Source organism: Corvus hawaiiensis, chromosome 9, assembly GCF_020740725.1.
Source record: "Corvus hawaiiensis isolate bCorHaw1 chromosome 9, bCorHaw1.pri.cur, whole genome shotgun sequence".
NCBI classification, from domain to species: Eukaryota; Metazoa; Chordata; class Aves; order Passeriformes; family Corvidae; genus Corvus; species Corvus hawaiiensis.
In genome coordinates this window covers 19,457,551-19,601,729 of record NC_063221.1, presented here as the reverse complement: position 1 = coordinate 19,601,729, position 144,179 = coordinate 19,457,551, and positions in this window count along the sequence as shown.

Here is a 144,179-nt window from a genome sequence, read left to right as displayed (position 1 = left end):
CACATCTCTATATATATTTTTGTCCTTGCATAATATTTATAAGATGACTATTACAACATTCTTTAATGATACTGGCAAGTCTCTATCTCAATGGCAGATTGCAGTCCTTTATTTTTCTTTTTTTTTTTTTTTTTGCTTTAATACAAAACCTAATTAAAATGGCAGTATTCCAATGGCTTCTCTACCAGGAAAATAAAATGACATCTGTACGGGATAAATATATTGGAATATACTGGGGTTGGGATTCTTGATATATTTTCTTTTTTTTTTTTCTAGATATGTAAAGAAAATATTCTGTTGTACTTGCCCAACCTAGAGTTTTTGAGTTTCAATTCTAGAATCTCTGTCCCTCACAAGAGGCCTGAGGTTACTTTTGTTAAGAGTGAATCTTGCCTTCAAGAGAACATGAGAAGAGAATTTTCCACAAAGCAGCGAAGGCATTTAGCATGAAGGCACTTTCAGAAGATAAAAAACAGAAACATTCATATTTAAGCTAATTCAGCTTTCTTCTCAGGGAATTTTTAAAGGATTGTGAATAATACAGAAGAGAAAAAGAAAACTATTTTCATGCTTTATTGTGTAGTTGACTGACAAATATGTCACATTTGAGAGTTTACTTCTGATTCAAAAGCGTTAAGGGTGGACAAAACCTGTTGCAGCTTCAAGCAAACATGATGGTTTCATGAAATCTTTGAGCTCCCTCAGACAGCCCATGGACACTGCACTGTTTATCTCAATTCTCTGCTTTTGTACTCCTGTACCTTTGTATAGTGTCTGTGCTTTAAGATCTCACAAAGATTTATTCAATTTTATATCAGAAAAAAATTTAATGTTTTTTGGCAGAAAAATGAGAATAAAGAGTTACTGGGGGAAGGTTCCTAGTTGGCAATACCTCGTTCTAAGAGCTTTTACTCAAAAGGCAGGATCAGAGCTTGTTTCTCTCCAGGTTACAGCTTTCAGCTGTCCCCAAGCACAAAATTAACAGTTAGAAAAACTTGAGAATGGTACTCAAAACAGCACTGGGAAAGGAGCCGTTCTACACTGCATGTACTGGTGCCCTGAGCTAGGTAGATGCCAAACTGACATGCAGCTAATGTCCTTTTATTTAGATAGCTATATTTCTTTTCTTTTGGGTGATGTAGCCCATCTGGAAGCTGTCCCATGAGAATGAGAAACCTTGTAATTCATTCTTTCAATTGTTGAAAGCTGAGCTAATAATCTTAATATATCAATATACTCAACTATCTTTACCTGATACTTAAAGTTACCTGATGGCTTTGAAAGCCTATTTTAATTAAGAAGCAGATGATGCTTTGAAAATTTCAGGTCAAGTCAGTTTCCTGAAAGTAGGTTAAATACCAAGCAGTAGTAATGGAAAAGTACAAATGACAGTGTCAGTAAGTCCTCAGCTTTAGCCTCAACCAGACACAAGCAAACAAGACACCTACAAAATGTAACAGGAGGAAAAAAGTCTTAATGATTCTAAATCATAGTGGGCTGCCTCCAAAGCAAGGGAAATTAGGCAGAAGACAGAGACCCATAAACACATAAGAAACAGAAATGTCTCACTGAAATCAGTGGCAAAACTCCTGGGAATAGCTAGCCAGATCTTATACTTAGCAAGCTGAAGAAGTAGAAAAATTTCATCAGGATAGGAGAACCCAACTGGAGATAGAATTGCTACTGTTTCTTTGTTATGTACTTTTTTTAACATCAAATTTTTGCAGGAAATAAAAACATCAAAAATTCAGCAAATTTTACATGAATGATTACTTTTTTATCTGTGAATATGAAAAGTTTCACAATTTCATGGCAGAATTTGTCATTTCAAGACAAACACAGGTTACTATTTGGTTTAAAGCATTATTATTTCACAGTGTAGTTTCACTCCTTCTTTCCCATCCATCAATAGAGAACTGAAAATCTTATTGATTCATTCTGCATGTATCCATGAATTTAATATTCTTTTGCTCTAGCTTTTAATCAGCGGCAGGAAAGTCTCATCTCTCCCTAGAAAACAAGGCAACATTTTCATCTTCAAAACCCCGGAGAATTTAAATAATTTTTTTTTTATAAAATTGAGAAGTAGAGAGAGATTCTCTCTGGACTGATTCTTTCTCCTATTTTTACACCTGCATTATCCTCCTGGATTATCCTGATGTCAGCTGCTTCTGCACAGAAAACACTGGTATAAGCACACCACTGACAGAACTCTTGTTTTTCAAGCCATGCTCACCCACTTTACAGTTGACGTTGCACCATCAGCAGTAGTTTAGTACAGATATCAGAAAGTACTTCATTATTAGGTTTTTGCAACAAGGGCACCCTTATACTGTGGCAAAAGAGGTGTAGGATAGGAAAAAAAAGAATAAATAGCTGAGTAGTGTAGAGGGAGCAGTGACGACGATTCCTACCACTGTTTGCAGAGAAGTCTGCAGCTGAATGAGTAATGCCAGGGCTCAGAGGCCTCTTGTGGCACCATATTCCTCTTAACATGAGCATGGAACCATTGGAATAGTTAAGCTTTGTTTACCTGGTCAAACCAATGGAATATTTCATCTGTTAGGATTGTTGAGGATTACAGTGAAATTGTCCCTTTAACATGCAGTTGAAAGTCTATTTCAGAACACAGGAAAAAGTCTTCTGTAAGTAGTGTATTATTTGAAAATAATGAGAAGACAGCTGGTGTTTGCAGAGGTCAAAGATATTAATGAAAATACCTAAAATTTTAGCCAAAACACTAGGTATTGCAGCAAGGAGAAACTGTAGAAAAAGGAATAACATGCTGAAAAAAGAGTCCTGTGGGGCACAAATAGAAGATCTGACATTTTCTGACAGTTTAGATAAATCCATTGTAATGAGAAAAGAAAGATTCTGTATGAAATCAATTCTTTTTGCAATGCTTATCCTTGGATGTTCTGAAGAACCATTTCACATCTCAAAGATGACATCCTTTTCTTTAGGGCCTAATCCAAAAACTGTTTAAGTTAGTGGGCTGAAAAAGACTCGGCTCAACTCAGAATGATAACATCTGCCATAAGATTTGTTTCACATCTTTACAGCTTCAAATGCATCACAGACATATCTCCAGGAAGGGAAGAGGGAGGAGGCACATGTCCAACTGCCCCCAAATCTTTGTTCAGCTTTTCCACTGTTTGAAATCTTTTCCATATTTTTTTATGGTGGTAAAAAATGATCCATCCTATCACAGGACTCCACAAAAAAGGAAGAACACATATTGTTTTTGCAATGTGCAGTCTGCATTAGTATATTTACATTATAATTCAAGTTAATTAAAACATTTGATCTAAAGTGTGTAAATAAAATAGAAGATACAATGGAAACACATATAAACATGTCACATTAAAGGGCTTCCTTGAAAACGAATAGACTGGAGAAAAAGGAATCATGATGCATATGGAAAAAGATAAAAAGAGCAGAAAGTAAAAACTAAAATACCCAAGCCAAGACTCCTACACAAACAAATATACTGTGGTGGAAGAGAATGTGAAGTTCTACATTTAGAGCTTTCTGAACCATTTTACTTTGTATATTTAAACAATGAGGAAACAGGAAGCTTCCTCCACAGAACAGTCTGGATGGCAATTTGCTCCACTGAGAGGTAGAAAGAGGGACAGTTGTGACAGTTTTACATATGGTTCTGTTACCAGACTGAAGTCCAACAAATCAGAAGTGCATTTGTGAAAGAACTCATGAAAAGACCCCAGGAAGATTAACCAGGAATTCAGATACTATTAGGAGCAAATGTAGGAAAATAAATTGCTCCTGGTTTTGAGATTTTAATTTAAGTAAAATTCAAAATACCCTCTCCCTTACTCAATGTCAAAACACAGTGCTGAAGCTGGTGCTGATTAAACTGTGGAATCCTTTGCCAAAGCAGTATGTCAGATGTCCCATAGCTTAAGATAACAGAAACTTGGAAAAAAACTCTTAGGGAACTGCTGTAGGAAATAGGCTGGAGGACAGCCAAAATGACCTACAAATCTTTAGTATTACTGATCCAAGGAAGGAAAAGAAAGATAAAGAAGAATAAACAGTGCTCTCCCTTCCTTCTTTCCCTTGGATGGGCAGCAGTATCTGCAATGCTGCAATCACCACGTCTTTCCTCGTCTCACCCTGTTACTGCACCATGTGTGTGCTCCAGTGACCTCCACAGACAAAAGCAAACTTCTCATTTCCTTCAGCTGAGTGGAAATCAGGCCCAAGGGAAAAAGCTGAAGAACAAATCTCAACCCCTATACCTTACTGATTAGGCATGTCTTTGTACACTTCAAATATAGCAGACTCTTCAGAACAGTTTTGCTTTTAAACAGCTGATGGCATGGGAGAGGAGTACATGGTGTAGATCGGGTCTTTACATAACCCTGTGTTCCTTGATTAGTTGTCAAAATTCTTTATATTCTCTGTAAGGAGAGAGGTGGCATGAGCACAACTTTCTTTTGAGAAACTACTGTAGGAAGCAAGTCTGCCTACTACTTTGTGTAATAACTTGGTGATTAAAGTTCTTTCTCAGCAAATTGGAAATCGAGATTCAATTCTTTTTTCTGCTTTACCATATTCAGGATCACACCTTCTATTTCTCAAGTGACATACATTATGACACAGGCTGCTAGATAACAGGGCGTAAGAAATATCTTTTGATAAAGCTGCATCATTGTACTAAGAGAAGAAACTGAGATTATTTGGGTTGTAGATTAAGGATAGAAAGAGGAAGATTTTAAATTCAAACCGGTTAAGACAAATGCTTATATTCAAGTGATGAATGAGAATCCTAATTTCCAACCCTTATATTTAGGACTACTTGTTAATTTGATTCAACAACCAGTTAATCACTGAGATAATAAAAGAAAATTTAGAGAGATACTTGTATTATTTTGCACTATTTTTGTCATGTTTGTTTTCTACCTTTACTAAGTCACTTGCCAATTTTCCTGCATCTGTGGTATTCCACTTTTGTTGTAATGATTCTGAAGTGAAGCAGTAGATGATTTTAAAAGGGCAGAATGTTTAATATCTAAGGCTACTCCTGGAATGCATTTTGTTGGTAGGCAGTGAAGACATACATTCAAACAAGAAAAGCTTCAAAAATCAGCTTTTATTCCTGTCTTTACCTCTGCACTCAGTGAAATGCATACACCATATTGGAAATAAGTACGCATACTCCATTTCCCTTTCTGTTTTCTCTGCTTCTAGTATAAATTATGAATACAACTACCAAAATCACTTTGTTCAGTAACAGTTTGAGGAAAGAATCCATGTTTTGGAATGTTTCTTACATACCCCTCTCTATAACTTGCCTGGTTGACAAAATTCCTCAAGAAAACTCCTTAAGACTATACCAGTGTATGACACTTCAACTTTTTCTTTTCTTCCTTACTTTATGTTCAAGTACAAGTTTGGGTTTTTTGGCTTAAACTGGTTTACATTTCATGGGCATTCATTTTTCTATAAGTGTATGAATGTTTCTTAATAACTAATAGTTTTAAACTAGCTAAAATGCCCAAACATACACAGAATTTACTCATGAAAATTTGATGTCAATTTTTTCATATTTCCTGCAATCTGTACGTATTTTGTCTAATTATATTTGGAAGTACATCTGCTTGGACACCTGCAGAATTACTGCAAGCTGTCATTTTCATTCTTGAAACATTATTTAAATTTTAAATTTGGCATCTGTCAAAAACAAACAAAAAATACTATTGGAAATTATAATACAGCAGCTAAAATTTGCCGAATTTTACTGAATCCCACAGAATGACAGACAATGCCCTCAGACTGGATCTTTATGTCAGCACTATGGAGCAGAATAAAAATCACCATGAAGTGATGCATTTCTAGTAAGATATATTTTATTCTGATTAAGTCCCTACAAAACTGATTGGATGAGATAACTTGAAAGCACTGACAATATGTTTCTTCCCCTCAAAGTAATGTCGAAAACTTTCACGTTGGTCCCAGTAATATGAGTCTCAGTAACAGGCCCTGTTTGACAGACTAGGACACAGAAAGCTGTCAACCTACGAGTAGCCTGAAGATGATTGTTAAGGGGATTTGGTATTTCGTGTATTTTGCCTAATAGGGGAGCCTGTGCTCAGCATTTCCTGAAGCAAAAGAAGACAGATGAAATCTCTGGGCACTTCATTGCTGCTGTCTCTCAAAGATTTCCTGTCAAAATGGGCCTATAAGGGAAGAAAGGTTTTCAATAACATTTTTTTTTTACCTGGCAGGATTTCCAGTCTTGCTATGAAAGAGTTTGAAGGCGCTGTCTTTGTGAAAACATTGCTGCCAAACTACCATATCTAGTTGTGTTTAAAAATAAAAAAGCAGTATGACTCACATTACCATAGTGTGTACTACAAACCCGGGTTTGATTGACATTCTATCCATATTTTATACAGTGCTTTTTTTCTTCCGTCAAATGGAGCAAGTGACCTTGATGTTACTGCGCTTTGCAACTTAAACAGGGAAAGCATATTTGTTGTCAACTTCTTTAGGGATACAATTTTCAACAGAGTACGTAGGGAAAAGGAACATAACTCCTATTATTAATAATAGGAGTTATTCATGTAACTTCTTGTTCATCTCATTGAGACTTCACACTTTTATGTCAGCCTTCTTAGAAGGTTGCTATGTAAATTTTAGCTGCCCAGAATTAAAAGGAACAAAGAAAATTACCATTCTTTTTGGCATCAATTCTAAATAAAAAATGTCGCACATGTCTGAAAATACTAGAATTCCCCAAGGAATTTAATCTTGGGTGTCACAGTGCCACACCCAAGTGAATGAGCTGCAGTAAAAACAGCTACACATACATAGCCACTGCAACCATAAAAACCAAGTGCTTTCCCCTACCTCATCATTAAAAATGAGCAAACAAATACTCATTTTCAAAACTACCTCAAATTCTAGAGATTGTTTTGAGAAAAAGAAGACAATGTCCAAAATTATCAAATCATACAAAACCTGCAGCTTAAGAATAAAAAATACTGCTGTCTACTGAAGGCAAGTAATGTAGCAGGATTGAGACAGGGAACTTCGCTGTTCCTCTGTTGAACAGCCTCACCTCTTTTGAGTTTGTTTTTGTGGTGCTTTTCTTGCAAGGAAGAGGCTACTTAACCTGCTCTCATGTGAGCTTTCCTCTTAGAAGTGGAGCAGGAAATTTGGATTTTGTAGGTCTGAGGTGTTAAATTAACTTGATTTATTACAGACTCGATGGAGGATTTTACTTTGTGGCCCGAGAACCCCCTGCTGTCTGAGAAAACTCAAGTGATGCACATTAACTCTGTCTAAATAGACTGTGGAGGATAATTTAATTTGCTGCAGAATGATTTGCTCCAACAGGGGTCTTGAACAAGGAAAAGGGGATGTGAAGCTTGCTGTCTGTTATTGGTAAAGACAAGTTATGTGATTGGAAAATTGATAAAAAATTACTGTATTTTTTTTTAAAAAAGAGGAAGCATTTGTCAAATGGTGATGATGGATACTTTTTCCAGGAAATGGGATCAGCAGATATTACAGAAAAAAAAGGATGGAGGGGAGAGGATGCAGCACTAAAAGCAAGAGCTGAAACAAAGAAAATGCAGTGGACCTGGGAAGAACAGCCTTTTGAAGCTGATGGCTCTCAGAAGGCTAAGGAAGATTTTCAGGGTCAGACGGGTGTATTTGCATGGTCAGAGTTACAGAGAGAAATGACTTTGAAAGATTGGGGAGGACTCAAGGTCTGCAGCAACAAATGCATGACCAAACTGATCAGCAAACTGAACATGAAACTTCAGCAGAGGTAGGCACACATTACTTAGCACAGGCCTGGCAGACAGTGGTCCTGCAAAGTACATCATGCTACACACTAATGACTGGAAAAAGCAGAGCTGAGAAGATCTGCACAGTTCTGAGTCCAAAAAGGAAATCAACATGCCATCACTACATCAGGAGATGGGATATATTAGATGGAGTAAGTCAGATGTACAGTTGAAGGTATTTATCTCCAGGACACAGCAAAGAAAGCAGATGCTTTTCTGCAGCCTCAGCCAAACACTTAGGCAGATCCCTTAGCATAGTTTATCCATAGCTCAGTGGACCTGTTATTGCAATGCTCTGCCTTGGCAGGAAATCTGGGATTCATATTTCTCAAAGTAAGACTGTTTTGGAGGCTACTGCATGAAGTATGTTTAAATGCACTCTCCAAGCATTCATGTGAGAATATAACCTTTTTATCTAACTACTATATAATATTCCAATAGCCCATTACATTTTGATTGACAGTAGGGCCAGATCTGAGCTGGACAGGTACCCATAGCTGCAAGAGGCCATTGAGCCATACAGGAAATGCGGAAGTACAGGAGGAGCTGTTAGGTCTCCTTCATTTCCCCCACCAATCCATGTTTTGACAGGCATCTGTATTTCTGGGGCCAAGAACTCAGTTACAAGGGGTTTTCTTGCAGTAACTTTTCATCAAGCGAACCTCCTGCAATTAATCTACACATGATCCCAGTCTCGTGGAATAAAAAAAAAAAAAAAAAAAAAAGTGGTTCACCAGGCTGGAAAGACAGAGAAAAGGAAAACATCTCTGGCAGCATGGTTCGGTCTTTACCAATCTTTCAGCTTTGAAACTTAAAAAAAAGATGTAAAATCAGGCTTTTTCTTAACAGACTGCCAGAATTCCACACAATGATACTCTTGAAAGAATTGATGCCCTGGACGTAGACAGGCTTCTCTCACTGTGACTTGGCATAGGCATGGAGTTAAAACTCATTTAGGCCAGAAGAGATTAATTCCACTTACGCTAACTTTGTCCAGATCCCAGTGGTGAGATGCTGAACAGTGTTTGATGAGCTACGGAAGTAGCTGCGAGATCATGTCACAAGGCAGGTTTTGTTTGGTTGGGTTTTTTCTCCTTGCATAACATGATTCAAAGTAAAGCAGAATATTCAAGGAGAGAAAAAAAAAAAAAAAAAAAGATAGTCCCCCCATCCCTCTTCTCCACAGTCCAATTTAGGACTCTGGACTCCCAGAGGACAAGAGTTACCACTGGACCTTCAGCTGAAGACCAGACCCTTCTACAGTATCACCGCTTCAGCAGGACCCCTCCATCTGGACTGCTACCACCTCCCTGACTAACAGGTTGTCAGGTTGTATCCTGACTATGTCAGTGTTCTTGTACCATTGCATTTATTTTAATTTTCCTATTAAATTATAATTCTGACTGGTGATCTCCCACTGGTTTGTTTTCAAACTAGTACAATGCCCCTGTTTAAAAAACAAACAAACAAAGCTAAATGAAAGAAACCATTGCACCTCATAACATTTTTAATACACAATTCTATATGGAAGCACAGGGTCTACTGTGACTCACTTTTAAAAACAATATTAGATTATTTGCCAAATCCAGGTGATGCAGTATAATTCGTTTCTAAAAACATCTCCAGGAAAGACACACACAAGCCTTTTGAGGATTCCCTGCTCCCATTTATCATGAGTAGAAACCTGTGAATCACAACAATAAATTCCACCATCCCAGAAAATGGCATTATCCTATACTACTATCACAATTTAATACTTTTCTCATTACCAGGATTCTTCTTTCAGCAGCTATTCCTAACTCCCTTTATTTTCAATGCAATATAGTTTCACATATAACTCTCTCTTTTCCACATCATCTTGCAATATAGAGCAGCTGACTAGAACCAATCTTATAATTAAAAATTTCCATGCCAGCACCTGCTGAGATCTGCAACACTTGCTAGTGCAGGGAATGGAGAAACAAGCAGCCTATATTTTGTAACATCTGAAGATGTAAGTACATTATTCTTTTCAATTATGTACACTGCTAAAAATTTTCATGTAGAGAGTCATTAAATTTGTATCCATTTAGACACTCCATTAAATTTTCAGACTACTCTTTAGGTTTAAGATTTTACCTTTCTATAAATTACAAGCAAAACAATAACTGGATGGAACATGAATTTCTGAATAGTAAGAGTACAAGATCATCCAGGGCCAAACATCACATCAGATACGTGAACACCGGACAGGAGCTGATCTTCACAGTGGTGTAGAAGCATTTTTGTCAGGTTTTGCAGCCCTCTGATGGGGCCTCATTTAGAGAATAAGGTGTCAGGTAGGATCAGATAAACAACACTTCTATTCAGCATTTAGGAATTTCATGAAAATCTGACTACACACAGGTTTTCAAAAGGACTGTGATATTTTAAGTTTAGAAAGTCCACAGTTCAAACAACTTACTCTCTAAATGCAAGAAAAGATAAAAGAGTAAGACTGTAAATCACAAGGGAACAGTAATGTTCAAATATGCAGAAATCTGTTCTGCATGCAATGACTGCAAATTTGGTCCTTTTCCTAGGGAGCAATATGCCAAACTTTGCAAACATAATACTTTGCCTTCTTTATTTCTGTAGGCTCTTAAGCACTTTGATGGTCTTTCTATATTGTTTTTATATAATTTCCAAGTAGCATTCTTATTCTGGCTTTGTTTTCCTTTCTTCTTTATTTTTGTACTAACATCTCTGAGAATCCATTTGTTGAATTTGTGGTGCTAAAAACACTGAGGCTGCTTTTAGAATAAAGCCAAACTCCAAACAAATAAAGCGGAATGTGGCACTGGCAGCTTTTTAAGCAGAATTTTTAAAAGCTCTAAAAATTTTAAAAAGAAGGAACCAACCAACTACTTCCTCTTAAACAGAAAAAGTGCAATTTCAGAAGATAGGTAGGTCGAAATGCTTAACCCACTCAATTTTCCCCCCATCTTCTCTTTCTACCACATTTATTTTCTCCCACTTGAATCTATGTTTGACTGCTGAGTAAGGCCCAGGTAGTCAAACACAGTTATTAAAGGCCTTTCTAGAAAGAAATAAACAAGCTGTTTTCAGCTTTTACATAAAATATGTTTCTATAAATAGTAAATATCAGGAAGTAGAATCAACAACTACAAAAATATTTGTTTGTCTTCACTATTAAGTCAAACAGCTATTCTTGCTAAGTTCTACGAGAACCATCTCCTCACACTCACAACTTCAGTGTGGTCAGATAACAAAAAAAAAAAATTTTGGGGGCTCACTCCCAGGCCTCACTCTTTAGCCTCTAAAGCCGCCTACTGAATGTAATATTCTCAAAGCACTGCACTCAGTTGATTAAAGGCATGTTTGCTGTGATGTAAACATCACAGCATCACCAAAGTGTCAACATCGTCAAACGTTAATTTTGGAATTATTTTAACACAGTCTGACTACACTACAGTTCATCAGGATATTTGAACTAAAACATCCTTGCTAATTTGTGCATATATACTACAAATTAATGAAGTAATACACTGCAGGATCTGCTGCCCTTTTTTATACCATAAGCATAAACCACACATTGTTTTCCATGTGAAGGTAAGCCATTACTCAATTACACCCAAATTTCAACATCTATTTTTTGAAAAAGTGAAACATCTAAGTCTGTTACAGAAACTAATAAAATGGTCTCACTAAGTTTCTCAAGAAAATAATGAATCATAAGCACCAGATTTCTCAAAGCTTTACTGTGAACAGCATGGGAGACAAACAGGGCCAGACTTATACTTTGACATCAGAGTACAGAACACTAGGGATGACAAGGTGAAGCAACCCTCAGAATGAGCTGGCAGCAATTACAGCCCCATTAGATATCATAAATTTTCCACTCAACTCCAGTACCTTGGTGGAAATTAAAATAAAATCGGAGGGACAATCCCAATTCCAGCACTGCTGGGAGCTACAAAGCCCTACAAAGAGCTATTGGAGTGTAACAGACTTAGGTCTATAGCACACTTTGGGTTGGAAGGGACACTCAAACGTCATCCAACCCCCTGCCCTAAGCAGGGATATATTCAATAAGTTCAGTTGCCCCCAGAGCCCTGTCCAACCTGACCTTGAATGTTTCCAGAGATGTGGTATCCACTGCCTTTCCTGGCAGCCAGTTCCAATGTTTTACCACTCTCATTGTAAAAAACTTCATCCTTATATCTAATCTAAATTGACACTCTTTTAGTTTAAACCATTATCCCCTATCCACAACAGGCCCTCCCATCTTTCTCATAGGGCCCCTTCAAGTACTGAAATGCCACAGTAAGGTCTCCCTGGAGCCTTCTCTTCTCCAGGCTGAATAACCCCATCTCTCAGCCTCGTAGGAGAGGTGCTGCATCCCTTTAATCACCTTTGTGGCTCTCCTCAGGACCTGATCCAACAGGTCACTGCCCTTGCTCTCCTGAAGAACCCAGACCTGGAAGCTGTACTGGCTGTCAATGCTGCTTTTGATGTGGACCAGAATACACATGCAGAGTAAAGGAATGCTCCTCCATTTGCATGATTTTCCTGTCCCCAGTAAATTGTCAGATTTTTTCCTATTTTCCCGTATCGGATGCATATCAATATCTGATGTAGCTATATAGATACTAAGGTTCTTTAAATATTGTATGAATAGACTGATGTTAAAAGAAATTGGAAAAAAAACCAATTAGGACATCTGCTCTGGGAAAGACTGAAATATGAGCTCATCTTTCCATAGACACCAGAGATTACGTGGGACAAAAAGGACATTACACATGCCCTAATTTCAGGGAAATCTTCAGTTTGAGTTGTGCCCTGCAAGTCTTCACAGAATCCCATCACTAGACACAGAGCTACAGCACACCAGGTTTCATTAGTTTCATTGCTTGCAAACTACGTTTTTATTTTAATAAAACACGAACAACTGAAAACAGAAGCCTGCCTACCAGGTGGGATTTTTTGTTCGGTTGGTTGGTTGATTTACTTGAAGTGTTTTAGATAAAGCCATAATATTAAGCAGTAATTTTGCCTGTGTTTTAAATCACACTATCAGCAGTGAAATTACAGATGAGAGAGGTAGCTAAAATCACTGCTGATGCAGAATGAGTTGAGCCTGCTATCCCTACCCAAGCCTGGTGAATGCTGCTGCCACCTTAATCAAATTCTTCAGGTTATTCTGAAGAATTTTCAGGATTCTTACATTCAATACTGCAAAAGTGAGTTTCCTGCTTAATGCTATAAAGCAACACTGAATAAATACAAATAGTTTAATCTTTCTCTGCAGTCATATCCTCCCACAGTGGTAAGTGTAATTAGGAAAATGCTACATTGCATGTCCTGAATAGTGAATGTAGCTGATTGTTAATCATTATATTTACATAGTTTATATGAAAAATATTTAAATTCATGAATGCTCCAACTTTTCTTTGCCATAACATTAATACCTGAACAGCATCTGAATGTATAATAGTGTATTTGTAGGTTATTGATTCTTCCGCAATATCCTTGTAAGAAAACTGTTAGACAACGAACTTCTGGGTGTAGGCAGCATTTGGGATTAAAAAGAGAATATTTTTTGGATAAAAGTCACATATGTGTGGAGGGAGAGAGGGGAAAGATACACATCCCAAGCTGACATGAGAAAGTGCTCACATAAACAAAGGGTAAATTGTAATATATTAAAAGAAAATTTGGGGAAGTGCCTTTTATAAAATCCTTTTTTTTTTGCAGAGGTAATTGTGAATAATCTTTCATCTATGTTTAAGATCCATGAAATAATGATTTCCACTAAACCACAGTGATAAAAAGGTTTATATGAAGCATGCAATTTCATTTTGCCAAGAATAACTGTCTTGTATTTGTTTTACAGAGAATAGACAAAACAAAAACGCATCACATATTTTGAGAACATAAAAAAATAAAAACACTTTTAACAAGTAGCTCTTTAGAAATATGACTAGGAAGCAGTGTATGCTCACTGGCAATACCTCTGATAAGATTTGTAAAATTATAGAATGAATGCACGGAGTATTATTAAAACATATTTTAAAACCTGACCTGGGAGGAAGAGCAACTGTTATTCCATTAAAAAAGTTTTATAAACCAGAGCATTATTTCTGGAAACCCTCAACTTATTTTCTGGGTGCTCAGTCTAGGCCACCATGGACTGAATTTTCAGAAAGTGAGTATTTACACCTTTTAAAATCAAGTTTCACTTAGAAGTCAAAATCTAGAGCATCTCAACTGAAAATACTAGTCTTTTCCTAAATAAAACAGAAAAAAAAAAATAAGTGAGATACAAAAATGGCATTCATATGAATTTATTAGTTTTTCTCTCTTCCTTAATTTTTGTTCACTTTCTGTATTGTCCAACCAAGAGGGAACTTTGTTTTTAAAAGCATCAAAGGAAACCATTACTCACATTACCCTATTACACGTCTTCACATTTAGATCATGTAGGTACAAACCAATGCCCATTTGATTTGTGCATTCAAATTTGGACATGTTCTAAGCGTTCTTATATATACACTTATCCAGTCAAATACATGCAGAAATGAAAGCAACAGTGTCCACTTGTAATACAGTCTTAAGAAGTGCTTCATTCAGGTATACTGCAACTTCATGAACAATAGCTTGAAATAACCTTAGCCTCCCCGCAGGTATAACTATTTGCAGTTTTCTGTAGCTCTTAATCTGTATTCAGTCCATATCCCAAGAAGGATTATCAATAATCTATGATGTACTTTATACACATTTACTTGCTAAATACATTAAATGCATCAATTCATGACCAAGGTACCCATGAAGAGTTATTTCTTGACAAGAAGTAGAATAGTGGTAATGCTTGGGGAGTGATTAGATTATTAGTAAAGTATTTAAAACTCACAAGTGCAGTGAGTGAACTGACCCCTTGAATGATTTAAAAGCTAATTTTTTGATACTTTCAGTACTTAAACAGTGAGGTCACTAGAACTAAAATAGAAGATTTGAAACTACTTCAACATATAGACATGTTGTGCCATAATATTTCCTAGAAGAGCACATGAAAATTCAGTGTCTCAAGCAAAATCAATTACTTTTTAGTTCAAGATCCTCAGTCACTGAAACAGGATATTATTTTGTGTCCTGAACAATATCTTGTTCCAGTTTCTAAGGAAACCAGCAGCAAAAACTAAGTTTACAGTGCTGAATCCTCCAGAAATTGACTACAACGTTACTCTCTAGGGTATTATTACCAAGTGCTATTTGCATTTAAATTTCTATAACCCTTAAGCAACTGGATTGTTTGTTTATATGCACAGTTAGGATCTACCAGGTATCTAGGTGTTATTCTTCACCTCTCTGTATGGGTCAACAACCTATTGGCATTTAATGACTTAAAAAGCTACATTTCAAATAAGGAACACCATTTGGGAACTTTCATTTTAGAAACTTCTTTTTGCCACCCTGAGATGTCTGTCTGAGACTCAGTATGTGCTTCATTAATGGATGTCACTCATTTGGCTTCACACACAGGGAGAACCAGGCAAGGTCGTGCTGCTCCATGCAACAAATAGCCAGAGTCTAGAGGAACAGTGTATTTGTTTTGCACAGAAGGTTTTGGGAACTGGCCTACGGGAACTGGATTACATGTTCCTAGGAGAAGTCAAGGAAAACTCCAGATTTTTCGTGACAGACAATTGCTTCTTTTTCAGAAAAGCCCAACAAGTATTCTGATGAGTTACTGATGCTTTTATAGTTGAAAATTCTCCAGACAAACTACTTAGCTGACCAGAGATGACAAGGCCCTGACATCGAGTTTCTGTCTTCAGAATATACAGAATTGTTATAAAATCTGTTCACAGAGGATGCCAGAAAAAAGATTCAGAGGTTGTATTTTCCCACAAAAATCAACATCAATTTGTCATCTAGTAGAAAATCCCCTTCCTTTCTACTGTGTTTAAAGGCTTTTAATTTTGCAATTATTTTTTCACAAGTAAAAGTCTTCTATAAACTTCTACAAGCTCTATATTTATTCTGCATTTAGTGATAGAACTTAGTGAACAGCATAAAAAAGGGCTTTTCTAAACAAATCTCTTTTATGACTAAGCAATCACACTATATAAAGAAATAGAGATTATGAATATAAGAAGCATTACATTTACAGTCACACTTGAGTCAAATGAGCAATAAATAATAATTATAAAAAAAAATTGAAACCACCAAAAATATTTAAAAGAACATTTTAAATATTTAAATGAACATTTTTTAAAAAAAGGTAATGTCATGTTTCAAGGTGATAAATTCACATTTCTCATTGCTTGGATGCAATACATCTTTAGTTAATTACATAATGTCTACTGTGATGCATTTATTTGATGTTATAGCTTCTTTTTACTGTAAATAATTAGCATAGGATTACTTTCAAGCTGGATTACTATTTGATGACTGTTTAGTTCATTGGGCACTGCTGTTGATTTTGTACACTTACTTAACAGTATAGTAAATCCCTATTATAATCTCAGCCCAAGTAGCACTGAGCACCTCTTAAGACACAATGAGACCTTAAATCAGCCAGTCAGCTAAAGAGAACTTGTGGCTTTGTATCTCCTAAGATCAGTTTTCAGCTAGAAGTGAAAGGCCATGTATTGTACTAAATCATTCTTTGACTTTAATGAGCATCTCTCACACTCAAGTCAAAGGTTGTGTATTGAGGATGATGTTTGGCTACTCTGTACTCTGAAAGCAGAGCAAATGCTGATTCATTTGCCTACCAAGTGAGAACCAAAGGCAGAAGCAAAGGCACACCTTGACAATATTACACTTGTTGGGCCCAGATTCCCAAGGCTGCCTCCAGCACTTAGCCCCAGTAGGGCCAGGCAGCCTCTGCAATGCCACCACTTCAGTCATCCACAGGTAGCAGAAACAGAGAGGGCTTTGTCACCACTAGACATAAGATTGCTTGAAAGGAAACACTACTACAAGGAGAGGATAACTCAAAAAAAAAGAAAGGGAAGGTCATGGATAGAGATGGGAACAAGACTACCCAGGATTTAAAAAGTAAGTCTGTCTTAGACATGTAATGAAATCCCTGAGTAATCAGCCTTATTTCTGTGTCACAGCTGAGCCATCTATAGGAAATATTGTATCACTGGTATATATACAAATAGTAAGGAAGGGAAGAACAGGAATCTTCATTGCAGAATGAAGAGGCTTTTTTTTTTTATTATTCCTCAAGTTTTTTTTATATCCTACCCGTTCGGCAGCTGTTATGGGGTAAGCCCTGCTCCTGGGGCAGGGATATCACCAAAATGCAAAACACTCTTCAGCTACCACATTCCTGTAAAATCTCCTTGTGGGGCTCCTTAAAAATGCCTGGATATTATACGTACTCATGTCAGAGAAAAATTCAAGCTCAGACATAGAAACCAAAATTGTTAAAATGGTTTTTAAGATACTCCCTAAGAAGGAGATAATCATTCATGAAAATTGATGCAATCCTTACAAGGAATAAGCTCTTGCCAAAGACTGAATTAAGAGGGACCGTGTTGAAGCCTGCACCCTGTTAAGAAAATACAAATAGAAAATGTTTCATACATATTTTGCATCCATTTTTCCACAGTCTAATTGGGCTGGAGGAGTGAGATAACTCACAGCCTATTGTTCTGGCAAGCCACAAGTGTAAACAGAGAAGGGAATTGTTAACAAGCTAATATTAGTCCAGTAACATGACTCGTTCATTTCATTTCTATCTGTTGGAGGGATGTCACAAATTCTCATGTAGGAAATTTGCTCTTCCTTTTGCCACAAGGATTAGCCACAACCTCCAATACCACTCCTTTGCTGGAAGGGATAGTAGAGGAACTGCTGTGTTATTATCTGGGATCTATTATGTTTTACATTTTTCAAAAATCTTTAAGCTAGATCTTTGACATTCAACTGCTGGTAAAGATATACGCCACCCGATGAGAAGCTTTGATGTGCATTTTGAGGATTAAATAATCTAGATGGAAGGCAATGTGTTTCCAGCCAAGAAGAAAACTATGGAGGAAATTTTGCCTCCTGCTGTTTAGCACTGCTGGCAGTCAATACCTTTTAGCCTACCCTCTAAATTTGATTTCATACATATTTACAGACTATTTTTCCTCTTACTACTAATTCTTTTGAGACCAAATTAAGAACAAAGATTGCAGGAACAGGCTTCATCAAATAAAAATGTAAATATGCTGCATCTCATTTTTGGATGAAGAGAGTTTATTTAAATATTTTCTCCAATGGAATATCTTTGCAGTATCATTATTGCTTGCAACTGGAAAAGTAATAGCCTTACAAGTCAGAGTAACCCATTGAGGCTTAAGCAAATTTATGCATTAAATAATGGCATTTACTTAAAAAAAAAAAAAAAACAACCAAAACTAGAATTTTCCGCACTTCCAGACAAGGAAAGAATGGTAATGATAAAACAAATAGATACTAAAGAAAATATAATCTTTCTTCCTATATACGACATACATCGTCTCATAACTCAATAGTTTTAGCTTTGAAGGAAACACTGAAGTAATCACAAACCCACAATTTTTTCACATTTTTGAAAGCAACTGAAAAATCTGAAGTTAAAACTGAAAATGATGGTGCTTCTACAAAGAGAGATTAATCCATAACATATTTCCAATTTTCATTTCCTTAAAGTTGCTTTAAAAGCCACAATTTGTTTGGGGTTTTTTTAATTAGCAGCCTACCCTTTCTGTCTGACTTCACAGGTAAACAGGAAAATATGGTAGATGCAGGATACTATCTTGATGAAGCAAATGAAGTTACAGCACTGACTGTGGTGGAGTCATCGTACCAGAGATGTTTGAACTCTTTTATTTCCCAGTTTAAGTTCAATAAGAAAAATTATGATACTTTGTCTGATTGAATGTGCTGATACTTTTTTCCCCTCAGTTATTACCTCTACCCACAGCCCAAGTAAAAGAGTTCTGAAAATAATTATTGCTATAAACAAAAGAAGGCTTTACATTCCATCATCATCCTCATTTTTCAAAAGATATAAGACATAGGTTTGTCCATAATGACAGACTTCATTCAAGGTCAGTACAAAAACTAAAGTTATATACAAAGCAAGAAAAGAGTAACCAGGCATGTTTTTCACATGTTCATCTGGCATGACACCCATCTTATATAATTTTAACATCTATATTTTTCTCAGTTTTAAGGTTCTTGTACCCCATTTTACCCCCCAAAAAAAACCACAGAAGGCTCCATAGGGGTGTTGCAGGACCAAAGTAGCTGAGGAACTTGTGATTCTAGCTTTGAAACAATCTTAATATCTTACAGCGTCAGCTGCTTCCCACATATCCCATCAGGCATTGTCTACATATGCTGTACTTAAAGAGAAATAGTCAGAGCAGGTTTGGTAAGTCTTTAAACACTATTTGTGGGCTGTAAAATGGTGTCCGCAGGCCAATCTCTGATTTGGATCAGACACCTGGGGATGTTCTGGCAAACAGCTTGGCCAGAGAAACGCTCACTGTTTCTGAGGAAGGTGGCGTCCGGAGCGCCATGAAGATGTGCAGGAGAAATGAAAGGTTGCAGCAAGAGGCCCACTGGATTTTCTGGGTTACATCAAACTTTAGCTTTCTCTGCACTCCCCAGCTTCTAAGGAGAGCATGCAAACCAAACTCACTGAGCAAAGATGTCAGTACCTACATGAGAATACGTGTATTATCCTTGCCTGCAGGTATTTCTGCACAGAAGAATATATTAGGGCCTGCTACCATGTATCACTTTCTTTTGAGAAACTGAATCACAGTTCTGCTTCTTCTAAAGTGTCAGATGTTCACAAGCACAATATTAAACTGATATGTGTTTGTTATATAGCATATAGATATCCTTTGTTGATGTCTCATGATACTTCTATATAGGGCACGATAAAATCTACTTGAAAGAAGAGCAAATATGTTAACTGTTTTTCTCAAGAAAACTCATGCAGAGAGGAAGGAGAGATTAATGTCTTTGTAAATGCTGGCAACATTTCAGAAATGTATCTACAAAGAATTGTGACAAGTTTAACATTGACAATATGTAGAATAGTGAGGAAACTAAACACAAACCTAAAGAGCCAAACTTCCCCATTAAGTCCCTGTCTGCATCAATCAGTAAACAGTGTGATGTTTAAACACAACGCCCTAAGCAGGTAGGCATGTTCATTATCTGCAGGCCTGTTTCTCTGAGTCTGCAGTAGGAGTCCCAAAAATTCTTAGTTGATGTTTGTCCCTTACGATTTCACTTAATTTCTCTGTTCTTCAGGAAAAAAATTGCTACTCAGCCGATGACTGTTGTAGCTGCCGTTTGCCCCTACAGGTTGCAGGGCAATGAGAAATGGGCCCTGGGAATGTGTCCCTGGCTTGGCTTTGTTGGCAACTCTCATACAAACAGCTTGGAATTTCTTTATCTGCTGGACTCCAGATGCACAAAAATATTAACTTCACAAATCTGCAGGAAATTTTCAAATTTTTATGATGTCCTGGAGAGTGGGAACACAAATTCTGAAGGTTTTGGTATGATGATAATAATAATAATGAACTAAATCTAGGAAAGGAAAAAATATTATGTTCTGATTGTGAAAAAAAAAGGTGAATAGAAAGATTTAAGATTGAGGTTTAAAAGAAAGTATTTCATGTGAAATACTTTTCTTTAAAGGCCTGGTTGTGATTTCTGCAGGTAAAATAGATTCAATGCCAGTAAGAATTTTCTTAGAATGATATTATATAATTTGTGAGAATAAAAAACCCACAAACTTTTTCTCATCCACAAAATTATATTCGAAAGAGATGTTTAGCAAATTCTCCTTTAAGGACTGCGTGCATCAGGATTATACATATGAATGTTTTCACAATCTCAGAGGCTTCACTACTGTAATTAAAGGCAAATTTTTCACTTTTATTTTGTTATTCTTGTCTCCTGGGCCTGATTTTTAACTTTTGTTATACAATTATATTCATTTATTTCTTTGTACCATGTTGTATGTTATTTCAAAAGTAACATCTAGGGTGTCCTTGCTTTAAAATGTAGATTTAGCCTCTCTGGATGAAACTTGGTAGAACATCTGTGTTTGAAAGTATGAAAAATTACACATTTTCTGAGAGAACCAGGCTGAGTGCTCACATTATACTGTCTCTAAGAGAAAATTAAAGTGCTGCTGATAGCTGAGGGACTGGATGGCTCAAGGGAATCGTAGTGTGACACAGTCTTTCATCCGATGAAAACCAGCATGAATTTAAGCCCATGCTGATAATGACCAAAAGTCATTATCATTTGTTCAGTAATTTATTTAAAATGAGTTAGAGGTCTGGCTCTCGTCTTGGTGGCAAAGAGTCCAAATTAGAACTGAGCAAATAATGAAGAAATGTCTCTGCAAAATTATTTCATACCTTTAAATTAGTATGCTTAAAACTTCTTTCTGTTTATCACCTTCTTAATATTCTAACAAACAAATCTAGGAGATGGATGTTTGTGAATTTAAAAGATGTATCTGCAAATTCTCATGGAAAGCAAATTCTGAATTTATGAAGACAAGTATTTGCACTGGAAAAAAATCTGTTTTTCAGAATTCTGCTTATTCAACTAAATATATTAAAATATATATCTTGTCTCTGTGCCTGGTCAAAACTAAAAAGCATCTTCTATATCATGAATCAGATACTAACAAATGAAGCCCTTGGAAGAAAGCTGTAGAATCACAGGTATTTACAAAAAAAGATAGCAAAGAAAACCATCCTACAAGTTAAATAGAGTTAAGCAGAAAACACGTGATGTCTTATTAACTTAATATTTGGGATAAACTGAGACCTGCTAGAAGTAGGAATAGAGAATTTAAGTCTCTGCAGAACTGAAAAAAGACTGTGTGTGAAGTCTTTCTCACAGTGTGGCCAGAGGATTAAAATAAAATTAAAATTAATAGAGTGGTGTACAAGAAATAACAAAATCTGGCAGAAGTACTTACTGAGTGCACATTCCCCAAAAAAGGCCCTAGGAATAAATATGGATGTCTTGCAAAAGTACCTCTGGTGAAGGTATCTAGTGTGAAGGTGTATGCAAGTACAAAGTATAAGCATTGGGCAGTCTTTCAGTAAGAGGCCAACCTAAAGAAATCCAAACAAACCAACAAAAACCCAAACAAAACTGCAAAGCTACAAAACTCTCAGCACAATGATTAGGAAGAAGGACTATATCACATTTAACATGTCTTTGTAATTTCTAAGCATCTCCATCATCTACAGATGTTTTTGTGACTGAATAAGACTGAGGGCTGAAGACTGCACTGCATGTAGGCAATTTATTCTCATGGTGGGATATTCTTTGAAAGCAAGATTTGAATGTATATTGGTATCTGGTAAGCAGGGGTATCGGTAAGAGTCACAGAATCACTGAGGTGGTCAGAGAACTCTGATCACGTGGTCCAACCCTGCTGCTCAGAGCAGGTTGCTCAGGGCTATCCCCATTCAAGTTTTTAACACTTTCAAGGATGGAGACTCCTACTACCTCTCTGGGCAACCTGCTCCAATGTTTGATAAACCTCACAGTAAGAAAGGTTTTTCTTATGTTTGCATGGAGTTTCCTGTATTTCAGTGTATGCCCATTGCTTCTTGGTTTTCACTAGACACCACTGAGACTGAGTAGAAGGGAAGGATCATCTCCCTTGCAATGAAGCCAGGAGGTTGTTACCCTTCTTTGCCACAAGAGCATGGTGATGCCCAATGGTCAGCTTGGTTCCTTTCCTACAAAGCTCCTTGCCAGCAGGTCAGACCCAGCCTGTATTAAGTCCTGTCATGGACTAATTATTAAATCGTTCCCAGTTTCAGGGCTTTACATTTACCTTTTCTTAAATTTTGTGAGGTTTCTGTTTGTGCATTTCTCAGGCTGTCAAGGTCTCTCTAAATGACACAACCTCCTGCTGTATCAGCTTCTCCTCTCACTTTCATATTGTGTGCAGCACAATTTTGGATTCTCTGCAACAGATTTCCTAAAGAATGTAATCAAACTATGGTGAAACTACAGAAAATGGAGAATCAGCCTCTGAAAGCAGAAGAATTTTGCTGCAAACAGGAAACAAGGAGAACTTTGTGATATGACTACAGAGCTGAGCTGACGGCCTTTACGGGTAAACACATGAAACAGACGCAAATTCCACTCCTTTTTTATTAACAAAGATATTATGACTTATGGACTCAGCCTTTAAAGGCAGGCAAGAAAAAGTTGAAAAGACAATAAACAACAGTGTTTTGTTTCTCTGTGCTCGACACTCTTGGCTGGGGTTCCTGCTTTCATGGGAACATGATGCCACACCAAATACACTCAAACTGTGGCAAAATCAAAGGTAAAGAGAAGCACTTCCAGCAATTATATTTCTATATGACTAGCAATACGGCACAAACCCCACAAAGGTGTCCTCACTGAGAAACACCATAATTAACTGGAATAAATGGTATTACTCGTGATTTACATCAGCAAGTCTGAGAGAAGAAAAACACATGGAAGAGCTCACCATGAGAGGACCCATAAGCTTATTTCTATTGTTGCTACACAGAATGTCAGCAACAACAATCTGTAGTTTGCACTGTTAACTATGTTCATCCTCTTGCCAATGGGGAAAAATGATGCTTAAGGCAGAACAATTACACCACAACTAGCCTTAAGGTAAAATGACATCATAAATAAACAGTGTAAGAAGTCATAATAATGACAGCAACGAAAATAGATCTAAAAACCAAAACCAAAGTAGAACTGTCACAAAATAATATATCTTCAAACTTATAAAACTAGCTAGGACATTTAACAAGCCATTTAGAATAACAAAGAGAAAAATGGCAAATGAAAATCTATTCTAATACTTGAAATTGTCCTTTTAACCTTTATTTAAATTAGCAAAAGTTGCATGTTCATGCCCAATGGCAAAATATAGTTCTTTTCTAGCAAAACATGGACACTTGGTATTAATACAAAGCATATAATATTAAAAAAGTCATCTATTATAAAGTCTAAGTCATGACTATACTGCCAAGTATTGAACTTAGCAAAGAAATATTAACTCTAGCTAAATTGGTCCAAAGCCCAATAAAAATATTCAATGAAAATTTGGGTCAATTGTCCATTTGCAGACCAGTAGCTACAATAAAGGAGACAGTGTCTTCACTTGTTGAAAGTAGTATCCCTGTAAGTTCTGAGCACAAGCATCTTCTAACAACAAACCAAACAAGCTCCCAATACAAAATATGTCTTCCTTCTCTGAAAATCTGTATAGCAAATACAGCCCAAGGGAACTTTTAACAAAATGTTATAAAACTGAAAACTGACATTAATAGGAAGTATTGATATATCTTTAGTGACAATAAGTTCAATTCTCCTGCCACTGCATAACGGAAACACCAATTGGCTCCAATTTGTTTTGATTGGATTTGCTCCGATCAGTGACAGAAGAATGGGGCCCAGTCCTGCTGAGACATCATTATGACAGACAGATTTAGCAGAAAGTATTGGCTACAGCTGAAATATGTGACTCCTTAACACTACTCAGACTTTGGTTGAAATCCTTGGGGGTGGACAGGATGCAGTACAAGTAGTCAATGCACTCCTTAGGGTCAATGACTATAGTTCGTACAATGAGCTCCACCACTGATGTAAAGCACGAGGCTTTTCTACCTTCCCACTGCATCTTGATTCTTCCTCTGTGCAAATTTATCCTGGCCCTTTATTCTAAAAAACTCCTCTAACATCTCCCCAGTTCTTAACTATCGCTGTGACTTTCACAGGTCTTTCATTTCTGTCTGCCTAAATACACTTCATTTTCTCTCACATCTTTGCTTCTTCCTTCACCAATCCCTGTCAGATCTCCTTAGCTTTCTTCACAACAGAGGGGCAAGGTGGGAGAGTTGTCCTGGAACATCTGCCCAAAGCAGCCCAAAGTTCACACTCTGCCAAAAGAATCTGTCCATTCTACTATTATTTCATCTTTTCTACAGCACGCTTGCATTTTGAAGGGAATAAGGAGGTAGTGCAGACCTTCTTGCGAAAGCTAGCAAGGGGAAATGCAATCTGTCCCCTTACAAAGATGTTCTGGCCAAGAACAGACATATGCACCAAGAGAAGGTACAAGAAGGAATTTATACTGCACTAGAAATATGTGATGAATTTTATACTGAATCAGACTTAATGTTACAATTGATTCTTTTTCTTCTACTCAGGATCGAAAGCCTATTATAATACTACTTATCAATAGAGAATGTTAATTCACACTTTGAATTGTCTAAAATGGGAATTTAATTTAGATTTACTAAGATGGCAATTGTATGTTAATTAAATAGCAATTGATTATTAAAATATTTTACTGAGGTTTAACAGCTCTACTGCATAAGAAAATTTGCTAAATTAATGTCCAAATTGTATTTTTAGATGCACTGCAGAGAATTCAGTGAGGTTGCACTGATGCAAATAAAAACAAACTAGTTGTTTTCTCTTGAGTTAGTAACTCATTGAGTCTAAACCAAGTGGTTAACTACAGCTATTTAGGATAGCTAAATTGTTAAGGAATATTATGATGCCATATGTTTTGAAACTGTAAGTGTTCAGTACCATTTATTAATTGCCAAAATAATCTTTAGTTCAGAAATAGATCATAGACTGTTTATGCTACTGTACAAAAGTCTGGCACCAGACATATAAAGTATAAATCCATGTTATAGCTGCAATAGACTTTGGGCAACAACAGCGTGGGAGTGTAACCTGGGAAGTCGTATCTAGAAGATTGAACTGGATTCAATCACCCATCAGCAAAGCATGGAGAAGTAAGAACTCCTACTGTTCCATTGTGCCCAGGCACACAAGCACTAAGAAGGTGCTGTGATTAATTTTTTTTCATTTGATGCTGAAAGCTGGGCTCAAGATGTGCATGAACATAGCCTGGGTTTTCCCTCTGTGGCTGAGGCAGTTCAAAGGGGATGCCATAATTTGCTTGCAGAATATTCATTACCAATTAACACAATCAATGGAGATCTCCTCCATTTAGAAGGGCAAGATAAACCACTATAGTTGCATTAGTAGTGCCCTGTCAGAATCTAATCCTGTATGGGTAGAAGTTTTCTCTGTATTTTTCCACCACTGTTTGAGAGGTTGGCACCTTCAAGGAGGAAAAAACCCCCTTTTTAAAGTCTTAACTGGCCTCACAGTGAGAGCATAACTGTGTTTTTATCACTTTTATATGGTCTTAGATTCTCACCCAGCTCTTCCCCCTTAAGATAGCTCTTCTCTTCAGCAACATAATGTAATCATTTTTCCAGTGGGCATAGGTAGAATTCCCCTTTCTCATGAAGATTCCTTGGACCTTTTTTATAAAAGCTATTCTATCTACTCACATTCAGCTTTCAATTCCTGATTTCAATGTTTTATTACCCCTCTTCATCCCCTGTTTTATATGCTGCCTTTCAGCAGTTCCAATTCTTCCTGGTCTAGAGAGCACCAGCACAAATTTCAGCAATACTGCTCATCACCATTTTTGCTTTCCATCCTTCATAAACCAGAAATATAACCCTTGGACCTATCCCAAGTCTTGTGATATCAGATAAATTTGGTGCAAGGACTTCTATTTCTTATTTGTGTGAAAAATGTAGTTATCAGAATAAGGTCTTTGGCAGTTAAATCCACTAATTTTTTTTTCTCTCCTATACACTCAAATAAAGTTCATGGATTGCAGAGGAGGAGTAATTCTCTGTTTGCCCTATTCCCTCCCATTTAGTAGAAACCCCCGTTACTGGGGGGAGAGGGAAAGCTAAATCCCACTGTCACAACCAAGCCAAAGCTACATTTTAAGTCAATACCCTCTCTTTCATCAAATGCTGTATGTGTGAGACAGACATACCTTTATCCTTTCAATTTCATGGCAAAGTGCCCATGTCCAAGGAACTCAAAACCTTCCTGTCAGCATCAGCTTCTGCCTAAATTTTTATTCACAGCTGAGCTGACTAACAAAAGAACCCCATGATGCCCCCCAGGGCTGGAGATTTCACTCAGGGTCACACCAAACTCTGCCACCAGGCATGCCCAGGCTCTGCTAACTGGGGAGGGGGCAGGTGGGGAGGTTTCTTCAGGGTTTCCTCAGTTACCAGGTCTAGCTCATATTCCTCCTCTTTTTAATGCTATTCCAAGGCAGATCCTCCCTGAAACATAACCCTCTTTCTTCTTTTTTAATCCTCCAACTGAACCTAACAGTGAAGGCGCTCTCCAATGTAAGTTCATGCTCTTAGAATAAATATTACTTTGTAGCCAGTGGCTATATTCCTAAAGAAAAGTAGCAAAATTTTGCCATTATTTTCTTAAAGTGAATTATTCCAGAACGACATTAAACAAAACATATATTTTTCTGCTTCTTCTGAATTTCTTGTGTATTATCACCGAGAAAAGAGGGATTCAATTACTTACTCTCCATACAAGTACTTAATTTACCTTTCTGGAGTGGGGGCAAGGAGACAGCTCAAGTGCAGCTGTACAATACTATGTTGTGATTTTCATTTCTAGTTCTACCTACTGGACACACACTTTTTGGTCTTCCTGGGAAATGCAAATATTCAAAATACAAACCAAATACAAGCTGATGTCACTTTTATGCCTATTTCCCATTCCTCTGCATTCACTTGCGTGACTGATTTGTGTGTGAAATGGTTTCCAAGTTTTCAAGCAAAAAGCAGTTAAGAAACAAAATATTTATACTCTTCTAACTTGCACTTCCTGTCTAGCTAGATCCAATACAGATGCAAAGTCACTGGTCTGCAAGAGCTTTCCACAGATCTATAATAAAATAATTAAATTAGTGAGTTGTGTTTAGATCAGAGATTCTTGGCTGCCAGCTCCTAAGAACTTGGGGAATTCTGAACCACAGAAGGATCATTTGGAGTCCATTTGGCAGAAATGTCAGAAACTTGCTGCTCCTGGGAACATCCTTTTCCAATAACATTTATAGCTCTAGATGGAAGTGAAAAGCACCATATGTTAAGAGTTTCCTGCAAAGCTTCCTGGTAAGAGAGGAAATAAATTCAACTTGTCACATCTGCTTGTGGACCAGTCAAGTAGGATTTTATCACAGTTTTAAGTGGTTTACAAAACTGTCCTGTTATCGACTGAAGGGAGCTTTACTTCTCAAGGCTTTTTTTCAATATGCGTGTTTATATAATCTCAATCAAATTAATTATTTATTTGCCAGTGGAATTCAGTAACATGTATTATTATTTATCTCCAAACAGCAAAGATTACTCAATTTTTCAGCTAAAAGCAACAGTTCAGTTGGAAGCCAATTTGAATGGTTCAGCTGAATAAAACTAAGCAGTCCCATTCTGCCCTTCAATTTTTCTAACCCCAGCTCTGTATATTGTAACAAATTTTCCATTGTGAAATACATTTAATTAGACAAAAGTCAAGTTTCTAACCTATTCAGAAATCTTAGGTCCTAAGCACTGTAAATGCAGTGCATTTACATCCAAACAGCTGGCTTCAAATTCCCAGGGAGTCAAGGATCCCAAAGAAAATATTACGAACCACTACATTTTCTCTCTGTGGTTGCTCAAGAAATCATTACTCCCCTTACAGAAAGCAGCAATTTGTTATGTAAAGTGCAAAGACAGCACAAAACAAGGCAATGATATTCTGTGGCAGGAATTTTTGCAAAATTCACAGCTCTATGAAATTAGGCATAGGCAAGCTCCACAAGTACACACGCTTTTTTTGGCATCTTGTCCTGTTCTCATTGAAGTTGGTGGGAATTTTGCCACTGACTGAACAAAGAGTAGGATTGGGCCCAAAGTATGCAGCTATTTGCCAAAATAATCAAGTTACAGGAAATTACTCCCCAAAAGGTAGATGTGTTTCAAAATTCCAGATGCCTACTTGGAGCTGAACTAATTTACACAGACCGGGCCATATACTCTTCCCTGCCTCTGCACACAGTTCCCTTTGACGTTAATGGGAATCTGATGCTGCTTCAGGGCAATGCAGAACACGTCCCTTGGAGCCCATTCCTTCCCCTCTATCACTAAAGAATAAGCAAAAAAAGAGTGGAAGTAACACATCACATTACATCCAATATTCATGCAATTATTCAAGAGCACTGTATGTATTACATTTGCAAACTGTCCATAATAATTTAATTTTCTCTCCTCAATTTATAATATGTTAATTAGGCATGAAATTAAATGCTTTTTAACATACAACTGATTATGCTATAATGTATCCAACAAAGATTGATTACTGAATGATAAGTCATCATTTGCATAAATATTTATATAATTTATTTTTTTAAATTCCTTAATGCATAAACAGATAAGATGGGAAAACAACAAGTTCTATGACAGAAATTGTACTTTGCTTTTTAGAGAGCTTTTTCCTTCAGACTTGTGAAGACTTCCTCATATATTAGAGAACCAAACAGTACTCTACACCATAAGAAGCATTGCAGTCCTTCTTTACATGTTATCAGAACTTCCTAATAACATAACATCTTATTCTTAATGTGCACCAAAACCCAGAAAACTTTCCAGAAGAGGAAAAAGATACGCTTTAATTACAATGCAACGTTTATTAGCTTTACCCAATACGGAATTTTCATTAAAAACTGATCTTGCATTTGGGATCTGTCCTTGCACTTGCTCATATCAATGACAAAACCTCTTCTTTCTGGCCTGCTATCTATCATTATCATATCTGACACCCAAAACATTTTACTGTAATTATTTCAGTCTAGGTTTCTCTGTGACAAAATTACAGTTGTACTCATTACTTTACCAGGGAGTTAACAGCTGATAGTTTTGTTTACGAGAAATCCAGGATAACTTTCAAATAAGAGCAGAAAGCTAAAGAAACTCCATTAACAGAGGTGCTGAGAACCTGTTCAGCAGATTTCCCGGCAATGCTGGTCCCACTAACTCTGCCTGCCTGATAGCAAGAGTCAGTTTTTTTATGGTTTACGTGTCCTTGAGGAACTTTCCACCAGCAATAGCTCAGATACCTTCTCACTCCTCCACAAAGGGCCTGCACCAAAGCTGACTAAAGTAAATGGAAAGACTCCCCAAGACCTCACAAGCTTTGGAACATGTTCATGTTTTGCACAATATTCTCATAAATGAAAGATCATTCACAGGCAAGTCCAAGTGCTTGACTCTGTTCTGCCCACGCTGTGTGGGAAGGGAGACTCCAAACTGATTTCAGTGGAAAAGACAAACTTCATGTAATTGGATAAGTGCCTCTACATTGGCTAACTTTGTTTATGCTTCTTATTGGCCTATTTAGAAATGTCAAAGGTATTAAAAAAACCCACACCATTATTCAAAAAATGCAATCAAAACAATGGAGTTGCATTTTTTTGGACATACTGAGTTGCTGCTTACAAGCCAGGAGCAAGAAAGAGTTTGGAATAAATTGTACTGGCTAAAGCACAGAATCCTCTTGTAAAAAAAACTGGATTTAAATGCCTGATTTAGGATGACCAATTAAAAATAATTTTCAGTTATTAAAAAAGGAAAAAGTTTAATGAGAAAACTATTATGAGAAAAGAAAACTGCAACTGGGTTTTTTTCTGCACCTGCTTAAAAGTCACCAACTAGCCAGCAGGAAATGCCAAGGAGACATATGCCACGCAGGGAACAAGACTGAAATAGACCCCAGCTTTGGTTCACTGCTGCAAGCTGCTGTGCACCTCTTGAGAAACACTCAGCTCTATACAGAAATCAGTGGGAGATTTAGTAACTCAGACTGTTACAGCATCAAATTTTTGGATATTAATGTGGATTATGTTTAAAAAGTCTGTTTTCCTGCCCAGAAATCCTGTGATGAATTTGCTCTTCAGTAAGTTTTCAGGAAGCACTCATCATTAGTGGAAGGATGTGGTATAGTATAAGCTTCTTTGAAAAGTTCTGAGATTATACTTCTCCTGGCTGCTGCAAATACATCTGAGAAAGGAGGTGGGAGTCCCTGCACAGCTGAGTGCTCCTGGGACAGCAGAGCCTGATGGGCTGCCCAAGAGCTCCTCCTGGGCTCCTCCCAGGGACTGCACAGAAAATGCCATAAAACTGAGCCTTCCAAGCAGTTTCTGCAGAGGCACATTTTTTTCTTTCTCTCTTCTACTCCTTTCCACTTCTCTTTCTCATTCTCAATTACTTTCTCCTTTTTGTTTTCAAGGTACCGTGTAAGAGGATTTTGTTTTAAGAAGTGATGCTCTTTTTGTGAGTATTCTATCACAAATGGAGAGCACCAGACCATCCATGTCTGCTAAACCACAGTCCATTTCTTAATATTGTTGTTCTGTGTTCGGCACCAGCTTCAAACTCCATTTCTTATAAATGCACAGAACTCTGCAAGCTGCAATCCGTCAGTACAAACTGCTAATGCTACTCAGCCCTGAATTCTTAGAGATTTCTTCCATGATCTCAAAATGCTTAGAGATATCAATATTTCTTCTGCACAGAGAAAACCTGGGGCACAAGTACATGAAATTACTTAGAGTGTACACCCAGTCTACAAAGTCACACACTGGTCACATGGCTGACCATCAGCTGGATCTTCTAATATTCCTAAAGCAACCAAATAGGACTTTACTTCCTTACAAAATTTGACTAACCAACTCATTCTTTTTAGTTCTCTCTAAAATTGCTGTATATGTTCCTTTTAAAGATTTTTTTGGAACTCTTGAAAGCTGTTCTCACTGCACTCCCTCTTTCACCCCACCATTTGATCCAGCTGTGCTCCAGCTAGGTGCAAGAAGGACATTGTGCTGCCCTCCGTGCCTCGGCTGCTGTGCTCCACAGTTGTGCTCTTCTGCATCCACTTTTTACTGACATATTTCTTATATGCAGCACACTGTGAAAGGGATACAGGATGTTACATAAGGTGTACTGGAATGCTTTATTATTAAATATTTTAAATTAATCATGTGTGATAGTTAATTATTCATTCAAACAAACCATGAAAAATAGCGACTGCAGCAATTTCCTCTCTCCAGTATCAGATTGCTACTAAATGTATGGCACAATAAAACACTCAAATTAAAACTTCCTGATGTGACACCAAATTACTAAATACCCAAACTGCTGAAAAATTAGAAGTATAACCCTTGCACAACATATTTCTTATATTCATGTCCTACTCAAAAATGCCTCTTATTTGGGAATTGGAAAGGAAGTTTCTTGATTTGCCTGAAACTTTTGAACAGCAACATAAGCAAACCTAAAGGAAGGCACATCATGTGCAAGCAGTTGATGGTGTATGGTGAAATTAAATAATTACATAGCAGAATGTAACCTCTTGAAGTCACAGTCTTTCCCACCTGAACAACTTAATTTTATTATTCCTAATTACTTAGAGTGCCCTTCACCAAGAAGGAGTAAGAACAAAAGTTCACTGCCTCAAAGAACTTGAAAATTAAAATCTTATTCCATCCTACTTGTGACAAGGCCAGTGTTGATGGAATTAGTCTTTGTACTAAATAACATAACGAGATATGAAGAATTTTTAGGAAAGAAACACAGAAGGAAAAAAGGAAAAACAAAACATATAAGAAAGAAATCTCTAAAAGAGATGAAGGTTAAGATAGAAAGAAAAAGTTCAGCCAAATCAAAACACAGTACATGCCCTGTTAACTCTCCAATATTTTTTTTTACCCACTCACATGTCTCAGGGTCAGACTGAGTAGTCTTCTCTTGCCCTTCCCTAACAATCATCAAAGCCATAAAAAAAAGAATCCCAGAAAGATAAAAACAGGATAGAAAAGATGAAAGAACCCATACCCCAATCTTAGTTTTATTTATGATTTTATTGTAATTTTGCAATACATACTCGGCTGTATAAATTTACCTCCTATATAATTCCTAAACCCTGCACAAAATGTAAACTGACTGAACTTAATGATTCTGTTTTGAAATGCCTGGTTTCTGGCAGAGATATCATTACAGGATATATTCCTGAAGACTCAGTGTAACGATCAAAGCACTCTGAAAGTACAGTGATCAATGAAGAGCTGTTTGTCTGTCAATCCTTCAAGAGAAGCAGGAGTGCCCAGCTCAGCAGAACAGCAGGAGAGCACGCTGTCATCTGAGGGAATTGCAGCTTGGTCATGGTCTCTCCAAGGTAATAATATTTTGTCAGTATTATTTCTTTTCTTACTATGAAAAGAGATCTGTCTTCTGTGAACCCATTTGTTAGATTGCAATTTACAGGTTTAACCTTTCATTAGTCTCTATCCACTTTCATTAAAGCCACTAATTTGACAAGTGAATGACTTCTTTTTGAGAGGTTTGTCCTTTCCTTTTCCAAAGAGAGTTTTTTTCACCTTGCCTATCAGCCTGGCCCAGGCACTGAGTGTCATTATTTCCTTCTCTGCTGACAGCAAGAGGATGGAGCAGGAGAGAGCCCAGGCAAAGGTTTGCAGAGGTGCAAAGAGATTACATATATGAATGAATTTTAATACTGGTCACCTCACCTTTTACCATACTCATACTCTGTTCTTCCTTTCTCCCTTTCCCCTCCAGTAAAAGCCCACGTCACCCCTCTCTGGGTTGGTGAGATATTCCTAACAGCATCTTTGAATCGTTTTCCCCTTGCATGTCCTTCTTCTCTACTTCCTTCTGCTTTGATTCTCCTTTGCTTTCTTCTGTTTCATCTTTTCTCTAGTCAAGTCTCCTATTATTTGTTTCATCTTTTGTTGCTCTTTTCCCCCTCTACATTTGCTCTTTTTGTGTGCTGCTGACTTAACTTACTTTCTTCTCCCTTTTTTTTCCTCTTCCCCACCCCAAACAGCTTTTCCAATCTACCTCTAAAGCACAGCAGAACAAGCAAATTAGAGAATCTTGTTAATTATGTTAATCTAGCACCTCCTCAGTGTTGTTCTTTTCTTGATCATTCTGCTCCCTCTTGCTTTTCTACAAGGATAAACAACTTCTAATGATGAAGGGCAGAGAGAGAGGCAAAGATCATGCACATGCTCTTCTGAAGCTCTCATGATCCTTGCTGGAGCCATTGGCTAATTTTTATATCTATTATCTATTTGATTGTTGCATAATAAGAGCCTTCTCCTTTAAGCCTCCAAACAAGCCAGATACAGCCTTTCACTCTTCTCTATCATTTTATGGCTCTTCCATCTTTTTACAGTAAGAAATTGGAAATACATTCTGCACAGTGTTATTTGTAAACTTCTCTCTCTCCTCATCCCTTTCAGTTTTTTAAGTGCTATTTAACTGTCAAAGTTTGGGACATTGTACTTGAAAAATACTACTCTGCATCCCTACACTGGTAGACCTGTGAGAGAAAAGGAAATAAGCCTTCCTGAAAGCGTTTATGTTTCCTGAGTAGCAGCACATGGAATGTCTGAGAGTCATTAGGTTCCTTCAGCTGTTACAATATGGGTGAACATTAGCCAATACATAAGAGCTGTTTGGAAAGAGCCAGCATTAGTGGGGTCAGAGAGGAATGGGTTCCATTCTGTACAGTGAGGTTTGTTCCTATACAGCCTCTGCTTCATAGTGCCAGAATCAATGAGCTGCGACAGGTTGTTTCTTCTCAGGTCAGATTGTGCATGGGGTGAGCAGTGCATGAAGGAAAAATAGTAGGGAGTGCTGAGGTTATTATACAGATGAGGCATAAGCAATTGGAAAAAGGAATGAAATGCAAACTGCCATGACAAAAGGAAAAGGATAGAAAACATAAAATGAGTTCAGGCAATCACCAGGGATGGAGAGAAAAAGAGGGGAGAGGTGGGAAGTGAGATATTGTAGCTCCTATCTACTCAGTAAATTTCCTCAGATTACTCATAATACATGAAATTATACATAACTCTCCCCAAAGCTGTTTATAGTGAAGCTACTTCTACCTCAACAATGTCATTTATTCTTTACAGACAACAAGTAGCAATAATTTTTATTTATGATTCATAAAAACATGGTATGATATATAGGTATCCAACGTTATCCAAAAAAATTAAGCTCTTCCTAAGAACACACACTCAAATCCCTAGACAGTGACAATGTATTTTTTTCCTCTTGTTACATATGTAGGTTCTTCCAACTGAAAGTGTTAAGTCGTAGACAAAGGAGCACAGAAAATCAAAAGCAAAGCTAGGAACAAGCGTCCTGCTTGCAGAGTCTGGCTCTGAGAACCCTTTACCCTTTTTCATAAAGATATTTTGAAGAGAAAACTAAAATTGTAGTGGACATTAACACAACTGGACATCAGGTGGCTCTTGAAATGTACTTGGAATGAGAAACAAGACAAAGAGATAACCTGTTGACATTTAGTTGATAATTTCTGGATATAATTTTTCTCAATACTAAAGTTATAGGGACTTTGAATCTTAAGTATATATTTCTCCACCTAGGAAATTTAAGTGTCCCAAACAGACAAGCCTAATGCAAGCAATCTCAGGCTGTTGAGATACCAGAACAACAGCCAAGAAACAAAACACCACACAGACTCAGGGGAAGAATACAAGGAAGTTGCTTCACTTAATATCTAACAAGCTCCATAGATTTTGGAAATCAATTTTTTAACAATCTAATCTGGAGCCTTCAGTTATTGGCAGATTAGATTAATTTTCTAGATCTACAAACAACCTAAGAAATGGAATATGGTGCTCTGTATTTCAGTAAAGCCAAGATTCCAACCTTGGGCATATAATCCTAAATGATTCAAGAACAGTTAGAACAATCTTCAACTAAATTAGTAAAGGAACTTTATGATTTATGCTGTCACTGCTGTCTTTCTAAGGAGAATAAGGTTTTATCTTTTTTTTTTTTTTTTAAATGATCAATTAAGGAAAAGTTGACTGGTGACAAGAACTCTTCTAATTACTAAGTTTTCACAGTATTAAATACTTAAAGTTAAATCAACCAGCATTTAGCAAACTACTGCTCCCCCCTTCTCCCCCTCCACATACACACTTTTTTCTTTCTAAAAGCCCTCTACTGAATTAGCTGTTAGGTACTAATTGCAAATGATTAAGCACTCACTACTCTTACACTTCTTGCTTTAATATTAATGTGATGTATTAGCACGGAACATGGCTTGTATTAATATTATAAATGGAAGCCTGCATGGATCACTGCCTACTGTTTTGCATTACAAGGAGCATGCAGCTAAAGAAAAAAGTCCAATTTAGACCAGAAAAAGCCTAGCACACAATATATTTCTGTTGGCAACAGAGAAGTAAAAGGACTGAAGAAAATAAAGGTAAATACTATCTATTTATATAAGCAGCATATCATTTTTTCCATAAGTAGCAGCAACAAACATATAAAGAGATAAATTTCTGTCATCCATCTCTGAAATAACAGGAATATATGAAGCTAAAGTTAAACTTAAATTGCTCCATTAAGCAGAGCCATGCCACAGAAAAATATCTTTTCTGCCTTGCTCTACAGAGGTAACAAAGTTGTTTTTTCTGTGTATATCAGGTTCAAGGATTATACTCCATTTAAACATCTTACTTGTGATCTTGTATTCATAGGATGCCAAAGAGTACTTAGTGTGTTTTTAGAGTTTGTATATTTGTAATTATTTATCCTTCCCCCAAGGTAGCTTTCTCATTTCTTCAGCCACCATGGGCACGTAAAACATAGATCTGTTAGCACGTACAGCTTAACTAGCTTGCCTTTTGTTTGTTACAAAAAATAAGCTGTGTGCTAAAATTGAATCCAAGTTTTTAGACATGAAAAACATTGGTTTCATTCTTCATTGCTTTGTGCAACTATAAATGGACATAATATGTTTAGATGATAGGCAAATGAAAGGTCTCTGCACATGAACTCTGTCACTTCTAAATAAAAGCACCTTTACAAATTTATTTTTCTCAGGAACCTAAAGAGTTCCTCCAAGATGAAATTTTTAATGCTAGTTATTGGAGAAGTATGGAAAATATGACATGCACACTTAAAAATAAATGACAGGTTTCCTCATCTGGAAAATACAATACATCTCTTTTTCAGTTTTTCTCTTGAAGTTGGTTATGAGAAAAAGCTAGTGGAAGGAAGAGAAATTATTTATACAGTATTCTTATAAATAAGTTGGAAGGATCAATACAAATGCAACTTTAGAAAGAGAAAGTCTGAGAGCGGAAAAGTGAAACCAGCAGCAGAATCCTGGGATAGCTTTGCCGCTACAATAGGAGCACGAATGCATTGTGACAGCCGAGAAAGGAGTGATGTCAAAGCTCTGACCTATAATGTGCCATAGACACACATGACTGCTATTGACATCAGAGAGGCTTCCACAGACAGCAAAAGGAGAATCTAGTGCAGAGATTGCTCTTAAAGACAGTGAGCAGCTCAGCCACATCCCAGCATGTAACACCCGACACCACCACTTATCATCCAACTCCTGTGGGCAACCGGTGCCCCCACTCATTGAAAACTGCGCCTGGATCGAGGAACATCAACACAGAAACAGCAGAAGTAAAAAAATAGTGTTTGCTAATGCAACAAATAGGCTGTAAAGAGCCAAGGAGCAATGGATGGGAACGACCCTCCCTGGCAAAAGCTCTTTGCGAGCTCCTGTGCACTCCCTTCAGCTGTCACTGCCGGGACCCTTTAATTCTGTGCAGGTCCCACGGCAGAGCCCTGGGCAGGCCAGCAGAGAGGACTGGCTGAGCACAGGAGCAACAGCTGGCAGCAGCTGTGCAAGACTGTGTGTGTGATCATGTATTAGAGTCAAAGACATATTTAGGAAGCATTGTGATTAGAAAAATATTCCTTTTTCAACAATAAAAAGTCGGGTTTATTATTTTTTAATCTCTACTAGATTTAATGGGGGATTATGAAGATGTGCCTCTAATTGATCTAATGAATTTTTTTGTTTTGTTTTCTATAGCATGTCATTATAAAAAAGCAGAAACATTGGCCCACTGTAGCTTTGCCTTTTAATGATTTCTGCTGTCATCATCTTGAAGCACCTTTAGCATAGGGAGACCCTTTTCCCAATTTTTCTTATTCCCTTCCAGCCATCTCAGAAAGAGAAAGGAGCTGACTGAATTACCCACAGCCACAGAGTGATGCTGCAGCAGGTTCAAGAGTCAACCCAGTTCTCTTAAATCCTACTGAGTCAATCTTCTGTCACAGAAGTTGGCATAAACTTGTTCATCTAGGAAGATGGAGACATACCTTAGAGCAGACATCCAGATTTTTCTGAGATGGATGTCAGTGAAAATTCTCCACCTCCCTGTGAAAAGACGAGTAAAGGATTGTTCAGCTTTAGCTTCTTCATTAGTCCAAGAATGCGACATTATTAGAGTTAATTTTATGGAGATATATCTATATAGATAAATAAATATAGAGAGAGAGACATAAATATTCAAAGGATATTTTTATTTGGAAAAATAGCAATCAGATTATTAAAAACACTATCAGATTACATAGATTCTGATAGAAGACTGGTATCAAGTACAGACAGCTCTCTAGACCTTGAATTCTAGCTCTTAAATTATTGAATTTACAACCTTGATAATGCTTGAGATTTTCAATCTATACCTTTGTTATGACTGCTTATACAAAAAACTGTTATAGATATTCAGTGTTTTCCTATATTTATCACACACTGTCACAGAAGTTTCTCAGTCTTCTGGCTTTAGAATTGGAAATAAACCTATTGCTAAGGATATAATTTTCAATAGAAACTACTTCCTTCCAGAATCCTAACACTAGTAATTCCTTGGAGTAAATACTGCCATTTCTGCCATTGAATCAATGAAACTGAGCAGTTGTTTCAAGTCAGATACATATCTGATTATTATTCATCTCAGCTTTAATTTCTAATGCAGGACAGGAAAACACAACAGCAGGTTCCCATCTCCAGTGAGGGCTGTCCTTTGGGAATTATGTGTTTCTCACTAGTGGTGGCTAAATCCTCTTTGAAGCTGCAAGGCAACCACTTATTCCATAGTGTCTAATACAAAAGAGGTGCTGAGCATCACCCAGACATCATCTTACTGGGTGTCACAGCTCACTCATAAAAGAGCCTGCCACAACTCTTCCATTTATGTTATCTGCTGCACCAGAGTGATTTGGGATAATTGGCGATGGAACTCTGCTAACATGAACTTTGGGACTGAATTTTTTTCGATTAGTGAATTTCCTATTGCACATGGGTGACTGCCTGTGCAAACATTCATTCTTCAGAAATGCTACTGAGGTTCTTTCTCTGAAAAAGAACGTTTGGAAAGAATTCAAAACAAAGGAAAAGAACCCAACAATAAGTAGTAAACACAAGAATTCTTGTGGCAGTAAGAGAACCAGAGGAAGCAGTAGGTTGGTATATGGCTACATGCACTACTCTGTTCAAGGATTGTGCTGTTACTTTGTATTAAATTTCAGTTTCTGCTGAACTTTCCCAGGAGTTTTCCACTTCTTTTCCTTTTGGAAAAAATGGGTAAAATTAGCCACTAGAAGAGCTGGATGGTAGAGGAGTTGTACAGTATATGGCCTTACCAACTTGGATTACATCTACACCTATGAATACATCTCCATAGTGTAAGACACTTGCCTGAGTGTACCTCATAATTTGGCAAAAAATCCTGCTGTTGGTATTCTAATCCATGGGATGCCAGACTCATCAAACGAGCTTCAATTTCACTATTCTTCTTTTTACACAGCACTGACTTGATGAAAAGTTAGGGTATTATTCTTGTTACAACAGTTCACTACCAACAGCTGGAGAGGTTTTTATCATTTTCTTTGCAATTGTGCAGTAATGCTGAAATTTATCTCCTCCCTCAGTATATTTCACTCCTTTTTCAGTAAGCAATATTGAAAGGTCTAAAATCCCCTTTTCACAGTGTCAGCTACCTCACCCAAGTGAGCAACAGTCGCTTTAGCCAATGGACGTCACAGAAATCTCAAGATATTTTTATTGAATATTAAAAACAGCCTGACAAATTTCTCATATAAATTACAATTCTTCAATTTTCAATACACAAACCACCTCTCCAGTGCTCACTACTCTACTCTGGATAGCAGGACAGTTGGAAAAGAGATATCAGCCTTCACTACTGATTACACTGCAGTGGAATCGCCCACCCTCTGCTGCCTTAGCCCTGCTGACTTCTGCAAACAGTTGGGGAACTGGGAACAGAGTCTCTGCAAAGTTTTCTGTCTACAAATATTTAGTAACTTGATCTTACACTGATCTGAAACACCAAGTCCCAACTCAGGAAAACATTTCAAACCTTCTTTAGCTTTAATTCAATAAATTACCTAACTGAAGTCCACTCACTGAATTACTTTGGTGCCAAAAGTGCAATAAAGCATTTAAGCATGCACAGAGGCAAACTGCTCTGCACTTCTGAAGCTTGTACTCTTAACTGAACACATCTTAACTGAGTGTCACACTTCAGAGCTGAGGAATGAGACTCTCACCAATTTTACTTCCATTTGTCTGTAGTCCTTAACAAGAAGCATCTTATTCAGTCACCTCTTATTGGATCGTATCAGGTCTGCAAGCACTATAGCTTCAAAGAGGTAAAGTGCTAAAAATGAGACAGGCTGATCATATGGGATCAAAAATATACAAGAATTCAGATAAGGAGGTAGAGAAAAAAAAGGCAAGAGGAATGAAAGCATGTGCTTACAATTCCTGGACAAGAACAGTTCTCTCATAGACAATGTACTGTACATATGTTATTTATATGCCACCATTTTAATGGCCCTTCAATGAAAAACATCTTGTTACCATAGTAACTGCCACATTGCGTGCTGTCTCCGAGACTCCTGCATCATCACACAGGACACGCACAGCGTTTCACACCAATAAGTCATGGGCATGGCTGGTATTTTACGAAAGGAACGACGTGCACATATTTTCTCTACTTTAACCCATTATCTTGCACACACACTATTGATGTGAATTTCTCAAAGAAAAAGGAAATGGAAAAGGAAAATTGTGTTCTTGTTATTTCTCCTAATGTTTTGGCGGAGAGCAACATGTGCTCGTAATGACAACTCACAATAGGAGAAAAAATCCCCTTTATTTTCAACTATTAACTTACCTCTCCATGCATCCCCAAGCTTTTTACAAATTGCAGAAGAACCTGTTGCATTGTTTCATCTCATTTTAAAAGTGCCTATTTAATTCCTTTTGGCATTTCTGTAACACTGATTTTTAAGGATACTTTGCAGGGAGTTATGCACTTTTGCAACATAAATTCCCTGCAAAGACTGTCACTGTGAGGTGCAGGCAGAAGTCTATCTCCACCGTCCACTCCATCATTTATACATGTAAGATTTTGTACATCTTACCTAAGCCATTGCCAAGAAACTTCTGTTGCCCCAATTGCTACCACATTTCTATCCAATGCTATATTTTTGTCAGTCATAACTACCTTAAAGATTTAAAACTACACAAAAAGTGGACTGAATTTTTCCTTTCGGAATGGGCACAATAAAAAATGTTTTTTCATGAGCCTAAGGAAATGTTGGGTGTGTACATAGTCTCCAAAGGTAGAACTTCAGAATAAATTATGCAAGAGTATCTTCACGCTGCATACAACAGCTCCGAATCTTAAGAACCAACATCCATTCAGCAGTACAGATGAAGAAAACACTGGTAAACAGTTTGCTAGTTCTAATTTGATGAGTGTAACATCTCCAGACAGTTTGTTCACTTTAAATGGACAAGTTTATTCATTTTGAACGCATTAACACACAATAACTTTTTTTTAAAGAAAGGATAATTAACCCTAGAGCCTACCTGTGGGAAATAAACTATCAGTATTGGTGGCTATCTTCAAGATACAATTAGCAGAAACATCAGGCTGTTAAATTTATATCGTTACAATACTGTTAAACTTAGTAGCAGATACACAGTGAGCCAGTGCTTGAAGATTTCTTGAGACGGAGGAAGAGTAGGAACCATCATTGCCAGACTTAAGGCTCCTGTTCTACAACCTGGAATAGATACAACCATTTCTCACTGCAAAATCCTCTCTTACAAGAAAACAAGGATGCCAAAATTCAAGCCAGCTTCTTGCCATGCCTCAATGTTAAAAGACCCAGAAGGCTCTAATTTGAGGGTAGATGAAAGTCAGGCAAGTTTACTCTGTAGTCCAGGAAATGACTAGAAGAGGGCTGAGGGGAAATCTCACCATCAGGGGACTGCTGCTAGGTCAGCACCAGGTACTTCTTAGGGCTCTGCCTCATAACACAGGCCCAGCAGAAACACCAAGCTTATAACCACACTAGTTTTCCCTAAGTTTGAGAAAACATATCTAATGTACATTAAAAATGTGACTCTTCTGGGGACATATTTTTCTTTGACTATTGCAGGATATCCTGCATTGTCACTGATAGGGACAAAACTTGTTCAACTTAAAACTTTTTAATTGACTAGAAAGTATGGAAGCCCTGAGGCCACAGATACACATTGCACAACAGACTGTTTCTGCTTTCCCACTAAGAATCAGGAGAAGCCTTGCAGTATTTTCCTCTTACTCATGAAATTTGAAACTGAAAAAAACAACGAATTTCTCACACTGTACGGAAATGAGCTCAGTCCCAAGACAGATACCGTGAGCTTTAAATACTAGCACAGAAGTTATTTCAGACCTGACAAAACATACTTGTTTATAAGATTAAGCATAGGTTCTAATGACAGGAGTCACCATATCTGCACATTCTAGGCCACACTGCTATGCAAAAAATGGAGGTGGTGGGAGGTGGGAGTGGGGTGTTGTTGATACTTTTTTTCTGTCTAGATTGCAAGGAACCTCTTGTTACTTGTATCAGAAAGCCTTTTATTGTCTGTTATTCAGTCAAAAGATAGAGGGCATGAATTTAGAACTTAACAAAGTTAGTGTGCCCATATTTCTGTTACTAGGTTTCAGACGCAGAAAAAAGCCATGTAAAATTCTATATGTACCTGCAAATTTTGCCAGTTTTGAAAAGAACAGGATGAAATAGCATCAGAGATTATAAAGCAGTTCAAACCTTCCTGTGGGCACAGAAGTCAAGAAGAATAAAGCCAAAATTTTTAACTTTTAAAAATCTATATGTACTACATTAATAGAATTTTAAGTTTTTAATTTTTATAGCTTAATAACCTCTCTAAGTTTGGCTGACTGTTTCAGGCTTTGGTTTAATTTCATTAGTTGTGATTTTACTTTGTATTCCTCAAATTCTTAAATATCCTCACACATGAGTCCCTTTTGTAGCTTTCTTCTCAAACCTCCTACTTCCCCTTCTAGTGAATCACTAAGACAACTTTAAATTGTTATTGCACATCTAATAGCACAAGCATCAATTATGTGGTTGTTTGCTACTTAATATCTTTAAATTCTACACTTTAGAGCAAAACAACCCAACAAACCCAAGCCCATTCTGCTTGCTCAGAAATCATAATCTGCACTGTTACTATTAGTATCAGTAAGAGACCACACTCTGAAACAGCAAAACACAGATTTTGTGGCAGAGTTGGAAGAAAGTGAAACAACTGGTTGTCACTTTGGATTTAGTTTCTTTACATTTTCAAATTGTTCTGCATTGTTCAAGAGCAATATGATTTAAAAATAATAAAAAAAGGCAAGTAAGAGACCACTATTTCCTGTATTTTGGTCAATTTAGTACATAGAGTTCTTTTTACCTATAACTTATCAGTGGTGTAAGGGAGAAATAATGGGAATGTGGGAAAGAGATGGGAAAAAGAAATGTACTTAGGTTATTTTAGAAGGTTCTTAATAGCTGCAAGAAAACTATCAGGGGGAAAAAGTGAAGCCGCTCCAAACCTTCATATGTTCTAAAGCGAACGTTTTTTTTTTCTACAGCACTGGAGAGAACAAGTCACTCATTCAGACATCCAAGATCCATACTAGTAAGACCTAATTGTGAACTCTGTTGCCCATCCTCAGCTACCTTTGTGTTTGAAGTTTTTTTCCACATCTCTTTGCATCAAGGAGAGAAAAGTGTAGTATTTATTAAAGTATGCACTCGGGATTCATTTGTGTTTGAGATCTTTCATTACCTAAATTTTAATCCCACCATTGCAGGCATCCCTCCTTATCACCTGAAATTCAGGAACCACAAGCAAAAAAGACTGTCTGAACACACGGTTACAAGAGTGATTTTCCTAGCAAAGACAGACATGTGAAAGCTTTCAGAACTTCTTTTCCAACTCTTGTGAGTTTTTAATGATTTGGATAGCGTGGGTAGTGGAAACAGATGCTATCGTCTCTACACTTTTGGCAGAGGATAAAGCAGCAAAGGCTAACATATTCATGCTGTTTGCAAACTCATGTATACCACAGATCATCTTTCCAAAATACATTTGGGCAGGACAGAAAATTTTCAGCTCTTGATGATATAAAATTGTACTATTAATGTCTAAATATATCATTACTTTTTAAAAGAAAATACCCCCCTGCCACAATGCATAATCTTTGCTGTTCTCAAATGGATAAAGGATACATATCTGGGCAGCCCTCTAGATTCTTTCCCCTCCCATGAAAGAAAAGCATGCTTGCCAAGTGCTTGAGGATCCTCAGATGGAAGACACTTTGTATGAGTAAATTCCTTTGTTTATTGCTACCACGCAGCATTCAGTACATCCATAGCACTTCCTGCAGGCTGAAGACTATATTAAGACTCAGTGCAAGCAGATGTAACTCCACTGACATCAGCAGAGCTGCACTTACTTACATCAGGCCTCAACATGGTCTGAACACTGCTGCCTATGGTCCATACATTGTCTGTTCTTACTAGAGAAGCTTTTGTAATTTAATAATAATAGTCTAGATCTGATCCAAAACTTAGGATACACAGAAAAGGAAACTGATACAAAGCATCTATCTCTGCTTTATCTAAGCTCTCCACTGTCCTAAAAAAGCTTGGTTAAGAGCATTAAAAGAATTTAACCTTTAAGGATCACAAAACAATAAAGCAGTTAAGGATGCAGGAGCGCTGATAAAGGGTTTGAAGCATTTTATCTTTCATACCACACTGCACCAGCAGCCTCTGCAACTCATACATATCCCTGTCCTTTGTGTTATCCCCTCTTAATTAGCTGTAGGCTGTAAAGCTAAGATGCACCTTGCAAAATATTTTAAAAATAGCATTTATCAAGCAATAGCCAGAAAGAATTTAAACTGCATTCAAAGTGATGAAAGAGGAAAGTAATTCCAGAATACAAGCAACATGCTATCATCGGAGATCCTAATTCCGCTTTGCACAGGCTGGACACTATGTAAGTGTAGATCCTCTTTAGAGTCAATGGGACTATACGGATAAGGATGCCCTGAAAGGGGATCTGGTTTCAGAATGAGGTTTTCTAAGCATTCCCATAGCTCTGAGTCTAAGGAGACTATCAAGTAAAAGGCCACTCAGATATTTTGGGTCGACAATTCGTTAAAATTGGCAATAAAATGCAGGATATTTGGGGGGTTTCACAACAGTTAGAAAAGAAACCTCAGCTCAAGATTCACTGCCTGACCTTTGGTCTGACTTTGATCTGTTACTGGAGAGTACTCTGGAAAGCAAGCTTCCTAAAATCAAGCTGATATCACTGACAGCACCATCAGGGATTACAACGAGTAGATCACACTAATGCTTGAACTCTATCCGAAACATGGAAGGGGAGGGTATCAATACGTTTCCCATTGTGAGAACCAGAAAGACACGAAAAAGGGAATGGTGTTATTTTCTGGCTTCTATTAACCATGTCCAGCTACAATTAAAAACCAGACACTTGCTATCATTTCTCTACAGTGTGGTAAAAATACTGTAGTATGTTTTTTATTTTGGCTTTTAAGAGTGAGAACAATTTGATCTTTCTGATTTCTTTATTTTTAGCAAAGTAATGACATAGGCTTTTATACATCATCTTTTGAAAACACTGTTTCATGCTTCGTGCACTCCAGGCAATTTAAAATCAGACTTGCCTCATACCAGATTGATACTTAAAACAGGTGGTGTTAGAAAAAAAACGGAATGAGTAAAAATCAAGCCTCAGTTATATATGGTTTTTTTTAGTTTAAAGCTACCAGAAATCTCCCATCTCTTTTAAACTGTAGGCTATTTCCATATACACAACAAGAACAAGAATTATTAGGATAATCTATCATGGATCTATGATCCTACTCAGTTACACTAAGCATTCTGATTCAGTTCCAATTAATTATACCAATAATTAAAGAAGCTAAAGAAGATAATGTGTTAAGTATACTTTGAATATAAACATAAACATATTATTGTTTTGGGTTTTTTTTAAATACTTGCAGTGAATTGCCAGAAAGAGACAAATATGTATTATAGTGAGGTGTTCAACCCAAAACACTCACCTTTCAGAATAAGCATTATGGCAATATACAGTATTTACAAGTTTGCTTACCACTTTCCAGCCATGGTCGAACAGTCAAGAATCATGGTGGCCACCCTCCAAGTCCTGATTACAGCACTTCTGTGAAAAGCAGTGACTACAGCCCAATGTGGCTGTGTTTTTCTCTTTTAGAAAAGCTGTTTTGGTAAAAGAATGGCTCAAAGTACAGCTGTGATGGAGAAGATGGGGAATAAAAGACAATCACTTTTTGTGAGGATTACTGTGTACCATATCTAATGCTCCTTATTCTATCTGTATGCTTGAGGCAATAAGCCCTACCAGTAAACCTTTCACCTTTCACATTTTCTATTCAAAGACTGTCAAGACAGATGGCAGTAAATGCCATCTTTATTGAATTATGATCCATAGTACTTTACCAGAAATAAGCAAGTATTAATCAAAGTACAAAGGTTTGAAAAAGATAGAGCTGAGAGAACTTTCAGAAGAAAACAGCTTGCCAGGTATGCTCCCATATCGCTCTCAAAAATTAAAATAAACATCCCAAGAGTGAGAAAACTTGCTAGATACCAAGCAGGGTTGTATGAAGCATCTTTCAGACTTCCTATAAATTTTCAGAACATTCTGCCCTTTATTCTGTGCCATGTGTTCTGTGCCTGACATGACTGTTTTCCTGGGTAAAAGCATAATTTTTAAATTTTTATTTCTTTTGTTTTAATTTTAGTGGGCTCACCAAACTTGTTAAATTACATATGGTTTTCTTTGGGCCTCTTATTGGTTTGTGAGGTTTTTTTATGTGTTGTTTTGGTTTGGGGGTTTGGATTTTAGCACTTTTTTAAACGTCTTTGCCTCCTCTTGTGGTCTTACTGGTTTTTGACATCATATCTTCATGCTTCTGCAATTTATCTTGGCCAAAGGACAAAATCAACACTGGTCTCTCTCTGAGCAGTCACATTCTTCACACTTCAGGTTGAAGATGGGACACTGCAGTAAACCTGCACTCATGCTCAGCATAGGGCCAGAAACAGTCTGTGACTTGTTCCCCACTCAGGAGGAGTTGTGAGCTAGCAAATAATCTGGTAAGCCAAAAGCAAGTATTAGAGTTAAAATTATTTAGTACATGACAGCTCTGGAACTGTCAAGCAATTACTTGGAAAAATTATCTTTCTCCTTTTTATCTTTAATGGCAAAAATACTACTATTTTGTAATATAATAGAACCTCTGAGACAAACAGATATATGACGAGGTACACCCACGTGCAACCTAGGTCTAGCCATGACAACCAGGAACATCCCAACAGAGCACTATAGCCCTCTCACTGTTCCCCATAAAGCCAAACCCCAAATACAGCCCCAGCCATCCCATACAACAGCTTCTGTTAGAACCACAGAAGCAAAATGAAAGACCTGGCTATAGACATGTGCATACATTAGAAGAAGTACCCGTGGATGGATGACCTTTTCTCATATTAACTTTATTTTATGAGTGTGATTTAAATACTAACCAGCAGGTAATTTGTTCATGCACATGCATGCTGAATACCTAGAATCGAAGACATCGGTTAAATCATACCAGGCTTTGAGGAAGAAACTCAGACTTAAAAATTCTGTTTGGTTCAAGCTGGAGCCAAAAAACTGTAAACATCTACTGCAGATGAAAGAGTTTTCTCTGGCGAAATCCCACTAGGTGTTTTTCCAATAGCAATTCTCATTTAACAAGTGCACTCTGCCATGCAGGTGGGACCTGTTACAAGCAACAGCACATTGGAACACAAGCCTTGCATAATTAATATTTATTACTTACGAATATTCGTTTTATTTATGTCTTTATTGCCAGCCTCATGCTCTACTAACCGTAGCAGGAAAGCAGTAAAAGTTTCCACTAGTTATATACACCTTCCACTTTCTAAAAATATCCCTAAACACCTAAAACATACATTTATTATGAGATTATTTTAAATAGAAAAAAATGGACTGATTTATCACTTTTCATAAAAGAAAACAAAACAGTGAGTGACTCCAGATGATGAATACACAAAGATGTCAACATGAGGCAAATTACAGTCTGAAGGAGCAGCTCACAGACCTGATTTGCCTATGTAGCTGATATTACTCCCCAGTAAATTTGATGTGAGCCTGCTTACCTGCTAATGAAAGGAAAGCGAGTTGCCCTGTGAACACAGGTGGGCAAAATTACACACAGCTTATCCACCTCGGTCAGAGCAGCTGGCAGGCTGCTAATTACTCACCAAGTTACCCCAAAGTAACCTGGCAATGTGTTTGCCTTCTGGACTCTGAAGCATGAGCAGCTGAAGGCACCACAAAGCCTCTCCACTTATTAACAGCAAGGAATGGATTGTAACACAGGGTGGTGATTTACAGCTCAGGCTGGTTCTTCTAATAGGGAGCTACTACAAGACCTGAAGACATTGTCATTTTATATGACCTGGAGTTTTGAACCTAATTTAAATATCTAAATAGCCCCTTAACCCTTTTTGTATCCTTACTGTACTACAATAATTGTTATTCTTCTCTTTTCCTATGCAATACACCAAGATATTTTTCATAAATAAAAATAATGAGTATGTGTGTGTGGTTCACTGTTTGTTGTTACTGGTAACTTCCCTTCCCTGATAGCATTTTTGGTGACATTTGTCTGGTTGTTGGCATTTAAAGAAACTATGGTTGGGCTCTGTAAAGCACTTAACTACCTAAATTTGATTCTGCTGTAATCAGTGAAGCATGGTGTTTGTACAAATGCTTTGCTGAACTAAGGCATAATTAATATAATGAATTCTGAGCCCCCAAATTTCTACTTCCACTCCAAAAGCACACTCACTCTCTGAAAGGCCAAAATAAATCTGAGGTATGTCCTACTCCAGTGGATGACAAATATTTTTACTTTTTCTCATCTATAATAAATAAAAGTATATAAAATAACAAGCAAATAAAATAAAAGCAAATTTAAATAAATAAAAGTATATAAATAAATACTGATATTTAAGAACCAATGTTGTCATAAAACATGCAGTATTTGTTCTCCCACTTGCTCAGCTATTTTTATTTTAATACAGTTTTTGAGGATATAGAAAAAGCTCTAAAAATTAACACTACCAAATTTTATTTATCAATATTTCTTCTATATTTTAATAAGGACTGTAAATACAACTTGGGCTTTAGAGCAATTTTGGATATCAAATCACCCAGAGAATTTCTGTATGCTTCTGTGTCAGATGGCAAGTTCTACCACATTACTACCAGTTTTAAATTGTGAAAAATTTCTATCAGCTGTCCATATTTCTATGATTATTCCTGGTTGACTTTCGCCAGGCCTGTGCTAAGTATAGAGGAAATTAAAATTTGCTTTATATTCAAGCTATGCTTCTGCAGTTTTTAAGAAAAATATTGCTTTCAGAAATTAGATAACACCATTCTATTAGCAAGATTTGGGAAACTGTGATATGGTATAGCACTACACATGTAAATCTGTTCCATAAGGTTTTAGAATCTGTCATCATCCTTGGGTTTTTTCCCCAGGACATTTTTATCTGTTGGAGGACAATGGGTCAAGTAGCAAAAACTAAGCAGTTACTCCAATATATACTTCTCAGTTATTTGCCTTCTGCATTTATTTGCATTCAAGGCTAGGAGCAAGGAAGATTAGAATCTAGTACATGGATAGCTTACGAAATAACTTACTTGGGAAATCTCACATCAGGACTGCAGAAATGAAAATTGTGGGGAAAAAACCCAACAATAAGAACCTGAACAAAATAGTTTGAAATGTATATTTTCCCCCTTTCTCCTCCTATTTCTGTCCCATGTTATTTATTACTAAATATGGAGCACAAGAAACCTGATGCACAGTAATGTAAATTCAACTTTAATGGTACACTGAAAAACGTCTTATTTTTACCACAATTGGCATCTTTCTGGATATAAGAGAATTAACAGAGCACTGAAATAAAGCCTTAAATCCATAATACTTTTCCTACGTAAAGTAAAGGCTGATTGCTAAGGACAACAGAAACAGTATTTTGGTGAACTACAGACCCCACTTGTCATTAGTGGTCAGAAACCAAATTAGATCTCCCAATATATTTTTTCTGTATGTATCCTAAACAATCTTCCTGCTATTTGACCCATGTAATTTGAGAAAATAAGCTGAACACTGGTAAGTTTGACAAAGCTGCAGTAAATCAGACTGCCCTACAGCTTTGTTTCTGATATATTCCTAGATTAAAATAGCTGATAATTTACGTCCAAAGATGCAAAATAAACAACTCGTGAGGCATTCAAGTTGGAAGCACAACTCCTCTGCAAACCTATGAATAACTTATTCACTAGCATCAACAGTAATTTCATCTAGATTGCAGTCTTTACATTGTAGGCACTGAAGGGATATTAAATACAACAATATTAACTTCAGCCTTTGTCATCAAGCAATACCTCTTACTCTTCGAAATTGAAAACAACAGCACAAAAATAAAAGTAAAGAAAGGACAACATGACCAAAATTAATTCTGAAAATCCAGAGGATATGGGTAAATGTTTGTGAGCCTACTGAAATGCTTAAATGAAAACCACTGTAAGCCTTAAAAATACAGCTAGATTGTAGCCCTACTTATAAAGAAAGAATGACATTTCTGATGCAAAATGTTAAAGCATGCTGAGTGAAATATATTACACTTGTTCCAGGCTGGAAATCCATAAAGACTGTTTATTCTTTACTTAGCTTAGATAGTTTTGAGAACTCTAAAAAAAGGGGGGAAATAGAGAAAGAGACAAACATCACGTATTCAGTATTTTACTATCAGCTCCTTGGTTTCATTTAGTGTTAACGCATATGTGCCTTGGTGCTTACAAAGAGTTCAAGGAACATTGGGTGTTATTAGATTGATAACCAACTCATATCCCCAGCAGGTGGCTCATAAATACTTAAACATATGCAAATTAGTTGGGAGAAGGTAGTCTTTATTTGTGGGTTTTAGGTCATACTAATGAGATTTTCTCTTTCAAACAGAACTAAACAGATGTGTCAGAAGGGGTAAAATTCTTAATGGAAGAGAACACAAATAGTTTCTAACCTGCTGGTAAGGTCAGAAATGTCACGGGTCATTGTCATTACCATGGAACAGAGAGTTCTTCATCATTTCAAATACCTTTTCATATCCACAGGTAGTCAGATAAGTGACCATTACCACGTATAGCAAAAGGACAAACAGATGAGATTGAGTTCATTCATTTTTGCCTCTTTTGTACAGTTCTATGGTTTTCTAAGTTTGCAGTGGCCTATTGACTACATGGCAAGAGTGGTTCCCTCTTTTCTTCTCTGAAAACTATATATATAAACCAGAAAGTATCACGTCTTGGAAGGCTACTTTCTCCAATTTTAAATGTTCTCATACTTTGAGACAGTCTGTGCTCGGCACACTACTGATAAGGGCACAGCTCTGTCAGAGACTGAAGGCAGAATCAAAAGGAAGATTTAAAAAAAAAAAATTGATGCTGTTTCTCTACATTATTATTTTTAAGCAAGACAAGAAATAGAATGAAATTAAAATTTAATAAGCAAAACAGTGACATAACCAGCTAATTTATAACACTGGCAGATCATAGCAGAATGTCAAATATGAGTCATGATATGATCAGGGCGACTGACCTGATGTATCATTCAAAATATTTTTAAGGAAACTTATCACATTCAGTAAATCACAGCTATTAAAAATAATTCCTAGCAAAATAATATTCTATTGGATATGATTTTAGTCAATTCTTGCATTCCATTTATTCAATATGCCTCATATATACATAAATAGCTATATATCTTGATTGGTTAAACTTCAATGACCTTTATTGTGTCCAACATAAGACTGCAAACACATCTGCTTACAAAATTATAGAGCAGGGAAGTCAGTGGTGTGCACAGTTCATACCTAGGGTTGTTGCTGCCTAAGGACAGACAAAAACATCTCTAACCAGACAACTGGGTTCCTTTAGGCATTAGCAGCATGTCTTCATTTAGTTTGATTTCAGTAACTGAGCTTTCAACAGTGAGTGCAGTGCAAGGTCGTAATTACGCCTCAGGAGTGAAAAAGCACCAAAGCTCAGGCTCTGCAAAGCTTTAGAGCTGTGCTTCACTTTCTGTGCTGTAAGGAAGCCCATTCATCTCCAGGAAAACACTGCTCCCTGTGCACACAAATACATTTGTAAGCCCTTTCTGGAATGGGGTGCAGGCTGGAATTATATTTCTGTTGTTTAACTGTGCACACTTGCCAATTTTGATCAAGTTTTATCAGTTCAGTAAAAATGAAAACTTTTTGTCACTCCTGGCTGAGACTAATGCAATGAACCCCTGACTTTTCTTGGTCTGGCAATAATTCTAGCCCAGAATGACAGTTTTCATACCACTCAAATGACAGGTCAATGGAGTAATATTTACATTGGCACAGATGGCCAGAGAAAGGCCTAGTGCACTGTACTTACTGGGCACTGAGGTTTGATATGATCAGCTGTTACCAAGAGCTCACACTGAAGAATATGGAGTGATGGGCACAGAATAACCATTCTGTGAGACCTGCACTGACTGACAGAAGGAGCAGGGGAGTGACTGCATAAAGGGACATGCATGCGAAGTCATATAGGATTCATCATTCCTAACCCAATTAGATGAATGACAGTGTTCCACTAACGGTGGCAAAGCAGCTTATCTTTCAAGCAAAACAGCAGATTTTTAGGCTAGGGGGTTACCAGGGAGGTAGACTGGCAACAGTTCTATTTTGTCTGTGCCAGAACCCTGTTGCTGTTGTGACATATGGAGAAGCAGTAACATTCAGGAGCCAGAAGTAATCACATCAGCCCCTTCCTGTATCCATCGGGCAATACTGCAAATCTATCTCTTCAGATTTATTCCTTTATTCCAAATGGCCTTTCCTCCTTTATTCCAAATGGCCTTTCCACCCCAAATTTCTTGTTGTTCCCTTTTCTCTAGAAAAATGGTGCCACAGGAAGTACCTGGGAGGCTCCCATGCATGGAGAATAAAGGGAGAATCTTCTGCATCAAAACATTTACTGAGAGAAGTAAAAAACTACAGTATGTTGCTTATGACTGTAGAGTATGATACTTGCATAAACTCAAAGAAGTGGTCACATTTCAAATAAAATTAGATCTGCCTGCCAGTCATGTTGATTCTCACTGCTGAGCTTCTCCTTAGTCCTTTCCTTACGCACATGCTGCACGTCTGCACAAGCACCACACACATACTCTAAACTTCCCATGAAGGCAAGTCACTCCATTATTCTGTGAGGATGTGAAATTCTATACCTAGGTTTTAGGAGCTTTCTTTATGTCTGGAGTGCCCAGTGGCCTGGATTCCTCAATACCATTACTATATACTGGGGAGTAAATGGGAAAAAAATATGGAACTTGACATTTTCCCCAGAGCAACAGCTGATTTCTACCTTCACACACAGATGTCTCTTAGTATGTAATGCCCAGGAGTTACACTGAAAGCTCTGGTTTGTAGGCAAGTCTGACACTGAAAGAAATCAAATATAACATCATAGCCACATTTAAGTAAATACACTACTAACCAAGTATTTCACTGAACATAGAAACAGAATGAGAAATACAAGATCTTTTTAACTGATTGTGTAGTTTTTAAAAATATCCTTGTTTTGAAATGGGAATTGCCTAGCAGGGGTGCTTAAGTTGCAGCCAGGCCAACTATCATATACAATGTATTACTGGAATACAGCAGTGTAAATCTAAATTGGAATTATTATTCCAGCTTTCATGGCGGACAAAAATATCACTACAGTCACATATGGAGTTTCCTTTAAAAGTTCTCTTTTCACCCATGATAATTTGCTGGGGAAGATTATATAAGGGGTAGGGGAAGAGTAGAGACAGGGAGGGTGATGAAATTTTGATGCTTTTCCTGTAAGTAAATTACTTAAATTTTTTGGTCTGAAATACCTATCTTACAACTGCTTGATTTATAATTGCCCAAGAAAAAGATAATTGCTCCTACCACACCATCCTCCATTATACACACTACTCTTTTAATTTTCTACTTACAGAGAGAACTAAAGAAAATTTATATAATAAAATAACAAAAATAGAAAGTAAGGTAGCTGCAAAATGCAAGCAATATAGGGGACAGGTATTGCACTATTACACTGTACCAAACTGTGTGATGAGTGCAATGGGAATTTAATATTCACACAAAGAAACCAATGAAAGTAAAAGTTTAATGTAAAAATCTTAGCAGACCCTCATCTGTAGTTACTAGTAGATTGTCTTTACACACACATTCCCCTTTAATATAGCTCTCTCCTTTTTTTTTTCTTCTGAAATGATATCACATCATCCAGGCTATAAGGAATAGAGCTGAAGCTCTGCTAAAACATTCTAATGGCTTGTAAGATGTTGTCCTTTTCTGTTTTACCTATCACCACTTAAAAGTAAAAATTTATTTTATGCTGGTCATGTAGAACACATCTCTATTGCACATTTCCTCCTTTTCTTTTTCTAGCTAATAACTTGGAGTACGGATTTAAGTTAAATGGTTCTACACCTTGACCTCCATCTTGATGTGAACCATAGGTGGCAGAGACTGTATTACAGTTGTCTCGGGGGTGTTATGCAAAAGACTTCAGTGCTTATATAGTAAAGAAAATTGTGCTTTAGTGTTAGCCTGCTGAGTATGCATTATAATTCTCTAACTATTTTCAGCTAGGTATTTTATGGGATTCAGTGATTTCCAATGCCATATATTTGGTACGAGGTGGCATTAAATTTTTCATGTAGAGTTCATTAGCAAGGCATACATGTTAAATTTCAATTTTTTCTTGTTCTTTGCACACAGAAGTATGCCAAGTGGCTGACCAAAAATCTAAATCTTAGATCCTGAAACTAAATTCTTCTGGGTTTTTTTTAAAGAAATTGTGTAAACAGTGTGATTCATTATAGATGTGCTTGGAAAAATATACCATAGGGAAAATATTGCCTGTTATAAACATACAGACTGTACAAAGCCAGGAAAATCTGCTAAAACCATTTCTGTTTTACTCAAGATCAGTTTTACAATATTGCTCCAGACGGTTATAGAGCAAAGACCTCACTTTAACATAATGGATTATGGGACTGGAGTTACTCTTTATAAAAGAGAAACCCTTTTTGAGAGCTTAAACTTGTCGTGAGAGACAGAACTCCTCATGTCCAACATTACCTCATCAGAACTTCTTTTAGTCACACCCAGGGGAATAAAGGCAGCCCTTTCCTTCTAGTACTTTACCCTCAATCTGTCATTACATTGCATAATGCAGATGCTTTCTAGAGCTGTCTGTGTAGACATACACAATCTCCTGTCCTGTGGTCTGTGTGCATATAGGTATATATATACATGCAAACACACACAGAGATATCCAGCCAAGTACACAAATGTACTTGGAATTCCATCAAACAGCAATTCAAAATCATGATTGATTATGAACCATTATCGAGAGGACTTCAAATTTGCCAAGACACTTTTCCTGAATATGATTTTGTGTTTCTTTGGGTCTTTTAGCCCTCAGCTGTTAATGTACTGATGAAAGCCCAAAACTTCATGTACACCATCCATTCAGCAGAGCTGTTAGTGCTCTGTCAAGGAGCAAGCACCCCTACTCTGCTTGCTGTGGCATTCATAAATTTTGTGGCTACTTTTGATTCTCAAACCTCTTACGGAAAAATGCAGAAAAAGAAAATCAGTTTAAAATCACCTTAAGTTAATCTTGATCTTATCCAGCTATGAGCATGGTAGTATCAGGTCAAAGGCTGGACTTGATCTTGCAGGTCTTTTCTAACCTTAATGATTCCATAATTCTGCTAAGCTAGTTCAAGAGAAGAAATGAAGAATGATCCTATTTCTTTTGGAAGCCAAAATCAGATCATTTTACCATCCAGAAATATTAATGCTTTTTTTAAAATTTTAGATAAAGCATTATTAAAATGAATTGTACATATAATTCCTTTTAATATTCCATTAGGCAACTGGGCTAAATGCAATTTTATTTGCACGTACTATTAACAACCTACATGTACCAATGTCCTCCGGGGTTCATTTAACACACATTTAGATAGGAGGGAAGAAACATTACAACTACAACAAGGTGGTGTATTTGGAGAGCATAACCAAACTACCCAGAACAAGTGTTGAAGTCTATCCCAAAGTGGTTTAAGCTAAGAATTTAATAGAAGGAAAAAGACTCAGGGGTGAATAAAAAAAAGTTGTCTTAGACATCGATGCTATATTTGTTCAACTGAAGTATTGTATTTTCATTTTGCCTTTGGTACAATGACTCCCGTCATACATTACCCTACCAATCTGACATAATGAAGTAGGATTATGAATAATTCCTAGGGAATTCTAGATAGTCATCACCACCGTTGGCCATACATACCACAAAAAGAGCTTGGTTCAGATGTTAATTCTTCTTGTATCCATACAATTCTTCTTTCCAAGGAACATTACACCTACATTCCTAATCTTCTCTCTTCATCAATGTTATTTTCCACCTCTTGGTCATCATTGTTTCCCCAGCCTTTCCCTGCTTTGTCCTGTGTGTCTGGTGTGTTCTTTCAACTATTCTTTTTCAAACATGATTGCTAGTCCAGAACATTTGAGTGTTTTATATCTAGCTCAGACACTTCCCGGCACATGCATTTCAGAATTTCACTGTGTGATTTTTAACCTTTGTTCAGCTTTTACTGCCAGGACATAAGTCTCAATATGTATCAGGTATTTTATGCGCCATTAAAATACCATACTATCATATTAACTTTCTCTGAGTGTACCAGTGTTTTAAACGACATTCCACAAGAACAGTAGTTTTAACTGTCTTCTTACTAACTCTCACTAACACATAAGAATTTCCTTCACTCTCCCAGAGTGACTGCATCTTGGGTTTGGCTCAAGTGTGCACTTCAATATTATATTATCCCATTACACTGTAATGCAGGTGCCACACCAAGAGGGGGAAAAGTAATTAAACACCTTATGCACAACAGTTAATAGTAAAAAAATACTCTAGATTAATACCCAAAATCATAATGAGGGAGAATCTCTAAATCCGAGTTATTAAGGCAGTTTAAGGTTATCTTTCAATACCTCCTACTCAAAAGACACCCCGTTTCAGGGAGAGAGAGAGGAGAGGCATTTATGTGGATGCATGCCAGTGACTCAGAACAAAGCAGAGTAACTAAAACTATCAGTTTTAGAAACCTAAAACACCAAACCTGATTGAAATATAAAAAAGTCATTTTTAATGATTTCATTAAAATAATTGCAAATACTACACACAACAATTTACTATAGTTAGCTAAGATCCTGCAAAGTTAAAAATTGAGGTTCATCTGTAGTAAGTGGCTTGGAACAAAACTGGCGTTCCTAACCAAATTTGGGACAGTTGAGCTACACAGATTCAGTTTATTTAATTAACTTACAACTGCTTCGTGCTCATGGTAGATGGTCAAATGATATTATTTGCAACAACACTAAATAAAATAAATAAAAGAAAATGAGGCACATGATATATTACCAGGATAAATCATACCACAAAATGTAGGAAGATGAAAGCCTAAAGCAACAACACTTAGCACACTTCATTTGATTCTCATCCATCAGCTTCAGCGCCAATGGCTCAAAAAAGAATGCAAAGGTAAATGAACACCAAAATATGATATACAGCACTTGAAAAAGAATAATACAGAAATGAATCAAAACTCCAGTGTTATTTTAGGCCAAGGCTTATTCAAAATATGGAACTTTCATAATAAGATGCTGCTAGCATAAAAAAATCACAGCACAAATACAGTCCTAAAAAAAATCCAAGTAAATAAAATAAACCTACTTCTAGCTAAGGCTCAGGGGGTAGATTTTTCTTTTTCTTCTTTTTTTTTTTTTTTGTTTGTATGGGTGGAGGGGTTTTTTGGGTTTTTTTGTTGGTTTTTTTTGTTGTTGTTTGTTTGGTTTTGTTTGTTTGTTTTGGGGGTTTTTTTGTATTTTTTGTTTTAGTAGTTAGTTATCTTCATTCTGTCCTTAAGACGATGATGCACAGTCACCTAAAATTTCAACTGTGGCTCATGATGCTGACCGACTTCTTATTTGCCTCAGTGTTCACAAACAAGTGGTCCTCTGTCTCTTGATTTTTTCTTTCAAGAATTGAGATAGGCTTTTGATGGGCTTACAGGTTGTATGCCCATGGGTCATAGCTCAGAGGGATGCAGTTAGGGGGACTTTGCAGCTAGAGAGGCTTCTTGCCAGCTCCTGCACAGCACGACGACTCTCTCCTGTTCAGCAATACCTCATGCCAGACATAGCTTTTTGACAGGCTGGTCAACTGGAGGTTGTGCACAGGGCTATCCCTGCGGGAAAAAAGTTCAGGCACTCCTTGCTGAGGAGTGAGGGGTGTAATTGGGACCTATGGTAATGCCAACAGAGAAAGAGACCTGCATAAAACACAAGACCTGAAAGATCTCAGCATATGAAAAACAGAATTTTCCAACAGCCTGCTTGTCCTGAAGCAAACAACTGAGCTGCTGGCAAGAGTTGCACATGGCAGCAGAGAAAGCAGCAGGTGTTACCCAGACTCATAGAAACAAGGAGTCATTTGTGCAGAGGCCAATCCATCCTCCACCTTGCAAGTGACACCAGCTCACACTATTGCCCTAGAAAAGTTCTTGCACATTTGCTCTGCCTTTGGTCAAATCCATGAGGGATGTTTTCTCCATCTCTACTGACACTTTTTATGAGCCACTGTTGGGACATAGTAGCCTAATTAAATGAATAAAAGCTTCAGTAAAACCACCAGGTCTGAGAGAAATCTAAGGGGAAGAACAAACAAGACATGTATTGCAAGTTTGTTCAATGTGAAATGAGAAGTGAAAATGAGCCTTTGTACGCCATGCTGTACCAAGGTCAATCCTGCCTAGACAATCCTCAAGCAGTCACACTATTTAGTGGTTTTGGACTATTAATGTTGCACAAGTATATCAGCATTCATTATCACACTAAGTTTCCAGTGTTGATTGGTTTTGCTTTCAATAATCAGAGCTCTTTCTCGAGGTTAACTAGTCTATGACTGCAGCTTGAATGTTTGATTTCCTTTTTTCTTAATTGCATGTAGAAGAAACACATTGGAATGATTTTTGGCCACCTACTGCTATATCTCACAAGATTTATATCAAGTTCTTTTATTAACAGGCTGAAAAGTAGCAGCAAAGAAAAGCTTTGATGATAATAATAAAAAAACTCTATACCTTATTTCATACCTGTATCATTCCCAGAAAGATATTTTCCTAGTGTTTGCTCCACAAATGCTTTTTATATTACTGAAACTTAAATTGTAATACTGTTGCAAGTAGAGATGAAACATTAACAAATTTAGGCTCCTAGAGCTGTATGAAGTTAAGATTATACATTTCAAAGGTTTAAATAGGTGTTTGCCTAAGAGCAGCAATCTCTATGGAAAACAAGTTTGAGAAAGAAAACACCAGTTGGATTTTCATTCTATTATCATTGAAATGGCATGGGGCCTTTTTTGTTAATGACTGAATAAATCAGAATTTCAGCTTTATAGTCACAGCATTTCTCCTAGTTATTCTATGTTTGATGCAAAACTGAACAGCAGCTGAAGAAATAACTCACTTTACAATGGAATGTAGCCTGCAAATTTGAATTGTTCACTTGGACTAGATGATCGTGCTAAGTCCTTTCCAACTAAAATATTCTATTCTTATTAGCTGAATTACCTCCCAGGAAAAAACAACCCCTAAATAAGTGTGATTTAATTTATCATTACAGCTATAATAATAAGAATCTGAAGATAGTGTTCTTGTAGATATGGTAAAGATGATAAGGATGATCCAGGGAATTATAAACTCATGATCCTCACTTACGTACTTAAGAAAATTGTTGAGAAAGTCATTACAGATGTCATTATAAAGTACCTGAGGCACAAACCAGCATAACTTTCTGTAAGTGTAAATTTTGTTTAATATATTAGAATCCTTTGAAAAAGTTAAGGTGACTAATGAAAGAAATTTAGATATACTGAAACTTAAACAGTTTATGATGGAACAACTCTCAGCTTTATTATGGTGAAATAAGGGTAAAAATTAGGAAATAAAAATAAAGAATTAAAGAATGAATCCTACAGCTTTTGGCATGAAAGCTATTAAGTATCATTTGGGGCCTGAATGCACATTTCCCCTTTTTCCATTCCGCTCCTGCCCTGAAGCACTGCATGGTTGAGCCATTAGGTTTATCTTAGGTCTTTGTAAAACAGACAGCTTCCACAATCTTTCTCTAGCAGAAATGCAAAGTCTTTTCCTGCTCACTATGAATTTGAAGCAAACCTTAATGCAGTGTCTCTCCCACTAGCAATAGTCCTCATCGGTTTTTAAAGAACGGAGCATAAAAAGCACCCTCAGAAAACACACCAGCACCACGCAGAGATATAAAAACAAATTTAAAGCTCTTGGCTGGTGAGAGAAACTCTTCTATTGCTCATCACAATCCAGTATTATTTCCTGTCTGAATAAAAATGCTAAAAATAAAACACCTGATGTTTAGGATTTGGTAGTCCTGCAGTCAACCGAACTGGCAATTAAAAATTGCATCCAAGAAAAATGATCTGTAGATACATACAAGAACTAGAAGTAATGATGTAGTTGGTTAAAATGAGAGAATTTGAAGTAAAACCTCCTGAGATGGTTAATGCAATCTGCATTAGGCTTCTTACAAAGGTCTGCAGGCTGAAGTTCTTAAAACCCGAATTGCAGCCCCTCCACGGTTTTTGCAGTTATTTAAAGCTACATGGGGCATGAGTACAGCTCAGATATGGCAGCATGTACACCCACATAGCACAGCTCAATGTTGACAGAAACCAGCTCAAGGCACTGTCTCATCCAGCTCGTCTCTAAATTCAACATGCTACTTTAAGACTAGAAAGCCGTAAAAGTCATCAACTCTACTGCCTTAAAATCCAATGTCTATAAGAAGCTCAGAATATACTTTAATATCTTTCTAACTGTTTTAATAAAATCTATAATTAACTAAATGAGGATCATAAATGTTATGATGTTTTATATAAAATGTGACCCAATCAATATATGTAAATGGCTTGACCATTTTATTCTTGGTGAAAGCATCTGAGGTCCAGGAAAGTATTAGTAACACAGCAGCCTCAGTACAGTTTCCAACAGAAAATTCTGAAGGAGGAGAGCTATTTTATCGTTATAACCATTAACATGATTTACAAGCCCCAATAAAACAGGCAAACTCCGATCTATTTTAATCTAGTGCATTAATAGTCTGAACCATACTCAGAAGCATGGCACTGGCAATAGGAGAACCAGAAAGACTGTCAGATTCCCAGGAGATATTGTTCTTTGATGCTCTTCCTGCAGCTTCCTCCACAGGGCTGAAGCTACTGGTGCTCCTGCTGACACCAGGACTAGATGAAGCTGGAAGCTGGCCATGAGATTTCATGCTCTCCTAAACCCCTCAGCATCCTAAATTACACCTGTATATGAAAGCAAGCAGTGAGGAGGGGAAGAAGTGGCAAACCAGCAAAGCTCATTGAAACCCCCATGAGTTTCACCATCAGGAGCTGGAGGTGTGGAGCTGAGCACAAGCAGAGAAGCCCTCTGCTCAGAACCGTGCAAATGATCAGAACTTAAATTGATGATACCTTCAAGAATGACAAATCCTAAACAAACCACAGGCTGAGCCAATAACTCATAAATCTATCTTTGTCAAAATTTTTATGTCTGTCAATTCAGAAATTTTTGCACACAACTCAGTATGATAACCATTTTATTCATCAACACTGTCAGAGTACTGTCTCCTATACCTTGCTGATAATCAACTGTGTGCCCAGATTTAATAGTCAGAAGTCAAAGTCACATGGCACTTGCCCATCCTTAGCATGGAAGAAAGAACATTAGTCTCAAATGCCTATTGAGAACAGAGTAACTTTATGGCTTACGTAAAAGTCTTCAATTTTTTTTTTTTTACAGTTATTCTCTGAAACATTCAAGAGGGGAAAAATGACAAAAACAGCAATGAAAAAATCATTAGGAAAGCAAAAACAATATTTGCAGGTTGCAAAAATTAAAGGTAGGGGCTGTCCAGCTCCAGCAGAAAAAAGAACTAAACCCACAAGTGTTCCTATGAGTGGGAGAGCAGAGTACAACAAAAGGAAAAGAAAGGGAGTGAAAAATTAACAGTAAAGAAAATATTCATTACTTCTACTCACAATTTTGGAAGGGAGGGAGGGCTCTGACCATTTTAAAATAAAGAGATCATAAGAAACTGTTATTGACCCCAAGGGATGGAGAAGAAAGCAGATCAGGAAGTGTTTACATAGATAAGAGAGGTATGTAAAATGGCTGGTCTATTGCCCATGAGAGGTTTCAATTACTTCTCCAATCGGCACAACAGTGGGATTATAAAGAAAGTATTCATTTTCCTGGAGCTGGGACAGAGTCAACAGGTTTGAAAAGACATTCTGGAGTTAGTTTAAGGAATTAAACCAAATAAAATGGGCAAATATTTATAGTTTAGTGTTGAGAACAGTTTCAAATATACATGGTTAAGAATGCCTCAAACTGAAAAGCACGTAAGTAGTAAAAGTTTAACAGATAAAAATACTTGTGCAGATTAAGTAATTTAACAGAATTTGTATGTCAAATTTACTTTCAAGATCATTGAAAACATGTGCAACTCAGTTACAAGATAGTTTATAACTTGTACTTTGCTTTCATTTGTTCTCACACCCAACAGTATTTTACTTAAATGAGAAACAACACATTGTATTGAAAATCCTGTGAACCTGATGAAACCCTGTGCACTCTTCAGCAACATTAAAATTCTGCTACCAACCTTGCAATGCTAAAATAAATGAATGGAAGACACTGTTGCTCTCCAGGTCTCAGTACCTGAGAGACTTTAATGTGTAACATCATGCAGTTCTTATATTTCCAAGAGGCTCCTGCAAGAACCAACCTTTGCAATATTATAAATAACACATGGGTATTGTAGCTGAAGGCCACAGTATGATATAAACTGAATTAGGAACCTCATGCTAAGAGAATTAGGAGCATTCATGCAATGCAGTATTCAAGTTGAGGGTACTACTTTGCAGGGAATGTTCAACACTTTCTTCCATCACTTTCAGTTAAGATTCGGCACTCCATCTACACTTTGCTGGTATTTCCAAACCCAAGTTCAACAGTTCCAGAAGATTCAAATTACATTATTTTTCATTATTATTTCACCAGACTTTCATATATCCAGACTCTTAGTCCACTTTTCACTCAGCCTGCTGCCCTCCTCTCCTATTCTTCTTTGTCCCATTTCCACCCTGGATAAATCAGACTTGTACAGACTTTCTATAACTAGAGTTATACTACATTTGGACACAAATAAAGTACTCAATACTTTTTCTGAAAATGACTGGTAGTCTCAATGGGCATGTCTTCCTGAATTATCAGCCTCAGCTACTTTTCCCCTCTACATCCTACTGCCTCCAGTAGCATGTTGAATGTTCATATTTTAAATGTAACTTCAGACTGAGTAGATACTAACTTCTGTCTCTTAATCCCTGCTTAGATAAACTCTATGCATTTGTCTCTTCTAAACCTTCAACATGAGACAATTCTTTTCTTGTGGTGTTTGGCTGTTTACTACGTGAGCTGGCAAAGACTCAGAAACCCATCAACGGGAAAAGACAGGCAGAAATGACCAAAAACACCCCAAACAAAATAATATTTTCTCTGGCTGATGCATTGATACTTCATCTCTGGCAAGGTTTTTGCTTCATAAACTGATCAATGGCCATTAGCTGAGGCACTGAGTTCCATTCTAAGTTCAAATGCACATCCGGCTATAGTAGAGGGAGCACTGCAGCATCTTCCAGCCTTTACACCAGATTTATTCACATTTTTTAATACTAAACTGGGAAATCAAGGAATCCAGGTGTAAGAAGTAAAGAATAACATCTACTTGTAAGTAGTAAAAAAGAAAAAAAAGAAGAGCAATCCTGCATTGATATTAAACAATCTAACTGGCTTAAGTGTCATTTTCCTTTCAAAGTTCAAGGCCAATTCCCTACTTGTTTTGGTAATGTGAAGTGATAAATTGTGTTCTCATGGGTTGTGGGGATACATTTGCAATTACTGGAAATCTTGTAATTTACAGCAACCAGTACTCAAACTCCCTTTGCCTGAAATCCTGTAAAGTGTGCTTAAATGGGCCTGTCAGGGCTTTTCACTTGGCAGCTCTGGGGCCACATCCTTGCTGCAGAGGACAGTTGAGCAATGAGTGGACAATCAGAGAAATTATAAAATTAACCCAGCTGAAGCCCAGGCTGGGCTCTCTGCCAGGGCTGCAGAGGCTCTGTGCCTGCACAAGGGCTGAAAGCTACTGGCTACAACTGCAGTGACACTGGTGTGAGGGTAGTGTGGGACATCAGGGACAGGGTGAAGGAGGTGAGCCAGAGGCAGAGAGTGTCCTGCAGTCAGGTACCCCAAAAAAGTACCCCAGACCCTGCAAGCAGCGTGCAGAGAGGAGCTGGCCTGCACAGGGGCCTCCAGCATGGGATGCACCAGTGCTGGAGCACAGGGCTTTGGGAGAAGATTTTGGGGCTTGGTGTCCTGTTACCCTACTGCCTTGTCCCTGCACGGGTGATAGGGGAAGGGGGGGCAAGATTCCACTTCAAAAATGGGCAGAATTAGATACTTGTGGCCTATTTGGCTCTTTAAGAAAAAAAAAACAAACTAACATAAAAATTGGAAATTTAGAATGAGCTCAGTTCTGTTCAGATCAGATTCTAAAACAGCATGAAGATTTTTAAGTCAATTAAAACACATTCATAAGTTCTTTGGAGCCCAGACAATGACAATAAGCAGATTCAGGTCCAGTTCTTAGATGTTCCCAGAAAGCTGCTCATATCAAGAAGGTATAAGATGAGAGGCATATGCAACTTCTAACATTTCTTTTTTTTTTTTTTCAGAACCTAGATCACTTTACCAGATGTAGCTGTACCACAGGCAGGAAAGAAAAACTTGCTCCTTCTGTGATGGAGTGCTTTTAGATATACTGACCAAAACTTAAAGGACTTTCTCTGTTCCTGGTGCTCTCTGGAGAGTTATACAGGATCCTCTGTTTATAGCTGTACCCCTTTTTCTTTTCCCTCTTCAGTATTGCAGGAAATTTTCTGCTTTTCAAAATACTTCCTGTGAACATATTACTTTCATATTTCCAAGATGAACCTAGTTTTTATATTTACAGGGCATGGTTTGATTATCTGTAAATGCTATTTTGTTGTTTCTTTGTCTTTCTGGTATGTTTCTTCCTTCCATTTTAGCATCAATTCATTAAGGAAATGTAGATTTATTCCCATGTCTCTTTGATTAATAAAGATATGGAATATGTTTTTGCAAGAATGGATGTCATCATATTACAAAAGTATAATTGTACAAGTATCAGTAAGAAAAACACTTAAGAACAGCTTTTAATGAGTATGAGAAATAGCTTATAGAAAACAATCCATACTTCACAATATCTTGTGCATAGTCACATACGAGCATATATTTTTCCCTTACATCTAAATGGCATTCAGAAAATGAAACCGATTTAGCCCGAATTAGACAGATTATATTTACTCCTTCTCACCAGTTGTTTCTCAACAACATGCTATTTCCCCCACATTTGTATCTAAAATAATGCTCAGGTGTTCATCACAAGAACTTTTGACAGTGACTTATGCCAGTACACTTCTCACAAGCAACAGTAACTTTGATTTTTATACTATAACTTTGACATTTACATTGGTCAAGGTATATTCTTCATAGAGCACAAAGAGGAAAAGGTTGTCCATGAAAAGATGAAACATCTAATTAGGCTCGAAGTGACAACAAAAAATGCAACAAAATATTCATGAGCTTAAATTAAAAAAACTTTTAAAAAAATAGAATTTTAAAACTAAGTCTGGATCAGTGGATTAGACAGGCCACCCCATGGTGTGGCTATCAGCCCAGTCTCCCATAAAGGGCTTGGCCTTGTCCCAGCTCATCACTGAAAGGGACCCGTGCTGCCTTGCCCTTCCCAGGCAGGGGCAAGCCTGGGTGTGACAGGCACTGTTGAGCAGGTGGCACCAGGGCTCTGCAGCAGAGAGGTGGCTGGGGTGACAGAGGATGTCACTAATCACTCCTGCCTCACAGTGTTTCTCATTCACAACAAGGAAAACAATGTAAACACCACAAGGTACAGTGAAAGCTACCCTATTATAGCTAGTCCTTCCCCACACACAGCAAATTTACTGTGCAGGGAGCAAGGACAAGGGAATGCAAATCCTTTTTAATAGTATGAGGTAAAAACAAAATAAAAATGAAGCATGTATTATGCTTGTCTTTTCTACGAAGAGGCCAGGAGTTTGCTTTTGAAGGAGAAAGGGGTTTTTTGTTGTTTAAGTCTGTAACGGTAGTGGTATTACTAAAATGGTTAGACAGTCTTAAAAACCATGGCCAGACAAATATCCAAATCTGCTAAGGAAGTGGAGAGAGAAACTAAGGAATTAGCAGGCACATTCACAAGTTCATTTAGTTCAGAAGAGACCCCTGGGGACTGGAAAGTGGCTAACATAACAAAGTTATTTTAAAAGCGCCTGGAGACATTAACAGGAAACCCATAGACCAGTTAGCTTGATATAAAGTGGGGAGAAACTCCTAGAATATCAAATGGGAAAACACTTGAAGAAGCACAGCTTGATTAAGGATTGACAGTATAAGAGTGGAGAGAGGAGAGAGCTCAGGGTTCATGGTTCGCTAACTTGCTGGGATTCTTTGAGGAGATTTCTGCCACAGTAGTCAGAGAATGCAGTAGGCACCACCAAATAAACCTTTCTATTAAAGAAAGCATATTCTCTACTCAGATGAGAATTAACTCCTCCCTTGATGGCATACCACCAACCTGATCATGTCCAGACATTCCAAAATATTCCCTGATGAGTACCATCTTTTGGGGAAAGCTGGTCTTCCATAAATACATTTCTCACATAGAAATTATCTGAACCAAATCTAATGAACAATTTAGTGTTACTTTTCATCAGCTGTGTCTGGCAATATCACTAGCAATGCTGCTTATCAGAAATCCTTATTAATGTTGTAAAATACTTTGCAAGAAAAAATAAAAAGAGAAAAAAATAAGAATTGGGTTCTGTTTTTAAATCCTCAAAATGGGAACAGCTTGAAGTTTGATTTCTTTATACTTTACATGAAAGAAAGCACATTCTCTTGATATGCCACAGTCTGTAGATAATGAAGCAGGCAGAAAAGACAGCCCTGAAAGTCTGCTTTGATTCATGGGCTAGACAGGACAATAAAGGCAATGAATATGAAGCCATCTACCACTCAGTAAGCATTTCAAATCAGTTTCATGATTATAAATAATTGTTACCATATTTGTAAAGCCGAACACTAAATTCCTGTTTTTGTTAAAGAGATAATTGTCCAATTCATGTAAGCAGAAGTTATCCTCTTTTCTCTCTCCCTTTTAAGTAGCTGTAACTCATGCTAAGTCTTATTTCATGAAATAAGAGACCCAAGATGCTGATCGGCACAGTTAACTGAAATGGAATGCTACCCAAAAATGAAATGTTGCTACAAAGGAAACATTTGGCAAATGCAGAAGTCAGATTGTGGTCATGCAGAAGCATTTTACAATTAGAAATGTCTCATTCTATTCTTCTGCCTGCCCTTGAAAAGCCAAAAGTAGCTTGGATTTTTGGCTATAGGTTGTGAGCTCCCAGAGTGGGATGACTGCCGGTATGTTTCAGAGGATCAAGCTGGTTGACAAGACGTGCCATTTTCAACAGAAATAGCCTGGCTACTACAGCAGTTCCAACACACATGAGTTCGTGTGCCAGAAGTATATCTGCATTACCAGCAGGAAGGCTGTAAATCATGAAATAAAATTGTTATTTGATTATGAATTTGGTGCTATTACTCTCACAATCAAGAACTTCCACATTTAAGAAAAAAAAAAAGTTGCAGAAAGGTGGGATAAGCTTGTCATGGCAGAATTATCCACTGAAATTCCACTGCTTTGCAGAAAACTGATGAGATTTTTGAAGAACAGGTAGCAACCATAACAGAAATTCAACAAGCAAAGAACTATAAAGAGATACTGGGTTTTAAGACCAGAATAACAGCAAGAGTTGGAAACAGTAGATTTAAAAGATCAGCTGAGAAGAATCCTGTGAGCTATTTCTGTACTGCCCCGAAAAAAAAAAAAAAGAGCAGTGATAGGCAGTGAATGGGCTGCCAGCGATTACATGCAGATAAACCCAAAAAAACTACCCAAGTGGCACCTAACTGAGGACTAAAGAGGTAAACTGGAATCAGAAGCTTCGTATGAGAGTTTATTTTCCTTACATCATAGCCAACCAACACCACTTACCTTAGAAAAAGACAGTTAAAAAGTGGCAGCACAATCTGTGATTAACTTCTGTGTCTTGAGCATTGTGAACACAGCAAATGGAAAGACAGATTTAAACATAATCTAAAACATAACATTCACAGCTACTGGTGTTCATGACTTTTCTCAGATTTTCCTTATTCTTTCACCAGCCTGAAAAATATCGGGTTTCCACTCAAAAAGCGTCATCACCCTCTCCATACATATCAACAGCAAATTTGCACGTATGATACAGAGTGCCATGGTGTGCTTTGCAACAGCTTTTGCAGCCAAATATTTTCTGCTTCCTATTCTATAGTTGCTCACAGAAGTTCCAACATGGTGTTCTCCCCTTTCCCTTCCTCCCTCTTAAGAGAGGAACAAAGACACCACAGAGTTTCTGTTATTATCAACATAAATCAGTTGTCAAAATAATATCTGCCAGACAAATCCTTTAAGTGATGATTTTCATGATGGACTAAAGTCACCTGCTTATCTTCTTTTCCTTTAATAATAGAATCATTTAGGTTGGACAAGACCTTTAAGATCATTGAGTCCAATCTTAAATCTAAACCTGCAAAGTCCACCACTGGACCATGTCCCTAAGTGCCACATCTACATGCCTTGTTAAAAAAAAACCTAGTGGAGTTTGGCTGTACCTGCTCCCAGACCTCAGGATGTCACTGATTTTAGATGTTGTTCAAAAGAAATGAGAAATCTACCTCAGGCCAATCTCCTTAGAGCATGCAGCCCAGTCATCCCCAAAGACAGCTTGCTTATTTTCCATTCTCCACTGATAATTTTTTTCAGGTTTCAGCTCCATGCAACACTGTGCCCCACCAGAGAAAGGAGGCCTCTGTCTCTTCTTTCGTCTTACATCCAGAGATGTAGCCAAAAACTGGTAACCATAGCATTGCCTGCTTGCAAGAGGTCACAATTCCTATCGCTGTCTGCAGGTTGACAGTGTCACAAATTTTCCAGCTACCTCTTGTCACCACCTGCAGAAAAACAGGGCAGCAGACAGCTCCTAATTTCTCCCTGCTCACGCACATGAGTTTTTAGAAGCAGACTCCTAGCTCTGCCCTGTATCTTTCTGGGATGATTCACATAGCTCAGCCTGAAAATCTGTAATTACAATTACTCCTAGCCCTGGCTAAATTGCTAGTTTGAAGGTTTCTCCTCCAATTATATTCCCACCGTTCAATGCCAAATTACACAGTACTATCTGAAATTTGGAGGCTTATCAAAGTTGGCCTAACTGGTTAATATGAGACCCTTTTAATGAGATGATTAGCTACATAAAACAATGAAAAACCTTGAACCCTTGTATTTGGCTGATAATATAAATATAAAACATACAAGTTTTAGTCCTGGTAAAGTGATAAGTGGATAAAACTGGCTGCTGCTCTTATGAGATAACCACCTAGCTAGGACTTCTAAGGAACATTTAAATATGGCCTATGGAAATACCTTCTTTGTTCCATCACTTCTTTCCCCCTTTTTGCAAGTCTCCGCTTTCTTCCAAGTATGACAGCAGATGGCTTTCCCTGCACAGATATCTTCTGCTTATAATCTTCACACGAAACTCTGAGAATAGCCAGATAGTCATTCTAGATATAGCAAAAGGCACCCATCTTACCCCAGCTATATGAAAAATACTCCCAGGGTTCATGGGTCAGGTTGTTTTTCAACTGCCGTGTAGTAAATAAAGTAGTAAATCAAACAATATTCAAACAACATAGAACACTGCATTTTTTAGACTGGCATGTCTCATAAACACCTTGTCCAATTCATTTCTCTCACCATCCTCTCTTAAAAAAATAAATACAAGTTCTTCTGAGGAATAGGAGAGCACACGAGAAATGTCTTGGCTGCATAGTGAAGTTGAAAATGAAATCAAACTCAGATTTATGGCAAAAAAGGCTAATTACTGTCTTAAACATGGAAACAATTGTCTCATATAATATATGGTGAGGAATCAGCAGAGCAGCCACAGGTCACAGGGGACAGTGTGAGGAATGAAACTGCTGCTTCTGTCAAGGGGTCACACTTCATCAAGAGAAAGATTATTTAGGGGAGACTCAACAATCCCAGAGCAGCTGCTACAAGAAGCTGGCCAGTCTGGAACAGGGACAAGACAGAGCTCCCTCAGCAAGGAACAGGCCCAGAGAGCAGGGAGAAATGTGTTGCATCGCACGGTATTAGCGGGACTAAAGCAACAGCCCCTTGCCCTGCCCAGCATGGCCAAGGCACAGAGCTGCGCCAATGGGCTGGAGAGGCTTCCCAAGACCCCAGCACCAACCCCTGCCCAGCAGACATGTGATGCCTGCTCATCTTGGACAAAGCTACAGACTGATGGGGGATAACCAGTCCTTGATTGGTTGGGGCTAAGCTGGAAATGCATTAATTGCAGCTCTTAAATCCAGCAAGACGAAGCGTTTTTGCAGCTCTACTTGATTATCTTCCCATAAGACATGGTCCAGGTAACTCCCAGAGCCCAAAAGGCTGCTGAGGTTGTAAGGCCCCCCAGTTGCTTCCCCAGGGACACAGCACATAGAGGTGCTTAACAAGCACACAAGGAAAAGTCCAGTGTGTCCCACCAGTCCACTCTTTTTTCTTTTTCTTTTAAACATGAAAAGAAAAAAACCCTTTCACTTGATGTTACCAGTTTGTTTTCTTTCCAAAATCTTGCTTATGCTACTCTCATCTCCACTGCCAGGGGCATTTTTGGGGGCTTAGTTTCAGAAGACTAGTTGCTTTTTTACTGTTTGTAATTGAACAAAGCTTTGTCATTTGTCAAGGTCTGTCTTTTCCATTGTATTTCACTGATTTTCAGTATTTGTTTTTTTCACAGGTGTGGTACTGAATGGCAAACAAAAGTTCTCCCTACACTAAAACTGGTTATTTTCTTAAGAAAGTCTGCACTATTCCATAAATGATAATTGTTCCTGCCCTCATACCCCTTCTGAAAATTCCTTCCTCTTTATTTCTTTTTTTTAATAATGCATTTTCATCCCTCTTTTATACTGCCTTCTTTTAAAGTCTGCATAGTTTATGAAACTCAGCTCAAACTTTAGACCAGGTTTTTTCAGCCAAAGGGACACAAAAGTCAACTCCAAAGCTGCAGCAAGGCCTCAGGGAGTTAAGGAGAAGCTGTGTAAGCGGTAAGTTGGGTTTTTTCTGCATTGAATTCTTTAAATCAACCCTGACATTATTCTTCCCCATTCAATTTTATTATACCACTTAGCTTTCTTGTCACATTAGCAGGAAATTCCTATGCCTCATACCAGCACCATCAAGAAGAAAAGCTGCACTCTTCATTTGATCTGTTCCAGAGTGATCTCCCACACACAGACCAGAAACTCTAGGCCTTCTGCCTAAACAGACCTTTTAGGATATTTGTGGTATTAGTAGTTGTATGAGACAGAAAAGCTTTAATATTGCAACAATTTTTTGGAAAAATTATAAAGTTCTAAGATATATTTTTAGCCATGTATTTTGTAGGTAGAGGAAAACTTCACCAGCTTTACCCTATCTTTTAGTAGAAAGTCTAATGTTTTGTAAAGAATAGCCCTTCTTGACAGAAAAGTCATTAAAAGTGTGCTCGAAACTCATTTTTCAGGAGAAGACATAAGATTTTGAATGAGAAATAAAATAAAAAAATGTCATGGAGGGGTTCTTCTATGCAGTCACTGTTCTAATACACTTAAACCTAAGAACTCATTCTGTTTAAGGGTCAGACATCAATGTGCCCCAAAATCCACAGCTCTGAAAGGTGATGCAACCAGAACTGAAAACAGCACTGGCAACATCCCATAATATAGTCATATAACACCTCCCTAGGAAAGGAATCTTTGCATAGAGCTGTATGCCTAAATATTTCTAAAATGGTGGATAATTGTTTTTAAAAGACTAAAGATCTCTTGTTGCAATGCTTGTGGAAATGCATTAGTGGCACGTGTCAACAGACTGTGTGGTTAAAAAGATTTCCAGTCTTCTAGTCTTCTCACCACCTGGGAAGCAAAACATGGGACCCTGCAGAAGCTAGTATCCATATGGATTAACCTTAGGAAACAAATGCCCAGCACCACAAAGGTATCTTACATGATAATTCAGATAACATAAGTGATTTACAAGAATGGACATTCACATAAAAACAAAAAGGGAAAGGGGAAAATAAAAGGGATGCCATCTTAGCCATTTTATTAATAGGTAAGGTTGCTTGCTGGTGTATTTCCTTCCTTACTCAACCTTAATTCACAGTGACTCAGACTTCTAGAACAAAGACCAGAACAACCAAGGTACCACTGCCTCATGACACAGCTACATATCCATTGATGCATTCCCCTTAGTTTCATAACTATTTCATATACACAGAAAATCCTCACTGACTGAAATCAGTTTCAGCTTCCAAATTTCAGAAGACTGGATCACCAGTAGCTGCATTGACATCAAATTCCAAGATATGGTTTATTGGTGGACCTGACAGTGTTAGGTTTACAGTTGGACTCAATGAGCTTAAAGTTCTTGTCCAACCTAAATGATTCTATAACTCTTTTACTCCCTGCTGGTCACTAGCATAGTTTTTTGCTTTCCCATTGCATCCTATTTACACACAGTGTCTCAGTTTATGCTCATTTCCAACAGCTATTCATATCCAAGTGCCTTCATTTCACTGCTCCATGTATTGAAAATAATCTTACACACACATACTATCATATAATTTTCCACCAAATACATTTGAAAGGTAATTTTCTCTTTCATTTAGCTTCAGTTCAATCACGTTTTTCTGCAGTCTAGCCATTCATCCCTTCCTGGCAAGTCAAAGTCCACAGCAGTAATATTGGCTGTGACTGTCCTGCCCCAGGAGATGCTCCAAACTGGAGCAAACTGAGCAGGCACAGCAACTTTACCAGCCTCAACGCAGCTTGCTGCATCCAGACTCTCTTTTCCATTCCTAACCACTTCCTTTCTTCACCACTGGCTTTCACTGCCTTCTATTAATAAGACAGCCTCACTGAATGCACAAAGATCGTTGTATCACACTGACTGCTCCTCTGCATTATTGCTGATGCAGACATTACCATGAGCAGAGAGGCAGCTAAACTGCATGCCAGCATGGCTTGTCCCATTGCCATCAGAAAAATGACTATGTGCACTGCTGCCCTTTTTCAAGAGCACACATATGGCTGAAATGTGCTTTTTCCTTTCTGTCCATGCTAGTCCTTTTTTTACACTTTTTCTGCTTGTACTTCCTTGTCCTCAAGGAGAATTAGACATTACCATAGCAAAAAAAAACCAAACAAACAAACAAAAAAAAAACCCCAAAACAAAAAACCAAACAAAAAACAAAACAAACAAAAAACCCCAAAAACAAACAAACAAAAAAAAAAAAAAAAACAAAAAACAAAAAACCATCCTCCTCTTTTCAATTAAATTTATCTTTTTTCCTCAGACACAAAAAACTTCTTAATTCTTAAAATCATCTAAAATTCTTAGCATCATTAAGAAAACTGTCTGCTCTTGAAGGAAAAACTGCAAAACAAAAAGATGCTTTCAGTTTTATTTATCATTTACCCTTCAGGCAGTAGCCATGTGGTTACCTGTAGCAGGCTAAGAATATGAGCAGCAGAAAGTTTCGTAGAGAGAACCAGGGTCATCCCCCTGATGTAGCTCAGGATAAAATAGAAGAAACTCTTCTAGACTTGAAGCTTCAAGCTACTACTAATGTTAGGAACACCTGCTCTGAATTAAACTTACTTGTCTTAATTAAGTGCATGATTGAATGCTGACTAGCACCTGTGCCTGAAACAGGTTTTAAACATGTTTAATACTTTTTTAAAATTTTTCTTCTGTACTTTTTTAAAGAGGTGGAAAGAAATTTAGAGATGGTTAGTTACCATGGAACTAAGAAGATAAAGATTTCTGAGACAGAATCCTTCTATCTTGTTTTAATATCTCATGTATAACATTTTTGGCTTCGATTGTTGAGGCTCATTTGGCCCATGAAATTTAACACATAGACTTCTAAGAAAAATCCCAACTGTTACAGAAATACAGAAGTTTAGCTGGTGACTTCACTTTAGGACTTGATTGAAGAAAATTATGAGCCAGACCTGAGTTTGGTGCAGGACGCTATTGGAAACATCAGCTCTCTGACAGGATGTCTAAAATCTAGCAAAGGATTAGATTTTTCCCCTGTGAATTTCAGTATAAAAACTACCATTGCTCTTGACTGCTGCAGTATTAAGTCTGTTTTGGCATGTACACTAGTATATGAGTAGATGACTGTTCTGCACACCTACATTTTTCCATGCACTTTCAATCAGAAAGGCTGAACTACAAGAAGGAAATAGCTTAGGCATCATCTTTTTAGCAGTTCGTAAACTACCAAGTAAAATAGGAGAAGAGTTAAGAGGGAAATAAAGCCCTCTGAGGAAGGATATGGAGGGGACTGAGAAATTCTCTGAAGACATATTTTTATTGAAGTACGCAGTTATTGATACAGTCTTGGAGCATACAGCAAAAAAAATCATATGTTCTGTCTATGAACTAAAGTGATCCTTTGAAGGGATTTCTCTATGATATCCAGCATAGAGGATAAATTGAAACAGATGCAAAAAAAAAAATCCCTTTTTACTCCACCTACACTGTGTAATTATGATATTACTGAAACAGGCTTTTATTTGAAAAGTTTCTGTCATATCTCTAAAAAGTGGATTTTATATAACAGATTTTTCTTTATGGTATTACATTCTTTCTCCTTTCCTTTACACACTTCTTATCTTCCTCTGACTATATTATTTTGTCTGTGTTTTTATTTTGCATCTTCTTTCTTGCTTCATTGCTATTACATTGTGAATACTATGATTTATTGTAACTAAAGCCCCAGCATCTGGAATTGACTGACCACAGGATAAGCTCAGTTTCCACACACCATAAATAAAACTGATTTCCTACAGTTTTGTACCCTTGTCTAATTCCTACCTGCAAAACACTACAATAATCCCAAGTGCTTCTTTAAACCTGAAAATATAACTGGGGAAGAGACAGCAGGGTTGAGGCTAGTTTCAATATGCAAGTACTAACAGGTCAGCTAGCTAATATCCAAAAAAGTTCCTCGTGCTTGAGTACTGCCTGCTCTCTTCTTAAAAAAATCCCAAAACTTTAAAATAGTAGTAGTAGTAGTAGCAGAATTATTAGTATTATTAGTATTTCGTATGTATACTTTCTTAGCTTTTGTGGTTACAGCGAGAGCTTGAAGAAAAGGCAAGTTATAAGAACCATAACCAGAATTCTATGATATCATCATGTGAAGAACTATTTCGGAACAACCAGTATTCATACTATCACTTAATTGCTAGATGGTCCTGCTTGTGTGTATAAGGACAGAGATAGTCCCGTTACTCATCCTTCCCCCTGTATTAGAAATATTCTTCTGCCTCTCATTGTCACTCAGACACAACCCCCACTTTCTGTCTCACAGGTGAGCGCTGTTACCTGCTCAGCTCAGCCTCCGAGCAAGCAAAAGAAAGCTTTTTTTCTTTAGTAGAGGGAAAGGCAGAAAACTGTTACAGCTCTGCAGGCAAGAGAGGCAGGGTACCCTTCCTACCCACTGACATTGCACAGCAGGGCTACCCTGCATCTCCAGCAGGACCAGGACCACACGGCAGCTCAGTGATTAGGAGAGTCACAAGTTCAGCCAGTCACCTCTAAGTGTCCCTTCTCAACCCTGTCTGGCACCTCATATGTATGTCCATCTATAGATCAAAATCTAAGGACAAGTGTCAGGTGAAGAGCAGCTGTACCTTGGAACAGAGGATATAAATGTAACCATCTGCTTATCAAGTCCCTTTATTTTAGGAAGAATGGTGATAAATATATTCACCCACAAAATAAACTATTGATTACTGTTGCTGCCATGAAGGTTAGTTTCCCTGTATGAAGAATATTTCATAAACTCAGGAGTACACTTTGATTGTCATAAAAACAAAACAAAAGCCTGCATGAAGCTAAGATTCCCTTATGCTTTGGAAAGCACAGTGTAAGACAAGTTTTACTTGTTCCACTGCGTAGATTTTCAACAATGAATTAATTACATCTCACATAAATGGTAGTAGAATTTGCAAGGGAAATCAAGTAGTCCTTCATTTTTTTTTACTTTCCCCACCGGTTATAGCATATTCCAATGTATATGAGAATAGTAATTCTCATAGTGAGCTTGTAGCATTTTCCAAGCCAGAACAGTCCTCAGTCCTATCTCAGTCTAAGCAGAAAAAGTAGGGGTTTGTTTGGGACTGAAAATTACTGTGAAAAGAAAGAAAAAACTCCAGATGATAATTCTGAACATAAAACATAGGGAAAGCAATAATAGTAGTAATAATCTTCCTTCATTTTTAACACCTTTCACCTTGAAACTTTCTAAAGCACTATGAAAATTATGTATACAGCAGTAGCTTTGCCAGCTGCAGAACAGGAGTGGCACCTGCAAAGGAACACAGCCAGCTGCAAGAGATGGACTTGGTATTTTCTTCCATTTCCACTTGTAACCTTCCATGACATGTATCCCATACAAAACACCTTTTACAAAGCATATTTCAAGGCTGCTATCCCATTCTCTAGATCTCCTTTCAAGTCCTTTCCATATTCTTTGCAAGTATTTGACCATTCAATACAGTTAAGAGAAAAAATGAGTCTCTTTTCCCTTCCCTTGCATATGCCAACATCACAGTGCTGAAATAACTTCCACAGTGCAGCCACACCATTTTTCACCTGGAACCTCCCATTGTTCTTCACAGAGGCCACTGGCAACAGCAGGTATCCCTGATGGTTTGGAGTGCAGTGTCTTCCTTGGAGGCCCACGTATGCTCTGGAGGTTACAGATGTTTTGACTAGTAAGGTCTAGCTTGCCAGCTTTTCAGGGCAGGATTGATTTCCCATCAGGGCATTTGAACCAGCTCATTCCAGCTTGCCATCAGATGTGATGAAAATATAACAAGTAGAATAAAAAAATCAGATTAATGATAAATTAACACATAGCTAAAATTCATTTAGATGGAATATTAAAGTAAATCAAGATATTTATTTATAGAAAAAATGGTCCTGTCATTCCTTTTTCAAAAAGAAAAAGGGTAAATTTATAGAATGAATTATTTTGTAAAAGGTCTACAATAATACTGACATTCCTTTTGTGCAAAACTATTAATATTTTATTTATATTCTTGTACTGCCTTCAAACCTCAGCCAAAAATCAGGTTCCCATTATGCCCTCTCAGCAAATAAAGAGACAATCCCTGCTAGGAATATGTATCAGGTAATTAGATTTTTAGGGACTTTCTCCTTTTTTTTTCAGGGTGCCTTTGTGGAAGCAAAGTCTGCCAAAGACACCAACCTGGATTTTCTCTAAAGCCACCCAACTCTTTCTGAAATTCAATTCACTTCACAACTAGAAATTCATCATTTGTGCTTTTTCAAACCTACATCAAAGGACACTTCTCCTTTCCTAGTACTTTAACCATACACAGCCCACGAAGTCAACAGGCAAGAAGCGCTGCACTACCAGCCAAACACAGATCTGAAGAAAGAGTAACACACATGATCCTTCATCTCCTATTCTGTCATTCCTGCCACAAAATTTTAGACCTTTATCAAATTTCATCAGCACACAATACTGCAAGATATAAAATATACAGAATCGTGAGCTAAACTAGTAAGGATCAAAAGATAAACCTTCCATAATTTTTTTAGGGTCATACTTGGATGGAGATTCATTACATAAAGTAATCCAAATCCAGAGAAATCTTTCTGCCTTGCAAAATGCTTTTAATACTCACCTCTCTCACAGCACTGTACAGGATCATTTTTCAGGTTATAAATTTGAAAGGAGAGAACAGAGGGAAATTTCACAGTTCTTTCATTTGCCATAAACTTTTTGGGGTGTTTACAGATCTTGTAGCAGAAACCACAATTCTCTCACTGGAATGTGACCTGTCACTTCTTAAAGTGGAAGGGAGTATGGCAATGAAAATGTCCCTATTTCCCTTTCTTTCCAGCAGTGGCTTTTCACAGCTTTCCTCATAATTGCACATAAATGATGTACTCCTTTCAAAGTAAAGCTGTCCAAAAGACCACATAAACAGCTCATGCATCTTCTTCTCTTTCACCTGCTCTGTTCTTCTTTGGACCAACGTTCACCTCCTAATGTGATGACTACACAATGTGTCTTTCTTGGATTTTTGTTTGATCCAATCTCTGTTCCAAACCATGAGATTTCCTTTTCATTAATTATCCTGAATTAATGGCAAGCAGTCAGAGGGTAGTACCCGGGATCTGTCATCAACAGTAATAGCAGGAATTCTGACTTCACACCCCTGCCTCCTACAAGATACAAGAAACCAGCAATTTAAATACATTCTTTTGAGGTTGTGGATACATGCAACACCTCATGGTTCAAAGACCATAAGGACTGAAGTCTTTCTACAACCAGTTTCAGCAACTACTTTTTAATAGTAAAATTTTACTTAATTTGATCTTGCTTTAAGGATACACTAGAGTCCTGTCAATATGCTCTACTCCTTCTTCTCATTGCTGATTACTTTTTGCATCAGGAATTTATGGCACAACTGATTTCCACTAAGTTGTCTTCATCATTGGTTTATTAGATGAAGCAGCGGGCAGAAAGCAACCCCACTCATGTTCTCCTACCTAAGAATTTGGAGGTCCTGTCCCCAGCCTATTACCAGGGCTATGCCAGCTGTGCCACCTCTAGCTTAACATTTCCCTCAATTCCTCCTCCAGTGAAGATGGACTTCTGCTTCCACACTATGTACTGCTACTCCACTGAGGGGGGATTTTGCCAGTGCATCATCTACTCCTGAGCCAATATACTCACTATATATTATCAGTATCAGAAAGGGAGGGAACCTGTCCAATCTCATTATCCTGGACTACATAATTTGCAATGATGAGACATATCACAGACAGTGAAAGGAACTTACCTGATTTACATGCATTCATAAACACTAGTTAGATTTCCTCACAAGATACTTATGAATTTAAATCTGTAAGTCTGGAATTAAATATTGCTTTGGAAATAGGAACATAGCCTGAAAAATAACACAGGAGACATTCCAATGCAGAAAAATCAATGATAGTTACCACACAATCATGCTTTCAGGAAACCAGCCCTCTGTCTCCTGCTGCATGTAACAACTGTTAAATATGTAGCAAATCTCTACTTACAACATAGCCAGCCAATATCAATATTAATTAGACTTGAGAACACAGATCACAAAAATAATTCATTTGATGAGTTCCACACATTTTGCAAATGTCACTGGTCTCTTAAATTTATAATTTTGCATTATTTCAAAGAATACATACTTCTTCACAGCTAACTAATGTTGAAATTGGTACTTAATTCATTTTGGTTTGTCACAGAGATCATCTAAGAAAAAGTTTGTTTTATTTTTGCTTTGTATGTTATAAACAACTCTCACAGAATGCAAGTTTTAAATTAGTCTATTAAGTGAACAGGAGCTTTCAAGACAAAAAAGAACATTTTGTGAAGGTCTACACACACACATACTTTGAGTAATTGGGGAAAATGCACAGAGAACAGAATGATATGACTAAATAGCTGTGTAACATTTTGGGGAAATTTTGATTGCATTTAATAGTACAAATTTCAATCATATTCTGATGAACAAAAATTAAATGTCAAGGGAAGAAAATAATGGAAAATAAAGATTCTCAATTGTTTTACTGTTTATAAGGTCTTCCACAGTCTCTGAAATCCCGCCAGGGAATCCTAGAGGTCACCAGGAAGCCAGAGACAACTGCTGAGAAGCCCCTTATCTCCAGGCCAGCTCTTGGTCACTCTCATTTGCTATTTGACAACACATTCCCAAGAGATTCACACAACAGATTTTGTAACTGAATTGAACATGGCTGTTAAATCATGCTCAAACCACAGAATTACTTTGAGACAGGACCTGGAAAAGTGTAGAAGCCTTATGTTGCATACATCTCCTAGCAGACCTCACTCAGCAGAGGATGAGCTCTGGCCTCTCTGCCTTCTCCTCTAAAGGCTGCTCCCTTCCCCGTACTTGGACTTTGGAGTCTGAGGTATGGGGAGATGACTGCACATTCCATAGAAGTATCCATTAAACTTGAAGAGGGGAAAAAAGGAGAGAAAAAGAGACTATAATACATAAGACTTCCACTGATTTCAAAGAAAAAGTCAAATTAACACCAGCCAATTGTGCCAGAGTGCAAACACTTTAGAAACGCAAAGTCCTGAAATCACTGTCCACCCTACTAAATACTTTACTTGTTCCAAGATTTAAACAAAAAAATCAATACTGAAAGTTTTCTGTTTATATTTGAGAATACACAGCAGCATTTTGAGATTTGGAAAAACAGTTTTCAGACAACTTTAATATTGAATAAGAATATCCCATATCACTCAGCAAAGATTTCTCCTGCACTATGGACAAAGTTTTTCATAAAAGACAGCTACTATTTATAAAAAATAGACTCAAATATATGTACTCTTCTCAACTCCTCACATCCTAAAGCATTCTGCAATTTATTTCCCCACTTTCATCTACTGAGATTCAGAGCAGCCATGGTGTGATCATATGTTTTTTCAAGAATAGCTGATGAATACCTGAAAACTCTCCCACTGTGGGACATTCTGTTTTCTCAGAAATGAAAAAAGCAGTCAGAATGACACATTTTCTATTTCTAAAAATAAACTGAAAGGCTGGAGAAATCAATGGGGAAAAAAAAAATCACAGCACAAAACACAGAATACCAGTTACATTTTGGCAATCTGGCTAATGAGATAGCTAATTGCCTGATTCTGATAAACTTTTTAGCAAATAATAATCTTATGAGCAATGTTTACTTCCTTTATAACACTGACATTTTTCATAATGAAAAAGCATACAGAGAACACATGATTAAAGGCCTCTCTACCTAAGTGAGCTTTTGGTTTATGCTGTTAAGAACCTGAAGACTCAACTAGCTAAGCAGATTATTGCTGGATAAAGAAACTGAAACAAGGGGTTGTCTAGGAACAGGTTGATCCTTTCTCTGTATTGCCTTAAATGAGAAGGTAATTTATTTTATGTAACCTTCTCTGCAAGGATTTCCTACATTTCCCTGCTCTACTATCTGGAACTCTCCAGGATGTCCAGAAAGGGAAGGATGTCTCTGTAATCCCTTTTTTTTTTTTTTCCCCCCACATGAATTCGCCTACATATCCAGTGGTTACCTCCCAGTTTGATAATCAGCAAATACTACAGGATGAAGGGGTGGTTAATTCAACCAACACATGCTGTTTCAGAGAGCTGAGAATAAGAGTAAGTTTCTAGGGGGGTTTTATGTTGGTTTTTTTTGGTTTTTTTTTTTGCAGGTTCCTGTGCCTGACTCTAATCAATGAACTCAGGAATGCAGAAATAGTTCCACCAGCTGGGAGCTTTTTCAGAGCACTGTGGTTATCCACACTGGATTGATGCCTTCATTTCTACAGGTGTTGCAGCACTGGGGTACAAGCATTATTCTGATCTTAAAAAAAACCCTGCTATCATGTACCCTCCAAAAGATTAATATTAATTCTTAAGAATAGTTCTTCTCTCATAGGGTTTGATTCATCACTAATCCACAGGGAACTCCTTGTTCTGGGAATGCTGGATATGGGGGAAGCAAGCAGCCAAGACAAAGGGGGATTGAAATCTAAGGGCAAGTAGGTGATCTGAAAACCTCCATTGTAAGAGGTTTCTACATGTTATTAACATTCAATCTAATCAATTTTCAGAAATGACATATAATATTGCTGTGCATCCCTCTGTCTGTATTCCATTGCTGTCTTTTGGAAGTTCTGTCTGCATGTTTGTACAGCCTATAGTACTCTAGTCTAAGGCAGGAACATCTAAGTGGTTTACTAATATACATCAGAACATGGCTTCTTGGATGTCTAAAGGATGCTCCAATTCACTTTTACTTCTGTCTGTCTGATATCATACTGAGCTGGCAATAACAGTTAAGAGCAGATATTACAGTTCCATAAACGTTTTTATTGCGACAGAGATTCCAAACAACAACTGTGCATGAAAGGTAAGGAAATTCTGTAGAAATCTTGCCCTGCACAGTAAACAAACAGCTGTTTATCATTGGCCTAATTACCAAGCTAATGAGATCTAATTTCTATATTCATAAAGTATGCATGAGCAAGCATAAGCATATACAAAGCAGAGCATAGTGACAAACACAATAAATAAAATAACAAGGTATTGGTAAATAGACATTAATAATCTTTAATCCTAAGAATCAGGTGATACTTTATGGCAACCTTCCATGGGCAATACATAATTCTAGTAAACCTTGGTGTTTCTATATTAACAGCATTGAAAAAGTATAAAGCACATCATTTAGAAAGCAAAAACAGCAAATATACAAACATAAACTGAGGAATTACTGTGCTGGCAGCAGCACTGAAGAAAGGTTTGAGAGTAACAACACAGCAATAAAATAAGTCAAATTAATAATATGCAGGTGCTTCAAGAAAAGGAACATTGTCTGGGAGGTCACCCATAAGCACAAGCAGTAATTCCATTTTCCTCTGACGATGTCACGGCTGAAGTGCCTCATTAGGAAGAAGCTAGAGGAATTAGTGAGAACTTAAAGTTGAGCAACAAAAATGCTGAGAGGTTTGTAAATTGTTAAGCTTTGTAGAAAGGTGGAAAAAAGCTGAATTCTTCCATTTAGAGTGCAAAAATTGAAGAGTAGACTGTAAATTCTTCAATTACATGAAGTATTGAAATGAGAAGTATAAAGACAGACTTTCTCCATGGTTCCTTGAGGAATTATGAATACTCAGTGACAGCAGTGGGGGCTTAATATATTAGGAAGCAGTTGTCAGTGGTCAAGCCCTGGACAATTAAGCACTGGAACAGCCTATGTATGAAAGCTCTGACACCCTTGCAGCTGGCAGGTTTTTAAGAAGTAGTATGACAACCATCTCCCAAGAGATCCTTGCTGTAGAGCAGGAGGATGAGATCAAATAGATGGTGCCTGCATTTCCTTTCCAGCCTTTCACTTCTGTCAAGTAGCCATTCTTTGCTGATTCTGTATATATGAAAAGTGAAGTGAAATAGTTCCCTAACATATATCATCTACAAAGAATGGAATATATTAACCTCATCACCCATAAACCCTTTCGTCCCACCTCTGAGGAAGGTGGGACAGTATTTTTTAGGAATACTGTCTGTGACATACAATTTCCCCCTTGCAAATATACATGCTTGCATGAGCCATATCACTGAGAGAGCAGAGGTATTGATTCAGAAGTTTTCTCTTGCTGAGTGGTGCAGGTGTATCTGTAGGATGATCACTGTACTTCCACAATTGTATTGGAGAGCATGAAAAATGAATACCTTGAAATCAAATGCTCAGGATTATGTCAACTCTGACAGTGCTCATCCTGGCAAAAATATGACAAACATCAGGTCTTAAAAATAGTTGCTCCTTCCCGTTTCTATTCTATTCCCCTAAATTTGTTCTAAAAGTAGTATATGACAAACTTGCACTGGGAACAACATTACAAATCCTGGCATGTCAGCATGAGCCTGACAACAGCTGGCCACCATATGCCTAAAACCAGCTTGGAGTTCTAGAAAAGCACTTCTAAACTCTGGCTGGTTTCATCTTTGTAGCTGTCTTTTCTAAGGAAGGATGGGCAGCCATGGATCCTGATTGTGTGGAGATGGTAACTCTGTCTCCCTTCACACCCCCAAATTCTTTAACTAAAAATGCAAAAATTGTTTAACTAAAACTGAGATTTCAGTTATGTTGAAGACAATGGTTTTGACCAGATTTTATCTGGGAAATCCAGAGTTCTGCATCATTCTTCTCACCCTTTACCCAGGCTTAGCCTCCTTCTCTATGACAAGGGAAATTCCATCCCCTCTGCTGCTCCCAGGGGATGGCAAAGATAGAGTAAGTCTATGCCTCTTATGTCATGCTGAGGTGTTAATGAAATATCAGTAGAAAAGTTCATCACCTCAATAATCTATTTCTGGTTTTTTGGGGTTTTTTACCATTTTTTGCTTTGGCTGCTAAACTAAAAAATTGTGCCATGCACCCAGATCTGTAAAGTGCAGGTCATGGATTAGCTCCTACTCACAAGTAGCTGGATTTTTCAGAAGTTATCTTATTTATAGTAGTAATAATGGGGCCTAGGTAGTTTCTTCATAACTTCAGATGAAAGTAGCTCTGCATTATAAATCTTTTTTCTCCCTGTCAAATTATCCCCTTAAAAGGGCATTGCATCTTGGAAAAATTCTGGAAATCAGTCAAATTTATTTTTCTAACCATCATCATCATTTCAATCAGAGCACTATTTAAAGTAACGCCTAGATAGGGAGCTTTTTATCTAAAAACTTAAAATTTCTTTTACATACCTATCTTGAGTCAGATAAAAGTATTTAGATGCAAAGTCCTTATAACATCCCACAGCTTACATATATATTTTGTGCATCAGAGAAGCCACACAAATTTCTTAAAATCATGTCAAACTTCTAATCTTTATTTCATTAAGGATTTACTGATGTAAAATTTTAATAGAAAAGTTTCTACACTTTTTATTTTACATCTATTTTTATGCAACATTTAGTCAGGAAAGCAACAACTGGATGAACACCAATAAGCTATTCCAAACATTTTCATTCCTTTCAACCTTTAGGACATTTTTATCTTAAAAAAAAAAATCACATGGAAACACTTTTTAGATCCTATCATGCTGCTAGACAGAATACTTTATAATTTTTGAAGTACAGTTCTGGTTTCAATGTCATGGAGATTGTTCTATATTTTTGATGCATGGAAATCTTGTTTTCAGCTGTGACACAGCTTTAGTGACAGAAGTTACTAGAAAATATTTACTTGCATTACATGGAAGATACATTGATCTTCACCAGTTGTTTCAGCTCCTTGGGTCTGATGTATTTCTGCATTTTTCTTTTCCTGTTTCAGTTTCTAACTTAAAGCTTTTGTTAAAAAACAGTAAAGATATCTTTTTATATGGCTTATGATTTTTTCTTTCATTCTTTACACTGTCTCCTAGAGACCAGAAATTATCCTTCTTGCCCTAGTCACTTCAAAACATTAATTTTGTTTAATATAACTGTTCCCCAGCTTAACTGAAGTTCTAGACTTTAACATCACCTATCACAGTATTTCACCTTCTTTTCTCTTTCATTTAGTTGCCTCTCAATCCTAAATAAAATGTTGAAATTATAGGGACAGAGTAATTTTAAACCAAACCCCCTCCCCTCCCCCCCCAAAACTATTTATAACATAACTAGCTTTTAAATAATTCATCTACTTTGTCTTCTGGCTACCAAGATGACATAAAAATTTTAGAGTAGTCACATTTTCCAGTTATTTTTATGTGTCTCACATTTTCCAAAGTTAATTTTCATAGTTTTACTTTTTACCTGGAATTTCATGGGGAGCAGACACTGTCTCCCCACTCAACAGCTGTAGCTCATTTCTATTCAAACTATTTGCTATTCAGTCTCTATGCTTCCTGCCTCAGCTTAGCACTGTGAAGAATCCTGTACAGCCTCACTAAATTCTCCTAGCTATGAGATTGCTTTTTGCTCCTTTTATGAAAGTAAGGCCTATCACCAACCTAGCACCACTTCCATTTCTACTGTTCTCACCCAGCCTTCAGTCAACTGTCAGCATGCTGCCATTATCTATAGCTTAGATGGAGCTGCCATCTTTTCCCTATTAAAAACCCTAATTAATCAACCAGAACCTGAATACAAAGTCTTGTAGCGACTATAAGTCACTGCTTACTATTGCATATTCATTCTGTATGTATTGGTCTGTAACCCTGGAAGAGTGACGCTGTGACTCCATAAGGCTCCCAGAACTGTGAATTGCTCTGGAAGTACTGGCTGGCAGCAGGACTCAGGTGCAGGTGCCTGATGTAGGTCTAAGCCCCTTGAGCCCTTCCCACAGTAGCTGGCATGAGAGGCAGAATCTGCCCCGTGGCACCTTCCAGGAAGCAGCTGTGATATTCAAGCTCCCTGGGCCAGCTTTCTTGTCTTGCCACTTCCATCCTGCCACTTAAAGCCCATAGATTTTGTTGAGAAGCAGAAAAGAACCTGTGGTGCTAAGCTGACATGCTGACTGGAGCAGAAGAGGAAGGGATGGAAATATGCAGACAGCCCTTCTCTCATCCTGGAGAATCAGGAACCGCTAATGTTAAAGCATGGATCAATATGCAATCTGCCACAAGTGACTGCTGCTTTATGCAGACCTTGGCAAAGAAGAAAGAATTTCCCTCCCTTGCTTTAGGAAAGAGTTGATATAAAAACAATTGTCAAAACTTCATCATCCAAACATCTGATATTGATCCTTCCATGTCAGCCAGTGCTCTGGATGCTGCAAAAGTCAACACTCCCCTTCTAGCAATTGATCCTGTGCAGTAGCAAACTACCACACCTACCTGTCTGAAAATATACCTTTTCCAAAATGCACAGGAATAAAAATCCAACTCCCTGTAAGGAAAGATGAGGGGTAAGACACTTTGACCTCCTTATGAAATTTTGTCCAGAGAGTCTGATACTGTTGGTTTCTCCACGAACCAGAGTAGAGCCCAGTGTAGCTACAATGGTTCACAAGGCTGGAGGAGATCCCACAGCTACAGCCTCTGACTGCAATCCTACTCTATGAGGGGATCCCATTGATCAGCTCTTGTAATATACCAAGAGTTTTCTCCTCTTATCCAAAAAAATATTGCCCCTTGGCCTCCCTAAAACCACATAAAATAACTTCACAGGCAGTTTCCTGATTTTAAGTCTGAGACCTCCATACAAGAGACAAAAAAAAAAAAAAAAGAGCAATGCAGCTCAGTCCTCAAAATCCTCTGTCATGGTAACACAAAATAGGAAAATACACAGACTGTGAGAATTCTCATTCTTAACCATCTCCTGACAAAAGTTGAGCTTGATGACCCTGTTGTACACAATCGTATTTAATAGGTATTTGAAGTGAGGTCTAATCCCAAGGGCTCAGGATGGCAATTTTCAAATCAGATATATTTTCTGATTTTTTGGCACACAGGAGGATCCATGTACCTGTTGTCTTTTGACGGCTGTTTAGCTGTTAAATGTCCTCTTCTCTCTCTGCTTGCAGCCTTTTGTCCGTCTCTTAAATATAGCAGGAAATTTTTCACAGCCTTCTGCATGGGAAATAAAATTCTCTGTTACTCCCTCCATGTGTGGTAATCTTGTTTCACTAATATTACAATAATTTAAAGTCATACTGCTAAATCTTCTACTAAATACTTTGACAGCTGAGAACTGACAATACCATGTTACTGAAAAGACTTAAAATCTCTACCAGGTGTGACAATTACCATTAGTTACTGATGATTTAATACTTTTTCTAAAATTGTATACCAAGGTTTACTGCCAACCATTCAAAAGACATTCAAAAACCTGCTTAATTTCCCAAATTCAGTGAGAAGCATCCACAAAATGCAATGAATAGTATCTGCAAATTACAAGTGAACCACAGAGAAGGCAAAATAGTATGCACAGATCAGCTGAGGGCTTTTGTTGGTTAAATGCCTAAAAATTCTGAATTAAGTGAGAGAAGAGTTGGATTATCAGGCAATGTGGTTTAGTTGTGATAGAAAGAAGCAGTCTGAAACTGCTGTAAGCCTTCAGGACTGTAGATTTTCCTTCCTTCAGCAGAGAAAGTTTGGAAGCTCATCGATAGGACCAGTTTCTGCAGAGCAGGAGGAGGCTTTGAGCAAAGAGCTACATGAAAATGTATGCCTGTCTGAAAAATGAAATGGAAAAAAAAAAAAAAAGAGAAAAAAACCCCAAAATTTAGGGTTAGAATTTTTGTCCCTTGATTCACTGTTAGAGTTTGTTGGACTCAGCAAGAACCCTTGGAATCACAGGCTGCCACGACTGTGCCACAGGCAGGGATGCCTCCTGGCCATGCCTGTAAGTACTGTTGCCAGAATCTCCAAGGGCCCAATTATCCCAAATGATGAGTACAAACGGCTCCCGGTGAAGACAGTGAGAGCTACAGGTGCTCAATACTGAACTAAAAGTCAGTTCACTTTGAGTCACACATGAATTGAGGAGCTGAGCTTCAGGAAGCTGCATCTGAATATGTGGGGATTGGCTCTTTCATAAGATAAACACCAAGGAATAAATTCTGGCTTGAACAGATTACAATAAAAACTCTTCCCATTTATCTTTTTAGAAATAGGAAGTTGTATAGTTTTAAAATCATCTCTATTTTTTATTTTTTCTTTTCCGACAATGCTCCTTGGGGCTTAATAATCTGCAGAGAAGCCCCGCCTGGCAGCAGCAGGCAAGCAGTGTTCTGGAAGACACAGAGCAGAACTGATGGCAGAGTCATTGTGCAAGGTGGCAATTCAAAGCTCAAGCAGAAGTAACTGGCAAAAGGACACTGTCATGTGCCAAATCCCAGCACACTCCTTAAAAGGCAGGTTGTGTGCAGGTGTGAATTACATAAGTGGAATTTTCTTCCTATCTGCTAAAAACCTTTGTTGCCTTGTAAGCTGCTTGCAGTCAGTGGCCTCCTGGTGACTGGCTCTGCAAAGTTTACCTGAGGTACAATTTATATACTTGCAAACCAGTTGGTTGTTAGTTTGACTTCATGAAAGCTTCCTTATGTTACAGTTGTTCGCTATAAATTAAGTTAACATGAGGAAATCAAGTGCATCAGTAACAATTTGGCAACTGGTCAATAAGGAATCCATGCATAAACCCATTTCTATTATCTGACATAATCCATAGATGCTGGAATGAAGGGAAGTCTATTTTCATCATTCTTTAGGAAAGTAGTAGCCTGCTATGGTAGAAAATTGTGGTGAGTGCTTCCAACCACCCTCTCTATCAAGCAGGGGACTGCTCCCTATCCCTGTGGGCACATCAACAGGGCTGCCTGGGCAAACTCTTTTTTCAAAGACTGTTTATAGCCTGTTGTGAGGAAAACAGCTCTTTTTCCCTGGGGACTGTAAGAAAAGAAAGACAGATCTTAGCAGCCAGAATGTGAAAAATTTTTGGCTTATACATAAAGTTTAGGGAGGAAATGTTTCCTGAAGTTGTCCTTTTTCCCTCTTTTGCCCATCTTGCCCATCATATCTTAGTGAGCAGTCTCATGGATGGAGTTATATTAGAAATCTATAGGTAGTAATTTTATTCTGAATGCTGCATCATAGTACAGCTGGGTATCATTTAGGGAATTTCTTCTGGGTTTATATTATTTCTATCTGTTACCATATTTGTAAGTGAATTTAAAAGACAGTTATAATTACTTATAGAAGATGATGGTTTACTTTTTTATCTTTTGCCTTTAGCTTCCCAGAGATCTTGAGTGAGTTTGTAAAATTGCTTTTAGAGCAAGCTCTGGCAGTGCAGTGTATAGTATGGGTTACCTGAACACTATCTAAACAATAGTAGCTGTCTGGCAAAAAGCCAACAAAGGTAATGCAGGCTGAGTCCATCTGCAGAGCAGTAATGATCTAATGACAAAAACTGAGAAATGCAGGGAAAATCTGGGGCCCCCAGATACAATTAAGGAGTAAGCAGGCTGAGATGCAGAGGAGGAACCCCAGAGGGAGACAGGCGAAAGAATGATGATTAATATCAGTATGCGTTATGCTTGATAGGACCAGTCACAGCAATTACACCAGTGAGTCTAAAAGGGGGGCAGGGGCATATGGTTGCACATAAGGCTCAGAAGAGCTATTATATTCAGATATCACCTAGATCACTGTGAAATAGTACCTGTAAGGATTGCACCACGAGCTGCCCAGGAATTCACATGCATGGACAGCACTACAAAGTTTTTTATGCCAAAACTGCTGCATTACTATTGAAAATGCAATCTTTACAGCCCAAGTTCCTCTCTGGCTATTATAACAAAAGCATCTGCTCAGTGCTGCTACTCAAGACAAGACTGCCAGCCCTTTAAGTGAATGGGATTTTCGGAATAAACAATCAGGATGATTATGCTTTCCACTGCTGCAGGGATTTTTATTTACTTCTACAGCTTATTAATATAGACAAGAAAAAAAAAACAGATAAACATTTTTTGGTTGTACTAGATGGCAAAAGTATATAATTACATCGCTCAATCTCATCAGCTCCCATCAGTCTAAGCTACTTTATGAACATATTTATAACTGTTGAGTATAGAGCAATTACAGAAAAACATTCTCCATTCTGAATGCATCTGCACATTTAGCATGGTCTGATCTAATTAAATCTCACTTCCACTAAAGTCAACTGAAGTATTTTCATTCCAGGCTAAAGAAAAGGCACAATAGGAACAAGAAGACCCCAGTTCCTACAGTCAAACCTTCAATTCTAACCAAGGATATTTCTAGAAATGATCTAAAATATGACCTGAATAAAACCCTCAGCTGAGACGAAGTTTTTGGCTTTATTTGCTCAGCAGGAGTCAAAAAACATCCTACTTAGTGTGGGGTACAATGTAGGAAACTGTACTCTAAACAAATACCATTTGGGCAAAAAAAAATTAGGGGGAAAAACAAGAAAGAAGATTCTTATTCAAGTATTTACAGACAGATGAAATCAATCTCAATATTTTTCTCAAGTACTTCTTTTTCTCAGAGACACAGTGAAATATTTTAGGGTTTCCTGTGCCCTAAAATCTCTATCAGTGCTAGTATCTGGGAGACAATTGAAAGAATTTAAAGGAAAAAAAAAAACCCTGCATGAGGTTTGATAATGCTATTAAGATAGACTATTGGATTTTAGTGGAGAAAAGACAAAATATCTGAAACACTTAAAAGTGAAAATTTAACATGACATGCAAGTTTAACAGGCTTAATTCATTATTTCATATTAAATTCATATTGATTTTTTTCTCACCAATACTCCCTTTATCTAAACAACCTTTGACTGTCAAAAGCCTGGGGAAATTGCCAAAGACCACTTCAGTAATACATTCAATGGGAATTGTTCAGTCTCACAAATACAACTAGGCTATGTTTATTTCGGGACAAAAGGCACAGTTAAATATTCCAGCTTGAGCCAGCTGGGGAACAAACTTTATGTTGGAGGTTTGACAAGTGGCAAAAATTCCTTTGCTCACACGACTGAGAATACTTAGCAGAAGTTTTTAATAGCTGAGCAGAAACTACACACCGTGTCATTGACTTCAAAGGCCTCTCACCTATATGGAAGGAGAAGCTTTTTCTAACACACTGAATTTGTTTTCTTTAAAGGAAAATCCATGGAATGTGTCTATTGACCAAATGTCAAGTTAAGTACAGATGGAGATTTTTTTTTCTCTCTATTTTAAGCCAGATTCTTCAATGATAAGCTTAATTCTAAGTGTAATTAGAGTACAGAAGTGTCAAATCATGTCCTTGGTTTTAAAAAACTAGATTGGTGAGTAACTTTCAATGAAGCGGATTTGATCTTTAGTTTTTAAAATTAAGAAGGCAGAAAACATATACATATTGTGTCACAAGCACAGTGCTGAGTACAGATTTTTAAAAAGAGAAACAACTTTGAACCATATTAAGGAATTAAAAATTTTAAAGACTTTTGTGACAATTTAACATTACTTTTCAGGACACATCACTATCTTCCATTTTCTTTCTCTGTACATTACTAACAAAACATCCATAAATTTAAGTACACAAACAGAACTTGAATGATGTAATTAACTGCCTGGCACACCAGAAGAGGCTGTTTCTCTGATTGCTCCAGAAAGAAAGGAAGTGCACGACTAATTATATAAATAGAAATTCATGACCATGAGAAAGCCACTTTAGCCTTGAAATCACCAACATGGAGCGAACGAAAACTATCACAGTAGTGACACAGACTGAACCTAAGAGCAACCATACATTTCACAGGGAACAAGCACGAAAAGAGTTGGCACATGAGAACTAAGCCCCAAAATGGATAGACCTCAGTATAGGACTTTTAACAACAAGCAGAAAAATTCCTCTTTCTCTTCTTTTTTTTCCCATTTATTTCACATTTGAAGGGATTTCTGATTTTGGGGTATTTCGCCTTTTCTTCTTTGTAGTAAGTGTTAGGTAAATTTAGGTCTTATCAACAAGAGTTATGTACACAAATATGTAAATAAGACAGTGAGGAATATGATTTGCATTCTTACACAATCACATTACACAAGCCAGATTTACATTTAAGCCCTTCAAATAAATAAATCTAAAGAAATATGGAAAAACACACAAATAAAACTGGAAAGCTGCATCCCTGTTCTATGCAGACATATACACATACTTCTACACACCTACAGTTTCTTGATAACTGAGTCATTATTTCTCAGTAATTAAGCTAGCAAAATTATTTTAGTTACATACTACCATGAACCTTTCCACAATTTCTGAGTCCCACTGAGTTGCTGTGAATTCCTACCAGAACAGGATGTAACTCACAAGTCTTTACAGCAGGGAAATATCCTACTCTGACATAGTCAAAAATTACATAAGACAATTTTCTCCAAAAGGAAGGATATCCCATGCTTAAGACTGGATTGATAAAAGAAATCAGGTTATGTTCCTTACTATTTCACAGTCTTTCATTATGGCCTGAGGCAAGTGGTTTAACCTCTGTGTATCTACTTGCTATGACTAAAATGAGTATAACAACATTTTTTTCCCTTTATTTTTTTGTCTGCCTTGCCTTTGGGTATTCTCCATCAAGGTATGTTTTTTCACTTTGACTTCAGTCCTGCTAAAGTTCCCACACTTCAACAGAATTATCCATGTACTTACTGCTGCACACACTGAAGGCAACCTGCTGCCCTGGGAAAAGCACTTACCCCAACAAATCTTCAAAAACACTGTGAAATATAGAAATAAAAAATATCTGCTTATCAAAGCCATTCATGTTTATTACATATTTTTATGAATAACTTTATTAAATATTTATGCCAGTGATATCTGTATATTATAAAAAGGAGTCTAGAATAACAATGGAGAGTTGTGATAATTTAAAGGTACTCAAGCTTAGTTTCAGTGGTTTTACATATAATAGCAAAGTTACATGAGCTCCAAATATGCAAGAACAAGGTGAAAGTACTAAATAACTTAGGGAGTGACCAAAATCATTAATTCAGCAGGTCTAAAATGCTTTGCACAAACAACTATACTTTGAAAAGCAAAATCTAAAATTTGGTGTACTGTCAACATTGTCTGAAATTACCATTTTATACAGAAAACACACTAATCCTATAATGTAAGATTTAGGTACTTACTGTTACTGAAATACTGTTACCTCACTTTATTGACATGACTCAATTAATGTGTGGAAACAATGCACTGTAGAAATCATTCCGCTCCCATAGCAGAAAAAAAAGTGTTTACATGAAGGACATTTTTTTCCAGACTAACAAAAAATTAATGTATGGCATGTCTCAAGCCTCCGGGATATTCCTGACCCAGAATGTGCATTACTTCATTTTTTTCTCTTCTTTTCTTATAATCAGCTTAGCTTGTAAACAAACTGCAATATCATTATCAACAATATTTGTTAAATAACATCTATTCACAATGCTGATTTCCTAGTTGGGGACTCTATCACTGGCCATCACTGCTGCTATTACAATATATTCCTTTAGTTCTTTTCTGCTGGTTTAAGCACGCTGCCCACACAAGCATTTTTTCCTCACTCTCCCCCTCTTGCGCCACCTCAGATCAAACATCTTTTGTCTCTCCGTTTTCAGTGCTCCATAAAACAAATCTGTAGTCAATCTGAGGACACCTGGCATGAACTTAGCAGTGGATTCTTTGACCTTTTTAACACATGGGGGTCAAACATCACCATCAGCAGTTGGAGAGAAAAATGTGAAAGATCAAAGTCTTCCACTCCCACTACTGTTCTTGTTTTCCTTTGTTGATATGTGCACTGCTGACAGAAACCAGCAATTTTTAGCTCAAAAGTGCAAATATTTGATAGGAAACTGAGGCCAGATGTATAAACCTAAACCAAACAGCAAATATTTCTGTGATTCTTTTAACAGCAGTGGAAAAGGTCCTTTTTAACAAACAAAATCTTTCTCCTGGAGGGAGATGTTTGTAAATCAAACACTGTAGGTTTTATTAGTTGATAGACTGTTGATACTAAATAACAGCTGACTTTAAGCCCAAGAGCAACTGCATGGACTCCTTTCATTGTTGAGCTGAGCTATGCAAAAAATAAACACCATAAATCATGAAAACTTTGATTTGTACAAATATTTCATGCTAGTAATATACAACACTTTGGTAGAAAAGGCAATGTTTTTTAAAAACCACTTTTTTTAATCAGTCCCTCTCTAAATCTATATCTCACAGAAAATTATTCATTTTCATTCACTTTGCTTGAAACAAAATTTTCTTTTTTGTTTTTCAACTACTACTTTTCTCTGCTGACCTTTATGTGGCCCAAATTTTAGAGGAATGTAATGAAAAAGCCTTCAAGCATCTTAACAGTTACAAATTGTTCATATTTCAAACTGACTCTATCTCAAATCAAATGTCAATATACATTTGGTCTCTTAAAAAGGCACAACATTGTTTTTGAAGTATGTTCAGAGAAGTATTGAAGGAAGAAAAAAATAAGAGTACAGAATCAGAAGGACATGGATTTGGTCTACAGTTGTACCTAATTTGTCTTGTAAAGTCAGACATCAAGTTCTCTCAGCTATTCCCATTTTTTTGCAACTCAACACAAAACTGAATGAGTATAAGGTGTGAAGTTGCCACTGAGGAAGTAGCAGATAAAATTTTTGGGCACCCATCACAGTATCACCAAAGTCTGATACAATTCTGACACAAAGTCTCTTATTTCCTTAAACTTTTTTCTTTTGCACCACTTGAATTGTCACATTGAATGTCACATTGAATGTCACAGTCTCACAATGTGCTAATAATCTGGGAATCTTATTTAACAAGGATTCTACACATGTAATTACAGTTAAGCTGACTACATGAAAATAATATAATTTAGTATCGAGGTTTGTCGAGGACTTATTGTTTGGTGGCAAAGATCTTTGGAAAAGCCAAACCCTTTGTCCATGTCCCTCACTCTCTTGGTACAGAAACTAGAAAGGTGCTGCATGCCATCTCCTACGTGACTTAAGAAAGGACTACTGCTAAAGATCAAGGCCTCTCTCTCAAGTAGACCCAACACCCACACAGGGGTCAGAATAACAGTCTAATTACTGAAAAGGGTAAAATCTAAGAAATCACCCAGTTGCTGAGTTCCCTTTACACACTGCATACATAATACCTACAAAACCAGGCCATGTACATTACAAAGAGCTAACTTGTAAAATTTGTGGGTTTAAGTCAAGTATCAAAACAGAGCACATGTTGAAAATCACTGGATGATTTATCAACTAACCAAAATATTTGAACAAGTCCTTGGAGGATTATAAGGCAGAAGCAATTTCCACACCAACTTAATCAATCCCCGCTACAATTTCCATGATTTGATGTTTTTAGAGAATTTTGATCCAGTCTTAATTCCCATAGCTTCGCCATCTGCACAGAATTTTTATCAAAGGTAATTTTATCCCCTCTACCAACCTGTTAAATATTGTCATGGGAGGATTTATTAGTTTCCATGACTCCAGACAGTATTTTAGTCTTCCTCTGTTGTCAGCTGGCAGACCCAAGTTCCTAATTTTATCAATTGAAAGCACTGAAACCATTCATCAATAAAATACTCTAATTTACCTGTTCTATGACTCAAGAGCAACACTTGCCTTTCAGCCCAGAGCTGACAACCTCTTTCCCAGAAAGAGAGGGAGAAGAAGGACGTTTTTCTGTGTGATGTAAATCTCTGCAAGTTTAGGACTCTAGGTAGAGCTCCCCCACTTTCTAATGAGAAAATCCTTCAGAAGTATGATCATAACAGAAGTCTAATTGGTACAATTTGTCAGAGAAATGTAATATTCCATTAAGGTCTAAGCTTTTTAAAGACACTAAACTCACTTTACTCTTAAAATTCTATACACACTACTGATGATCTTTAATTACAATAGTGCAGTGATTAATAAAAGTAGCAATGAGATCAGCAGTCTAAGCACACATGAACTGTTTCTGCTTTAGGGAAGCCTGAAATGCATGATAGTGGATTTCTTCCAAATGTATTTATGAGAAAGCTGTTTATCTTCTGTAGTAGAGCTTGATTCATAGTCATTGCATTTGTGTCAATGAATGCAGCACAAGGCCTTTAATACTCCCTGGTTGGGAGCTAATGCCTTTAGCTTTCCATTAGGTAATTTGAAAGACCTATTCATTTTTTTCACAGTCAGCTAACTAATTCTTTAACACTTCATTTCAATACCACTAATACTTACTAAGGGATTGACTTCACTAAGTGAACAATCTCAGCTGTCTCAACATTTCATCGTTACCTGACATATATAGCTGTGTCTAAATCAATGAATCACACTGAGGTAGGTCTATCCCCTTAAGCATTTTTTTTTTTACATCTAGTCCCAGTGCTCCTCTTTATTGTTCAACATGAAACTTCCAAGATCTATGGGGAGTTTGATATAAACTTGCATCTTACCCCCTTTCTATACTGTCCTTCTATCCAAATTAAAGACCATCAGCTCTACATCTCAGGAACTAGGATTGCATTTCAAAATGCTTCCTCTCTGATGCAACTCATGGCAAAGGTGGCAAAGAAAAGACTGTTTCTTCTTTTGCAGCAAAGACAATCACGTATCATGATGACAGGCAGAGTGGAGGAAAGGTGAATTGGGTTCTCCTTTTACCCCAAACTTGTCAGAATTCATTCTCTTCCAGCACAATTCTATCAGATACACCAAGGAAGATTATCAGGCATTAACTCATGAAAAGTTTTCAAGATGAATCAGTGAACACACTGTGAGTTTAAATTTCTGTTGGCATCAGCTTAGACTAAAAAAATGCAAATGTAGTCATTTATTTATTCCAGGTGGGCTTTAGATAAGAAAAAAATTTATTCCAGGTGGGCTTTAGATAAGAAAAAAATTATAGAATTGTATCTCCTAGCATGTCTGCCTCATGCACAGCAGTGTATGAAAATTCCTAGTAAAAGATACAAATGTACATTAGAAGTAAAACATCACTGTATTTAAGCTAACCTTCTTTCAGTGCCTTCTCTTAAAGTAAAAAAGGCCCTACCAAAGTGCAGAACATGTGACTTCTGTTGCGAGCTTGCTTGAGCATGGTGTCTTTGCAGCTTCTGCTGCTCTGAAGAAGTTATTACTCCTCAACTGCAAACTTGTCAGTGTCTCAAATACATCACCACTGGGTGTTGCAAGAAGTTACTTGATTTGAATCTTTTAGAATCTCTTTTGTAGTTGAATAATGCCAGAATTTTAATTTTTTAATTCTAAATAGCTTATTAGTGGCACATACAGGTTGTATGTCACCTTATTTTTGGCATAACCAGGTTTGCATTACACTGTTTCAAACAAACAAACAAACAAACAAAAACAAAAACAAAAACCAAAAAAAAAACCAAACAAACAAAAACAAACCAAAAAAAAACAAAAAAAAAAAAAAAAAAAGAGAAAAAATAACACCAACTGTGTCCTGGGAGGAAAAAAATCAGATGAGAAAATACTGTTTCTGGAAGCTTCTTAGTATTAGTTTAGTGATCCAAAACATCAAATGATCTTTGTCTTTCCAGAGGAATGTCAGCTGAGGAAGAAATGCTGGTGTTTGCCTGTAGGATGCCTGTCACTGTGGTTCCTCCAGGGCAGCTCTAAACTCCTTTGTGAATTTCATTTCTATGAAAAGCAGAAGGGAACATGTCTCAAATAATCAGCTGGTTTTGTGTGCCGAGGATCAACAGTCACCTTTCTACCCAAGTCTGAGTGAATTCCTTTGCCAACAGAAAGCAGGTGTCAACTTAAATCCTACATTAACAAATGTTATAGCAGATATAGTATACTTTGATGTTTTACTGCCATAAGAAATTATACATTTATGTAATTTAAAGCTGGCTTCTCCACATTAAGACTTACAACACACTATCATGATAACTAAACAATTTTCAAACTTTTGTATTATAACTAAAACCTAATTTAGGTACCTAAAGGCATCCCAGTTTTCAAAGATAACTACAACTAAACATGACCAGAAGCAAGTAAGAAAAATGCAGAAAAAGTAAATAAATGCAAATAAACTACATAAACTTTTTCTGAGTACAGAGTAAAGTACTACTGTACTGAAGAGTGGGTATATGGATGTATTATCTTGGAATTTCCTCATTATGACAGATTTTTATGGTGAAAAGCAATGAAATCTCGTATAAATCAGAACCAATTCACTTCTTTCATGACTGCAAAGCCTCTGGTTACTTTTACTGTCAGAAAAGAGAATCACTTCATAGGAAATGGTAGAACCAGCTACACATGTTCAGCATTGGAACACAGAAATCACATTATAAGATTACTATTGAGTTCTTTTAACTCAGACAAAGCCCTCTTGTTAGCAAATGATACTTTTTATTTGGCCACAATTTGTAAAGGCAGATAATATTTTCCATTTGTATCATAAATTTCATCACTGGATATGAAAGTCAGCTAGTGGTTATTGGCTGCTTGTGCACCATATGATTCTTGAGAGATTGTCTGGTTTTTTGGGTACAGAGATGGAAGCACCAAATGAACTATTTTATCCTCAAGGCCTGTGGAAGTACAGGATAGGAAACCCAGTCTTCCTGGATCTCAGCTCCTGTGTCCTCACTACCAGAACACCTTTCTTAACTTTAAGCACCCTTGTTACCATGAAAAGGACAGGCAGGAAAAAGAAAAAACGGAGCTAAAAAGAGAGATCATACATTAGTCAAATTATTAAATAAGCCAGTTTTGAATGAGTGTTGATTTAATTCTGTCTCTCCTAATTTTCCAGAGTATATTTGAAGAAATAAAAGGAAAATCATCACTGCGATTGTCTGTAGGATGAAGAATTGGAAGTCACCTACATTATTTTGCAGAAGTCCTACATAAATAAAATGGGTTTGGAAGAGAATATGAAACATCAAACATCCATCCTCCAGTCTCAAATAACTCTGTTCCAGTAATTTTTAAGACTTTCATAAATTCTAGAAAACAAAGCTGAATCTCAATTAAGGACTGCTGAAGGGAGAATAGTGTCCTATAACACTGACATCTGGACTACTGCTAGCACATGTAATGTATATCTGTCACTGACAGCTTATCAGGTTATATATCATTCTGAGTCATTAGTCCTGTCCTTCTCAGCAAGTACAGGAATCTGCAAAACCAACACAGACATAGAAGAAGTACTCTGAGAAGACAAACTCACTTACATGTAACAATCTTAGAAGGTAATCATAAGCCATTAATATAATGCAGACCATAAATGTCAATACAAATAGTCAAGTGTATGTCAACAAGCAGGGTATGGACATGACTGACCTAAACAATCAACTTATGGCAAATGATAGCTTTGTAAATATCCCCAGCTATGGATACACATTTAATCTCCATGTGCTAAAGATCCAATAGGAAAAAATTCAAAGTAATTTCATGGCTGGGGGGGGGGGGGGGAATCTGTTCCTATTTCCATAGCCCTGTAAAAGAGCTCCTGAAAAACGTCCAAGAGGAATGTAGTGTGCCCCAACACAAACTTATTCAAGATGTAACTAGCAGATAAAACATTACACATGACACCAACTGGTTAAACAGAGGCAGGCTCCACATGCCTTGTCATTTGATCATGATAGAGATTGATCATTCATGTTACTGGACTAGACTGTAATGAAAAGCTTCATGAATGTGTTAAGGCCATTTTAAGAGCTCACTAGAGACTCAAGTGTGGAAAGAGCATGCCTAAGCCAAGTTCTATATGCAGTCCATACACCATCATGAATAATGAAGTGTTTCAGGCAAAAAAAGAAGATATTACAATGAGAATTTTTTTCCATCGCAGGGATTTGGGAGGAATTCTACTGACTTGATAGAGTGTGTCTGGACTGGGGAATACATTTAACCATTTGTTTGAATCCATAAACTGAAGAGTAACTTAGTGGAAGAGGCAGGGGTTTATATAATATTAGGACCAAAAAAAATGTGAAAGAACCTTATAAAAGACTGCTGTGGAGGGCTGCTGTTTGCAAACACTTAACTAGCACAGCTATTAATTCCTTCTAAAACACGGCAGGTTTGTTTGCCTGTAAAAACACAGCAAAATTGTTGTCAGGAAATGTACAGCACACAGGCTTTCCCTGAGTGTTGGAAGCATGACAGATATCCATAAGTTTAGGATAATATTAGAAGACACATATAAAAACCAGTAACTCATTTATTTTCATAAGAAACTTTAGTCCTTTTTAACTTTTATTTAGTTACTAATTAAATGCTTTCATTTAATTATTAACATTTCCTCTTAGCATCTGAACACACAAATTTTAGAAATTACATACAACTTTAGGGGGCTGTGGTTCTGCTTAAAAATTTCACTTCTAAAGTATATGCATTAAAAAATAGAGGAAAATAGTTTATCAGAAGAATTAGACCTCCCAGACTCTATTCTCTCAGTGTCATTATCAGGCCATGCCCATGTTCCTCAGTTCTGCCAGTAGTGACAGTCTCATTATCATAGTAGAATAATGACAAAAAATTAGACAATGTAGGGACCACTGAAAATTCTGAAAAATAAAAAATTGTTTCAGTGTGAATAGTGTTTTAAGTGTTCAGAATGTGATAGTTAATCCTTTATTAAACAAAATTAAATATTGAAAAAGAATTTCAAATATAAGTAAAAATATTTTAAATAAAAATACTTTTTAATAAATTTTAAATGGGCCATTGTATGAAAATAAATATGATTTTATTAAATATTTAGTTGTAGCCAAAACTATTTCTTATTGAAAATGCTAGAGTTGTAAAATGTTGTCCCACTCTATTGCTATATAGGGGGAAAAGTGGTAAATGTACAGATAATACAAATCTTGTGGTGCATGAACAAATGTGGTCTGTTCCCCAGAATCAACCAGATTCATAGTATCACATTTTTATAATACAATGTGTTGTAATTGGTGGCTTTAAAGAACTGACAAGTTTTGATTAATGATCCTTATCACACTGTTGCACATTTGATTTGACGCAGTATGCTTTATTTGCTGATAGTATTCAGAACTGAGATTATGATTTAATTATGATCAGAGATCTTTCCATTTTGCCTAGAACATTAACTACAGTGACAGAAATCTTAAAAGAAAAAATAGCATATGGCTAATTGGCTGGCTGAATAAACAACTGCCCTTTTTTTTAAAGGGCCTTCTACCAAATATTCAACTGATTCCTACTAGCAGCAGGAATTCACCGGGTCTCTGCTCACAGCATCAAAGAGAATGCAGGAAACAGATGTTAACACTTGCCTTGATGCAGGGGAAGTGCCATTCTCTTAAATGCATCCCATAATATCATGTGGATTAAAAGCCAATTCAATACATTTTCATATCCAATGAATCAAGTCTAAACCAGAAACAGAGATGTGGGAATTGAGCCAGCCCCTTTTGGTGAGGAATGCCTTAGAAATGGCCAGCTAGAGCAAAGTAAACAGCTTGAGTGTGGGTTCTCCCCAGCCTGCAGGAGTCATTCATTAGGGGCCTTCAAGAGATAAGGAGAGCACTGACATGGTTGGGGATAGCAGCTAAAATTATACACTCACTCTGCACTCCTCAGACATTTGTCACCATGAGATATAAACATTTATGTCAGTGATAACAAACCACTTACCTTATTTGACTATTTTGAACACCAGTGGAATATAAGGAATATCATAGCAGTGTGATATGTTTCTGCTAGAGAAAAATTATATCACAACTACAGTGGGTTTAGATGCTATAAATCAAATTGCACAATCTCTCGTGACAAAAATGCAAGACTCATAACTGCTACACAAGTATTCTTGATGACTACAGTGTAATAAGGTGACTATAATACAGTAATTAACTTTCTGTACAGTGTGCATGTGACAAAAAATTCAAGATTTTCACCTTAAAGCCAGCAGGAGCTGGTGATCAGCACTTTAGTTGTGTCTCCTCAATGTTAACTTTTGAATAATTCCTAATACTAATTCAAATTTTCACACTTGCCTGCAAAACAATAAACAAGTAAGAAATTTAGCACACTGAAGCTTAAGCCAGAAACGTTGTCTAAAACTGAGTAAAGCAAAAGCATATTTGAGTGATGAGGTTTAAAATTAGAATCATAGCACTTGACTTCTCACATTTCTGAAAGGATTTCACCTATGAACACCAAACAGGATTTTTAGCCTTGCAGGATATATAACAAACATTTGTTGAGGAAGTTCATCTTTCAAATTCTTACCTATAAAGCAAGTTTGTTAGCACTGTGAGGACTTGTATTTACAAGAAAAAAATATAGTTCACTTTCAAAAAATCCTTTCAATTCAAAAATAAATAATGTGAACACAAAGTGTCTGTATGGTCTGGCGATGCTCTATGCCTTTAGTATTTGGGTGACATTTCCTGTGTATTTGCTTACTCTAAAGTATATTTGAATGTTGGAGCTTCTACAGCGTTCTCTTAAAATGCCACTACTCTGAAAAGTGACTTCAAAATATAGGATTGTTTGATGTTTGTTGTTTCTTAGTGATTTTGGTGCCAAACATGTTTCAGTTCAAAGTCAAAAAGATTGCTTTCTTTCTGATTGTTAGATCTGCAATTTGATCCAAGTTCCAAAGAGTCAAGAGGCCTCCATTGCTAAAATTCCCATAGGATTTCCATGGTCTGTATTTTGTTGCAATTATAGTTATTGAGATGCCAGTGTTGTTCAAGGAATCTGAAGTCTATCAATATTATTTCTTGATGATGCAACATAAAGAATAGCCTTTTCTCTCTGCTTTAAAAATATTTTTTAAAAATAGAGTTTATCTATTCTTCAGCAGGCAGATGAAATTTTTTTGCACTGTGATCTGTGAAGTGAAAAAACCCACCAAACTTTGAAATAACTAAGTGATGCAGCTACTAATTTTAGGGATCTTTTTGGAACCAGTTTTAGATAAGTACAGCACAATATTAAGACAAAGTTTCTTGCACTGTTGGTTTGTGGATTAGACAGAGGGATCTTGAACACACAAGCCAATTAACAGGTATGGGGGGATCCCACAGTGACTCAGAATATTTTTTCTTCGCCTTTGCTTTGAGGCTGCCCCATGCTTTTCCAAACATGGCTGATTTCTCAGGGTTAAAGTGGAATACACTTCACTACAAAACATTTTTCCTGTACTTGTAGAGAAGCTTTTTAAACACAGTAAAATTCTGCCTGTACAAAGGAAACAAAGTTTGACTCATATTGTTCACCTTGAAACTTTGATCATTGAAAACTGAAAGAAAATTTATCAAGACTGTGTGTTGGGCAGCACATTACTAGGGTAGTGCATTACCTCATTTGGTGTAGTAACAAGGAAATAGTGCCAACTGAATTTACACTGTAAATGACTCTTGATCTGTCCTTGATAACTACACCTTATCTATCATTAATGATCTGTTTACTATTCGAACAAAGCTAAACTCCTCCATTTACATATATAGTAAACATCTCTTCCCTTAGCAAACAGATTTGACTCAGTCTGTCCTAGCCTGCACTAGACTCCTTAGTACACACGAGGCTCAATTTCCTCTTCAAAAGAAGGTTATTCTCTAAAGTCAATCTTTTTGGTACAAGAAACATCCCACTGTTCTTTTAAGAACTTAAGTATCTCAATCTCTTATGTAGCCTCATTGTCATGTTCAATATTTATTATTTGGACTCTTACAAAAGAAAAAGCAACCCAATTTCTGTTCAAAACTCATATTAATAACACACTGCTTAGCAGAGTTCTGTGTCAGAACTCACAAACAGACATTCAAACTAAAATGCTGTTTAGTGATTAATTTTTCTCTTGCATCACCTGTAGAGTCCTGTTAACTTTGCTCAAATCTCTGCGGCAAGGGTGAAAGTAATTTTTGACCCTTGCCTATAAACAGTTAACCCAGTAATCATTTCCCCTCCTTGTTGGCTGTTTTTTAATTTTGGTGTCTAGAAGCTATTAGACTTCTCAGCTACACCACTTCCACGTTGACTGGATGATTTTTAGATGTTTTCTACCTAATTAGGCAGGGATTTACACTTTCTCCTGAATGCCAGATATCCAAGTACACCAAGAATTCTATACAAGAGAGAAGTCAGTACAAGGCAGGTATAGTCAGATACAAGTATACCTTCCCCTAGAAAGTATAAAAAATTGCTGAGATAAGGCAGTTTATCAGTAATTTAAAGATAGAAGTGCTTATAAACAGTTGAATCTAGAGAAAATAAAGTCTTGCAGGCCAAAAAATGCATAGTTTAACTTAAGCTGTATCAGTATTCCTATCATCTGAGCATTGTTTATCATTGTTATGTACTTGAAATTAAAATGCTAAAGACAAATCTTAGAATGCAAAGCATTTTCCAGAAGATAAATCCAAAAGGAGTGAGAAGAATTAAATCAACAGGTGAGTTACATTCATTATTGCTGGCGCAGTTACAGGCTGCACAGCAGTCCTCGAGAGGATGAGAGTGGATAGAAAGAATATGTAGTTTCTCAGTGAGACAGCATTTCCTGTAGGGTTGCTTTTATCCTACCCCTTAAAACTCATGCCCATGAAATTCTGATTATGGTGAACTAGAATTATATTAAATCCTTTCTTACTTTATGAAACGGGTTCAGTTTCTTTGTTAGTGTACACTGTAATATTGCTACTGACTTCAGTGGTACTAAACCAGCTCACTTTAGCTTAGGCTGGCTAAGTAGGTATTAAAATTCTGTTGGTTTTAATTCATTCTTAGTCTAGAGGTTTCCCCATATTCCCTTTTCATCTGTTAATTGAGATAATTTTTTTTAGCTATTTTTCTCTCGAAAAAATGACTCAGCATCTTTTTCATTCCCTACCAATTAACATTTTATTGTTGTGAATGTTGACACAGACCATATTTCTAATTGTTCAATAAATACCATGCCATACAGAAATAAACAGAACAGTAATTTCTGGGAAAGTAAAAGACTATGAATCCTTTGTGGAACCTCATTTAAAATGGATCACAGCATCCTATTGTATCCTGTTACAATATCAAAGGCATTATGCTTAAATTAAAGAAACAGAAATAAGGGAAACCATCCAGACAAATGAAAATACTTGCTCAGGGGAATAGCTTTATTCTAATCCTGAAATTGTATATATATATATAGAAAATCTTCATTATCAAAAAAAAAAAAATCCTAGATGTTGTGACAAGGCTTACTCTAGTAATGCACAACTGAAATTATTTCTGGTAGTCCTCTGGGTTAAAAAAAGCCCCTTGGCCAATTTATGTCATAGGAGTATGATCCAGAAAGAAAAAAAGACTTTGAGGATTTGAGGATTTACACTACTTTAGTATCTGTACTTTTAGCTTTGCTTTCCATGTCATCAGCTTCAAGAGACTAAGATTCATTACCCTCTGTTCCTTTATTAACTGTGCTATCAAAGGCTTATGATCCCTGCATGACTTCAAGATCTCACTTCAACATCAACTTGGTTCAAGATCGATTCCACTTTTTGTCAATATTATTCAAAGACTCTGGATGTGCATCTCATCTTTTATTTAAGGCATCTATGTATTTAGTCATGCCATGATAAGTACAGGTCTGATAAAAGCACGTACAATTCTACTAACTTCAGCTGAACTGAATCTACTGAAACTAGAACTGAACGTGATCAGTTGGCATTTGAATAAAAGTCCACCCATATGGGTAAAATCCATGTTTATTCTATTGTCAGCTTCAAATAATATGTCATCAAGCATATTTTGAATAGAAAGTTCTGTGCTATGAATAATTATAAGATGTGATCCTAAAACACCTTAAGAATTTAAGTTAATGATCTTTAATCATTGTTGAATCCAATTAATTCATGGTCTTCTATATTTACTGGCTGATCACAAAAAAATCAAAATATCTGCCAACCTGCATTAATCAGCAGTTTCAAATCCTTATTGGAGTTGACTGTATGCATATGAAATTTGTTTCATATACAAAATAAAAATCTGTCAAGAGGATCTTGAATAAATATAAAACTCACACTGGATTTTAGTTGTCTGATTACAGAGCCTCAGAGTGAAATTCCATGTGCCCATATTCCCAACTGCAACATCATCCTCAGTGTTCTCTTCAAACAGGCCACTTCCATTGCTCTTCCTGTTAGAGATCACTGTTGCACTGTCTTTCAGCAAAAGGTAAATTATGCCCCAAAATAAAAGCAGCATGTCAAAACAGCAATAAAAAAGTAGAATGAAATCACCTTAAAAATTCAAGTAGCACTGTCTTGTAGCATTTGCTCAGTTCTAGCTACTGACTCTGAGGATCACACCCGAGAACAATGTGCTCTGAAACTTTAACAAACAGAGGGATTAAATAACACAGCTACTTAGATAGAAATGAGCCCCTCGAATCTTCCTAGCAGGCTGTTGTTAATTTAATAGGTTTATTTCTCCATCAGCCTGATCCTGGTCTATCTCATCTCAATGCTGGGATAACAGACGGTGTGAAGTAGAGAGGTGAACATCCACACTAGAGACCTTTTGTAGCCATCCCCTCCCTGCTCACTCCCACATGAGCCTCTTAACTTCACTGCACAGATGAAGCACATCCAGGACTGTACACGCAGTCTTGGACCCTCATCTCTCCCTTTGTGCTGAGAAATAAACCACCAACTTAACTAAATCATTGATGGCATTTCAAAGGTTAAAACAGCAGTGCGAGTATTCCCTCTTACTTTCTCTCATCTCTCTAGAGAAGACACCACTAGTTCTTTGAAACAGTAAATAAACCTTAAACCTTTACGTGTTCAAAGGAAACGCTGGCTTGCCTCAGAGACCATTCCTTTTGACACAGTCTCCAAAAGCCTGCTCACTGGCAAGTTCATCCTGTTCCTCAGGCAAGACCTGGGTATTCCCTGCTGTGACAGAGCAAGCCCTTCTTCCCCTTCTCCCTCAGTGGAAAGTACATCTTCTTTCTAGCCAGGCTAACCTTTGACTTTGTCTAGAGCATAACAATATTCTCTCTTTTGAAAGCTTCCGGGAGGACTTCTTGCTTTAAAGCACAGAATTGCCCTAACTGGACCTCCAAGAATGACTGTCATCTTTTTTACACATTACTTCCAAACTCACTATGCTCCCCATCTCTCCACTCTGTAGTGTTAGATTTTGTTAGGTTTCAGATTAAAATAAATTAAAGCCAACTGCATGAGGTTAAAGGCACTTTAGAGTTTAAACCACTGTTATTGCAGTATCTCTCTCTCTACTGTGGCACTAGCATGCATCCATCACATTGTCAGTTCTCTTTTCAGTGTACAATTGACAGAGAACAAGATGGAAACAGTCCATCAATCTGGTGTCACAGCTGTAATAAAAGCCTGCAGAAAACCTCTAAAACTGCTTACACTCAGCTAGAGCACCAGTGTGCTGGCGGGTGTAAAGTATTCAACAGAGCTGCAAAGAGGTAGCATGTCAGATGGAAAAACTGCCGTTGGAGGCATTTTGCAAGTACTAAGTGCTTGCAGATACCTCCCTGTCACAACAGGAGAGAATGAGAACTGCACAAGCAAACAAACAAACTCTTCTGCAGTTCCCACACTGAAGCACAGATAATTCAGCTATGCTTTCTTCTGTGCTCCTGCATCTATTATACTCATTACTATGCAAAGGGACAGTCACCCAAGCCACAAAACACTTCTATAAGTAAACAACTAATTCATAGAGATTAAACATACAACTCTTCTCCATGAACAGATAATTTTCTATGTGTTTTTCATGTACACGATATATCTGCCACACTTGGAAAATTATAGACAACACACCTGAGGTGGATTTCTTGTACAAAAATACTGAAAGCCACAGTAAAGACAGGATTGCAAGCTGTCAGAATAAACACATAACATGTAAATCTCTACTTACAGTTCACAATGTACAAACATTCCATGGAAAACATGTCTTAGATACTCTGCTCATAAAATGAAAGATCTCGTGTACGAGAAATAAGAGATACAAACCCTGCTATCTACTATTATTCACATTCTTGGGAACAAATAGGTAAGTGAAGAGATAAAAGTCATCAAGAGGGTGTATATTTAGGAGGCAAATAGAGAAGCATAAGAAAACAAATACACTGACAATATAAGGAGGAGACTGTCTCTTAGGAAAGACACATGGAATAAATTCTTCTTCAGAATACAGTCGATTTCTAGAAATACATATGCATGTTATACTGATTTTTTTTTTTTTAATTAAACCTGATAGGAATTAGAGAACCACTTTTATTTTAAAGAGGATCAGGAAATACCTCCATCACCCTATTTACTCACAAGAAGAAAGCAGTCGGTATATTAAATTGCTGCTTTGCAAAGTGAACACTAATCACAGGGTATCTTTACGGACATTCTAACAGATTACTTTTACTAATAAAATAGAGACTCACTCTTTAAATTGTTTCTTATTTAAATGATTGGCTCTTCTTCAGTACCATAATCAACCACAAAAAAAGGTGGTTACAAAGCAGCTAAATTCCACAGTGTTGTGCAGCTTTCTTTGTAGCCTCTGTCAAAAATTCACTGGAGGAATAGTTTTGTTTATCAAATCATAATCAGATGTTTGCAGGGTGACCTATAATGTGAGCAGTGGCAGATGTGTCTCAGATTTTTTGTCACAAGATAATGATTTAACAAAAATTGTTTTGGTGAGGACATGGATCTTTCTATCATCACATAAGAGTTCAGCAATCTGGGTAATGAGGAGCAGCAAGAAAAGCAAATGAGAGAATAGAATGAAAAATAAGATTTTTACTCTTTTTGATTCATTGAGACTAAGCCTTTAACTGCTCTAAGAAATAAGATTTTTCTTCTCAATTTTAAATAGCAGTTCCACTTCATCCTTTATGTGGACACAGAAAAGCCAAAACCAGAGAACAGCTAAAAGCTGGAATTTAGAATAATTCTTACCACATTGGAAATTGATCACTTTCTGATAAATGCGAAGGCTTTTCTCACACAGGATAACCAAGAAAGACAAGGGGGAAGGTGAGGAGCCTTTTATCATCCCAGCAAACACAGTGGTTACATGTTAAAAGACCCTCAAAGCAAAGAAACCCTCCGCAACACAAAGTTCACACTTACATTATGGAGCTGACTTCTACACATAACCCGCTCCCTCCAGAGCCAACTGGAGACTGTGTCCATGGTTGGTTTGCACTGTTCACCACTCTTTGAGTATTTTGCCCCTGTCCACAGGGGAGGGGAGATGGAAATGGAAGTTTGTCCTCCTCCCTCCTCCCCTCCCCATTATCAAAAGTCCTCAAGTGCTGCAAAGTCAGCTTTATGTCATACCTCCAGCAATCTAAATAAGCATGAATTTTATGGAGCAATGGGATTTGAAAGGAATTTCAATGATTTCATCTCCCAGTATGTTAGACCGTATGAATACACATCCTGTGCAGGACCCTACTTTGAATAAGGGCTGAATTCACCCTCCCTGATAAAAAAGATGCAGTGAAAGAGAGAGTAGTAAGGTTAGAACACCACCTTGTTAATAAAGACAACAAAAAGAGTCCACTAGGTTATTGCTTCCAGAGGTGAAATAATACCTACATGGCTCCAAAATTATGGTTTTGCAAAAGTAATGCATGTTTTCTCTGATGCTGCTGCTTAATGAGACCATGAAAGCAGGGCCTTCCCAGGTGGAGGAGGAATTATCATGCCTCAGCTTGCAGAGCCTCTGCCCAGGTAAACCCACTGCAGGTGTCTAAGTTTGGGACCTGGCACTACAGTGCTGTGCTCTTTGAAGTCCTCTTGCCTCAGCACTGTGACTGGCCTAATTCTCTTCAGCACAAGAGATCCCTTTCTATTTTGAGTTCCGAGGATCAGTCTTGATCTCCAAGATGTTGTATGATATTAAGAAAACATTTTCTGAGAAAATCAGTACCAAGAATTTCTGCTTTTCTACTCTTCTCAGAAGAGCTGCACCACATCCAGATGTACATGTGCCTTTCACAGGTTCTTCATTCCAATACTTCTTCTCATATAGCAAAAATATTTGGTCTACCTTAACTCTGAACACGTGGCATCACCAACTGCTAAAAAGAAACATTAGCCCTGAAAGTGGTGACTGTCCTTACAGGAAGTGATTTTTCATTAAATCAAATATAGAGGAGAATTAACAGCAATTAGTGGACATTGCCAATTGTGTACACACATTTTGTATTATTTGGTGATTTTAATTATTAAGTCTCACCCAATCAGGATTTTGCAATTAGTCTTTTATCTATTTGATGCATTCTCAGCACAGTGTTAGGAAGGACAGCTTTGGGCAAAGAATGTTCAGATGTTTGTCTTGGATTAAGTAGGAGGGTGTTAATTGGCAAAATAGTTCATGATTTTCATATTAAATATGAATACATGTGGCATATTTTCAAGTAAGGAAGTGCCAACTAAGTTTTGCATGCTGTGTTTTCTTTGCTGGTCTTGAAACAAACGATATATGTTCTTGCTAGTATACAGAAGGTCATTCATTTCCATGCCAAAGTAATGGTAATTTTTTTGCCTAGGTTTTAACATCTGCCCTAAATTTATCTATTGTTGTGTTACACTTGGCTTTCTTTAATTAGAGTGAGTATAATTTGAAGGCTCTTTTGGGATATATTTTTGAAACTACCCCATAGAGTCTGACTCTTGAGAAGTTCCTGACTCTTCCTGACTCTTGAGAAATTCCAAAATCCTGATGTTATTTTGGCAGCTCCCATTTTCTGAGTTTCCTTCTTTTTTTCAGCAGACAATGCCTTTCTCCAGATCTCCCATACAGACAGTAGGCAGAACACTAACATCCGGTATGGCTGCTAAATTCTAGTTCATTCAGTTCATGGATACTCTTGTTTCCACTTGTTTTCAATGGTTTCTGTGACAGTCCTTACCTCAGGGCCAACTCATGAAATAGAATTGTCAGCGATCTCCTCTGTCCATTATTTTGAAGATTTAAATCCTATGCTTGTTTGATTATACGGATATGGCTTTTGCTATTTCTAGATTTTCTACTTCAGTTGTTATTTTTTTAAATGGAGTTTATTAATTCTCCCTATACTCCCCTTTAGAGCATTATCTGGTACCTGCCTGAAAGCCTATGTTGAATTACAGCTCCAAGCTGCTGTAAAAAGCATCCTGTGAGGACACACTGTTTGGTTATTCATGGAGATGTGTTCTGCAGATTGTTCAGTCCTGATCTTTCAGAAACAGTTTCATAAACCAGAACTGTATTAGAAAGCTCACTCTCCACTACAGCAGATTATTTAATGCAAATTATCAAGATATTCTGCAACATTTCTAAAAAATATTTAGAGAAAATAAAAGTAACACCTTTCCATCCCGCTTATAAAACATTGCAAGGTCTACTCAGAAGTGCAATAGACTTCTTGTAAAGCCTTGACACCAGTGAATTTTGATCATTCATTCCAGTTCACGTCACAATCTTAAATGAAGGGATTTTGATTTTTACACAGCCAGTGCACTCTGAATTACCTTAGAAGTACTGAAAACATCCATTACATGCGTCCATTTGCTATTGCTCTTTATTATTTTATTTAGGTTTATTTAAAGTGCTCATCCATAGCCCTGTTACTTATTTGCTATTCATTTGCCTTAATCAGAACATTCAGTAAACAGTGTTGCTATAGCAATACTGCAACTTTTCATATGACCAAATTCTTGTCTACTGCAGTCTGCATAAAATAATTTTAAAATATTATTCTTAGCTAAAGAGGTCAAGAGGTGCACCTAAAAGGTCACCTCTCACTCCAAGAGCTGGCTTGTATGCTGGTATCAATTAAGAGTACACACAGGATATACTTTATTATTCACATAAATATATGATGAATTAAATAGAAGGCTAAGCATGAAAGGGGTTTCTCTACCTTCATGCACCACAGAGGAGGTTTCTTATTCTCAGGTCTTCAAGGACCAACATAGCCCAATGTTAAAGGCTAGAAATAGGTCAGAGATTTGCCATTAAATATGTAATGACCCAAATTTCTGTGCAGGTGGTACGGTGTAACAGTCCCTGCTAGTCCAGTCTAGCGAGTAATGCAGAAATGCCGCTCTTTGGACCTAGGTTCACAGGGCAGAAATTGTTTCCCCATTTTCCTTGTGCTTGACCCACATAAAGTCCTCTCAGTAAAGATTTAGTACTTGAATTAAATTCACTGATCCACAGTTGTATTTCTCCAGTGTGACTTATGCTGACATAAAATGAAGTGATGAGCATGGCCCTGAGGGCTTTAGGAATGATGGGGCCTTTTGCAGGCCTTTTGGCGTGGGATGAGTTTTTGCCCACAGTGAATACATAAAATAACTAGCTAACTCTCCTACTTTGAATATCAGTTACAAGACAGAGGAGTCTTCATTACTCTGCAGGCTGGGGATTGAAAGTTCCAAAATTAGAAATCTACTCAGGAAAAAAAAACATCCTGGGCATGCTATAATTGAACTGGTTATGAAAAGAGCTGTGAAGAGACTGTACAAGTGAGGCAGCAAATGTACTGCTCAACAGAACAGCAGCAGCAAGAGGAATAGACACTGCAAGCCATTTCTAGGCCAACAAGGCACAGAGGGGGATAGCAGCCAAAATAATGAGAACAAAGGAGAATTAAAAGTGCTTTACCAAAAGATTAATTTCAAATGTCTATAATATAGTTACACAAATACTTCAGTTAATTTATTCTTAAAATAATGCAAATTAATCATACTTTTATTTGAGATTGAATGCTCTCTTATAAAGTTTGTCAGTGTCTTTTCAATAGATTTATCTTATTGAGATAAGCAGAGACTTATATTAGGGCTTTTTTACCTGTGCCCAGTCCTTCTAGTCAAAAAAAGTTGTACTTCCTATTGCTGCCAGGTAACTCACTGATTCTCTGTGATTAATCAGGAAAGGGAAGGAACTGAAATGACGCAAACCTTTTTGTTCATACTTTGTTTGTTGAAAATATAATTTTTAAAGATTTGTCTAATTAAGGAAAATGTACAGCAATGTACACATCAGAGTCAGATGATGTCATACCAGTCACACACATTTCATGTCCTGTTCATAATTCAAGTGGTACAGGCCTCTTCCCCAGCTGGTTTTACTGACATAGCATTTCTGAAGGTTGTTCCAACAGCTTGGGAACTGGTATTATTTTCTATTCAAGGAAAACAAAAAAAATTTTAGGTGTATCTGTGCTCCCTTAACCTTGTTATCATTAATTATTGCATCATTGGAATTCAAAATATTGTCTCTTTTCTTGAATTAATTTCATAGAGATATCAAAAGCTGGGTGGTGTGCATGTACTTCTGCCAAGCTACTTGTCTTAGCCCAGAGTAACTCAGCTGCAGAGCAGGAGGCTTTCTCACTCAACCCTCCTACTCCTTCCCAGCTGAGAATTTTCTTCTGTGCAATAGTTTGCTTTTTTCCTTTGCATCATCTATTAGCTATTCTCTGGGGTTGGCTTAAAAGGCAAGAACACATTAATCAAGTCAGGATTTTCTATAATAAGAATCCCAAAACTTGTTCTTTTCTAGGTTTTAATTCAATTACTTGTGGGTCTACATACAACGTCTACTGCATACACTCTTCTTAGCAACAAGGACACATGCAGGAGCCTAAGTCACCGATTTCAGAGGCAGTTTTATGTCTTTACCTGCCAAAGTATGTGAGGGAATGTGTCCGTGACATACATGTGTCATACATGACAGCCCATGTATGATGATTTTTCTGTTTTTCTTTTACCTATCTGTATCATTAGAAGCAGTGATGAAAACTTTATTGGTGGTACACAGGATATAGAGCAACACACACACTAGTGCAATCTGGGACCTAGATTCTGTTTCTCTTTGGGTTTTTCATATGTCAACTCAAATTTCATTAGTACTGAATCCCCTAACACAGACTCCACTTACTTGCTTCTCCTATGCACTGTACGTATTTACAGTGCACAAGCAGAGCAGCATCTAAGCACCACACAACTGGCATAAGGAATGAATCTTTTGTAAAATGCGAGGCCAGCAATCAGCACAGAAGAACAAACTCATTCTGAAGCATAAGTGTTAAGCCAATCCTACAGAGATGCACTAAGAGATGTTACATCTATTGGTATGCAGACAAATATACAAATATGCCATTATAGTGGATCTAAATTCATATTAAATAGCTCTCTTTCTTCTTATCAATTAAATCAATACCTCTTTCCTTTTTCTGAAACAAAGTATTACATATCCCTGTACCTGGTACCCAGCTGAATTTTATGAAAGTCTTAACTTAATTTTCACTACATACTACATTCAACCAAGACTTTGGGCTATATTTAGAATGGCAACCCTCCCCCATCCCCATTGATACACTAATCTGTTTTCCATAAATCTCACTGTATAAAAAATGGAAGTTCATTATACATATAACAAATAATGAATCCAGCTCAAAAAGTATGAATAAACTATGGTCTGGAGTTCTTCCAGTTTCCAAAGAATAAGAATTTTGTCTGAGAAATAGCTGAAGAACCAACCATTTAGATGTGACAAAGAAATTTAATATTGTAATAGGAAATTTCTAAAATCAATATAATAGACAGCCTCTGCTGGATGCACATAAAACCCCTGAGTTAAACGACTGTGTCACTGAAGCATTCAGAGACAGGGGATGGCTGGAAGCCCAGCATGTGCTTGCTGTAGTACTCTGCTGAAATGAAGCTTTTATTAAGCCACATATCTTACAGAAAGTTTCCTTACAGCAGTTACTTTTTCTTTGTCCTAGCTCTGTTTTCCAGAAGAACATATCCTCAAATTTCAGAGGCTGATACAGACTATCAAGTAGGGAAACAGGGAAAGCCCTGCAAGTCCCTTGAGCAATATCAAATGAAGCTTTGCAGTAGGGAATTTTTTTCAAAATTTAAAGTTGGGATTTGTCTATTTATGTTTAAAGCATCTAATTTTGTGGGTGCCTATGTTATCTTGCAATGAATAAAAAAAAAGCAGATGATTTTGAGAGTTGCATTAGCAAGTAACAAGCACGAAGTTTGCAAGTCTAGCTCAAAAGTTTTTCCTTTCCCTTCATTCAGAATGTAATAATTACAGAACTTGCATACAGTTTATTCTGAACTACTAAAGTTAATAAGAGATTCTACATAGTGTTAGTATTCATGGACATCAAACAAAAAACTGGCTGAGGATGGCATATTTCCCTTCTAACAGGAAAATTGTTGTGTGAAACCGTACATAGTTCAAACAACTTCAAAAATAATGTTTAATATTTAAAGAAAAGTACTAGTCAAGGGTTCCATAACTTCAGTAGATTTTATCATGTATTATTTACCTATTGGAGACTCTGAAACCTGTTCTAAAACAAAAATGTAAAGATGGGTGCTGAAGTAGCCCTTCTAATTTTGTGAGAACACCTAAAGGAGGGGTTTGAGTTTATGATACCTTGACAGAAAGTGGTGGATATGTTAGCAAAGAAAATATTTTATGGCATTATTATCTTTTTTATTCAGCTAGATTTAATTATTTTCAGTCACACCAGTTTGAGTTAGGTACTTCAGAACTGAAGCCTAAAGAGCAGAGAAAAGAAAAAATTACCCTTCCTCAGTGCCCAGGTACAGTCCTGCTCTCAGCCCTGCCTAGCCACTACCCTGGCAGACTGAAACAGAAGTCAAATTATACTGCATCAGGTGGACAACTCTAGGCATTAAAAAATCAAAATAAGTGGAATTAAAATTGATCTTAAACTTGCATGCAAAATTCTCCAATGAATAGTACAATATTTTAGAGGGAACAATACAACAGAATTTCCAAACCTTCTGGCCAGAGCTGCCATAAAGGAAAATCGAATGGGACAGAGGCACATGTTCTCAAGCATGCAGCAAAAGACAAGTTCAAACTCTTCTGCATGGCATTACAAAGGCATGGCCTGCACACATTTTCTGTGAAGGAGTCTCAAGGTATAAGGGCCAAAAGACACCTCTGAAATAAACAGTCATCTTTCTCTGCTATTTCCTCACTGTTTTTCTCCCACAGTCTGGGTGTCCCTGGCAGGTCCCAGGAGCTGCCCCAGCAGATGTGTTGCACACACAGCCCCGAGCAAACAGCCCCGGCCAGCCCTGGCAGCACAGGCGACGCCAGGGCAGAAGGCAGGGGTATTCCCTGACACTCAGACTGTTTTTTCTGCTGGTGAAGCACTCCTGGGCAGCTGGTTTAGCTGCCATAGGAGCATGAGGGATACTGTAAACAGCAGATCTATCACAACATTAAAGTAAAATAATCCCACCTGACTTGAAATGTTATACTTTGTCTGAAGGGGAATCAATAACACACATTTCACTGGTAACTAATCTTCAGTACCAAAATAAAGAATAGGAAACATTAAGAAATGAATGGATTTGCTATTCTTAAAATTATTCAGAAAATATCAAATAAAGACTAACTTTAAATACTTTGCTATTTGTTCATGGTCATCCTTTAAGCAGAAAGATTTGTTTAGCATTTATTCATTGAGTAAACTGCTGTGATTATTTTTTCAGTCATCAATCTCTTTTGCTCAAAGAGACATTCAAAGAGCATGTACAGCGAACATTTTATGAGTCGCTTTTTATATGGCTGGGAAGTTAGACAAGAGGAAGATGACCTTGCCTGACACAATTTCTTTATGAGACCATCTTCTCATTGATCTATGGCTCCACCAAGTAGAGTTATGGTTTCCATGCTGCCCTCGGAACACGGGTCAAGTCATGTCATGAACATACATTCTTCCCTGTCAAACATTTAACTGATCCCATGGTTTGCAGAGCCAGTGCTATTACTTCCAAATTTGATTTGCATGTTTTCAGCAAAGAGGTGCCTATGCCTGTACATGATAAGTAGCTGCACCTGCCTTCAATTTGCTCTACTACATCTAATTTCCTAAGTGAGTAGTTCAAATACTATAAGATGGCAATGAAAAACTAGCAAGATTTCAGAAGCAAAGGTAAGCTTTCAACCTGTCTTTCCCTGGCCTTGTCCTATTTCTTGACTAAAAGTGGAAAATAAAGACTCAGCTCCACTAAATATAGTTGTCATCTGTTCACTGGGAAGCTGCAAGGTAGACAAATGTTTTTTCAAGATATGATGCTTTATTCTAGTAACTCTGAGCTTTATGACCATTGCTTTAAAACTGACAGAGAATTTATTCTAACTTATAAATACAGCAGTGTACAGTTAATTTGTATTTTTGGGAATCCCAGAAAATATGTCTGCTGTTTTAGTTTTAACCATTTTTTTGTGTTTGTGGTTATAAACTTAAGAGAAATAAAGCTTTGATATCTTTTGTGCAGTTCATGCTTAATACTTGATTCAATCATTACTGTCTGTTTGGCAGGACATGCTTGAGTCCCAGATGAAAGCAATATCCATCATCAGGATGAACATACCTGAAAGGATCAAGACACTACAACATACTCCATGCTGGTACATTAAGCTTGGTCTTCTGAGGGCAAAAATTTACTTATGTCCATTGTCTTCAATTGGAGTATTAAATCAGACATGTATGTGATTTCACAAAATATGAAAAAACTTCCCTAAATTGTACTTGGAATTTGATATAAAATTATTCCAATGGAAACTGAAAGTTCAATAGAGCTTTCCAATATCAATATATAGAAATCATTATTCTCTCAGTGTTTTGATGTTGCATCTATGAATTGCTATATAAATCATATGCTCTTCATTGTAAAAGAAAATTCACTCTGGAGTTGTCTAAAAGATAATGTATACAGAACAAAAGTCATGATATAACTAACTAGCAACATGCAGAGACCATAAATAGAGGGCCAAACATAATTTCCAATTATTTTATATTAATATATTTATCCTCTTTTTTTCCATTACAGCATTACCTTGTACTGCACTTTCCCAATTTTCATAATGTATTTATACAGGCCTGAGCCTATTTTTCTATCTATTTTTCAAATCCTCTATTCTGCCACTCCATAAAAAAAAAAAAAAGAAAAGGATAGCAATATATTTTGATGCTACTGAAAAGTAAGGTAAAGGTTGTTAAATCAGACAGGAAAAGATAAAATTTAGAAAAAAGAAATTAGATAACTTATCTAATATTATTAGATATAACACCTGGAAAAAATGCACCTGGTAAAAATCTTCTGAAAAATGTCGGAGCACAAAGAGAGAGAACATGTAATACAATTTTGTCAACAGAATATTGGAAGTCTTATTAGTTGTAAGTAATTATTTGATTCACTTTGCTTCATTTGATTTAGATTTGCTTGGGCTTAGTATTCACCATGTAGAGAAGTGACAGACAGTATGTCTGAATAGATGGAGATATTGTCTGCATGAGTGCATCAGCTTTTCAAGACCATGCTACCGTTTCCAAGCTCATGCTAGCCATTTGTTCCCCTCAAGCTGGATTGCAATATGCAATGCTTCTCCCTTAGAATATCTCATGTCTCATATAATATCACTTCCAAACTTGGAGCTGAAGTCATTTTCAGAGTATGGTCCCTAATGCAACCTTAGTGCTGATAAATGGACTCTCCTAGCAAATAGTTCTTTAAAGACATATAATGCATGCTTGGACAGCATTATCTTTAAGGGGCCTCATGAGTAGTCCAAGTTAAAAGAGCATAGAAAGAAAACCCGCTTGTTAAATAAAGTCAGAGTAGCACAATAAATTTACAATCTACTAAACTAATAGTTTTATTAGTAATATGATTCATTTATTTATTTCTATTATCAGAACTGTGCAATGGTTGAATATGTTGCTGACAATGCTTTTGATTTGACAAACTTACAAGTTCCATCATCAGATACCCTCCATGATAGTTCAGTACCTAAGATTTCCTTGTATGTTTAAAAGAAAAAATATTCTTTAGTACCAGGGTAAGCTGAAATAAGAGTGGAGAGCCCAACTGAGCCAAACTGGTCCTAATATGAATACTTACAGAAGCAATCCCACCTGGTAATTGTTTGCTAAGCCCACAAAAAGTTATTTGCTAGTTTCAATAGAATAATCATCACCAAAAACTGGCAGTATCTTTTTTAGCTCAGGAGAGAAAGTGAACCAGATAGAAAGAAAGAGCAAACTCTAACCAGAGCAAACCTGCAATGGGCTGTGTGGTGAATGCAGGCTCCACTTCACTTTGGCAGCACGATACATGCTCCAATAGAAAAAAATGAGTAAGATGCATTTCAGGAACTGGCCCAAACCCTGGTGGTTCAGGCTTTTGTTTCTAATTAAAACTTCATAAAAATATATTGATATTGCTTTATTAGCAATTTCTTTTGGCCCACTATTTTTCAAATGTCAGTTGCTTGAAAGGGACAAACTTTACACATTATCAGCTCTTTCAACAAATTAGAAAAACAAATACGAACATAGTATACCATATTCCTATATAATGAAAAATTGATTATAAGCAAAGAATTGCATACTGTGCTAGTGTCGTAAATTACTTCCTCTGTGGCTTTTACAACACTGCCTATGAACATAATTGAATGTCACTAGTTTATGTTTGCAAATACAATCCCAATGACATTGCACCTGGGAGCGTGTACGCACAGTCATCTGTTAGAGAAGGATCTAAACATATGGCCTGTTGATTAGGGTCTGGCCCCAAAGCTATCACAAAATCCTCCAGCCAGTTTTCTGCCAGACTAACCCATCACAATAATTCAGCTCTATCAAATAGGAGCTTCTCAACAACAATGGAGAAGTATATCATTTGAAACAGCTACTTCAGGTCTAAACACTAAACATTTGACCATGCAAAGGTCAGAGACACTCCTCCTACTGAGACAAAAATATATTGGGTCCTATCCTACATTTTTATTCATCTTACTTGGCTGGCCTGTCAAGGTATAGGCTTTACTTTCTGCTTCAATTTTCCAGTAACACCCTTCTAGAGCAAAATTGTAACAATGAGATTATGTTGTTGAGTATATGGGTAGCACTTGTATGCTCAAAGTTAAGCTGATCCTTTAAATATAATTGGACCTCATGTGCATGGTTCCCATCAGCTGTTTTGAGCAAGTCTTCTGTGGCTCACAGATGCAATGCACATGCAATCACTGCACAGGCAAAATATGTCTCTTCTCCTCATTTCTGCACGTGTTTTCTGAATAGGATAGTAATTAAAATACCACAGAAATTAAACTGCTTGTGAAAATGAGCATGCATTCCTGGGAATTCAAACAGGATAAGATATTTAAACTTTAAGTCAATAGCTTTGGAAAAAATATTTTCCACTGCTAAATACAGGAGCTTGATGTGTCTGAAACAAGATACAGCTTTTGACAATCACTAAGGCTTACTGCAGGGTTCCACACTTTCAAATGTACTTGTACATTTTTTGGAAGAAACAGCAATCAGAATAAGAACTAAGCACCTGTTGGCAATGCCAGAATCCATAAATTAGGGCAGTGTCTGTTGGTGTCTGTTATTACATTTGAATTTGAAACATCTACCCAAAGTAAATTGCAGCATTTGGGCTGTTACCTCTGTCATACCTTCCAGTAAAAGCTGGTTTAGTTTGATCCTGAAATGCTTTTAAATTGATAACTGTAAGTGATGGCCATGCTCATGCAATTTAACTTGGTATAAAATAAAATAGTCAAACTTGGTACTGTGATAGCCTGCTGTTAGAACATATTGAAAGGAGAAAGAACTTCTTTCTAATGAACCCTTAAAGTGAAATGTTCTGGAGGACAAAAATATTCAAGTTACTAGCTGACCTTTAGAGTCATATAGGAGAGGATGTGCATAATGCATTATTCTGTCGGATATGCATTACTTATTATAAAATAATGGAGGCTTCAGTACTTTACATGTGACCATTAGAAAGATCAGAACATAACCCAGCCTTCATAATATAATTGAGTGCTGCAAAAATATCTCTAATGATTAATATACCAGACATTATGCAATGCTCCTACAAGATAATTTTGTCCTGACACAGAATAATGATTGTTACAGAACTTCTGCAGTTTAAGACACATTAGGCCTTTGGGCTACACAGCCAGTTGTAAAGCTGTACGTGGGTGGAGAAATTTCTCGTTAACACCTGAGTATCTCCAACATGTGTTTACATTAAGCCAACAAAAATTTTAAAAACTTGTCAACACAGAACTGCACAGTTGTCCCTTCAGTGTGCAAGAGGAAGAGCCTCCAAAGCCAAGAACAAACACCTTTCACACAGTGCCACCCACACACAGCCAAGGCCCTGGCTTGACACAAGTGAGGTAAGAGGCACAAGATTCGTTTCCACCTTACTATATCAATAGGAAAGGACTGGAAGAATCCAATAGTTTATAACATCTGCTTCAGCCTAGGCAGGGCCAAGTTACTGGTAGAGATGAGTGATGAGGGACTGCACATCACCCTGGTAGCGCTGCCTTGTCCTCAGCTTAGGCAGAAGTAGAGCTGGGGCACAATTCCTCACCTCCCCTCTCCCTCCACAGCACCACTCTCAGCTCTTCAGCTCCTGCCACCCTCCATACTCTGTCCACAGTGAAAGGACAAGTATGAAAAGAGAAAGCAAAGGGCTGATGTGAAACAGCTGCAGATGGAGAAATGCAGAAATGTCTTCTTTATGTTAAACAATTTGAGAAGCAACAATACAACCTATCCAAATCTGTCACCCAGCTGAATTGTTTTGCTGTTTGTTTTGACATAGAATGAATTCTTGCGGTTCATATGAGGACAGCTCTTCATGAACAGCAGTTTGATACTTTTTCCATGGTTTGACTATCTTTTTCTGGGGTGCCACATTGGGCTATCACTTGTTTGCAATTGCTTGGTAAGCATTTGCAGGGCACACATAGCAATCGGCTGTGAGTGGCTGGAAGGGATGGCAATGTTTATGGAGGCAGCCCTCTGAAACAATTCAGAACAACCAAAACCACTATTATAGCAATAAAATTTGAGCTGATATTACTTCAAAACAATATTAGAGACCATTTCCTGTGACAAAATTAGAAGTTTTTATTTATAAGCACCCAAAACTTAGGAATTTTTTTGTACTCATACACTCTGAGTATTATAATTAACGTTTCATTTCCTTCTAGCTAGTAAGAAAAAGATTGCTATTACTTCAGAAATTACGTATATACCATCTACTCATTCATTTTCAGAGATAAAATCAGAAAGAAAAAGCCATTATTTGTGCAAACACAGGAGCTTCAATAAGCTAAAGCAAATTTTCTTACTAAAGCATGCAGCAACACAGGACAGAGAAAAAAATAACACTATGAGAAAGGAGTTGAGAACAGATACCCTCAGACAGTCCTCAGAACTGAATCCTGAAATCAGGAGACAAGTAATAACTAAGATATTCTTTCCAATGGTAACTAGGAGATGTAAATATGTTACAAATTTAAATTATATTGCCCAATTTACCCCTTCATTCCTAAAGTCATATATTTTTTCAGCAGTAGACATGTTTCTTTTCATACCTTGATTCACAATGAAGACAGAAAAGGTGGTGTAATCTAAGCTAGCTTCTTCTAGAAACCACTGTTGGAGGGAATTGTTTAGAAACAGCTCAACTTTTTAAAAATTCTCCACTCCCATACTTTGGTATTATCTAGCAGGGACGAACATCAGATAATAAAAATGAAAGAACAATGTGTTTCATAATAACAGACAGAAATCAGAAATGTAACAACATGTTGTTAAAATAGAAGAATATTATCAAAACCAAAATACTTTATTTTTGAAAAACTTTACAAGATCCTTTGACCAGTAAGGGGTTTTAATTACTATTTTGAATATCAATGGAGTGGATGAAATCCTTCAAAAGGAATGAGAAAACTTTTTTTTTCTTTAAATAGAAAAGCTCTGTTCTTAGGCACCAGGGCTGTACAGTATTCCCAATCATCAGACCCAATAATCAGACGCAGGAAAAGAGGGCAGCCCCCCATAACCCAGTACTTCATAGCTGGATCAGCAGCACTTTGTACCAGCTATTCCAGTAGTTGGATTAAATCTGTAGATCTAGAAATATTGCCTTTTGGGCATGCTCAGGGAATAGCATTTACAGATTGTGAAATGAGAAAAAATTTATACCTAAAAGCAAATAAAATAGAAAAAAAAAATATTATTTCATTTCTCTATTTCTGGAATAAATTAAGAACATACTGAAATATTGTAGTTTGGGGACAAAACAGTCAAATAGCTGAGAGGCAGCTGACACATTGCAGTTTTAGTGTCTGTGATGGCATTGTTCTATGAAACTAATTCACACCTAAATTTCTAGCCTTTGACTAGCTTTTTAACCATGTCTAATGGAGATCCTTTATACTGAAATTGTAAGTGCCAACCCAAGAAAAATGAAAAGATACTGAATGGACTCCACTCAAATTCTTCCTGGCTGATGGGAAAGCATGCTTAAATTTTAGCATACTTCAGCACAGGAAAGTCCATTTAGGGAACTTTCAGATGTGACTTCTCTTTCTTGTTTTTCATCTGAAGATTTTATCCATTTTTTCCTTTTCCTTGGCATTATGATGTAGATGGAGTCTTTCAACTCCATCTTTTCATGGGCTTAAATCACCCAAAGAAGCATCAACAGTTATGGACAGAAGTGCAAAGGAAAATGTGAAAGTGATTCAAGAACAGAAAAATTAAGATAAATATAAAAATCTGTTCTTATAGAAGCCACCTATGGCAAGCATAAATAGCTTGGGGATGTGCTGCATAGCTCTGCTTTTATGTGCTTCTAGTATGGACACTGACTTATTATAATCACATCTGACCTTTACTTCATTCTCTACAATTCACAATGCTACGGTTGCTGATTTTTTTTGAGATTTATAAATAAAACAAAGATTAGAAACCTGAAAAATTTAGCACATCAGTAAAATAAATGTTAAATGTGCATTTTAAAATACTGTTTGCTTGCATAACTAATGCAGAAGATGCTATTAGCATTTGCTTTTCAAGTCTGCAGTTGTTACCACATAAATAGTGGCTATAGTGTACTCCCTTCTTTCATTAGCTTATTTATAGCTTCCTGTGAAAAAGCTGATGCATCTCTGCTTCTTCAAGTAAATATTTTATAGTATCAGAGTCCTAAATTCAACTCCAGTATTGATTACAAGGTGTATTACATTTTAGTTCTGTAGGCATAGAATAAAACCAAAAATCTCAAAGTATCAGAGTAAGTTTTAAACCAAGAGATTAAGTTCTATCATGGTGACAGGGATGCAGGCACTAGAATGCACTGGGAATAGATACCAGTTTTACAAAAATTTTACTGTGCAATATTTACAGATTAATCCATTTGGGTATGTACACTTGTTGTCTCCAGCTTACACCTTGCCAAAACCAGATCACAATGGAAATGTATGGAGAAAATAGGATGATATATTTACGTACATATTTTCACCTAAAGCAAAAGAATTTTGAAAATAAACCAGATTAGTAAATTTATTTGCAAAGAAATCACATTAGTAAAACTTGGACTACAGTTGCCATTGCTTGGCAGTGCTTAAACCACCATAGTGCCTTTACAGAAGAGAGCTTCACCGTGATATAATTTTCAGTCAGAGCAACTGACAGGGCTGACTTTTATTTTATGCTATCAGTGTGCCCTTTCCTGGACAGAAATGCTAAATAATATATGGAGAATGGAGAAAGGAACCACAAGACTAGGTAATGTTTACCAGGTCTTGTAAAGCTGGAGTGCTAGAGAGGAGCTTTGGGGTGAAGCAAAATAACCAACAGAATGCAATGATGCTTTAGCTAATGCACAGCACAGGGAATCTGACATGCACAGCCAGATGAATACAGAAGCTCCAAAAATCTCTGAGTCATGTATCACCTTCTAAGAAAACCAGTATTTGTGTTACCACATCTTTGTTTCTCACTTAGCACTATACACTGTAGAACTTGTACAGCTTCAATGAAGCGTTCCTAGACTTCATAGTCAAATAAGTGCCGGGGAGATTCAATATAACTAGAGCTTGCCAAGCCCCAAGATCTCTACTTCTACTACTTCTATTACTTCTGTTACTTCTGGTAAAACAAAACAAACAAACAAACAAACAAATTAAAACCTAACCACCTAACCAACCAACCAACCAACTCAAAAAAAAAAAAAAAAAGGCTTTGTAAAACTTGGGAGAAAACAAAACAGACCACAAAAACCAGAAAACAGAGGCAGAGAAAGATAACAGAAGACAGCCAAATATTTTATTAAGTTGGGTCACTCAACATTTTGCAGGATCCAATTGTGCAGCTAATTCCTACTCTGCAGTTTTATTTTTATTATTTCTGGACCACAGAAAATCTCCCTGCGGAAATTTAAGATAAACAAGGATATGCTAAAATTATAAGTTATGGTTTTGATCAATATAATAATAATTAATAATAATAATGCCTTTTGTGCCATTAAAAATATTAAATATATCAGAAAGGTACTCAGGTGTTAAGCGGAAATATTTTCAGTAGATTGCCTTATTGTCTAGGCTAAACTTGATATTCCTGCTAACTCATCTAGGTAATTGCTGAATATGAGCTAGACTTTACTGTATTTAGGCATCTGCAAATTTAAAGCAGAGAAATAAAAATATTAATTATATTAGTATTTTTGAAACATACATACGCCAGTTCTATGCCCTGGAAACAATGTGGATATAGATAATGATGAGGAGGATCTCCAGACTGAAACAACTGCAGCAGAATAAAAACATTGGTCATAAGAGCTTAAAATTCAGCCTAAGCAGCATATGTGCATACTGTACCACCTAACACCATATTCTAAATTTACAGAAGAAATTACTGAAAAAAAGAGAAAGCTAACATTTTAAGTGAAATTTAATAGAGAAAAATGTCACAGGGCAAAATCATTATTCAAAGTAACTCCGAAGTGAAAAAGAGCAATTCAGCTAATTTGAAGACTGGGCTAGCTCAAAAAGCACTGCTATTCAGTAGTGTTTTACTATTGCTTAGCAGATGGCTGAGACTGTATTAGAGCTCCGGAACATTAGACTGAATGCCAAGTACCCCAAACAACACACCAAATGCATTTATTTACTATTTTCTAGTCTCTGCCACAATATTGCCACAGTGCAGATATTAAGCCATCTTTGATGGAGTCACAAGCAGATGAGACTTTAGAAATTGACTGCCACATGCATTTAGCTACCACAGCAGCTCAGCTCTTTGGTGAGTACAACACCAACAGTACAACTAAACTTTACCAGGCAGGTGTTTGAGATTAACAGGTAATAGCAGTAGTAACCTTCTCCTCAGAGAGCAAAGAATTAAAGAATGCAAATTCCACTGAAAGTCTGCTTCTCTTGCTTTAATTCTTCAGGCTTTACATGGAGTGGCAAACTCTACCAACAGTACCTCACCCCACCTGAACAAGTGTTATCACATCAGAGCAAACATTGCAATATGACGAAGTCAGCTGTAACACTGCTTGGCACATTAGGAAAATATGCTTTTACCTATATGTGTGAAGATAAATAATGATATTACTTCTCAAGACTGCAGTTGTTGTTTTGGGTTACTCTGAGTTACTATATGTTCATCTCTTTTTACCTGCAGGCTGTTCAAATGTCCTAGCTTTCCAGTGCACCCCTTCACCTCCTTACATGCACTGCTTTTCTTACAAAAAGAACCAAAATCATCTTGATTTTATTCAATGTCACTGCGCCACAGTGGTCCCTCAGACATTCTGATCACTTAAGACAGCTTGCAGTATGTACATCTCATGGATCTGCCAAATCATCAAATTAGGTGATAAAACTACTTTGCCCTACTGCGTTTAATGAAGACATAACATGTTACAAGAATTAGTGAAAAGCAGGAATAGAGTGATTTTCAAGTCTTGTAACAGTGCCTCTGTTTTCAGAGAGTATCTCCAGGTTTTGGAGAGGAGACAGAAAAGTTCTTTTAAAAGGAAGCACATTTCAAATTTTCAACATTCAGAAATGGGGAAAAGTGAAGTCAAGATTTTTAAGAACAATCATAACTGTCAGGGCACTGGAAAACTCATTTGTTCAGCCCCTTCAGAGCATCACCAATAACAGTTTAGAAAAGACTATGAGTGAAATACAGACTTTGTGAAGCTCCCTGTGTACATGAATTTAGCTTCACTGATGTTCTCATCGTAGAGTTCAGTCACATTTACTGGTTATGAAACTAGTCTGATGAATTCAATTACTGAAGGAAGTCTGGTTTTAATTCTTAGAACTACTACTTCTTTCAATTTAAATTGATTAATAATAAAAGTTACAGCATTTCAGAGAAACAGCATATAAATTAATTATAAGTTGAAGCCCTAGCCCATGGCAATAAGACACAAAGCTCTCCTTCATGTCAGCTCAGATGCAGCTTTCAAGTATAATCTAAAGGTACTTCTTCTGGATAAATATTTTACGTTATAGATATAAATTACAGTTTATTGCCAGCTGTTTAAAATATCTATGATTTGGTAAGATGAGTCTTGCTAACCCCCAGCTGTCTCCCATTTAGCTGAATTGGAAAAACACTGGGTAAATTGCTGCCCATGGAGCACAAACATAAGCAACTGAAGTACCCATAATTTGTTGGAGTTTTAGATCATCCTAATTTAGATATTTTTCAAAAGACATAATGTAAAGTAGACTCTACTTAATCGCCACCCTGATAAATAGCTCTACTGGGAAGATAATACAGTTAGTAAAAGGGTAAATTAAAAGCAAACTGTAAGAGCCACGCTGCATCCATGACATACCCGATGTGTTTGGAATTAAGCCATTTGATGCACTGATCATAGCAGTGTACAGCGAACTGCCACCATACATGGCACAGCTGTTTGTTATCTTCAGGGGACTGCCTCATGCTCTTGAATTGATATTTACAAACTGCATTGATATAATTAAAGAAAAACGAGAAAGTTTCTTAATTCACTGGGGTCTTGAATAACACCATAAACACAGCATGGCATGTGCTCTCAACGGGACACTTAGGTATCTTTTTTCACAGGTTTTATCATATGAAAAAACTACAATAAGTGGGGATGCAGTCAAGAGATGTACCTGAATTATATGCCAAGGTAGCAGCAAGAAGGGAACCTCAAGAGAAAAGAACTGACAGTACAGAAGAATCTCTTACATCTCAGCAAGCCTGTGCCAATGCCTAATTATTTTTGATATTTTTTTGTGATTCTTCTATATGTTAAGCAGAGAAAACATATGGGGTGAATACTGGTTCATACTACACTCCTTGTCAAAGACAGCTGTAGACTGCTAGTTACTGTCGCCAATAAGTAAAAATTGCAAGCTCAAGAACTGAGAAATACATCGATTTTCAGTGTTACATACAGAGCCAAGTATTTTATTCTCCATTAAAAAAAAATTAATATTTCCTTTTGAAGTCTATTTATAACCATGTATGAAATTTTTTCCTCTTTGAGTAGTTAAAGCCTTAATCTCTGGCTTTCTCGTTAAGAAGATATTCTTCACAGAGTGATTTTTAACTGTTACAGTCCCTTTCTATGACTCTTAACTGGGGCTCAGCCTTTCCCCTTTTTACAGGGTGCAGTGATGTCCCGATTAGGAGAGAAACAGAAGGCAGTAGTGGCAAGAGAGAAGCAAAGGAGGGAAAACATGCAAGGAAAGGAGACAGAACTGCAGAAGGTAGAAGTGTGGCTGACAGCCCTAGAATCCCCCAGGACCACAGTCAGCAGTGAAGAGAATTACCTTGCGGAAAAGACACAGCTGACAGGAAAGATGTCAACCACAGGAGGTAAAGAAAAATGCAGGCAGGAGGAGAAACTAGTGAGCCACTCTGTGGACAGGAGAGCCTTGGGAGTAACACAATGGGGTAAAATGGTCGATGACTTACAAATGTGCATGCAGCCCACAAATTAAAGTAACATTTGATTACCCCTATCAATCCAAAATGGTTTCCTTGGACACCAGTCCAAGAGAACATGGAAATTACCTCTTCACTCACTGACAGGCATGGTTCAAGAGCAAATACCTTCTACTCTCACGCCCAAGGGTATTAACCAGTCATTACCTCACATTTTCTTGTTTCCCTAATGGGCCCCGTTTCATCTCCCTGGGTAATGAGAGCTGCTTCACAGCACATCCACGGCAGCAATCTGTAACAGTGCACTTAGCCAGGCAGCAGGGGTACTGAATAATGAGCCCATCTGCACCATCCCTCCAACACTGTCCTAAAAGCATCGGTAAGCTCCAGAAGTAATATTCTCCAGGTACCTCCATCTAACCAAATTTCTAAGTAGCAAAAGATTGCTCTTACTGTTAGGGTGCTTCTTGTACAGTATATAAAATGCAGTGGATTTTTTCTTTACTGTTTAGGCAATAAAAAGTATTTCACTCTTTTTGTGTTGGCAGACAGCTAACAATAAAATTTCTACTCAGAATCACACCATTATGAAAGGGAACCTTTCCTCTTCTATATTGTGTCACAGGACATACCAAATCAGTGGCAAAAAACACTTGATAATCCCTATGCTTGCCGTCAGATTAGAACAGAAAGATGAAATAACAATTTGGAAAGCATTTTAATATAGGCATCCAAGAGTAAGAACACTCTGAGTTCTGCAATGGAAAAAAAAAAAGAAAAAAAGAGAGAAAAACATTCCTCTAATTTCCTCTGATGCTGCAATACCTTCCCCTCCTCTGTTCCTGTAAAAAGAAAATGCAGTTCTTTTTCATCCAGGAATAACTGGAGCTTTAAACAAATTAAATGCTTGGGAGTGAAATCTATCTTTTATTCTGAATCAAGACATGGGTCAAGCAGATTTCGGAACAATGGGAAATGATAACTACAAACATATTTTCACTTGCCTCAGTTCCTTCTAGGATCAAAGCCGAGGCTGTCAACCTTAATTTATGTTTATATATTTAAAATATTTCCAGTATAATTCTGGATTTTTAAGGAGTTGTCATTGAGCAGTACCTGAAACTGTCTCACTATACTAAACTATGGCAGCATTTTTTCCCATCAGGTGCTAGTTCAACGATCCTCTTCATGCCTAAATCTTTGACAGCAATTCAGTGTTAGATGGCTTATAACAGGCTCTGCCTGAATTCTGCCAAGATTGAATTATTATTGATTGGTACAAGGCAATGGTGTAGAAGGGTGCATTTCCACAGCTTGTATTTGGATGGGTCAGATCTTTTGACAGCTGATTTTGTTAGAAAACCTGAGGTCACTGTGGGCACTGATTATTACACACCCTTGCATTTTTTTCACGACTGCAAGCTCAGCTTCTTACTCTAAAAAAAAACCACTAGCAATTTTCTTTCTAAAGTCTATATTTCTTTCATGTAGGAAAGGACATTATAATCAGTTCATTATAATTTGTACATAAAAACTGTAATTGTTATGTGCATACAATTGTAACAATGCAAGATGCCAAGTGCCAGTTTCCTACCTGAGCACAGCCTACCAGCCTGCAGGAAGCTTCCTTGTAAGCCTATTTTTCCCCATCACTACAAGCTCAGCTTCTCACTCTGCAGAAGATGTTGCAGATCTCGGCACTGCTGTGTAAGACAAACCCATTCATGTTCCATTTCTACACTTATAAATGCCAAAATACACCAAGTCAACAAAAATTTATGTATTTGACTTCAGAAGATGAAATTAAGTAATTAGTAACATTACAGTGATTTTATTACTGTTTCTTTGATTTAAATTGTTAGTGGTTTAAACATCTTAATTTCAGAGTGAATTATATAATTGTTTTTTGTTGCTTGTTTATCCATTTTTTGTATAAGTAGGATGCAGTAATTTGCTTTATATCTCTTTAGCTTAATTGAGTTAATAGCATCTGCTGGGAAGCATGATGTCACACTCCCAGCTACTTGGCTGGAAAACTCAGGAAAGAGCTTTCACTGGACATAAGAATTTCAAAGGGCAGCTTTTCTTCTAGACCTGTAACTCTGCAAAAGTTAATTTTGTTTGAATGACACAGCTGCTTCCATAATTTTGTTCTTCTTTTACTGCTCTTGTGATAGATCATATTAAAAAAATCTTTCTTGACATGGCATGGTTCTCCCTGATGATATTGTTATCACAAAACACTATCTAGTCTATCAATAACAGCAAACAGGAGCAAGGACAGTCTGTATTGAAAATGAAAACTTTAGCTTTCAGTTAGTGTCTAATAGCTGAAATTGCCTCCCTTGAACTCTATCAATGCAGCCAGTACAGCACATCCATCTCTGTTTATCAACCCTTCATCTTTTCATGAGCCAGCCAGTCTGGAAAGGACTCCATCTCGATCCCCTTGGACCATGTCAGGCAGGACAAGCTTACCTGCACTCCGGGTCCCACAGAAATGCAGAATGTCTTTGGCACCAGGCTGCAGATGAGAAGGACACATTTGCCAGGTGTTGCATGACAGGTCAGCATCTCACTCAAACTGAAATCCCATTTGGCATGCACCACTGGTCAAGAGATCACAAGAAGGCAACTGTGGCAAGAGTATCTCAGACACAATGAATAGGATTTGACTGGTCTGGTGTCATTGTCATAATGTTATTATGGAAAATCAAATAAATTCCATATGTTGGGATAAATTAATCTAATGACAGTCAAGCAGCATCTACATTAGAGGTAGTGCCACAAAAAATTCATCTGAAAAACAGAACCATAAGTACAGTAACTATAAAAATCGGACAGCCTTAAGGCCTAAATCTTGGCTTCCTCTAGAAGTTAAATCCCAGAAAAGAAGATCACCACTATTAATTCCTAGAATCCATGGAGGTACTCACAAGGAACTTAGAGAACTATAAAAAATCCACATCTGTTAAAAAACATGTATCTAATGCTGGCTCCTGAATGTTCAGTGCATGTATAACCTTTTCTATCTCCACATTTTTGATAAATATTAACTTGCTGATCTTCATATATCATGTAGAGGGAAAGTTATGTAATTGCCATTTTCCAGCTGTAAAAATTGAGATGTTAAAAATAAGACAATAATGAAGAAAAATGCACCAACCACCAGTGTAGCCATGGAGTACTATTCATAAGACTGCCTGTGACAATAAAAGGAATCACCACATGGTAAAAATGAAATATTATAATCTGATCTGGGAAACATAGCACTAAAAATGTTAATTTGTGGATGGACCAATTCATAAATGAAAAGTCAGGGGGAGGAAATGAAGCTACATGAGGTGAAGAAAGAAGTTCAGTACAATTTCTGTCATGCCAAGACAGAACCACTCTCACAGCACCTCAGACATCAGTCATCAGATAACACATCCACTCTGCACCTACAACCCACAATACTCAGTCAGTCTCTGCTGACTGACTTGCCAGCATGGAACACCCAGGTCCAGTGCTGTCTGCGTTCAGAGCAGATACAGACAACACTGCACGGCTGCTGGTAAGAATTCCAAAGGTTCCAGTAAGGGTAGTTAAAAGGTAGTTGTTTTAGAAGACGACTGAAGTTAGCACAAATAGGTGTGAGGCTCAGAAACAGAGAGTGTCTGAGCAGAAACAGGACTCAGGAAACTGGGAAAAAAGACAAAATCTGTAACAGGCAAAAAAGGGTACTCAGAGAAGAGCAGCCTTAATCTAGACCAATCTGCTGTAGAAAGGGCCAAGCAGTTCTACCCCTGAAGGAGCCTTGGCTTTTGAAACTTAACATGACCACAGCCTGAGGCTGAGATTTATCCATTAAATGCAAGTGAATACTCAAGTCCTGTATTCTGACTCACTGCAATATTAATTTTCAAAGTATCTGTACAATTTAACCTTCCAGTGCCACTGCCAGCAGCAAGACTTCCGAAATTAGCAGAAGTAATAAACAAGAGCCTCATTAAATCTTCCTCTTCCCTGATTTTTTTTTCATCCTTCTAATGAAGCTCTCTGTCCTGTAACTCCCCTCATTTTCCTAATTCTCTCTTCATCATTGATTTCTTTATCCTTTGATATGATGGAGTGTCATGTCATAAGTAAAGGTAGAGCTACGTTTTCCAGAGGGCAGAACATGAAAAGGACAGGAAGGCATGTTGTTCTCAAAACTGCATCCCAGCAAGGCAGATGGCTCATTAATGTACCAGCCTTGCCCTCTCAGCAAGGAAAAAACACACACTCACTTACACACCAGGGTCAGCCTGCGAGCCATGCTCCCTCTGCCAGCTTGAGTCTATCTGCTTCTGTTCGAGCTGTCTTCTGTACTACTTAGGTTCACCTTTATGCAGCAATGAAGTGAAAGGCTCTTTAAAAGATGTCAGGACAGCTCTTGATGCACTCCTTAGAGCTTTGAGTCTCTAGTTTGAAACACTTGAGAGACCCTTGAGAGCAGCAAAGAAACCCCAGCCCCTTGGTATCACGTTCCTTTGCAGACATCATTACCACAATTAAACAAAACAGAAACAAAGTAATTTACTGAGTGCTAATTACACCAAAAAAAGAGTTTAGCACAAGCAGGCAACAACAAAAAGCAAATATAATTCACTCTGAAATTAAGATTTTTTACAAACACCACCAGTTTCTATCAAAGCAAGTAATAAAATGTGTATTGTTACTAATTATAGCAGTTCATCTTCTAAAGTGAAATACATACAACTGTGATGACCTTATACATTTTGACAAATGTAACTTGAAAGAACAAACACAGCTCATCAGTTCAGTTTCCCCAACAAGGAAACAGGGTCAAGGCTACAGGCATATAGCTTTTCCTGCTTTTCCAACTTTAAAGAAAGTGTCAAAAGCACATTGACAAAGCCTGACAGCCACAGATGATTCCAGGAAAGACTTTGCCAGTTTATTTTTCTTCTTATTGTCCTTTGAAGAATTGAAATAAAATTCTGTTATGCCACGGATTGCCCTGTCAGGACTCCATGGACTATTTGCTAATGGAAAGTGCATTGCTCCCTGCACAGCTGTCCCTGAGCTCTCATTCTGCAGTGCCTTGGAAACAGGTGAAATACTTCCATACTCTAATACCACCATCTTTTTACACAGGATTTTTTCCCTAAATAATGAGGTTTACTTGAGGTAAGCTGCTACTGCAGTCACTCTCCTACCTCTGTACACAGTAGGTACCTCAAACCTATTTCAGCAATGATGAGGACATAATGGCAAATTGATCTATCCCTGCAAATCTAAGGAGCACATTATGAGGGAAAGTGCAGAATATTTGGAGAGTAGAAAATCTCAAAGACTTCTTCCATTTGAAGTAAATTGCCATTGGGCACCCCAGCATACCCAGACCCTCACGACTGTGATGCAATAGCACTCTGTTTATTACCCCAGACACTGTTAATTACTCTCATGCATCCTGGTTCCCAATATTATTTAATGCCAGTGTTTTTCCAGATCTTGTATATCTTTCAAATATTCTACTTTTCACAAATTCAACTTCTATTGCATTTCAACTGAAGGAAAATTCATATTTATTATGTGGGCTTCAGCAGTCATGGCAGTTCAATAAATGAAGCTTTTGCAAATGTCTCAAAAATTGAGATCTTGCTGAGACTTCTCTGTGATTCTGAGGCCTTTAAAAATAGAAAGAATCGTTCTAGTTTCTAATGACAAATTCTTCTGAAGCCCTAATGAGAAAAGAAAATAAGGTATTAAGGTATATATGGCCTGCATTTCTTACACGCATTTTTACAGATCCCCTATCTGTGGGCCTGATCTCAAGGGGCAATGCTCAGGATGACCTGAGTTTCACAGAAACTGTGAAGGTTTCCAGCATTTTGCAGGAAAAGGCTGCTTGTTTTTCTATTTATTTTTAAATCAGCTCAGCTGACTAATGAAACCTATCCTGTCTACTGCAGATCAGAATCCAGACATGTTGGTAGGGCACTCATGGGGAAAAGAAAGAGAAAAATGGAAGTGAGCCTTCCTCTAGGGTCACACAGGTCCTGTGGTCAGTGGATCCCTGCTGAGACCCCCCCCTTCCTAATTGATTGTCTTGCCCAGCAGGAACCTAAAGACTCTCCAGGAGCTGAAGAAATGGGAGCTGCACTTTCCAGCAGTAATAAGTGCCATTAACAAGGCAATTCTGCCAAGAGGGTTGAAGGCATCTGTTATTTTGTAAAATACTTCGATGGATGATATATGCACTGTTCCTGTTTAAGTGTGTGCACTGACTATTATGAATGCAATGTATCAAAGCAGCAAAATTACTAGGCAGAATCCTTGAGCAACAAGAAAACTGATCTTATTCTACTCTGAGTTAAGCAGAGTTGACTCTTTGTCTATTAGTGTAGCTTTTGATGTTGTAGCGTAATTAAATTTGAACCCAATCTACCCAACTTCTGCAACAAATGATACATATTTCTCTTTCTCCTCTTTGTGTTGAAAATACATCCTGGCTAACTGGAATCACTGTGGCAAGCTGTAAATGATGTATGAAATGAAAAATCCCTGCTCACTGCAAGGAGAGCATATAGACAGGGCTCAGCAATTGCTGCTGGGCTATGCTATTTGCTGAAATATTCAGCTCAAATACAGTCACACAAGCTTGTCAGTGCTGACACTGGGCAGCAAGCTGCATATATCATTTTTCAATCTTATTCCAGACCAAATGACTAAGTGATAGATGGTATGATAAATTCAGAAAAAAATTTACAAAGAGCCTAAAATAACTTCAGTTGTTGGGTTATTTTTGGGGTTTTTTTACTGAAATGACTGATGTTCAACTGCCTTTGTCTCATCAGTGCTCCGAACTTCAGAAACTCATAAAGTGACACAAAGAACAGCTAGACTGGAAAATTATTAAACAACAAATGGTTTCACCACTCTGGAAATATTTGTAGACATTATTTAAAATATATTGAATGACTGCCATGATTATTACAGGCTGCACTATGATCAGGAGGGTCCTTTGAACATCTTTGACCAAAGTCTAAGGCAAAGACTCTCTCTGTGCTTTCATATAGAGACACAGAAATATATCTGCATTTCAGCACAATAAATCTATTTGCATTCCTGCTCAGGCCTGCTGGTACATCAGAGATATTTCTATTAACTGTTGGGACCGAGGCTAAAATTTAACAATATACAGACTTCTGCAGATTACAGAGTTCCTGCTAACCCCACACCCACCATTTGTTGTCATTCCACAGTTCACAGTTTCCCCTATTTTACCCAGGCAACAGAAACACAGCCATGTTATGAACTGAATCAGGAATCTGGCCTGACTTTAACAAACTATGTCTAAAAAGAGGAAAGGAAAGGAGTATTTTTGGTAAGCCAGACAAGTTCTCCCTAAACACAGGAAAGGACAAGATGAAATGTGAGACCCTACACAAGATTAACTTGAGGCAAGGTTGGGGCTCATTCTGTCATTAGAGGCATCCAGGGTGGATACCCTAAAAATACCACAAGCTGTTTGGAAGAGCTGTCAATTACAAACCTCAGAGCTGGGAAGGGGAAGAGAAAGACAAGGCAGCTGAGAAGAGGAGTGACTGTGTTGGCAGTAAATCGGTGACTTCTGTCTCCTGTGGCAATTGTAAGCCTGACTGACAAAATGCAGATCATGTAGCACCTATGGGGTTCTCTTTAAAAATTTTTATTCTTGAAGCCCTTCAAAGATCACATAACAAGATGAAATTTGAGATTTCTTTCTGCCTGTGTGTTCTTCCTTCCCTCTCTTCCATTGAGATGGCTGCAAAGGTTAGAAACTTGTCTCACCTCCCCTGAAGGCAACCAGCAAAAAGGAACCTCAAAAAAGGCTTTAAAATTCACATACTTTAAAATGTATTAACTGTTAAACTTTGGGTTTGTTCAGACATTTTTTACATACACATTTTCATGCATTATGGAAGTTTGGAAGTCTAGCTTTACATACTTAATGTTTAACCTTCCAGGCACATTTTTGACTTCTTACCCCCTCTAAGTGGGTGTTAATTCAAACTAGTCAAGAGGGCACGAGCTTGAACAGAAGATCTTCTTTCCAATGTTATTTTCTCCAGACCTTTCAAAGATAAGGTTAGATATATGTGTCTGATCCAAATGTGGTGCAAGCAGCTAATGGCCCTCAGAGCACTGGTATAGCACCTTGAGGCCAGAGTTGATGAACTGAAGGAGCAGGGAAATACGGATGTCTCTACAGAAACAGCAAAGCAGTCCCACATCAGAGCTGCCTATCTTTACCATGCAGCAGAGAACACAGCACATATACGGGGAGTTGGGTGGGGGGTCACTATTTTAAACATACAGAATATAACACAGAGAGAAGACTACACCATAAAATCTATTTAAATCAATTACACCTGTATGGATATAAGCCCAAATAACAGAAAACAAAGATGTTAGAAGCATCATTGTGTTAATCATCTCTTGATCAGTTTAAACAATGACTAGTACAGTGACAGCATGGTCTGCAAATAATGCTGCTGTGCATTACTAGTCTGAATATTTTCCCGACACATTATTTAGTCAGAGCACTGTTCTAACATTCACAATCCCCAGTCATGGGGCAGGACCCCACTGAGAAAACAAAGTCTAATAAAACAGCAGTAACAGGCAACTTCAGCCCCATTTATATAAATTAGATTGCTTAATACTGTTACACCCTGAAGAGGAGAAGAACTCCATCTGTGCATGGCTTTCTGTGTGTGTGTGGCAGGTGCTTAACGCCTGAGCCATTCCTTGCTGCCTTCCTGCAGCAGCCAGGGACAGCTGGGAGCTCCCACTGCGACTTCAGTGCAGCTTACTGGGGAGATCTAAAAATCAGGATGCAGCCTCTGTGGTTACCAGTTTTGGACAAAACCAACTGAATGTTCTGAGTGGCTAGGAAAGTTTAGAAGAGGAATTTTTGAACTGACTGCTGTGGGGACATTATTGCCTTTATTTAGGGCCAGCAAAAAAGAGCAAAAAGAAAACAACTGATACAGAAAGATGGACCCAAGGAAATGAAGATCAAATTTCAATATTGAAAGTAAAATATGCAAAATCAAATCAAGTCAAATAAAAATATTAAAATATTTAGTTCTAAGACTCAACAAGACAAGGAGACCAACACATTAGAATACTCAAAAATTAAATGCCTCAGAAATGGACAGAAGGTAAGTCCTAAACAACTGAATTACTTTTGGCAGGAGACTCTGCACTGAGGCAGTACCTGGCCCATCTACCTCTCCACAGAGTACCTGAAGCAAGGTGCACCTAATGTGGGAATGTAAGAGGTGTTTCTTTGGCTCTGAACTCTCTCCTTTTCTTCTCCTGCAAGAGCAGGCATTTAGCTACACAACCCTTTCTTGATAGGAAAGATTCCCAGTGGTTCCATGAACCATTTCAGATTTTCTCCCTCCCTGGAGATGAGAACACTCCAAGTTTGCAACTTACACTTTGATTAAACTTATAAAAAAAATTAATTTTGTAAAACAGAAGAAATTTCTTACCTATCTCATTATCAGACTGTTAGCTATAGCACTGGATACAAAAGGTCACAAGTAAAAGCCAATTTTAGACTAATCTTGCTTCAATTAAAGTTTTATATTTACCAATGGAATATTTCTGTAATTGCTTACTCTCGATACATGGGATTTCAAGATGTATTTGACAAACTGGAGGCAAAGGTTAAGGTTAACAAACATAACCTGTTTCCTGAATGTCACTGCCACTGATCAGCAATTTTACCCTGACCCAAGAGTATGCTCACTTTGAATTTATATCTGAGATTCAAATATAAAAGTCCTTGCTGGCTCTGCTGACTGACTGTCTTGAGTATCACGTCCACTCTGTTACACCTACCAGTCAGAAGATATCTGGGCTCTCAGAAACCGGTAAGTGGCTTCTTCCTGACCATTTTGGGTGTAACGGAGTTATTCCCTCCACACACCTGCCAACTGCCTATCCTCAGTCTGATCTGTTCATTAAGCACAGGTTATTGATTCATTCTTGTTAAGTATCATGAGATTTATGATACATTCTGTTTGTTTCATGACTTATTTCACTAGCTTATTCTACTGGTACACATGACATTCATAAAAGGTTTTTCTGGAGTGCAGGACAAATGCATTCTGCACTAAGACCCATAGTTCTGGTCCTCATGTTCCTCACAGATTTCTCACCTACAGGATGGTGCATGTCTACTCTCATTATGCATCTAGGACACAGTCAGCTAACATTCTGCATCCTCTCAGAAGTAGCCATGCCCACAGATTTGGCTTGGTTACAAGAGGAAATACATATTAACTGCAATAACCTATAGATACAAACTAATCTTCATGCAGATATCCTAAGGGAACTTCAGAACGAAATGGCTGAGTAGCATGTAAAAAAAGTTGTCAGCCTAAAATTATCTACTACTGCAGGGGACTTGGGGGCATTTTAATTTGTGTCTATCCTTCAGAAAGGTATTGGGGTGATTATGGAAGCCAGGCACTAGTAAGCTTTAAAAAAAAAGTGCTGAAACAACTGCAACAAGAATAAATTACACATGTAGGGGCAGGCAAGCACAGCTCCTACAAAAGAAGATGTGTCACTGTCATCTATTTAGCACTTTGGGGATTGTAAACAAAACTGAATGAGGAAGAAACAGCAAATATTTATATGGGCTTCTAAAGCTTTTGACAAAAGAAACTAGATCTTGAAGTCAAACAATGTCATAGTTTAGATACTGACTTGAAGACAAGAAACTATAAACAAAGGAACAGTTTTTAGTATGATAACTCGATGAAATTGAAACTTCCTGGTTATTGTGTTAGTCGTTTTCTTAATTTATCTTGTAAAGTCTTCAAATTAGGAATATTATTCTAAAGCACCTGAGTAAAAACACCTCCTTCTTGACCTGCTCACAGGAGTGAAATTTAAATAACGATCTTCAACCTAAGATTCTACAGATACTGAATTTTTGTGCTGGCAAGGAGAGATCTCCTCTAGCTGTGAAAGTCAACTTTCTCTTTTAGGATGTACAGAGATGATACCTCTTACAAGTAGGGTTTTGGGGAGTGTAAGAAGTACTGCCAGTTAAAACCCCAACAAATATTGAAAAACAAATTTCCAGGTTTATTCTAAGCCCTGAATATTAGTGGGGAGACAAACATCTGGGTAAAAACAATGCTAGAGACATCTCAGTTTGACTGAAATTTTTTAGACTCTTTTGCTAACCTGATGATTTTTACTTTTTCAAATTGTCTTAGGATTCTGTTTAAGACACCTGATTGTACAATGATGTACAATGGAATTTATGAAGAAGAAAGTAATGGATACTTTTCTGGGGAAAGAGCAGAAACTTTCCTCTTGTTGTTCCAATCATGCCCACTTTTAAACATGGACCATGAGAATGCAGTGAGAAAAAGGCATGTCCTAGTACTACCAGTCTCTGATTATGTACTAGGCCTCTTATTATAATTAATCATTTTGGTTCCTTCAGGTTTACCATCTATCAATTCATTTGCATAAACAATAAAAACTTAAAAGTCTTAAAAGATTTTTTAAAAATCCAGCAAACTTGTGCCGAAATATAATAAATCCCAAGCTAATAATCCTAATGGAGCCTTCTGTATCTCAAGCAGAGCACACAGAAAAGCTATTCACTGAACAAAAAGAGCAGGGGAATCCAAGAACTGCACAGAAAATGCAAACGCAAATGAAGAGTAAACCAGATCAAGCAGCAGAATTGGCATCTGAATGAAGGAGAAAAATGATAGGGGTGCTCCAGTGCTGTTACCATTTATGCAGCAAAGAGAAGATCTATGTTGTATCTTTTACTACAAGAACTATTTAATCAGCATGCCTGAAACTTTCACACCAGCCATATGACCATGGTGCAATTACTCAGATTGTGCACTGCTTTACAAGAGAAGTTTAAAACAGTCAGGAGCATATTTAGATTCTCTGTTTATGCAACATCAAACCTTTCTTTAGAGCACTGTCTCTTACTCAGTAAGACAACCCTCAAGACACACTACAACCATCCTCCCAAAACGGGCAAAATGTGGGAAAACTGGCAAGCTCTTTTCTGCATCAATATTTTGGCTCATCAGCTCTGTCAGCAATTGGTAGTGACTTTTGAGAAGAAGCTAACTGTTCATTACACCTCTGGGCTTGACAAAGATCACATATATAAGAGCTTCATGACCAAATTAACGTACGGTCTATCCCCTTCCCTAAGGCCCCTTCCCTGGTATTATTATTGCTGGTAATATTGTAAGTGTAGTGTGAAATGGCCAATTCACACATACCATGTTTTACACATTGCCTGAATCTGCTGGAACATGATTTTCATAAGAATGATGAGAGTAATAAACATCTTCTGGCAGAGACTTGCAAAATCTGCACACAGTTTACTCATGCAGTAATGGGCCATAGCACTGCAGGAGAAAAGCAATGTACATACACATGAATAAATTAAAAGAAGAAATGTGAACCCAATGGAATGCTTCTCTTTTCGATATTTAGAAAAAGCACTTATAGTGTGAAAAAGCAGCATACATACTCAGCAGCACTCACAATAGTCAGAGAAATTAGAACATATTGGTTTCTAAAACAAGACTTTATGAGCGAGCTTTCAGTGATCCAGTCTCAGCAGTTGCCTCAACTGCATCCTAGGTTTGAGCTCTCCACATGGGCTGTAGGCAGAAAAAGGCCTTAAAAAGTATTCTCCTACTAACCTATTACATGGATTACTTCTAATCAGAAGAAGAATAAATTTGCTGTGGATTTTCTAAAGCTAAGAGAAGAAATTGAGCTTTTATGCTTGAAGAATTCCACCAGCAGATCAGGACAGTAACTTTTGTGTAGAACACAAACAAGAGTAGGGGAAAGACTTCAGATTTTTTTAAAATGAAAACTCCAATCACCTCTCTCAGTTATTCAGATTACTTATTTGCATTGTCAGTGCAGCAGGGCAAGTTTTTCCATTCGAAGGAACCAATTGGAAGCCTGAAATTGTAAATTAATTGATATTCTGCATACTGCTGCTGCTTCAAAGAGACTGGGGGACTTCAGCTCCGGGTGTTGCCAGCAGCGTGTAGCAAGTATTTCCTGCATCTGCTGAGATACTGAACATGCAGAGAAACACAAATGGATGATGGCTTAGGTAACAGCTGTAAAAAGTACAGTTTTTTCATGACGTTAATGAGACCAGAGTCTTAAGTCCATAGGAAAACCAATTGGGTTTTTTGTTTTTCATTTTAGGAAACTTACTCAGATCATGAAAGTAACAAGTTTTACGTGTTCAGAAATCAGCTCCTCAGAAGCTTCAGTATCCTTCCCTACACAAATAGAATAATTTTGGGGGTGCTGAGAAAGGTAGTGCCACACACAGGCATTTCCCAATAATAAAATTATGATCAAAAGTTATCTAAAGGTAAAAAATAACAAAAATCAACTAGGTTTGGGGAGTCAGAAGAGAGAATTACTTGGTTATGACTACAAATCTACTTGATCATTAACTATGATATCAGAATAGGGAAGAAACAGACTGACAATAAAAAGGAGAAGGAAAAAAACCCTCACTTTTTTCAGCATACTTTTTCCTACGTTCTTTTGCTACCCTATTAGTATTTAATAAAAGAATTACCATATTAATCATACACAAAGAGACTATTCTGACTTTAGGAAAAGTGGGGGTTTTGGTTCTCATACTCTGAGCTTCTCAGTTTCTTGGTCTTTCTACTCCAAAGTACTCTGCCTCTGAGTCTCACATTCCATTTTGTAACACAAGAAAGTTCTGTCTAATGGAATTTCCAAAAGAAAGGCATATATTATTTACATCTGTAGCTATGTACCTACCATTTAAAAAACAGTGCTTTTTTTTTCCTGGTGTCTTTTTTTTCAATATTTTCGGTGCAAAGTTTCATGAATAAGTACACACTATGAAAAAGACCCCTACCAGGAAATACCACAAGAAAGCAAGAAGGTCTTTTCATGTTAACTAACTGTTAAGCATGTTTAGTCAAAAAAAAAGGGAAAAAAAAAACGAAAAAGCCCACAGGAATGCTTTTTGTTGTGGCATTCATTAAGAACAAAGGCATAAGCCAGTCTCTCAGGCAGCCCATTTTGACAGATTTGAAACCCATGCAGTTTCATTAACCCTGGCTCTCGTGAATTTCCCAGTGAAGTAATACATACTGCAGTTAGAGACTATCCATCAAAATGATGATATGTTGAAAACTGGATCACAATTTCTTTAGATTAAGAGGTTCCTTTATACTACAAAGTGTTCCAAAATCCAAAATGTGAAGTACTTCTGCAAGTGGATTTGTTCTCAAGTGCTTTTAAGTATACACTTTAATTGCTATTCCTGCTTTATCTAATCATCACCAGAATTACTGAATCTCAACACATTTGATAAAATTAAGCCTTGTGGCAATCAACCTGGGTAATGTTTCATCTAAGTCAGAAAGCTTGTCAAAGGGCAGTATATTTAACCATTAATTTAACTATAGGGAAGGTAAAATATTTTCCATATTTGCTTGTGCA